The sequence below is a fragment of the Mchenga conophoros genome, linkage group LG4, assembly GCF_057382185.1.
Source record: "Mchenga conophoros isolate Kocher_MC1m ecotype Shallow Benthic linkage group LG4, M_conophoros_male_GT1.1, whole genome shotgun sequence".
Classification (NCBI taxonomy): Eukaryota; Metazoa; Chordata; class Actinopteri; order Cichliformes; family Cichlidae; genus Mchenga; species Mchenga conophoros.
In genome coordinates this window covers 9415099-9544719 of record NC_140529.1, presented here as the reverse complement: position 1 = coordinate 9544719, position 129621 = coordinate 9415099, and the positions used below count along the sequence as shown (strand labels likewise).

Here is a 129621-nt window from a genome sequence, read left to right as displayed (position 1 = left end):
ATAAAGCTCTAGAGTGCCTAGAATACTTAGGTTTGGGAGTACTAATATGAATTTCATTTCTCTTTGTGTAATTTGGTATCAGTGTAGCAATGAATTATTTTAAAAAAAAAAGTAAATTATATATTTGAAAATTGATATCCAGCTGTTGGGAAGTGTGTTTACAGGTGGGTTTGGGCAAGACTTTATAAATATTACTATTTGTGGCTCAGTCTCGTGAAATCATGCTGAATATTGTGGTCCTATTTCCCCAGCAGAGATCTGGCCTACCGTCAAACCCTACCATTTTTCTTTTCAAAAAAAAAAAAGAAAAAAAAGAAGAAAAAACAAAGAAACAATAGGTCGGATGTTGAATCCTGGCAAGGGCCTGCATCCAGTAAAGGGTCACCAGGCTATCCCCCCATGCCTACCTTGGAACATGAAAGCAATACATAACTAGAAACATACCCAGATGTCACCAGGCTTAATATCATCTGTGTCACATATTATCAGGAAATACCAATGTGAAGTAGGCTACTGGAAAAAAAAAACATACATGTTGCTATACTTGCCATCCCAATGAGCAAGGCCGGCGGATCTATGGATGAGTAGAAAGCTATCATTCTCCCTGACCAAGAAAATTAAATTCTATTATTTTCTATGTGTGTTTGCGTAATTGTGTGTACTTGTATGTTTTGTCTTTCTTCTCGTTCTTTTCCCACACAAGGCTCCAACATTGTTACATATTAAGCACTTACATCAGCGTGTCGTCCCTTTCCCACATTTTGATTTTACCCTCTGTCGTCTGGATATGTGTAACTCTGTGGTGGAACACAACAAATAAATAACTTTGCTTGTGTGTCTCCCTAATAATAAAGAAAATACTCTCTGCTCAGAAAACCCTCAGTATTTTCAGGAGCGAGACGATCTGGAAGATGATAAAGGGTAAGAGTTTTCAAAACACAAGTTATTTGGTCTTTTTTGTATAAGGCACTAGATAGGAAAGTAAGAGACTCAGGGGGAGTGGAGCATAGGAAGCAAAGGTCCTTGCAGTGTGGTATAATCTGATTGTTAGGGTTTTCTCTCTCTTTTATTTTCTGTGTTATTGTAGGGTCTTTACCTTACAGTACAAAGCAACTTGTGGAAACTGTTATTGTGATTTGGCACTATATAATTAAAACGGAATTTAATTGCTCTAATTAATTCAATTGAATTGTACAGCAGCACTGTCAAATCATAGTCTGACAGTGACTTTGAAGAAGAGGGTGAGACTGTATATCAGCTAGCTCCAAAACAAGCCTGTTAGCAGCTAGTAATACAAAAAAGTATTTTATGTTTTCGATCCAGCAGTACCAATAAAAAGAGCAGCAATGTACAATGGAAAAAAGCATTTTTGCTCAATTTGCAAGTTTGCTCACAAACAAAAGAATGGAACAGTTTCTAATTGTTAAGGTATTTTAACGGAGGGAGGCGGAATATTTAAAAACACGCACACATGACATAAACAATATAAATTGAATTGCATGTGACAGAGTGAACAATGTGTAGAGAGAGAGTGTATTTGAGTGCCAAGCAAAACAATACTTCAGGTTAGCACATATCTCAGGAATGATTTTGACCCACCCATGCCACGTCTTTGAACAACGTGCTTTACAAGTTAGTTAACAAACACGAGCTCCCTCCTCAGTTTTTCTATAGGATTGTGGTGTGGAGTGGCTAGGTCACTGCTTCTTTAGCCACACATTTGTTGCTGAAGTTTTTGGGTCATTGTCATGTTGGAACACCCATTAATGATCTAACTTCAGTGTTCTCTAAGAAGTTCTATGAATTTGACCCTCAATGTGCTGAAGTCTTCCTGTACGCTTAACAGAAAATTGTTTTCACCTTCATGCCTGATTGTAGAGATGCTGTACTTTGGGTCATATTCAGTATTTCTCTTCCTGCAAACTTAACATGTTGAGTTGATGCCAAAAGCTTGATTTTGGTTTTGTCTGTACTTTCTCCCAGGCCTGTACATCTTCACAGTTCCTCCAACATTTCAGTCTACGATATTAGAGGTGCTGCAAAATGTCAATCCATACTGACACAATGTATTGCCAATACCGTGCTTAGTGACTGTGGTCCCAACTGCCTTAGATCATTAACAAGCTCATCCTGTTTAGTTTTGTGCTGATCCATCACCTTTGGGGCTCCAGATCCAGGGCGACTAAGCATTCTTATATTTCTTCTATTTCTGAATAATTGCACCAATGTGTGGCAAGGTCAGATGTTAAACAAATACAAGGCACCTTGAAAAAGTGTACTAAGTCGCATTGGTCTTGTACAGGAAATGGCTACTGAGAACAAATAGGGATTAGATTTAATTTAATGTAATAACTTAATGTATAAGTTATTGAGTCATATAATATTAAAAGCATCTCGAAACTCACTGACAAATTTAAATATAGGACAAATTATCTAGAAACCCAACTGCCTAACCTGTAACCTTAGTAGGACAATTAATAAGCTCAGCACAGCTTCTGGAGATATGTAATGTTAACACTTTAGCTAAAGCATTCATAAGATATTAAATTGCTTAAAACACCACTGAACACAATATGTTACCTGTAATTAAATAAAAGGCAGTTCTGGGAACAGCTTATAGTTATCAAAAGAAACATAACACAGCATAATAAATATATTAACAATCTTCTGTCTGCTGATTTCTTATATATTGATTGTATTCATTAGATTTGAGTTTTTGTTAATTAACATATTTTCCATTTAATTTTGAGTACACCGATTAAATTATTACATACATTTTTAGTTAATAAAATGAAGAATGGTAATAATGGTTGATATTTTTGTGATGGTTCTAATATGAAAGGCTTCTAGGAGGAGCAGTGGAAACAGCTTGTTGGAAAGGATTAGAACTGTGATGGTGACTGCAGTTTGAGCACAGCCTTTCTGCTTCCTCTTGGCCCAACCAATGAAGCCTGGGGATTTAAGCAGATTTAGACTCTGGCCCCAACAAAGACAACCCATAAAACATCTGTGAACTCGACAGCAGATGATTGTGATACTTCTCTGAGGTCTGGCAGGGTCTGAGCTTCATTAAATCCAGAAGCGCCTGGTCTCCTGCATCAGGCCTCCTTCCAGCCTTAGCCTGCTGTCCCAGGGAGGGCAGCTGCAGACTGTTTCAACCTAGTGTGTATGTGTGCACACTGAGGGGAGAACTGTGACACATGGCACAGTAAATCTAGGAGAATACTCCAAGCAGGAGTCCCCCATAACAACATGCACAAAGATCGAGTTAGGTTCGGAATAGTAGTGCAGAAACACAAGGGTGATATTATGGTTATATCTAATGAAGGAAGCAGTACAGTTATTGCGGATAAGAGAGACTTAGTAGCAAAACTGGACTTTTTAAGGAATAAACTGCAGGTAGTTTACCAAGCAAAACATTTGCAGTAGCACAAATTTTTTTCTGAGATTTATTAAAATTTGCACTGTCTATGTAGATTTGTGCACCAGAAGAAATTCCTTTTCTTATTGATCTGTTTTTAATAAAATTCCAACTCTTTGGTCTGGAGTCAATCTTGGTCATAGTGTTGAATTTCAATCCAAAAGCCATCAACTCCAGCATACAATTCCACTGCTAACTCTACTATTTTGTCTGTAATGTATCCCAGCTGTTAGATAATGTAGAGATTCAGATCTGCTCATTGTGCAGTGATTTAGCTGTGTGGCGAAAGTAGGCACAGGTCTCATCATTTCAGTGATATTTTCAGGAACTAAATGGGCTGAACAAGACAAAGCACGTGGTACTATTGCTGGCAAGAAATCATATTTCAGCCCACGTGGATGTGGCCAATCCAGTACATCTTCACTTTATCCTCTCATATTAAGTCCACAGATAATAACTGCCTCTGCTGACACATTCTGGGTGGATCTGAACGCGTAGCAGACCTGCCTCCCCCCCTGCTTTGAGATTCTTCTATAATTCATCAAGCTGTAGAGGAAATCATTCATATTCATAAATTTACTTAAAAAGAGTTATGGTCCTGCTGATATAAATGACTATATGGATCACATCATATCAGCCATTCTGGACTCATTAGCAGTTGGACAGCAAGCCAAGTGCTGTTGGCTGCATCGCACATGTTACAGCTGTCTCTGACTATGCTGAACAACAATAATAATAATAGCATCAAACACAGAAATAATAACAGTATGTGCACATGTGACAACTGCCTATTAAAGCATAGAGAAAAAGAATATAGGACAGAGGAATTAATAACTGCTCAGAAAGCTGAGCATGCTGCTTGTTTCTTACTGAACAAAACTATTAAAGAACTAATAGGACTGGGGCAAAAATTAATTAACAAGAACAATGAAAATAACAAAACTACTGATACAACTACTACTGTTTCGACAAAAAATAACAATAAGAATACAAAGAGCAATATGTTTACAACTCTTACATCATAAATAAGGAAAGATTTGAAAAAGGAAGTTTGAGAAAAATAAGTAATTCATATCAAACTTCCCAGGACAAATTTCATGTGCAGATTTCATCATTTAATATATTTTCAATAATATTTATTATCTGAATTTTTAACCTCGATACGGGGTTAAAAAAATACAGTGCTTAACAAAGTTATTAGACCAACACCCACTGTATAATAATAATAATAATAATAATAATAATAATAATAATAATAATAATAATTATTATTATTATTATTATTATTATTATTATTAGTTGCAGTAGTAGTAGTAATTAGTAGTAGCAGTAATAATACTAAAAAAATAGTTTTTGAATGATGAGCAATCTGTCTGATATAGACAAATAGATATCCGATCGTAAGGTATTCTCTCATTTAAGGCCAATATGTCCGAGCAGCGTTTTTCTATTGCGGCTCTTTTTCTTGTTTGTCACATAACTTATTTTACACACTTCCTATCTTCAAACACGGAAACAAGCAGCAAAAGAGGAGCAGGATGTGCTACGTGTGTGCCTTGGGGGGGAGGGGGGGGGGGGTGAATGGGAACGGATGCGTTAGAAGAAGCCGCCACCGACTGTCGTAAAAATAGCGAAGAAGAAGATGGAAAAGAGGAGAATAGGCGGGAGAGACTGAGAAAAGATTCAAGGCGGTGCGGCGCAATAAAAGAATATGACGGCAATAAAAGTTTATAGCTTATAAATTTCTGAAAGTTAAGAACTAAACGGCTGTAAAGCAAACACACCTAGAGAAGAAGAACAGCGAAGCAAGGAAAGCCACAAAGACGGAGGAAATATGAAAGCAAAGTTTCAAATCTCCCTGCTTGATAATTTATTTGAAGCCTTTTGTGAACTTAAGCTGGAGTCATGAGATGAAGGCAAATGTTAGTCCAAACGTTGAAAAATTGTAGCTATATCTAAGACTTCCTGGCTTATAGATAAAAAACAGAGAAAAAAAACTTAGAAAAAAGACAAAACAATAAAAATAAAAACATCCTCCTTCTCCTTTTTAGTTTTCAGCTTCAGGACTTTTATGGCTCTGTAGCCGTTTGGTTCTATGGGCCTATTCTGGCAGCCTTGTGTGTGTGTGTTGTCTTCAATCCCATCTCCCTTTGTTTCTCTCAGATGCATACTTACAGCGGAAGCCATAAAAGCCACCACCACAAACAAAAAGAAAAAAACGCAGACTGCAGACTCAGTCAGACAGATTGAGAGCTGACCAAGTATCGGGCTTGAGCTCGGGCTGTACAGGGTGGGAGGGCAGAGCAATCTCCGCATGTTGCTGAACCGATGGATTGAGCTGCAAGAGGATTTTTGTTTGTTTGTTTGTTTCTCTTTCGTTGTTTGTTTTCCCCTCAAGGGGATTATAAACATGTGATACATGTGCTAAGCTATATTCAGAGACAGAGTCTTATGCTTTTATTACTTATGCTAAGTAATAATGTTATCCTATTCATTTCTCTGTGGTTTTACCATTCGGCAACTTATAGTGTTCACATTCCCACAGAGGTGAAATTGAGGATCTGGGCGGCAGTCTCTTCAGATAATGGTAACAACTGCTTTTTACAGTCTGTTTACAACCTGCAATTTAGCCACCGCGCACACACGCGCACACACAATCACGCCACAGGTCCCGCCAAACATTAAAGAAGCAATCATGCGCTGTAATAAAACCGGTTTGTCTGCACTGAACTGGATACAGAGTGGGAAACACACTGTTCACTTTACATCACTGCGGCTTTGCTCATTTGAAAATAGAAAATCAGGGTAACCAAAACACAATTTCAAAATACCATTAAAAATGAAAATAGCTTTCTATTTTCTTTGACGCATCATTAACCTACTTACTTCCTCTCTTAACTAACTGTAAATAGTGGACTGAAGTGTCACACAAATATAGTATTAGGAGCCATATAGTATCAGTCATTCATTTATAATCTGAGAGAATCTATAACTGACGAGAAGGTCTGAAACCTTATATGTACAACATTAGTTACTTATAACATTATCTTATGCACATTTTTGGCAAGTTACATGCCTTTGTATTTGTATATATCGCGGTTATGATAAAAAAAACCCGCTAACTATATTAGAAAAAAATAAAAACATAAATTGTATATTTATGTGTACATTAGTAAATCTATTATATGCAAACCGTTACATAAAGTCTAGAAGCTAATCGTCCTGGGATTAAACGTAATCTATTTTAGGTGGGCTATAAAACCTTACATAAAGAAAAGTGTAGTGTGGCGTAAAGAACACAGATAAAAAGCTGCAATCTTAAAAATTATAGTTTTTACTGGTGTTACATTTAATGTGGAGGTTCCTGGTTTGAATTTATTCGTTTGTTGTTGGTTAAAGAGGTGTCCTTGAGACAGAAAAATAAATCTATTATCTTTAGTTCACTTTTGCTTTTGGGGCAGTGTTTTGTGGTATGAAAGTAAGGCAAGTACAGTAAATTTCATAATGCCAGAAAAAAAAAGAAGTATATCAGCTACTGGCTGCTTTAAGCGGATTATTTCCCCTTTAATTTCCAGAAACACATTAACGTGCCACGGATCTGTTTTCATTTCACTTCATTTTTTTCGCCACAAATCCCAAATCGACCCTCGCATCAGACTCACAATTACGACGCAGGGTTTTATTTTAAAGCATCTTATTTAGCTTTATGTGCCGACATAATAGAACCATAAAGCCACATTAGAGGCTGTCTTCCTCCCCTGCGGCCTTACTGTAGCTGACCGCTTGATGGCACTCTTGCTTCACGGATATTTCAATTCTCGATGAGGCTTTCCCTGCCTTGACGGGAAAAGGATTCATTTGAAGGGGGCGAAACTGGGCCTATTCCATTTTGATGTTTTGTAAAGATTTATTTTAAAGAAGAAGATGATACTTTTTGATTTTGGTTTAGGAAATTCGGATACCTGATGACATTTTTTTTTCACTTTGCTTTAGAACAAATAGTGAAATCTGAAGTAGTTGTAGGGCGTTTTACAGCGCAGTGGGCGAAGAGGAAGAGGCTGAGGCCTTGAAAAAACTAATAACCCATTGGTATGCGGGATATGTATTTTCAGAATTCTCATTGAAGACCTTGCTGCGTGGTTGTAAAGGTTTGCTCTAAAAGGTGAATATACTATATATGTTTGTCTTAATGGAAACGTTTTATTTTAAATATCATCAAGGCCTTACCTCGTGCGATCATATTCTTCTACCCATTCTCTGATATTTTGATCAGAGTAGATTTAATACGTAGGAATTGTTAGCATTGTTATTTTTCATTTAGTTAATCCCGCTCTAAATGCGCTGCTGTGAGTGTGAACGCATATGTCTAGATGTTTACGGCAGAACTGAACTCTATTTTTCTTTGAGCCCTCGTGCTGTTTTGCCCAGTGTGTGAACATTTAGCTGTTTTTTTTTGGTTTTGGTTTTTTTGAGAACCACATTCTCATCTCACCATGTAGATATCAAATCTCATAATCATACTCTTTATTGGAAGTGTAAAACACGGAGTGAAGAAGTTTCAATAAGATCATATTCGGGAAATAAAATATGGCAGCAATTACTCCTCGTAAAGTCAGGCAGACAATCAGCTGATTTAAAGGAGCTCAGTCTGTAATTCTGGCTGTTGCCGGAATTTTGGCCTCTTGTGTCATGGCCGTGAAACGTAAATAAAATCAATTCTGGTAATTTTAATTCATTTAATGTTTATTTTGGCTGCTTTTAGCAGCGATAGCTCGAAAATAAAATAATATTAACCGAGTCTGAAAACGACTTTAGAGCAGCTGCTGTACTGGAACTCCCATCACAAAGTGGATGAGTCTTGGTAATTAGATCAAATATTTATTTATTTATTGTTGCTGTTGTTATTATTGTGACGGAATTGAAGGAAGACGAGACGAAAATTACGATACGTAGCAAGGATAGAGCTTTTATGGCCTCCAGTTTTGCAAAGGGCGCGTCGTAAAGCCCCCTTTTTGTTTCTCAGCTGAAAGGACATAAACAAGCAAACCAAGCCCCTCTGCTTTATAATTTGTCTCAGCGTTAGCAGCCACGTTCTCCTCGCCTGTTACATTTGCTGGTCATCCTTGCATATTTATACAAGCACATGATTATAAGAAGACGTGTTTATTTTCTGGCCACACGCAAACATCAGCAGTCGAAACGGAAAGAATAATGCTAAAACCTCAGTTAAATTTATAGGGAAACTCTGGTCTACTCACCCCCCATCTACCCTCCCCATCTCTCGTTTCATTGTGAGTTAAACACTCTCTGTCGGGTTCCCTGATATTTTCACGCCTTCGCTTCCACTGCAACTCCACTTGAAGGAATCAGGGTGAGAAATAAGAACGATTCATTAATGACACACATAAACATAGCAGCACCGGTGCAGCCAACACTAACCTGTGCAAAACTTAAGGCATCGCTTTTTATTTTGGTTGGATAGAGGAGCGGTGTGTGCGCGCGCCCGTGTGTGTGTGTCCTCTTTTCTTGCTTTATATTCTTCACCTTCTTCATCCTGTTCTTCTCCTTCCCCCGTTTCTTCTCCCATCTTTTTTCCTTCTCTCATTACATTTTTATAATCACAGGCGCACAGAGGCTCCGTCAGACGGAAACTATCATCTATCAGTTTATAAGCGCGTGCGTGCGCAAAAAGAACGGGGGAAATTGAAAAAAAAAAGACTCCGCATGTGTTTGTGTGTGGTTTGCGCGCGGGCTGGTGCACACTTGTCGGTATGCCTCGAAACCCAATGGGATGAAGAGCTGATAACAGATGCAAATTATCCTTGAAACACACACACATACACACACCCTGGCCCAGGAGGCGAGAGAAAGAGAGGGCGCGTGAGACACAGCCGGAGAGAGAGAGAGAGAGAGGGGGGGGGGGGGGGTGTGAGCGAGAGAGAGCGAGCAAGGGAGAGAGAGAGAGGGAGAAGGAGAAAAATATGAAACAACTCATTTGCAGGGGAGTAAATCACGGAAAAGCCGTTTGAGAGCGCGACAGGGCTTACAGCGCAAACACCGGAATTGTGATGCGCACGAGCCCTTCCTTATCCTCTTCTTCTCCTTCCTCTTATTTTTCTTCCTCTGGGCTGGAAATTCTATGGAGTCACTGTGATTATTGTTATATTATTGTTGTTGTGGTGCTGGTTGTGGTTCTCACATTTCCGGCTGCCGTCACCGTTACTCACACCGCAACCGACTCGTCTGTTGCCGCCGTGAGGTGGAAAATACTACAACAACGGTCACTTACACCGGCGGCGGACTTGCCTCACTCTCCCTGCTCACTATCTGTGTGTGTGTGTGTGTCTGCCTCAAACCGTACCACAGAAGCAGCAGGAAAAAAAAGAAAACAGTTGAAAGCCACTGGTCTCTTCCTTCACCCTCACTCTGACTCTGCCGAGCCGAACACAAATTAAAACAGAAAACAACACAAAAGATGAGTTCATATTTCGTCAACTCGCTCTTCTCCAAATATAAAAGCGGGGACTCGTTACGTCCGAACTACTACGAGTGCGGGTTCGCGCAGGACCTGGCTGGCAGCCGGCCCACCGTGGTGTACGGCCCGAGCTCCGGCGCCACCTTCCAGCACGCTCCGCAAATCCAGGACTTCTACCACCACAGCGCCTCGACGCTGCCCAGCAACCCATACCAGCAGAGCCCGTGCGCGGTCACATGCCACGGTGAACCAGGGAACTTCTACGGATACGACGCCTTGCAGCGGCAGACACTTTTCGGCACCCAGGACGCGGATCTGGTTCAGTACAGCGACTGTAAGCTGGGAGGCGCGCCCGGACTCGGGAGCGAGGACGCGGAGGGCACCGAGCAGAGTCCCTCGCCGACGCAACTCTTCCCTTGGATGAGGCCGCAAGGTGAGGAAATGGCGAGTCTAGTAAATTTTTTCTCTTCTTTTTTCCCTCCAAACCATAGAACTTCACTCCTACAAAGCAGTCTGCAGTAAGAGCAAAGCTGCTTGTCCTCCAGGAACCGAAGGCAGAAAATATAATCATACAGGGAGCAGGAAATAGTGGGAGAAAGTTGGAGAAGTTGTTTTGAAAGCAGCAATTTAGGGAGAACAATTAGAGGTTCCTGCGTTCAAAGTGGGGAAACAATAGCACGTTTATGGTTTTATTGGTAGCAGCAAAACATGTGTGAATGACTTTAGGGTTTAATTGCACCGTCCCAAACAGAGAGAGGAAAAGCCCCGGGATAAGAAGGGGGGGTGATGGAAAATAGACAAGAAACGGGGAGAAATGGTGGTTGACGAGGGGGAACTGAACCTCAGTGCCTCCAGTTAGAACTAAACGCAGAAAATCTTAGTTTCAACAGACAGGAAGAAGATACCGAGATGTTGAAGGTAGTTGTTTCCAGCCTCACCGACACATTTTGGACATGCAGCTCTGACCCCGGTTAAACTTTTACTGGGCTTTGTTTTTTTCGGTTTACGACTTGCCTGTGGTGGGATTATTTGGCTACACGGTGGTCAGTTGTCTACAGAGCTCAGAGAATGCATGTGAGAACAGAGAGAGCATTTTTTTGCCATTGCACAGCGTCTGTGGTTTCTAAATTCACAGACCTCGCGTAACAAAATTATCCCCCAGCAGAAGTCCCTCGGATTCATATTTAATTCGCTTTTGTGTTTTGTGGTGCAAAAAGCCATTGATATATAGATGAGGCCGGATCGGTTCAACTCCTTCACATTATAAATCACGTAAGATGCATAAATGTGACTTTCTTTGAAAGAACTGTTTTAAAGCAGAGCCGGGTTCTAATTTATAACGTAAAGCAGCACCACAGTCATACCTAAAGACTTGTGCAAGTTGGCATTTTTGTTTTTTGTGCTTTGAAGGGAGAGAGTGAATGGACTGGCATGTATAGTAGCCTGTTTTGTCTGAGTCCATATCTCTCTCTCCTGCTCTGTGTGTGAGTATGTGTGTGTGCGCGCGCGCTTATTTTATGGCTTATGTTCTCGGCTGTATTTTCAAAGTAGGGCTGCAGACGCTGTTATGACCTGTGCTGAACTTTTGTGACTTCAAGCTAATGATCATAAAATTAAAAATAAATAAATAAAACAACAACTCAGATGTGTATTAATCTGAAGCTACCTTCTCTCCATCCTTACAGGATGCAGCTTTTTACCCAGCTGCTAAAGAACCTAGCAATAATAATAGCGGGCAATTCACATTTACGCACGATTTAGCAAAGCGTTTCCTACAACATTTCCGCCTCAGCGTTAGTGTAAATTCTGGTATTTTACATCTTAAAACGATGTACTTGCTCGACTCCCTGCTTATCATAACTGTGTGTGTAAAGTCTCTTTACAAAAACAGAAACAAAATAAAATAATGATAAAATGGAGACGCACCAGAGACCGAGCGGACTAAGGTTTTAGTCTTTTTACTCTTCTTCCCCTTCCATTTCATTTTATATATATATTACACCCCTCCTTTGGAATATATATATATATATATATATATATATATATATATATATATATATATATATATATATATATATATATATATATATATATATATATATATATATATATATATATATATATATATATATATATATATTCCAAAGGTGGGGTGTAATATCAGAGTTTGACTGTAAACTTGCGAACATGAGCCAGTTTTACGACTTCACCCCTGTGGTTGGAAGTCTTGATAAATGATTTCTCTGTACGACCTTAAACATGACACAAAGAGAACAGAAATGTGATTAGGCCAGCTAATAAATGTCTATGTGTAATGGTATTAGCTCCCGTTGGCCCAGCTTTCACTGGCATCTGCTGTCTCCTTCCTCAAATGTCATCTCCCGTACATTTATTTAGTATTTGTTCCAGTGGCTTTGTAAAGGAAAACAACTAAATTTGTTTCATTACTGTAAGCTTATAACAACATTTTCAACAATACAGCATACCACAAAGGTAGCATATATTCTTAATGGAAAAAACACAAGCTAACATTTATATGAGAAAGATAAGTAGAACTATTATTCTACTTATCTTTCTCATATAGACACATATATTCTTCGAACACAGGCTGTACGTAAACGGCGAGGATTGAAGGTTCAGTTCCTCGTGGTGTTGCGTCATAAGAAACTGTATAGCACGGCTACTGTCACACTCCTCTGACAACACACACAGAGGACCTCTACACCGCTTACAACTTTTTGCATTTCCATGTCTAATCTTTTCCCGCGGCTTGTTCCCATATTGTGGACATGTAAACTTTGTGCTCTTTTTAAAAATTAGACCGCAACCTGTACAACTGTTTCGGTAAGATGTGTTCTTGATACAGTGTAGTGCAGGAAATTTCAACATTTACCTAGTCACCCCTAGTGTCACCCCTAGTGTCACCCTATATCAGAGTGGTCGACTATATGAGACTATGCCCTCAAACTTTACTTAAACCCTTACATTTTAGCGTTGCGGAGAGATAGTTGTCTGCATGTGAAATGGGGGCTGTAGACCCAGAGTCCACTAGAAGTCCATTAGAGGCTTGACGACCCCCCGTCCCCAAAAAACAAAAACATCAAATATGAATTTTCTCATAAAACATTCTTATTAGTCCAATACGGTTCAACGTGTTCCCAGATCGATGGTCTTCGAGCACGATTAGCGACAATCAATACAAAACTTGTAAAAGCTGAGTTTCCCTTCAGAGCAATACTTTGGACGCAGCCTTTTTTACTTCAAAGCTTTTATGGCCACTGGCATATTTTGTCCATGGCACGGCGCTCCCTTTTTATGACATAATAATAAAGGCGAAAGACAAACATGTTTATGGAAATATAATCACTTACACAAATGTCCTCTTTGTATAAACCGTGGAGATACTGCTGCCAGGCTGTCATGGTTAAATGTGTCGTTTTAATCGTCCACTTTACGCTGAAACAACTTGGAGTTTATTAACAGCCCCAAGATGTCATGTTGGATGCATTTTAGCTTAACCTTTAGACATTATTTCAATTTAAAACATCGCCCAGTTTGTTGAAAAATGTACCTTCCAAGGGTTTATATAAAATGATACGAATGCCAGAAAACAACCAAACCATATCAATAGACTACAGCACAATGCGGACCTGCATTTAGCAAATGTTTTGAGAAATAGTTCCTTCTTATTCCAAAATTTCATTGTGGGCATCTTTTAAAGTCCTTAGAAAAGACCTTTAGGCTCCTCTCAAATACGCTGAGTATTTTTCACGTTTGAAAAGCATTTACGATGCATTTATAGTACTAAATATTTATATGCACAAGGGGAAGTCTTCAGTTGATTTGTCTACATAAGAGACGTCTTAATTACTGCAGTAAAACCGGCTGAGCGGTATAGAGTTTCAGTTTTTAGACTCGTGTTCAAAGAGCGCGTGCGTCCATTTTTACTGTGCTCTTGTAACTTCACGTACGGCTGTCACATAATTTCACAGCGCCTGCATTAAACTGTTTTTTTTTTTCCTTTGGCACATGCGTATTTGATCCAGACTGCAAATTGTATAACACTGGACGATGTCTCGCTTTGTGAGTCGTGTTCATTTCTGTCTGTAAACGAGCCTACTGTAATTGGCACGAAAGCTAATTCCCCATCATTAGCAGAACAAAGAACTTGTTGGAGGAAAAGCGATGACCTGGGAGTGTACATGCCAGTAGACGCCTCCAACAAGGTGAGGTTTAGACGTACAAGGTGGCAATTTGTGTATAGTGTTGAAATTGTTATAAGAGCAATATGAAATATAGACATGTAAACATTATAAGTTAAAGGTCAACACAAAAGGAGCCATAGCAAGTAGACAAAAAGCACTGATTTAGATGGGAGAATTTAGCAACACTTTGGAAACTTATTTTCAGGCAAAGTCATCAAACGTTTTTTGTTTGCTTAAGTTAAATTTCATCCACATCCACCACTCTTTTGTGTATTAAAATCAGAGGGGTTTCAAAATGACCGAGGAGACTTTGCTAACACCACGGTGCACTCACTACAATATTCGCAGTCAGTTGATATTGGTAAAGGTACAGTAATACGTCAGAAATAATGAGAGCATTACCAAATCCATAAGAAAAAGAAACACTCAAAATATCACGAAGGCGAAGGTAAATTTTCACGAAAACCTGAAAGTGCTGAAGGTTTCCCACGCAAGTGCATTTGAGTGCGTGTGTGCGTGGTGTCAAGTTGATTATTAGACATGGAAGAATGAAGTTTTGTGTCTAACAATTTTCTCTCTTCACTCTCCCACCTTCCCCCAGTAGCTGCTGGCAGGAGGCGGGGCCGCCAAACCTACAGTCGCTACCAGACCCTGGAGCTGGAGAAGGAGTTCCTGTTCAACCCCTACCTGACCCGGAAACGCCGTATCGAGGTGTCGCACGCGCTGGCGCTGACGGAGAGGCAGGTGAAGATCTGGTTCCAGAATCGGAGGATGAAGTGGAAGAAGGAGAACAACAAGGACAAGTTCCCCAGTAGCAAGAGCGAACAGGAGGCAGTGGAGAGGGAGAGGAGGGAGAAGGAGCTGCGGGATGGCGTCAGCGGCGGAGGTGGCGGTGGTGCAGGAGGAGGAAGTGGAGAAGGAGGTGGTGGAGGAGGCTCGGTGGCAGGCACAGCGGGGTCACAGGCTTCTGTGAACGACGATTGCTGCGAGAAAAGCCACAAGCAAATGTAGGGGAGAAAGAAAATGGGGTAGATGGGGACAGGGTGGGTGTAAATGTTAGGCAGGATGGGGTGAGGGGTGGGCTGTTTTTTCTTAACTGAGGCCACTGGACTCCCCTGCTGTCTCCACGATTCAATCGTTGGAAGGGAACGTGAGTTTCTAAAAATGGTGACTGGCTAACTAGATGGACTTGAGAGGAAAAAAACGTGACAATGAAGCAAGAAAACATAGTCTACACTAGTGTTTAAAATAAACTTAAAAAGAAGAAAAAAAAGATAGCTTTCTTTCTTTGTGGAACAATTATCGTGGAAACATTTCTATATTGTTAGAAGTTAATCATTAACAATTTTATCTTTGGCAGCTGTATAGTTTTTAAGTTAAAATGATGATGATGATGATGATGATGATGATGATGATGACGACGATGATAATGGTGCACTTTTTACTGTACTTTTCACTTCTATGTTGTTGTTATGGCAATGATTGATGATGATGGTGATGACGTAGCAATTAATGAAATTTCCAACAACATGAAACTGCCTATTTATGCCGTTTTAGTAGGTCGGGTCTCTTTTTTACACCCTCTAACTGTCGTTTTTTCCCTTTGTTTATTTGTTTGTTTTCTTGTTTTATTTTGTTTTTTGATTGGTGGTGTTTGTCTTATGTTGTTTTCTCTTTGGGGAGGGGGGTTAAACGCATGCGCGCAGTGCAGATTCAAAAGCAAGAACATTTATAAGAATAAAAATGGGAAAATGTGATAAAAAGTCGAAGCTGAGGGTTCCTTTTATGTCTTCGTATAATCGTATAATCCCCGCCTTTCATCTTTTGTGTGGCACTCTCCATCCTTTCCCGCATCCTTCCATCCTTTTCCTTTTTATCCCTCTTCACTCTATCACCACGCAGACTTGCCAGACCGCTCAGTTCACGAGGCCAAACATTTAGCCTTGACTCGGAAATCTCTTCTTAAAACAACAGACATCCACCCTCTTATACCCTCACGGTGACACACTCGCGCACAATCCTCATCCTTCCAAACATTACTTTATTTATGGCGTGCCACTCCACCTGCATTTACATTATTAGAGACCTCTAAAGTTATCATTACACCGTCTTCCATCATCATCACGGTGATACTTCAGATCCGATTGTTTCCATATGGGAAGCTCAAATTCAGGGAGCATGCGCTTGTCCGCATTCACCTAAACTGTAGCGTATCCGTGAAGTCTGGGTTTGAATGCTATCAAATCACTGAATATTTGGCTGGTCGGGTTTTCAGGCGTTGGCTGGAAGACAGATTCAGAGTAAAGCTTTAATAGGACGACAAATAGGCTTCGAATAATTGCACAAATCTAACAGGCTTTGACATATTGAGGCAAAGTGGACCACATGTGCAGTTTCCACAATAAAAGCACATGCACTAATGTATACCTAAATGTTCGAAATATTTCATTCTGTTTGTCATTTTTAGTTTTAAAGTAATGAACCACAGTTAAGAAGCCTGTACTTGAAAATATAATTTCAGAGTACATATTTACAGACTGCACTTGTTTATTTCACTAGCTGGGCTTATGTCCTCAGTTTAGGTTTGACAGCGTTTAAGTAGATAAAGGCGAATGGCTCAAACATGAATTAAGCTGCGGTTTGGAGAAGGCCTTGGAGGGGACCCGTGGCGGCTCCCGGGCCTGGCAGATACTCATACTAATGAGAAGTGAAGACGTGAAAGAATTGAAAAAAAAAAAAGGGGGGGGGGGGGAGAGTGGGGCACCAAAACGAGAACGAACGGCTTGTAGAACTGGGATAATGATGTGGTCCCGCTTCTGAAATTCAGATATTTTATGTCCAATAATATTTTACCAGCAGGAGATAGAGACACACTGTAAATGAGGGATATGGCAGTTGTAGTTGTCAAAATATAAATGTTTTGGGGCACACTGGACAACATTTCCAAGGAGTTTTTTTTTATCATATCTGATTGGTGAGCTAAGTAATCATGACTGATATATTTCTGATTTAATAAGCACTTTAAGTATGATCAAAGCATACTATTAAAATATCTAATCTCGGCGGGGGGTTCCTGATGTTAAACAACTGCATGCAAACGTCATAGCCATGCTTTGCGATCTTGTCCTGCTACATGAACAGTTAAAACCGAGACAGATGCCACCTTTTTTCAGAGGTTGAAGCGTACTACATCCGATTATGTCTGACTAGTCACCAAAAACAAATCTTTTTTTCTCAATCCTCAAACTCTCCCTCGTTCTTCCAGTTCATAACTCTTATTTAGACTCAACGCGCAGATTTAATCCTGATTGAATTGAATGCTGCGTGGAAATTGAACATCTAAGGACGTAGCAGAGCACCTGCACGCTAGGTGAGTTTCTCTGAATCTACGAGGGCGCAGGATTCATTAAAGCTGAATTCAAGAGTAAAGGTGATTTATGAAACGGCATAGAGAGGTGCGCTTTGTGTTCTTCGGTGAATTTGATCAAGACTCGGTATGCTTGTTCTTGAAACCATATCCATTACTCGTTAACTTTTGTTTGCCTGCTTTATAGTTGGAGCGTGATATGGTATGAGCAATATTAAAACGTATTTTTTTTTTTTATATTAGTGGAGAGATTTCATCTTTCACCGTTGGCTCACAGAATTATTTTCAAAGTGACACCTTTGGACTGCTTCCATTAAACGTTATCTGTTGTTTGCATTACATCCTCGTCTATCACTCTGCCTGTACTGACCAGACAGCAGCGGCCCACTGCAGGCACACAACAGCTCGTCTGTTCTGCTCTCTGCATGTGTGGTCCCCTCAAACCATGAGCCGGGACAAGACACTGAGAACAAGAGAATTCCGTTTTCTGTTGAAGTCTGCTCGGCTGCTTCGCATACGTTCCAATTGTTCTTCTTCTAATAGTGTCCTCTGCTGTTTGTTTGAAGCCCATTTCAAGTATGGCAGTTAATGATTTAACTTTGAGTTGAATATTTGTCAGATTTCAGTCTTCTTGGTTTCTAGGTGATTGGCGAAGATTCTGAGTTGCCCCGACTTTTTTGTATAATGTTCTACATGTTGTAGGAGTCACTCCCTGTGATCCCTTTATGATTTTGCATCCGGAGGGAAACCCCGTCCGCCATTGGACATCTTGACATCACATGGACGCTCCGTCACGTGTTCTTGGAGGCAATGGGAGGTGGGGGATGAGAAATACAGGGTGGGGTGTGTGTGTGTGTGTGTGTGTGTGTGTGTGTGTGTGTGTGTGTGTGTGTGTGTGTGTGTGTGTGTGTGTGTAAAACTATAGACAGTAATACCCCACCAATAATTCACTGTCGCTCCTAAAAAGATCGACATTCAACCACCCAGGCCCACAAATCACCGGAGCCAAATTATGAGTTCGTTGGACTACGCCAACGCGCTGTTTACCAAATACCAACAATCCACAATGAGCTGTGGACTGCTTTCAGCGGACACTTCAACTTCTCACTGTCCGTCTTCTTCTCCTTTTCCCGCCGTGTCTTCTTCGTGCGCCTTCGTGTCCAGAGGATATCGCCACCATTATGCATCCAGTGAGAGAGGCAGCAGCAGAGTCCAGTTTCCTCCCTCTTCTTCTTCTCCTCCCTCTTCCTCTTCTCCTTTATCATTTGGGTCTTCTCTTTCGGGACTAAACGGGGGCATTAGGGGTGTTGAGGCTACAGAAATATGCTCAGCAGGAGGTTATAACTCACTGGGAGTTCGGCCGTTGAGATGCCCCGCAGAGCTGTTCCCACTCAATCGGACTCAGTTATGCTCGCTGGCTCCGAAGCTTCCTGAGCCGACCTCCAGGAGGCAGAGCAGCCCCGATCAAAGAAGGCTAAACCACGAGAGACTGCGTATTTACCCCTGGATGAAAAGCTCAGGTGAGGAGAGATGGGGATAGAAAGTTATGAGAGGTGATGAGGCGCCCTCCCCTCTTGTCAGCTGGGAACACAGGGAGGTGAACTAAGAAAGAGAACTGAGTGTGTGTGTGTGTCCTTGTTCGTTAAACGGTCTTTAAACTGTTGGCCCGGTTGCGCAGCGGCCACTGTGGGTTGATGAACTATGCCTGTCAGGGTCTTTTTGCAACTATTTTACAGCACCCCTACCCACTCTGCAGTTCTTTTATGGCTCTGCCATAATGCCATAAAACCAGAATTTAAGACTTTATGAATATTCATGAGGTGATATTGTGTTTAAAAGGGGGGCAGGGTGGAGCTTTATTCTGACTGTTTGAAAATGAAGAAAAATAGTTTTCACCTGGCCGTCAGGAGTGGAATCATCACAGTCAGTGTTTGGCTCAGCTCACCTCATCCTTATGTTTCACTGTCTGCACAAACCAGTCCGCTGAAAGCCCATTGTGCTATTGTACTGTCACACAATAAGCTAACCACTATAAACACTATAAACTAGCAGATTTTTGAAGGCTTGCTCTTTCCCACGAACTGATCTGGCATGCCGACATCGAGCTGTATGCAAAATGGATACTGAGTCTCGAACTACAACAAAGATACCATGTTTTGTTTTTATAACTGGTAAAATTGAACATGTGATACAATATGGGATGTAGGTTAGGAATACTGTTGCGTAAAACCTCCGTAAAAGCGCTGAAGATATCTTTGCCCCACACAGTAAACAGTCACGTGGAATCATATAGGAGAGAAGTGAAAAATGTTAAAGCTTGCCTTGCCTCGCAGGTGAGAACCTGAAGGTTCTTCCTGCGCTTTTAAGTGGCACTATTATAAAGATGTATGGTCAAAGCTGTCATAAAAGGAAATCTTATAACCAAGTATTTGTTAAATAATTAATGTACACTTACTCTGTGCTTTACTTTATGTTTTTACGATAAGAAAAAAGCAAAGACAAGTTTCGTGTGTAGGGGACCCAGGTTTCACTATTATTTATTGTCACCATACAGTCCTCCTGTCCCACAGCCCCCGTGTGGGTGCTTATCTCACTGACAGCATAACAAAAAATTTGAAGTGTCTTTTATTTCAAGAGCTCCATAATGTATAAACATTAAACTGTAAAGAATGAAGAAATTATTTTGGAGTTTCACGTTTTCAGGCAGAAAAGTGAAAACAACGTGTGTCATATAGAATTATAAAAACTTAGTAATGGACAAATAAAATACTAGCCCACATATTGTGGCCTACAAATATAATTAGAATATTTTACCAAGACTAATTAAAAATCTTTTAAAAAAAGAAATGGTGGGAAATCACAGGCAGGCACTGCAGAGGCACTGCAAAATCTGTATTGTTGTTATTCCTAGTCTTCTCTATTTTTATTCAATGTGTATTGAGAGACCGAGTGTTCTGAGGTCGAATCAGCCAATCAATTTATAGATGTTGATTTAGATCCAGGCATCCGAAGATGACTGGACAGAGAAGACCCGGATGTTCCCGTTGATAGTGTTGATTAAGGAGACTGCTGGCCTCTCTCTTCGAATGTGTATGTGCGCACAAGCACACCAACAGACTTCTTTTCAATTACTTCGTTTTGGTTTCCCGTGTGTGTGTTTGCACCAGAGAGAGAGTAAGCAACAGCAAATCCCCTTGTTGTCACTGACTGCCAGAGAATTCCAAATCTGGCTCAAGAAAATCACTGCTGAGCAGAAAATATTACCAGCGAAAATGAATTTCACTCTCACTCTCTCACACACACACACACACACACACACACACACACACACACACACACACACACACACACACACACACACACACACACACACACACACACAAACTAGCAAAACATGTCTAGGTGCTGACAGTTACACATACTGATCTGTGGCACAAACCCAGAGGAGACTGCACACACTGAGATACTCGACAATATTCTTGGTGAGCCTTTAAGTGCAGGTTATCGACTTTCTCTTTAAGGACAATGAGAGCAATGTGTATGTAGGCATATATGTAAACAAATATGAGTTTATGTTTGTAATTAATCTCCTTCAATCATTATTAATTATTGTTATGGACTGTGAGTTAAGGGGAAAAAATACCATATAACGTGTATACGTGAAACAGGAGAAAACAGTGAGATATCCACTGACATGAATAAGAATAAACAGATAAACGCATGAACCAGCCAGTTATTACAATGTCCTCAAACACAAATAGCAGCTGCAAGGATGGAAGTAACTGGAAGTATTTTTTTAATTAAATGTATTGATTACATTCATAAATACATTCCCTGAAATGTGTATTTAATAATTACATCTAAAAAGGTGGAAAAACAAATAACCGTGGACAGGAAATAAACATCAGAACATCATATTCTCTTTTAGCATTTGAATGTGACAAGGTTGGTGTCTGTGTGTGTGAGAGAGAGAGAAGAGAAAGAAAGAAAGAACAACAAACCAAAAAAAAAGAAAGAAAAGAAATTGAGGGCTTTTGGCTGAGTGAGTTGACATTCACAGTGGTGCAGTGTTGTCTCACAACAAGATGTCCCTGCGCTTGAATCTCCTCTAGGGACATTCGCCGTGATGCGTGCTCTCTGTGTCTTTCTCTTCAGATACTCTGTCATACTAAAACAGTGCATGGCATTATGCCATTTTAAATCGACCACAGGTGTGTGTGATCATGAATTGTTATATGTTATTTGTCTGTGTTACCTTGTCACAGATTAGCAGTATTTCCAAGCTATATCTGTCTTCTTGCCCTGTGAGACCTGGAAATCGAATAAGCGGAAGGAAATGGATGGAGTCAAGATTCTTTTACAAGCTCATAGACTGATTTTTACCCAAAAGATTTTATTTCCTAATTATATATAATTAGGAAATGAAATCACACACACACACACACACACACACACACACACACACACACACACACACACACACACACACACACACACACACACACACACCTACCTTTCGTAAGTATGTATTTAATTTTTGCTTTTTGGTGAAATTTATACACACAGAAAGGAATGATGGCAAATCACAGACAGGCACTGCAAATCCTTTATTGTAATTTCTTAAATTTTGGTTTTGATATAGATTTTATGATTGCACATCTGTGATATATGATTCTTGTATAGTGACAAGTACAACAGACAAAGATTCATGAGCTGTGCTTCCATGTCATACAGTCAATGTCATTTAGGCAGAATAAGAACACATTCATCAGAAGACCAGACATTCTGATTAAAAAAAAACTAACCTTTAATAGATTTTATCTATATATATTCACTAAAAGTATTTCATTGTCTTGAATGGTATTCAAGCTACAGCTGCAACTTTATTGGGTTCACCTACAATTCACATAGTAGAAGAAAACGTTTAGTCAATACAACTTTTATTTATTTTTTGTATGATCATTTTGGAAGAGATAGTTTTACTGTCAATATAAAGCGCCTTGAGGCGACTGTTGTGATTTGGCGCTATATAAATAAAATTGAATTGAATTGAATAGTTTGTTTTGAAGCTGTACAGAACACATTACAATAAGGGGACTAGATTTGTCTAAAGGTTTTTCACAAAAATTATATTTTCAGTACATAAAAATACTCAGTCATCATTCCTAATGATAAATATATATTTGCCCCATTAATGATGTCTTTATAGACAATGATGTTGATACAGATTGTGATCCGTCCATCATGTGTAAATATTTTACAGGAACCATGTAAAATACCTTCTCGGTTGCTATACCTAGATTTTCACTGGGTTACACCTAAAAATGTCGTGCACTGTGATCCCAATTGAAAATCGTCCAGTACACAATAGATTTCCACTGATCTCTAAATGTCATGGGTGCAGTACAAGAAGCTTTCTTTTACTGCGATGTGCAGAGGAAATGCGCTTGGACGTTTTTGTGGCCGGCAAATGACCTTTGAGATTTAAAAATGTGACCTATTTTTTTTTAACCTTCAGGCGATGTGTGACCTCATAAACACAGGAGGTCAATGCAGTTTCACGGATTCATGCATTTTTCACAAGAAGAGGCTTTTTTCTTTAGTTTTAAATCGAATTAACAGTTCTCTACCAACATTGCCATGTGCACGTGTCCGTTTACACTGACTGTATTAATTAGTTAAAAATTACACATCAGTAATCACAGTCAGACTGATTATGCCCGTTTCTCTAAATTCTTTCATTATTTTTGTAGGTGAAAAGGATAGAAGTATATCTCAGACAGGCAGAAGCTGAAACTACGCGTTTCCCCATCATTTAAAAGTTTTTCGGGTTTGCCAGAAAGTGGAGTCGAAAACTAACCGACGAGTCAACAAGCGTTTTTTAACCTACATCATATTTCCTAATCTTTCGAGGAAGATTTTGTTTTGAAAGAGAATGTGTTTTCTTCTGTCCAGTCTCTGACAGACGAAGAGGCCAACAGACGTACACGCGGCATCAAACCCTCGAGCTGGAGAAGGAGTTCCACTTCAACCGGTACCTAACGCGTAAACGGCGGATAGAGGTCGCGCACGCTCTCGGCCTCACAGAGAGACAGATCAAGATCTGGTTCCAAAATCGGAGGATGAAGTGGAAAAAGGAGAACATTGTGACGAAGAGCGGCGCCCCCACAGCAGTGAGTCGAGAAGAAGAGGAGGCGGTCGATGAGGAGGACTGATGTGTGACCATAGATTTTAAGAGATAAGAAAAATGTATCAGAATTTACAGGATAGGACCATTTTCAACAAAGAACTCTTCTGTTACAATTCAAGAATCCTAGACTCCTTCGTGTTATTACCTCAAGTGATTTGCGGCAGAAAGGCACGAGATGGTTGTTGATGCAATGAACAGCAGCACTTGTGACTTCTGTGGATTCGTGTTATATCTATTCCATGTGCAGTTATGTATGTATATATTTTTATGTTTGAAAAAGTCTGAGCCCATAAATCACAATCCAAGAGCTATACTAGCTTTTTGTTTCTGTTATTATTGTTCTTATTATCACTTCAGAGCGAAAGTAGGCAATCCTCTCCGCAATATTTTGATTTGTCCCCTCAATATTTAGCGGAAGAGGTTAATTTATATCCCCCCCCTCCCCCCATATTTTAATGCTACTAATAGATTAAAACAGTAAGATTTATTTTTTTAATGACTCAGCAGGTATTCTGCTTAATGGGAAAACTGTAGGAAGAATTGTCCGCGAGCAGTACTGCATTATACTCCTGTTTGTTTTTGTGTTATTTAGTGTCTGAAAGTTCTGTTTTACCTTATAAGACGTTGTTACCATAAATGTATAAAGATAGACCGAGACATTTCATATGAAACATTCATGTGGTAAGGTGCTCCAACAAATTTCGTTGCAGCAGAAGGCTGATTTTTATTTTAAATGATCGCGCTTTTAAAATCAAATTAAAATTAATCGACTGTTTGCACCAGTGCTTCCTTACTTAGTTGCTGTTAGTGCATATATATATATATATATATATATATATATATATATATATATATATATATATATATATATATATATACTGAGTAATTTTATATACTGAAAACATAATTCTAGTGACAAATATTTAGACAAATGAAGACTGAATATAATATTTTCCCCTAAACTTAATTTTTAACAGTCGCTTATTTTGAAAGATGTGCTTAGATATAATTGATGCTAGCACAGTATTCTTCGAGCCCTGTAAAACTAAAGGATGGAATTATAATGTAATAAAATACAAGATTTGGTATCTAGTGGGATCAAATATTTGTACAAAACGCAGTTGTTTTGTTTGTTTGCTTGATTTTAAAACAAACAACCAAACATTATTGACTATACATCGATCTATAACATTAATAAAGGCTAACGCTTTTTATTCATCACCATTTCAATATTTAAAAATCTTTTTTATGTTACTAAAGAAAAGGGTGTTATTTACAAAAACGTGCTTCAATAATCCAAGTCCTTTAGCATCAGCAGAAAATCTTTGTTACTTAAGATAAGAAAAAAATGGACTTTCTTGTGTTGTTGTTGTTCTTCGGCCAAAAATATCAAGTTTGCGCCTTTAGTATCATCAGACATTTCAAGGAGTGTTTGCCTTAAAAAGCCACCCAGTATCATAACATGAGTGTGTGTGTGTGTGTGTGTGTGGGGGGGGTTGCATCCATGAAGAGGCCAAAAACTCCAATAAAGGCATCAGACGAATAAAGCAGATGGGAGGATGGACTAGTTCTTCGTCCTGCTCTATCTGCTCTATGCAGTTGTTTTGTTTTCAGTTAAAATTTAACTCGAGCTATTCAGATAGAGGAAGCATCGGATCCCCTTCTCCTGCTAACCAGACAGTGTGCTGGTTTGGAAAGGTCACACATGGGTCAGTGAGGGTTTAAAAGAAAATCTGAAATCTGCCAAACGTCGAGCCTGTAAATAGGACGCATCATACAGAGGATGACAGAGATAAATGCAGACCAACTTGACTAACAACACAGAAAATACTAATTCTGCTAATATTGGCGCTTTTGATCATATGGGATGTGGTTCCAGTCTGCTGTCAAAGCAAATTCGCTTATAAACTGGGTTTTAATATCAACGAAACCTAATTTAAACGTTTGAAAGGTCTTATATTCTTTGAAGAGATCTTCTTGTAGTAGATGCGGGGAATGGTTCGTCATACTGCAGCAATTTAGACTGCAACCTCTTTAAGATTCAGGAAGCGTTGGATTTGGACTTCTTTGTGGGAGAACAAGACCTGCATTACCAAATAAAATGATGCGTTCAAAGACTTTACGTCAGGTGTACTCCAGACACTCGTCGTTGAAATGAAGCTCTGATGTGCTTGAACATTTCCGATTTCTAACTGTATATCTGTAAAAACATTAATATACTTTCTCTGCAGTTTCTGGCTATCCTCGGCTTCGGGCCTGCAGGTTTTAAATGGTGACGCCTTGCCGCATTGCGAAACCACTTTTACTCACAACATTTCAAGCCGGGACAGGTACTACACTCCACTGCTGTTTTTTGTTGTTGTTGTTGTTGTTGTTTGTCTAGGGATCTCTCATTTAACTCATTTTCACTTATACATTTCCACAGTAGGCTACGATACACTGCGTTCAATCCCTTGTGTCATAACACTTTAAACGCAAAGAATGACGTTTAAACTAATTCATTAATAATTAAAAAATGTCGCATAGGCGGCTTCAAAAGATGAGAGATTTCTGTTGATTCAGCTGATTCATATTTCAGCACCAGGGACGCAGACTTTACGTTCGTGCCACTTTCACAAAAGAAAACTTGTCTGTGTTTTGACACCAGGTCTTCTTACAACAGCAGAACACGGAATATTGGTGTTGTACTAAAAAAAATCTCAAATGCAGTATGGAAACAGAAACTTGTTTGCTCCACATTATTCCTCCTACCTTGTCTTTATATAGCTACATCTGGTTTCTGAAACATTTTGGGTCTAAATATTGTCACGTGTCGTTAATGAAAATATAATGCAAATATGACAGTGAAGATAATAAGGAAGCTCTGTCTAATTATCTAAAACGAACAAAAATCAAATAAATATAAAGCATGACATGAAAAATCCACAATAATGCGTGGCAAAATTCTTCACGCTCTCCAGTGCTTTGAAAGCTTTTAGCTTGCTTTTTAAGAAGCGGTCGATGAAGAAAATGGCGGCCTGGAGAATGAAATAAGAGAAGGAGCAGCTCGGTTCTAACAACACTCCATGAAGAAATGCAATAAATTCTTTGTTGTTTTATGAAAATTTACAACTTTGTGATACAAGTTTATGAGTGACCGCGCGCGGGGATTGGCCGACGGGCGGGTCATGTGGACGCGCTTAACGTGAACATGAACTTTTTATGATTTCCCAAGTGGCTATATTGCTGCAGCACTCCGCTCCGGCCCGAGCTGCCGCCTGTCCTTCCCTGCTCCTGCAAGGCTCCACTCGGAGTCCGACCACCGCCAGGAAATGAACACCCGGCTGTAATTAAACGAGCGAGTTAATGAGAATATTTGTTGTGACTGTGGAAACCGGCACGGCGAGACGCCGACAACAAGCCGCCCCTCCCCCTCCTGCTTCTTCTCTTCCTGCTTCGCTATGGCTTCTTGCTCCGTCTGGTCTCGTGCTGCTGCTGTCTATTCCAAATTGGCGGATCTGGATGAGGACAGTTCCGCTGTGATGAGACAAAGAAGGGCCGAGCAGTGGGACCCAACCCGGAGAAAGCATCCCGGAGATGCCCTCATGATTTACATTTTTAATTTCAATTTGACATTTGATTTGTCACTTGTCACTGCAAGGATGATGAAGACTACGGTGGTGGTTTGACGCCTGGGTGACAGCAGTCCCCCATCCCCAGTTCCTGCACTTCCTCAACATTACATCCACCTAATTACCACCCAGTGCAGGGCTGTCTCGTGCCATTCCAGACTGCCTGACTTGTTCGAACGCAAGGAAGTGACCGGCAGGTGTGTGGGCTCGTGACGGATTATCAACAAACGGTAAGAGCCGTCCACGCACGTTTAACGCAACCCTGCATGATGCGCATTGTTAAAGGAGCAGAGAAAATGAGTCAGCGCAGCTTTTCTCAATTCTGCAGCATCTAGTTGATTCATTTGTTTTTTGTTTTGTTTTGTTTGTTTTTTCTAAACGAAGCGTTGCTCCGCCATTTCAGAATAAACGGTTTCCTAGCTGGATCTATACAGATATATTGCTTAGTTTAAATAGTGGTATTAGCTGTCGAGGAGCCATCTATTGCTCGAAACTCGGCTGTTTGAGAACTGAAAGATTAGCTTCCAGCTTTTCCTCCAAAAGCTGCGCATTGTGTTTGCAGGAAGGAGGCAAATGTGCAAATGAAAAAGACTGGCTTTGATCTGATGGCTTTGGCAGAATTTGAAGTCCCTCATTTACTATGACTTTTAAAGATAAAAGCAACAGTTTTCTATTTTGGGGGTTTGCATCTGGCTGCAGGTGAATTGAAGATGAGCTTCTGGGGTTTTTGTCAGTGTTTTACTTCCAGCGTGTAGGTTTTTCTGTTTCGATTTTTTTTCATTAGATTGACAGCGTGCGTGTGTGTGTGTGTGTGTGTGTGTGTGTGAGAGAGAGAGAGAGAGAGAGAGAGAGAGAGAGAGAGAGAGATAGTTTACAAGCAAGGCATGTTTGTCTGTCTCACTTTTATGACTTTGGTTCCCTTCTCATTTCCTCCCTGGAGCAGACGTTTTTTTTCTTTCCCTGCAATCACAACCCCACAGTCACAAACACACCTGTAGGTGTCATCTCCTTGGTCTCCAATTTGTTGCCGTCTCTAATATCAAATAGCCAGACTTTTCATCTCAGAGCGCGCGCGCGCACACACACACACACACACACACACACACACACACACACACACACACACACACACACACACACTTGATCACAAGGACAAAAAAAGAAGATTTTATCTTTATTTTTACCCTTGTCTGACAAATCATCATCACCCAATGTTTAAAGCTTATGTGGTTTTTCTTATTGTAACATGTTATTTACTAACGCTCATATGTGCTCCTTGATATTCCTCCTCATACAAAACAGGGTCTGACTGATTATCTAAGAACATTGCAGGTCTGCAAACGGCTGTGGAAATTTTCGCTTGACAAATATACACTTTAACAACTTGTATTTTACCTTATAGTCATTTATTTGGTTGTTGTCAAATTATTCACAAACCACTCATAGAAATGTATGCACATGTATTTTTACAGTTAAACCACATTTCGAGTCGTTTCCAATTCCGCTTTGTAGATGAACAGCTAACACAATCATTCTTATGCAGGATGGTTTAAAACACACAGTAGACACAAGGATATGCCTAATAGTAAGCTGTAGCATGATGAACATATATCCTAGAATCAACAGTCTTGCTTTGTGAGAAATTCAGTATTGTCAATAAACACCAGTTCTTTAAGATAAAGTCACTGCCTCGTTTTAGGGATATATTGTGAGCCACATGCAATACGCCGTGCCGGACTTTCTAAAGCCACGATCACACTAAGTCGTGGCTACAGATCTGCGGCACTTTTCCAATTCTTTATTCCGTCTGTAGTGGTAAACGGAACATAAATCAATCGTGCATTCGTTAAGATACGGGGTATGCTGAACGTGATAAGTAAAACAAACGCAAACATAGAACAGAGAAATAAAATGTATAATAAATTATGTATATTTTTTTTAAATCTGTTTGCGATTAGAAGGCATTTCTATTGTAGGGCCTATCTTACAATATAAAGCGCCTTTATGAGACTGTTGTGAGTTGGCGTTGTATAGATAAAATTTAATTAAATTTGAAATTGAATTTCTTTTTGGTCCCAGGTACCGTGAAACATTTGCTTTAAAAACATGACTTTACTGAAATGCATTGAGCATACTTATGGGTTTTAACAAACACGTATGCTAAAATATTTATATTTTTGTCGCAGATATCAATATAGTATTGAGGTTATTGAACAGAGAAAGACCACGCAGAATCTCAAATCAGCTATTGACACTCATTATTGTCAGCAGTGTAGTATTATTTTTATTATTATAATCATTGACTAGGTTTAGAACAGCAGTATGCGTGTGTGTTTATGTATGTGTGTGCATTAATAATCACGGACTCGAGAGATGTTTACGGTCTTATTTACCATATTTAGAAGTGTCATCTTTAGTTATACATTTTTCACATACTACAGATGTAGTTATATTTAACCGTCAAACAATTTGGATCATATACAGATGTTAATGTATGTCTTGAAATTCTGGAACTAAAATGGATAATTTAACACAAATATAATTGTTATATAATACTAAATGAAGACAGTAACATTTAGAGAGTGGTATATAAGGTACGAGCAATGTGTGTCTTTCTGTCTTGTGTTCTCTGTTTTGGTAGATAAGTTGAAGCCAATAGTCTGTTTTCCTGTAAAGCTGTGATCACACAGCTCTGGGAGCAACGGTTATAGACAGACACAATCCGGAGGCTGTTTGTGTTCGACGGCAGTCCTTACAATGAAGCTTCAGAGCAGCCCAGAGTCCGCACTTAACAAGACACTCTGGTGCCATCTAGTGTTCCGTTAACAACAATACCAAAGAGCACATAGACACATACACAGGTTCTTCTTTCTCAAGACTCGGAAACACAAGTTATACATCCCTGGGTCAGTGTCAATGCGATTTACAAAAACCATGCCCGCAATTTTACTTATGTATTACCTCTGGAAAAATAATACCAGGTCAACCCCAGCGAGTGGCACAAAAAGCTTTTGTGTGCTTTCACAAGAGTGTATGCTGAAGATTTTTTTTGTCTTTGATGTAGGGTTGGAAAGGTCGACTTGTAGCACTGAGGTAGAGAAACGGGTGTTTCTCTCCGTCCTGCTTTGTTGCTAAGGTTAGGCTGGGTGCTGTTACACTGCTGAATGAAACGTGGAGAAAACCGTGTGTGTACAAAATCCCAGAAGAATGCTGTGCTTGTGTGTGTGCGTGTTTGCGCGTGCACGAGCACTGGATGTGCTCAAGGAAAAGTAATTCTGGATGCAAAATTTATGCTGATTGGTCAGGAGGGCTGTTTCGGAATAGAGCGGCAAGCAGGGAATGTGAGTGCATGGGCTTCACCGTGTTCGTGTGTGTGTAAGCATATTAATTCGTCCTTGCTTTGTGGTTTTATCACTTGCGCTTATCTGTAAATCTGTTGTGCAGCCCCACTCAGGTATATGTTTCCAGTTGTGAACGTGTGTGTAATCATCTGAAAGACCCTCATGGAGGGAAAACTATGGCATTCTGTTTAATTTATGACTTTAGCATAGTCTCACTTTAAATTGAGTATTCAATTTCAGAGTATTGAGATCAGATACAACATTTGTTTTCGCTTCACCTATTTGTGGTCTGCGCAGCGGATAAATACCTCGACAGGATTTTCTGTGCAGTTAGAATAACGATTGCCAGGATGATAGTACCAGATAATAATAATTATTATTATTATTATTATTATTATTATTATTATTATTATTATTATTATTATTATTATTATTATTATTATTCGTCTGACCAAATAATGTCGAACAACACAGTTTGAATAATCAAGCTCGAGTCTTCTTATTTAGCCGAAAAATATGCGGCTCTTTCTGATGCTGCATTCACCCACCCGTTAAACTTTAACTGGTCCCGAGGCCTTTTGTGGCTGAGGGCTCGCGTCCACCGGTAATAGTCCAGTGAACTGACCTGGAGCGCGTGCTCACAGTACCCTGAAGGACGCGGCGAGTCGACTGGCGCTGCCTGGAAACGATTAATATATTAAACAAGAGAAAGTACTAGTCAGGCAGTTTTTTGGAGTTTGTCATTAACTGGTGCAGCAGAAGAGGTCTCTTTCTCTCTCGCGCGCGCGCGCGCACGCACACACACACACACACACCGAGCAAGAGAATTAGCAATAGAAGCTCTATGTATCTAAACTCTGAACACATGAACTTTTTATCTCCAAGCATCACAACTTCTGCAATCTTCTATACGATCCTAAGAGCGAAAGTATTCTACTTATATCAAAAAATGTCCCCGTTTTTCCTGACATGAGTAAAACCCATAAAATATCTAAATTAATGACATTATAACAGACCACCTACTTAAAATGTCTGCTCTGCCAGACAAGGACCAGTCTGATGCGCGCAGAGTTTTGAACTCCTTTTTGTAAATAACTCGTACTAAAATGACACATAAGAGTAATTTAGTAGGATAAGCAGTGAATTTTTAATTTCATAGACGGTTAATTATTTAACCCGTGAAATGCTATCGATCCTTTCACTGCCACGGCTGAAATAAACCACAGGTGAGCTGCACAGTGCTCGTTACTTGTGCGGAGAACAGCACATTTGTTCATCTGCTGTTTTGCTGCGGGCCTGTTTTTCAGTTCGTAGCCATTCCTCGGACTTTACAAGGAGTCATAAAAAGTCATAAAACCATAAAAGTCCTGAGTTCTCTCTTTCTCCTTCGCACATACCCCCCTTCCACACACACACACACACACACACACACACACACACACACACACACACACACACACACACACACACACACACGCAAAAGGTGAAAGGGACCCATAAAGCCATAAAGCAGCCGCCTGACTCTTTCAGCTTTAATTGTCGATAATCTCTGAAGTTTCCCGGATTCCTGGAGTTCCTTCAGCGCCTCTCGGCTGTTTACTCTGAAGCTGCACCATTAAATTTACTGTGCAGGAATACAGCAGGCTTAAAACGCATATCCGTTTAGAAAAAAGATGGGATTTGTAATTGTCATCCAACCAATTTTTAACGTGGGAGAATGTCCCAGAATATTAACTTTTTTCTTTCTTTGTTTTCTGATATAATCTAGACCATTCCATCTCTCTACAGTTTCTATTTATTTGTGTCATTATGATTCATATACTTAAAACAGATTTCGCTTCTTGTCATTACCCTGTTATTAGTGTTGGACCAGTGGTAAAAACTTAATAACTATATAGCTAATGACTGGAAGGCTGTTAGCCTACTGATTTTGGGGTGGTTAAAGCAGCTAACAGGCCATCCGAGGTAGCTTATGTTATTTGTGGTCTTTTAAGTCTCCCATTTTGTATTGTAGTTACTCAAATAAATAATTCGTTGAATTTCGGCACAAAGGTCTAGCACACCCAATGTCATGGTAATGCTCTCAGCAGCGTCGGTACACAGCCCCGTTCCCTTTTTTTCAATACTGGTGGACGGCAAGTTAAAGTTTGGTAGACTTCAATATCCCCGTCAACACAAGGAAATATCAGGCAGTAAAACGCAACAAAGCATAAGGTCACGTGACATAAAATGTGACTTCTTTACTAGCTTTAAAGCAGACTATGTCCTTCTGCTATTCCTTTATGTCCACCCCACTCCTCTCCCTGACACACACTCGCACAGGGACCAACCATCCGGTTCTCAAATAGCAAAATGTTTCCAAAGTTTAGGTCGTTTTTTTCTTTGCTCTGCTCTTTCGTGTCGTCTGCCACTCGCTTCTCCCAACTGCAATTGCATCTGCAATGACACATAAATATATGTCCACTTGCAACATGGAGGACAATGTCATCATGCAGTGTTGCCTATGAATATTTCCATGCAGTCACATGATATAAGATGATAAGATGATGATATTTCATGTTGCTTTTCCAGCATTAGAACCAAACTACAAGTTCGTGAGATCTCCTCTGAAGTTATTCTTAAATGTCACATTAATCTATACTTTAAATAAACTGCTAATCTCTGCAAAAATTGTCATATAAAATACATAGATGCTTCGTAACAAAACTTTCGGTATGTTACTATACCAACACTTCAATTGGCTTGACAATATTCTTAGCTTAAGCAGAGCTGTACCTCGAATCAGGAAAAGCTATGATTCTGCCTTTATATTATTATTAGTATTATCATTATTATTATTTGTATTTTTCAAAGTTCTTTCTTCATATTTACTCTGTGGGCTGGTGCTGGTATAGGCCTACCACAGATATAATACCAAAGCCACAATCACGTTAATACCGTGCTAATGCAAATAGGCTGTATATATAATAATAGTATTACCGTCTTGTGTGTGTCCCAGGCTGTAGGCCATGCCTGTCCTGTCCCGACTGTTAGTGCTCATTAATGATTACACCACAGTCAGCTCCAACACAATGCTGTTGCTTCCCGTTCCCACAAAGTGGAGAGGAAACGGAGCGTCCTGCCAACAAGAGAGAGCGAGAGAGAGAGAGAGCGAGAGGTCAAAATAAAAGTTCAGAAGACAGATTCTCCATCAGTTTGTGTAATCCTGCATAGAACGCGCGGCTCGGGGATTAAATTTCATATTTGTCCTCCTACGACGAACAGTATTACTTTAAAACGAAGAGATGGGGGAACTGATGAAGTGGGGAGGTGAAGTAAAAGTAAAAATAGGCTTTGTCTCTATCGGTAGTCAAACTGTCTACAGTTTGGCCATTCAGACAAGTCAGAGCCTGTAGAGGAAGCACAGAAAGACACCGAGAGGGGGGGCGACTTATTTATGACTGCGGTTATTTTACGACCTCAGCGACACATATTCCGTTTGTGACCGCGAATGAAAAGCACGCCGAAATACCCCCACCCTCCACCCAGCTCGACCCTATTTATTCTCCTCTCTAATTTTGAAGAAGGAAAGGGAGGTTCTAATGTTTCTTTGCGAAAAGAGTGCAAAATGTGTCTGTGTAAATTTAGTTTTTATTATTCTAAGGGATGATAATAATAATTTGTGACACTAGTGTACCCATTAGCTATGTTTTTTTCTTTTACATTTATAATTATCGTTCTACATTTATAATTATCGTTCCATATAGTGTAAAACTGAGAAAAAAATATAATATAATTTTACAGTAGTAATGCAGTATGTTTTTTTTGTTAGTGGTAAAACTAACAAATCTATAATAACGGCGTTTTTTTATTCGAAGACTTCATTCTAATTGTTTTTTTTAAACAATGCAATATATTTCGGTTCAATATAAACATGGACGTGGCCATATATATATTGAAAGAGCTTCAGGCGCGTGGGTCTAATGAGTGTCAAGATGACGCTAAGAAAAAAAGCAGAAAGAAAAAATACTTCTTTTCTTTTTTTGTTTTACATTTCAGGCTAATCAGTGTCACCGGAGAAGAAAAAAGGAAAATAATAAATCACTGCACACATTGATCAGACCCAGCACCCTCTGGCACAGTATAGGAGTTACATTTTTCTGACTGAATAGTCTTATGGTACTCTTATAGCAGCATATGTATGTGTGGATATATATATATGGATATATATATGGATATATATATATATATATATATATATATATATATATATATATTTTTTTTTTTTTTTTTTTTTTTTTTTTCTACATTTCTAACTATCAGATTATGTGCCGAAAATCCCTTCCAAATTACTAAATTAGTCTTCTGCTTTAGAAAATAGCAGCCTGCGATAGGAGTAGGACACACACACTGGCCGAAGAGGGGACATAAACTACCCAATCACCAGATATACCAATTGCAAATATACAACACTCCAATTACATGGCCCATATTATATAGTAGGCTGAATCTAATACTAGCATCACACAAACTGCACCACACACAAGACGCGCGCACGTTCCCGGCTGTGATTTACGCTCCACAAATTCATTTTAATGCGGTCGGTATTATCTCCAAAGCGCCGGGAAACATATTTTATTATTCGGTTGCCTTCTCTCCCAACCCCAAGGGGACAACGCGCATACGTGTGAGAACTGCTGGTTTTTATGGGTCCAACAACAGACGGAGGAAGACACACGGGGAGAGAAAAGAATCAATTTAACGCGTCGAGGATTCCGGTGTGATTGCGCAATGTCACCGGGAACAGAAGGAAGATTAGAAAGAGAGATTAGATACGAATTAAAAAGGAAAGAAAGGAAGAGAGCGTGTTTGTGTGTGGTGGTGGGGGTGTATTCGGTAGTTCCCAGACCTCCTCCTCTTCCTCTTCTTCTTCCTCTCCTACGAAAGGAAAACAGCGAACGAATGCCAGGCACAGACGCATCCCATTGGTCAGTTCGAGGTCAGCTGGTGTCTGCCCTCCAACCCCCCACCCGATACCCCTTCTCGCCCCGTCCCGTGTTCTCCGATCGCATACACACACGGAGAGGTTCTCTCTGTTGCCCCCCACCCTCCACACGCCCCTCCGTCCCACACTGGCACTCAGCCCACCTAATACAACCCCCCCCCCCCCTCCTCCCAATCTGCGATACACTAAGTGATAGCGGCAGCCCGTCGGACTGTCGGCTATAAAACACAACAAATCATAAAGTGCAGGCAGGGGAAGGCAGAGGAAGCAGGACGGGAGGGAGAACCGTTAGCTGCTAGCCGTTAGCCTCTGCCTACTCCTCCTCCTTCTCCTTCTTCATCGAGTGAACGTTGTTATTGTGTTTGTTTCGTCCCCTCCTGTCCTCCCCTCTCCTCTTCTCTTTTCCGGCTTCTCCTCTTTTTCTTCTTTCTCCTGATGAATTCCTATTTTGTCAACTCCTCTTTCCCGGTGACGCTACCGGGAACGGGTGGAAGCGGGCAGGCGGCGGCAGCAGAGTCGTTTTTGGGTCAGATACCTCTCTACTCATCGGGATACGCCGCCGACCACCCGCTTAGGCACTACCCGGGGGCAGCAGCCGTTACCGCAGCTGTGGCATACAGCACCGGCGGACCCGGCGCACACCAGGACAAACCGTACCCGGCATCCACCTACTACCAGCAGGCGGCCAATGGAGCATATACCGGACACCGGGCGACAGCAGCAGCGGCGGGGGTCGGTGTTGGGGGCGCGACCGGAACCGGTGCCTGCGACTACGCCACGGCAGCGGCGGCAGCGGCGGCCGCAGCTGCAGCCACGAGTTTCTACAGGGATAAGGAACACCCGTGCGCTCTGGAGGAGCATCAGCTCGCGCTCAGTCAGGACGGCGTGCAGCGTAAAACAGAGTGCGTAGGGCTCAGTGCAAAGGGGCTTTTCGGAGAAACGATGGAAGACAAACAGTCGGCGTCAGTGCCCATTTATCCATGGATGCAGCGGATGAACGCCTGCAACGGTGAGTGTCTTCTTCTTCCTCTTCCTCTCTTTCTTGCATATTTTATGATCCCAGTCATAGAAATGACGTTTGTTTCCTCTGTCAGCCTCTGTTAGATTTCCTTTCCTTTTCCCCTCCTCCTGCCACAGAAGCTGCTTTATGATCCCCGTTTGTTGACCTGTCAGTCCGTCATGTGCGCTGTATTTTATTGTCCGTCATAAAACGGGTTTGTTTGCATTGCGGGTCCTTTTACTGTAGCCTGTGTGACCCGTGACGATGCTACCAAGTAAAGCAAAGTGTGGGGGAAAACAAGGAGCAGATAAAAAAAATTAATGATGTAGATATAGAGGAAATACAGAGATAAGTCTAAATATCCACACTCTATTAGTCATTCGTTTATTCAAATGTGTCTGAATAGTTCATCTCTTTTATTTTTGAAAACGCTTTTCCTCTCAGACATACTCTGCTTTGAGACATGACCAATAGGATGCGATAAATACTGTTTTGTTTTTGCTAACGTTTCTTTTCTGTGCTGATAAAGATATATCACATTTCCTGTTGCTATTATTGGTTTTGACCTTTTCTATCTTATCGTTTATTGAGCCTCCGCAGCGCAGACAGTGTTATTCACTGTTGATTCAAATCGTATATAGATATAGCCTAAAGTTTAAAGTGAAAGTGAGGCAAACCGTGGCGGAAATAATGTGAAATAGTTTCATTTAGTCGGCTCTCCTAAAAGTTTGTGCTTTTGCACTCTTGCATGATTTAACCTAAAGTGTTAAACACTGTCCTGTGCTGCAAACCATCCTTAAGAGAGAAAAACGGCCTGTTGAGGGTAGAATGAGTAATAGCAGATGATGCAGAGCTAGTGTTTTGTAAAGCCCTGCAGGACACTCCGAGTTATGACAGATGAGGTGGTAACATACTTCGCCGCAAATAAATATATATGGAGGAAAACAAAGAGCGCGTTAAAAATGACAGTTAAAGGTGCAAATAGTAGCCAGAGAGAGGGGAGAGTTATTTATGGTCATTTGGATTTAGATATGAATAGCTTGTGGCATGCAATCCATGCTCTTACTTTCAAATCAATACATAAACTGAAGTTGCCTTAATTGCCTTATTAGTGAAGATCGGTGTATACACACCACAATGGGAATTTATTTTCTGAATTTACTGCTACTTACCATCAGCAACATTATATAACATAGTTATTCTCCGTGTTTCATAAACCATGAAGTTCAACTTTCCTGTAGAATGATTGTTATTGTTTTTATTAAACAAAATAAGAAATCCAAGTTTTCACTTTTCACAAAGCCAAAAATAATCCGCGGCTTCGCAGTCAGAGTAAGTAAACATTTTAGTAAAACAATGTTAAATTCACATTAAAACAGTGTCCTTAAGGGATGGCGCACATTGTTAGATGGCAGCCATCGTCTGCATTGTTCTTTAATGTGAACATTACTAATTCTTAATTTAAGCGGGGGCAAATAGCCTTGATAATACTAAACAGGCACTGTTGTGGAAACTTGTAGAATAGAATAGAATAGAATAGAATAGAATATGCATGTGATGAACTTTTCTGGTAACGTTTTCTTAACAGAATAGTTAACGCCTCAGTGTTGTTATCTTGGTTCAAATGTATCTGTCTCTTGCTTCTCAGGGACCTTCAGTAGCCCCGGGAGACGCGGTCGGCAGACGTACACCCGCTACCAGACGCTCGAGCTGGAGAAGGAGTTTCACTTCAACCGGTACCTCACGCGGCGACGTCGGATCGAGATTGCGCACGCGCTGTGCCTCACGGAGCGACAGATTAAAATATGGTTCCAGAACCGGAGGATGAAGTGGAAGAAGGAGAACAAGCTGATCAACTCCTCTTCTACATCCTCTTCTTCTTCCTCTACGGCGAACGGTGCAGATGAAGAGGAGAAACGGACTGAGTAAAACAGGACCAAAAATAAACTAATGTAAGACACGTAAAAGGAAGGGCAGAATAAAAGAGAAGACATGCTGATTAATCTCATGCCTCCAAGTTTTTCAAGAGCACCCCCCGCATTTTTTTCTCTCTCTCTCTGTTGTTTTTCTTTCTTTCTTTCTTTTCCTCACCTGAGCAGTGGTGAAACAACGGAATGGGGGGATTTATTTTTATCCCTCTTACATCAACTCTTTCTGTAGGCTGTACTTGAGTGGTCTTATATTTGGTAATAATTTGTAAAACACTCTATAGCAAGGGTTATGTAACTGTGGAAAGGGACAGATACGATAAAACCTGGGAGGGGAAAGGAACATGGCGTTAAATTAAAGAATACAATAGATGAATGAACACTTTTTTTAAAGGCCACCAACACAAGGCCACAAGTAGTTTTGAAACACAATTTATTGCTGCATTCCGCCTACCGATTTTTTTACTGTACTTTTTTATGGCTATGCATATTTAATTTATTTCATTTTATTTTTTATTCTTTCAAAGACATCATGTAAGGCACTTGTTTTAGGGTTTACAACTTGTTTTGGGGGCTTTAGAACTTGACTTCCGGCTGTTTCCTTCCCCATTTTGTTTCTTATTATTTGTAAATGTGTGTAGCCTTTAATACCTTTAAGTACACGTGCAAGTATGCTCTGCATATACACGAAGGGAGGAAAAACTATTGGAGGTATGTATGTCTTATGGTGTTCATATTTAAACTGTACAGAAATAAGCAAGGGAAAAACACCTTGTATGGTGAAAATAATGTAACTACGGTTGAGGGGAATTTTTCAATATCGGGAAACCTGTTGAAGCTTTGGGTGGGGTTGCGGTTGTTAACCTACTGATGATATTCGCCAAACTACCTAAAACATTCAGGAAAGTGTATATTTTATCGATTTTTACATGTTTTGGTTATGTGTTATTGTCAAGTAATCACATATACTACCTATGACAAATGTTTAATAAAATGTAAAGGAATTTATGGAGAAAGGTTATTTTTATAACGGGGATAGGGTATGTTTGTGTGTGTCTTGGGGCATGAAATGAATTTTCATTTATTCTAACATTAATTAACGCGCAGTAAAGGTTAGTCAAACTCAACATTACTGGATTTGAGATTGGTTTATTTTATGATTTAGAGGACAACTTTAACACGCTTGAGCCTTTTAGCCTCTTACTGGTGTTAAACGCAATGCGGCCAAACAGGCGCACGCGACGATCTGGAAGGAAAGCGACGAGGAGAGTGAGCTGCTGATGGCGGGCTCAAACTAAATGATGACCAGAGCGAGGCAGAGAAAGTTGACCTCTCCTCGAGCCCTGCAGCCAGACACGTTACACATAGACACACACTTCACGCAGACAAAGTGGACAATGTCCTCGTGACCTTTTAACTCTACTTGTCCCCTGAGTGACCGGCGCGTTGTATCCATCTTGGAAGTTTCACTGATGCGGGTGCAAACACACACACACACACACACACACACACACACACACACACACACACACACACACACACCACTGCACATTAGCTTATCTCATGAAACATGAAAACCATAAAGACAAATATGGTCTAAATCAGAGTTACTTTAGAATGATTTCATTTGCCGGCTTTTCATTCGGAACATTCAAGATATATTTCTGAATTTTCCAGTTATGGGTATAATAACACACATAATAAGCATAACAGAGAACAGATATTTATTTATTTATTATTTGACGGTCTTAAGTCATACCAAGCAAGTGCTGTTATTATAGCATGTATCTAACGAATACACATTTTAAGTTTAGAAAAAAAAATCCTGTTGGAATACTACCAAGACAAAGATGGCATAAGCTGGTAGTAAATAATTAATAAGCACACCTAGAAAAACCAGCCTCGCCACTGTGCGAGGCGAAGAACTAAAGCTTTCACGTGATTTAATTAATGATACTTTTAGTTATGTTGTGTTTGAATTTAATACTTTGAGAGACAAATTGAGAATATAGTGAGACTCGCAATGAAATGACCTCAAGAGAAAATCTATTAAAGCGTATTCTGCAGCACAGACATATTCAGTGTACGTTGGTTTCTTTTTGTGTTGTGGATATGACTCGATTGGCGATTTCGTTCCCATTTTGAATCAGTTGTATGACTACGTGCTGGCAGATGTTCTATGTTAAACACAGTGGAAATGGTTTTACTGTGAATCAGGGGGGCTCGTCTTTACATATTGCACATACGTGCTTGGTGTTTAACATATTTTAAGGAGAGAAAAACGAAGAGGAAATGTTTCATGTTGTTTTGTTCTTTCTATCTCTACTGAAAGCTGTTCTCTACTGAAAGTCTCAATTTTGAAGAAGAAAATTTGTTTGTTTGTTTTTTGTTTATTTGTCTGTTTAAGACAACTGAACATTAGTTAGAAAGAGTTTGTCTTAGACCACAATCTATAATTGGTTAAAATATCAAAATCTCCAAAAATGAAGCATATTGAAATCTGCGTGGCTCTTTGAATGAGATTATTAGAATAAAGGAACTGCATCTGTGCGCAGGCACTGGTTGCAAAATGTGCTCTAATCTGGGCTCATACCTTAAATTCTGACCCTCCTTTATTCTTACTCAGAATGCGACAAATTCAATATAACATAAAGTAAACGCAAAACATGTGCAGCTGAAGAGATAGGTAGGTTGAGCGAAAGAAAAGAGATGGATGGATGGACGGACGGACAGATAGTTTTATTCTATGCTAAAACTGAATTATGATTGTCTTCAAACTGGCCTTATTGAAATATTTAAATGTTTTTCGTTCAGTGAGCTCTTTCATGGAACAAATTCAGCGCGATTGTGCTGATCTATAAATACCAAAGGCAGTGTGCTGAGAGGAGTGTGACAGCTGGGTCTTTTGTGGCTTTAAACCCCATGTTGCTGTTATGTGTGCTTGCCCGTGTGTTTTAAATGTGCCTGCTACTTTGTAATATTCAAGATGAATCCCATTCCAACTGCTGGTTTCTTTAGCCGAGACTCTGAAATGTGGCCTGCAAACTGCACACATTTCCCCACTGAGCACATCCATTTGTATCATTTCACACATACACACAAAGCTCTGGAATTCTTCATCTGTCGCCTGTTCTAGCTGCTGTGCCGGAGTTACAACAAAGCGTGTACACCCGAGTGCACACTGAGGCCTACTTCAAACACGCAAACGCTTAGACACACACAAGCACTCCCGCGGCTGAAATGCACCCAAACCCGGGAATCAACAAATCATAAATCAGCAGATTTCCATCCAGTGTGGACGTCACAGATCAGGTTTAACATTCCTCGTCTGCAGCTGCAAAGAAGGCTTGCAGTAAGAAAGAAAGAATGTACAGTCGCAGGCCAGTCGAATTGTCATAACTCAAACATTTTTTGTAGTGTTGACTGTTTAGTTTGGTCTGTGATGTATTTATTTATTTATTTGTTTGTTTATTTTTGCCTAATTTTTGTGATATTTTGCACTATATTTCCTACTGGTGTTTTGTACCTGTGCCGGAAGTTGAGGTACAAACAATTAGTGCAGCAAGTCGAAACACTGCATAACACAAAAAAACACGTGTATTTTATCGGTGAGACCGCTTTTTGGTAGAACTCCGGGATAAATATCAACAGCTATCAGATGTATGTGGAGAAAGGCTAGTTACTATTTTTTTTACCATGGTGTTCATTATTAACGTTTGATTTTACGGTTCTTACGGCTCTTAATTGTGAGACTAAGCAAAAGGTCAATTAACAGAGCTGAGTGATGAACAAACACACACACAATGTTTTTTTTTTTTTATAGCATGGATATGTCATGGACTCTTGTGTGTCCTTTCTCCCTTAACACTTCTTTCTGTACAATAAATTATATCTGCAGTAGGTGGCGCTCTGAGCTCACCCCCGACACCTCTAGCAATAAAGAGAGAGAGAGACGGAGAGAGAGAGAGGGAAAGCTTCCCCCGCCCAATCTTTATCATTTGAAACCTCAGAGCATAAATTACCTCTCTAAAGTCATCGGCGAGAATTTACGACTGGTCAACAAAAGCACGTGACCGTCCCCCTCCTCCTTCCTCACTACGTGTGTGTCTCTCTCTCCTCCCTCGCCTCACCCCTCACCTCCCCCATCACACACACACACCCCTCCATCCAACACACACACACCACCCCACCCCCATATTTGGACGGCGCATACATAGCTAAAAACGAAGTACAGTGCAACGCCATAATTCACTAATACATCATAAATCGTTGAAAGTACCAGCGTTATAACGACCCAGAGAAATCTAACAAATCAAGCGCCCCTTAGTACTCAACTATAAACCTGCAAGTCTCTAAAACAACCTAAATGAGCTCTTATTTTGTAAACTCGTTCTCGGGGCGCTACCCAAATGGCCCCGAATATCAACTGCTAAATTATGGAGGCAGCAGCGGCGCAATGAACGGCGGGACGTACAGGGATTCTTCCTCCGCCACCATGCACCCTGCGACGGGCTCTTACGGCTACAGCTACAATGGCATGGACCTGACCGTCACTAACCGGGGAGGGGGAACCAACAGTACCGCCAACGCTGGAGGACACTTCGGGGGCGGCTCAGTTGGTGGGGACTCGCGGGGTTTCGGCTCCCCGGCCCCGGACAGGGGGTTCAGACAACCATCTAGCTGCTCCCTCGCCTCTGCGACGGACTCCCTGCTGTCACCCGGCAACGAAAGCACAAAACTGGGCGCCCGGAGTTCGTCTCCTCGCTCGGATCAAGCAGGAAGCGGTAATCTCAGCTCACCAAACCTGTCCTCCGCCTCCTCCACCGGCGGTGGCGGCACAGTGCAGCGTTTCACCGAGCTGGATGACGCGTCACCAGAGATCGAGGACTTGCAGCATAACCGGGACACCAGTCACGCCAGCAATCCGCCACCCAGGACCGGGCATAAGCAGGAGGGCGGACCGACGGGATCAGCCGCTGGCAACACTGGCAGTGAGGCGCAGACACCACAGATATTCCCCTGGATGAGAAAGCTACACATTAGTCATGGTACACATTGCTCTTGTGTTTACAACTTATTTTCCATGTATCCTAGAAGTTTCGGGCGATAACATTCATATGACTGGTTCAGCAGAATAGCCTCCGTGTTGACACATGGGACTGGTAACAGTTCAGTGCTTGTTGTACCTATATCGGGGCTTCTTAAAATGCACATTAATGATTGTGCAGAATTATTGCTGCTTTGATCTGTGTAAAGTGGATGCTCGAGAACAGCAGGAAGATACCCAATTAGCCACGGTTCTTCGTTTTTCTCTGCACCTTACCAGACTTTTTTCTACTGCGTCAATTTCACATTTTCGTGTGGCAGTCAGAAATCAGTTGTCAAGATTATGAATCTCAAATGAATGGCATTTAATCGTGCGCATTGTGTTAATATTGATGCTTTCATTTTAAATTATGTATTCGTGTTTTAAATACTGATATGAAGATCTAAAAAAATCGAAGCAGTACACCCCAGAAAACGTCTTAGTAGAAAATTCCCATTACATTTTCGTGTTTTAGAAATCAGGAACGCCGGACAATTGCCCCTTCTGTCTCCTCTTTTTTATTTTAGCAAATTCCACAAAAGCGTCATAAATCTGTCAGGGGAGAGACGAAGGGAAGAAAAACTCAACAGGGCTGGGAAGCTGCAGACAGAGCCGGGCAAAGAAAGAAAAAAAGAAGCAGAAAGTGAGGCCAGGAAGGCTTTGGAAGCGGCTTGCTCCTTTGAAAAGTGAAGCTTTATTACGGATGGGAACTTTATTAAAAAGGTGAGGTAGAGGACGGGGCAATAAAACCCTGAAGGGTGTAAAAAAATGGGGCATATAGAGAGGTGATGGTGAAGACGGGTGGTTAAAAAGGGAAAAAAAAAGTAATGTGACAGATAAAAGCAAATGTTTTAACCCAGGCTGTGGAATGGAAATAGCAGAAATAAAATGTGTCAAGAAAGGTTGTGGTTAGGATGATGGACAGTTTTACTGTCTCCCTTTACGCTCGGTGATTTTGATAAAACAGTAAGTTTAATTCCTTGTGTATGCGTGGGGGCGTTAGAGGTTGATACAATAAAACAAACACCTGTGGCTCCAGTCTATGAGAATCCTTTGACTCATAGAAAACATCACCCTAACAGAGGCGTTCCTGACTTTAGATTGATATTTTCAAGTAGTTCTCTTATACTGGAGTGTACTTTAGAGCGCTGTAAAATACTGACTATATATTGCGCACTCTATTTTTGGACTCAATAACAGCCCGTTTCTGTCGCGTGTTGGCGCATCTTTAAAAGCCCTTTGTCCTCTCATCACCCTCAGATATGACGGGCCCCGACGGGAAACGGGCACGGACGGCATACACCCGCTATCAGACTCTCGAGCTGGAGAAGGAGTTCCACTTCAACCGGTACCTCACGCGGCGGAGGCGGATAGAGATCGCGCACGCACTCTGCCTCACGGAGCGGCAGATTAAAATCTGGTTTCAGAACCGGAGGATGAAGTGGAAGAAGGACAACAAATTGAAAAGCATGAGCCTCGCCACTGCTGGCAGCGCCTTCCAACCCTAGAAATATCTTTGTTTTAAACCAGAATCTGTCTTCGTTCATCTCTTTAGAGATGATACTACCATGTACACGCTTCCCTGGAGGAGGGAAGAAACAAACCAGAAATAAAAAAAATAAAAAACTTGAAGAAAACAGCAAAAGAGAGGCCAGCAAAAGAAGAAGACGAAGACGAAGAAAAAATATTCCAAAATGTAATCAGAAACACTTAAGAGTACTGTACAGCAGCGCAGCACTTTTCATTTGTTCGGTATGTCGGTCTTTGGTGTTTTAGGGCAACGTAAAAAAGAATCATGACTGTGGTACTTGCTCTTGTAACAAAAAAAGTGTTTCTTTATGATGTCCTCTTTTAAAAAAGGAGGGGAGTCACGGATAAATATGCTACCTACTTACAACATTGCTACCTACCTATTGTTTAATGTCTACGTATCGTTTTATGTGTCAAGTGTGAATTTTTGTAACTGACCAAGTGCTTTCTAGAAAAGTTAGCATGTGAGCGTTTATTGTAAGTTATTTACATCCAGTAAGGCACGTATATACCCTCGCCTACCCCAAACCCACTATACTCGCTGTCTTACCATTAAATTCTGCGCTATTTGAAGCAGAAAGGGTGTGTGTGTGTGTGTGTGTGTGTGTGTGCGTGTCCGAGTTTGAAACTTAAAATAAATCACTTTGCCTGTATCTGTTTATCCATCCAAAAAGTTGTGTACAGCTCTACTATTCAAAAAAAGCTGAACTGTATTATATTGTTATTATAATTGTAATTATCGGTTCTATGCTTCTCAAATGATGTATATAGATATATATATATTGACATTTTTAAATGTGACCAGTTGGCTATTTGTAGGTGCAGTATGCGAGTTCGTGTTTATATGAGTGTGTGTGTGTATGGCTAATGGCTACCGTCCATTAAGGCCTGTAACCTGTCTGCCAGTGAGCTTTTTGTATTTGTTTGTAGCTTCAAGTAAAAAAGCAAAAACAAAAAAAGCAAACAAGAAACCCAATAAAGTTCATTGTACTCATTAAACAGAAAGACTGAAGCAACTGCTCATAATAGAAACAGTTCCACAAACAGCTTAAGGGAAATCTAGATTGATACCGGCTTTGTGTGTGTGTGTGTGTGTGTGTGTGTGTGTGTCTGTGAGTGTGTGAGTGTGTGTGTGTGTGTTTGTATAACATACTGAAGAAGTGATTAGAACACATATCGTTTTTGTATATTACCTCATCTATACCATATTTATATCATATATCTTTATGCAAATCTGGGGCTTTGGTTGGCATCAGTTGCCAAACACCGGTGGCTGTGGCTTCTCCAAACTGCACGCGGAAGTCTTCTTTGGCAAGATACCGAACACCAAATTGCTCTCTTTGCATATCCATAGGTGCTGTACCAATGTGCCTCAATAGTTAGGAGTGGCGTGTGTGGTTATTTACTAAAGCAGTATTATGTATTGTGCCAACAATATCAAACCATTTACTATTTTTACCTGACTTCCAATATAGGCTGAAATCAAGTGGTTTGATTTTACATTATGTAGATCTGGCTTAACTCTTCAATCCAAGTTTAAGTGTCTATTTTCGCCTCTTTTTGTAGTTTTTTAACGCACTTTCTGACATATAATGCACAATAGGTACACCATGCATAAAGACGCAACACATCAAGCATGATTGTGAGCATCAAGCGCGCAATCACTAAGGGGGCCACACACACACACACACACACACACACACACACACACACACACACACACACACACACGCACAAACAGAATCACTGGGTTTACTGACAGTTTCTTTTTCTTTCTTTTATATGTGATGAACATCAAAAGTGGTCAACACACACATAGAACAGAGAGAATTACAAATACAAGTATACACAGAACACACACTCACAAATCAGTTCTCGACTCTGCTGACCAACTCTGACAAGACAACAAACTACCCGCGGTGGACAAATTGGTCACTTTTTCTCCTTTCCGCCCGAACGAAGGCTACTCCCGGGCAAATTAAGTTTCCTCTCCTGTAAACAAGCGACTGAACTTTTAAACTCACCGGCTCATGGTGCTGCCGTTTCCCTACTCCTACAAGGCTTTCCTTCTGAGTTGCTGGGGTGGGGGCTGGACACAGCCTCTATCTCCTGCTTCTCCTCTGTGTGTGTTGAGATATATTTTTAAAGCTAACCTCCTTCTACGTTGGGCTAAACTGTAGAAAAAAGAAGGCGGCTTTGACATTTACATGTCAAACAAATAAGGGTTTTTATCTCCAAGTTGGATCGTAAAGGTCAAGCCTGGACTCAGACTGATACCTCTCACTGGTTCGCTTGCAGTCACGTGGGGTCCCATAAGCTTAGTTTTATGGTTTTGGGGAGTTGACAATGTACTATATATTTCGCATTCTCCAAAGCAAGTGACGGTTTAACTGCTTCACGGGGATCCTAAAGAGGTCAGTAAAGTAGACAGAGAAAGGGAGAGAGGGAGTATGTGTGTGTGAGAGAGAGCAGGCCACTACTACTGGCCGCTACTCCAGCTCCGGTTCACAATACACTCAGAGACCGTTGATCTCCGCTCTGCTTTGCTCTGTGGACGCCGGAGAGAAAGAGCTTGGACTCACAGCACAGTAAGTAGTGACGGCTGTCTGCAAGTGGGGGCTAAGTGGGGAGAGGAGTCGGTAAAGTGTGTGTGTGTGTGTGTGTTAGAGAGAGAGAGAGAGAAACAGAGAAAGAGCGGGGGAGGGTGTGGAGGTGGGGGGTATAATTACCTTGTCACTCACTATGTAGTTCTAGGGTATTAATGCGCTGGCGGAGTGCCGCCAAGCTCCGGTGTATTTGCCAGCGACAATTAGGACTCGGAGAGACTCGGAGAGTCCTTGTCGTCGCCGGTTCGGGACGTCCGATAGTTATTACCTCACAGATGACGCAAGATTAGAATTGTCTTTGTATGTGCCAGTATCCCCGCATATACGCGTTTCATTTTGTGCATAATGATGACGCGCAAAGTAAGAATGGTAATTACTACTTGGTTTACTGTGGGGAGAGGTGGTTGGTAATAAACACAAAGAGACTAAATTCATACAGTGATTTTAAATCTGTGTGTATGTGGGTTATATGCTGAACTTTAGGAAAATAAGACGGAAAACCTGTGCGCGCTATTTTACCACTTCTATTTTGCATTTTCAAATTTACTTGAACTATTTTGATAATACGTTAGCTGAAAGGCTAATGAAATCACACCGAACAGCAAATGTTGCAGATTTCGGTTTATGTGATCTTTGAAAGCATAAAACTCTTCTGACTCATATGTTCACTCCGTTCATTCTGTGATCAAATAACATTTTTACCCACGGCCAAAGTGTGCGTAAAATGGATTTTGTAAAGGATTATGAGTTGGAAAAATCAGCCACTACACTGATGGAGAAGAACACGCAGGCGTGTATACACAGGCTGTGCTGATAGGCGTTCTTGGGGACAAGACCTTGCCCCCATGTTTTTCTATTTTTAATGCGGGATGCATGTGTGTGAAACAGCTTTGTAGATGAAAACAAGGCTCGCCAACTAAGTCCTTAGAGGTATTGGTTTTACGCCGGGGCTTGGGCCACACGCCACACACACACACACACACACACACACACACACACACACACACACACACACACACACACACACACACACGGAAATGCTGGTAAATTAACCCAAACCTGCCAGACCCCAAACTAGTTATTTTACTCTGACCAAAGTGTTACCAACTTTCACAGGTGCAGGCGCTGGAGCGAATATTGGTGAAATTGTTGACACAAATACAGACGCTTAAAAATGCAACATCAGACATGTATTCTAATACGAGCTAAGCGTTCATCACATGACACTAAAGCACCCTTGATGAAAATATAACTTTAGATTTAACCAAACCAAAACATGATAGCTTTACTTAAGCTAGCAAGCCTCTATCAGTCTTTAAGTTAAACGGATACCCAAATAAATACTCGTAAAGAAATGAGTTCTGGTACGGGTCCTTGACAGAACAGAATTATTGCATATTTTAAGGAAATGTTAACGAAGGTAGATGACACAAACATGATTTATTCAATCAGAACATAAGATTCACACAAAATACAACGCGAACTAATCGATTTAGCACGCTATAGCATATAGCCATAGTTTATCCTCTAAAATGAACAGGATTGTACATTTGTTTTATTTGTGACACGGAAAATCGTAGTTTAAACCTTTAGTTGGTGAACACCAGTACAATTTTATCAAGAAATATACAAGCTGGTCGTGTTGTGAGTAAACTAGGAGAAGAGTGGTAACTGTATAGCTCTTTTTCCGACCCTCCAAATCAAGCTCTTCTTCTGTCTAGAGTGGGACTGAAGCTGTCACACGAGCCATCCTCTGCCCCGTGCACGCACTCACCCTGTTGCTTTGAGCCATCGTGTAAATTGTTTAACTGAAGCTCAAATTTCGATACATATCAAGTCCAAGCTTGTTTCTATCAGTTCTTTTTTTTTTTTTTTGAGAGGTCAGTGTCCACTGGTCTAGATCGCCATGGCGTCAGCGACGCCATAATAACTCCATAAAATGAACAGATTTCTTCATTGAAGACGGTGACAACATGAGGAAGATGATTCCCAGGCACAAGAGAAAATGCTGTCTGCTAAAAAAATTCATATCTGTTTAGAGTTATTATTACGCTTAATAGAAACATGTCACATTAAGAAACCATAATTTGGAATAAAGCAGAACAAGGCCAAGATACGCTGTTTATGTTCTGACAAAATGTAATCTGTTCACAGAAGGATTTTTTATGCTGTAGTTTGATTTTTTTTTATTTTTAAGCAGTTATTTTGTCTGCTTTTTCAATCTAATAAAACCTCTCAAAGGAAGTATTCTCCACTCTGTTTTACAAAGTGTTTTGCAGTGGAAGTAAACCTGAACTAAACCTGTTCTTACAATATTTATACATACAAGGCTCCTTCAAGTACGAGCCTATTTCTCCTACCTACCACCACCACAGAGTTAATCCTGTGGCCTCTGTGCTGCTCTAATAAGAGAGGAGAATTCCACTTTTCGGAAGTCCCTCTCTCCGCTCAAACTCTCATTTATTATGATCACTTTACATGCGAAGTAAGTCCGGCTGGCTGGTTGGCCCGATGTATTTTCAGTCTGGGGATTCCTGGCGCTGCCCTTCGCCATCGCAATGATTTTTCACGAGCGTCACAAGAATGTTATTTAAAGTCATGTTTGGGATGCCATAAATTATTGAAGCACCGGTTGAGGGAGGAAGACTGGGATAGGGGAGTGAAGCAAGAAGGCTCTTTCCCTCACTGTAAACGTTTATCTGATAAAACAAATGAATTCCTTTTTTAATTAAAAAAATGTAGTTGATTAATTACCTTAAAATAATAGAATGTTTCCCAAAATCGCAATGGTTTTTATTTCAAGCCATTTTTAGTTTGTGGCGCAGTTAAGCACAGTCGAACGTAATTCCAAAAACAGAGAAATAAGGAAGATTTTTTATTTTTAAAAGAATTTTATTTAAATGTAATGTAATGTAATTTAATGTAGGTCCGTTTTATTTTGTTTTATTTATTATTATTATTATTATTATTATTATTATTATTATTATTATTATTATTATTATTATTATTATTATTATTATTATTATTATTATGTTCCTCCTTTTTCCGTTGGTTTATAAATACATACACACGAGCGTTTAGGGAGCGGCCTAGGTCCTTGAGGAAGTTTCAGTTCGGTAAACAGGAAGGCAAAAAAACCCTCCCTATTTCATTTTTCATCAATTTCCTCCTTTTAGTGATGATGCAGGAACACCTCCCTTTAGCACCAAGAGCCTACACTCTCCCTATAGCTCCATAACCTGTACACACGCAGGGACAGGACATGACACGCGTGACACAAAGTAGTTCCTTTTCTTGTCCGGGTAAGCGAGAGAGGCTATGACATGGGAAGGCGCAGCAATGGCTTTGTATGGGCTCCTTTGTTTTTGGTGTGTGTGTGTGTGTGTTTCCCGTTTATGTACACAGGGCAGCTCCAGTGTACAGACGCGCTTCTTTTCAGTATTATGTGTAATATGTGTATTATGTGTAGAGACTTGCTGCTCCTTTGAACCTGTCCAAACTGTCAAAAGGCGCTGAGTTTGGCTTTACAGCCTGTGTGTTGGTGATGATGAGTGAGGTGAGTAACTAATGCGATCGGCCCTTTTTCTCCTTCCCATTGCGCTGCAAAGGTGTGTGTGTGTCTGTGTGAGAGCGGCTGCTTTGTGTAGGAGTAAGTGGGGTGTGTTTTGCTGTGTTTGGTAGATTTATTGGAAGGGCATGAGAGAGCTATGTATATGTGTGTGTGTGTGTGTGTGGGGGGGGGGGGGGCTGAGCATGGGAAAATATTCAAATTGTGAAGAAATCACTGACTTGTGAGACAAAGTTATAAAATAAATAACTGAAAGAAAAACAAAAACAACAAAATCCAACTGCCAACCTTTGCCCATTTTCCGCAAATCCCTGTGTCTTTTCTTCCCTCGTGTCACTTGGTGTGATTGCGCTGCATTTAAATAGGCATTTGCGGCCTTAATATCTTCAGCATAGTCTTGGGGTGAACCACGCGGCCAAGCCTCATGAATAATGCATACCAAGAAGTCACCGCCAGGTCAGCAGAGCCTGTCTGCTGACCTGGCTCTACTCTGGAGGAAGAAAGACTTGCAGGTCAGCGTTAACAACCCCCCCCCCCCCCCCCCCCTCTTTACAGAATTCAAGTGTATGTATATTTACCTCACCAACATAGTGGGCGGGTGGAATGAACAGGTGGTTGCTTTAAAGTGTTCTCCATTTTGATGGTAAAAAAGGGAAATTTGCCTAAGCCAAACGTCAAACTTCGACAATTTCAGGCAGAGCACTGGGCAAATAGACCGTTCAATTAACCCACCACCAAAAGGTTGACTATTAAACACACTACCAATAATACAATAGCCATAAAACCAGCGCTCATTTTGGATTTAAAGTTGCTAATTGAAAATAGCCTGTCTAAGTCACTGAAAGGCACCTACAATCAGCGCTGGATGCTGGGAATAAACAGAAAGATGCTCTCACTGACTTCCTAAGTGTTTGCACTAAAAAGGCCTTTATTAGTGGCCCTTTGTGCAATTTGAATAAAGCCCGGGTAACACCAGAACGGACTTGTTTGGCAATGGGTTATGAGAAAGTTCAGGTTATGTCAATATTTGTTCTTTTCAAATATATAATTTAATTTTGTTAAAGTTTTATGTATAGAAGTTGCGATCATTTTAGATAGTTCAGTCACATAATAGTTATCATAATGGAGAAGTATGCATTTAAATAACAGCAGATAGGAAGTAGCTTATAATAACATGCAACATATGTATAATGAAGGAAATATACACATTAACTTGTTGCAACAATCAGTGTGTCACCATCAAGCGTTTTGCCATCACAATGGCGTTTTGCCATTCCAATAATTACTGTGCCTTCTGTGCTAATTCATATTTTTAGAGCGCTTTGGGTGGTGGTGAGGTTGTACTCTTCTTTCTATTTACCTCCATTCTGTGGTTTCAACATGCCTGGGGAGGTCATATTTTTTCCTGAGAATGCAGCTCTCTTGCGCCGCCACCAGAGCCCGCTTTAGACCACTAGGAGGACGAGAATGAGCTCAAAAGACCCCCACGTGCCCTGCCCTGCTCTGCCTGTACCTCTCTCCCTCCCAGCACGTGCATCCCTTTGAATCCTAACTGACGATAACCTGCAACAACCTCCCGTCTATCTCTCTCTCAGTTAAAATACACAACTGTCAGAGCGGTCGCGCTTCTCTGAAGCTGATTGATGGTGATTGTATAAAAACACACAAGTAGCCTGTGCCATTAAGTGTAAGGTTCAAAAAGTAAGATAAAAAAAATGTCATTTAAGCACTTAATTATCATTTCCTTTAAACTGCATTGCTAAGTAGCAGCAGACTCAGGTAAAAACACAAAACCAGGCAACATTCAGTCCAGCAAGCAAGTTATTATAGCCTTTAGCTACTATAGGTTTCCTCCGTCTTATTCCGGCCCAGGGCAAAGACGAGGAGTCTTATTATCAAGAGAAAAACATAACTGGATGTCCGAGCTACTACCCAGCCTGCAGAGACAGGGTCACTGAGTTGAAGGGTCAAAAGTTCACCGTCTTGCGTGAGTTCCGCCCTCGTCTCTACTCACTCACTCCATCCTGGACCAATTGCTGTATGTCAAAGGCAAAAACGGAGGAGGGAGGGAGTCAGAGTAGCCGAGGTTGGGAAGGGGGTACGGATGAGAGAAATGATAGCAGGAGGCAAAGGAGAGGCGAAGGCCTGACCTTGCCTTCTCTTCCCCAGTAATAACAGCAAAGCTCCTCCTGCAACAATAATGTGCGGGCGGGTAGAGAAAATGGAGGAGTCAAGGTGGTGGGAGGGGAGGAGGTAAATGGATGTCTGGGGGGATTACAGGTGTTTGGTACACATTTTGTTCACACCAGCTAGAGTTTGTTTCAAGTATTCACGTTATTTTTTTCTTCTTTTTTTACACCCTTATACTGAGATGAATTACCCTTAATACCGTTTGCAATAAATTTAGAGATTTCTGAATATTTGGCACACGCGTGCATGCGCGCGCTCACTTGCATAACTAAATATATGTGGTCTTCAAGCAGGGGTTTTATATTTGATACTAAGACATGTTGATGTGTGTTTGAGGATGCAAGTTTAGTAAAGCAGAGCTCTTCCTCTCCGGAGTCTTATAGGCACAGCCCCGTAAAAAACCCAAAAAAACAATCAAACTCTTATCTCGCTCTACATCCAAAAAATATTACTCCCCTTATCTGATTTTTCCTTTGCGAGATTAACGTCCTGTACCGTTTGCTTGGATTTCCCCCACACGTCTTTTTCATTTTCTCATTCTTTCTTTCCGGTGCTGCTAATAATAACAGCAATAATAATAATATAAAATGAACTAAAGTTGTTATAGAAAATCTAGGGAAATTTAATAATTGTTGCAGTGTTACATTCGGATATTCGTCCAACTCGGGAGATGCTGCTCAATCATTTCTCATAATCTAATAAATTTAACCTTAAAGATGATGATTAGAAGTAATCTTAAACTGAACCTTTTCTCTTAGAACAGGGCAGTGTAGAGAGGGAAAGGATTTGGACTCTTGGAACAGCTGATTTTCTCAATAAATTAAAGAATAAACAATGAATCAACTTTGGCATAAAACAGGCTGACTTTTCGTCTTTTCCACCAGTACACATACGCACATCCTCCGAAGGTAATGGGGGAATAACTCAGTTCAAAAATGTTGCGTTTCTCTGGGTTCATCCAGAGTTCACCTCATTAATTCAGTGTATGTCGCAGCCCACGCGCCTGTCTGCCTATAGCAGAACGGTTTTAATAATCTAGCTTCCCCATTTGCCCGTCTATAAGTACCAGTTTCTTTGCCTTGGTCCTTATCTATCCAGATACATACGAAAATATAACCCAAACTGAACAGGTACCGAACAGAAACCTACATTCTACCGATAAAAATTTTCAAATTTAAGCGCTCTGTGGACATGTGGCTGCAGTGAACTCGATAAGAATCTATTGGCGGTTTGCAGAGCGTAATAATATCAACATAAATCCACCTGATACCCATGTCCGCAGGTTCCAAGACCGTTGAGCACAATACAAGCATCTGTTTATACGAACCCCGCTACAGTGCACTGCATTTGTTTGGACAAAATATTCTTTTACAACTCTCTGAAGAGGCGGTGTCGTTATACGATCTGGGTCCACATGACACCGTGCACTATTTATATCTATGCAACAAAAGGAAAAGGAGAAATGATCCTGGAAGAAAAGACTGTGTGTGTGTGTGTGTGTGTGTGTGTGTGTGTGTGTGTGTGTGTGTGTGTGTGTGTGTGTGTGTGTGTGTGAGAGAGAGAGAGAGAGAGAGAGAGAGAGCCCCTTCTTCCTCCACATGTACTGGCCATTTTTCTTCGAATTAATGACTCCAACTCAATTTAGTATGACAGAGAGAGAGGAGGAGAAGAAAGACAGAAAGAGGGGATGAGGCACAGAAAGGAGTGGAAGAGAGGTGGAAATGGCAGAAGAAAGGGTGGGGAAAGGGGAGGGAGTGGGAGAGTGAGAAAGAGAGGGAGAGGCTTGGCTTTGCTCGGGGTGAAAGGGAGGTCAGCGCGTCTCACCAATATTAAAATGCGTACCGGGGACGCGGGGTGACACGCCTCGCCCGTTAAACAAAGAGTGTGCCAAACTGGCAGATTAATTTGAAAACTTGAGTTCATGCACACGCACACAACACTTAATGCCTTAAAGAGCCCACAGTCTTCACAGAAGCCCTGCTCTCGCGCTCTCTCAGCCCCAAACAGCTCCCCGTAGGACCGGAAAACACGGGGAACGGCCACCGGTGATGGGGGAAAGAAGAGTGCTTTATCACTGAACATTTTTAGCGCTTGGCTGTGATGTCGCAGGGTGAAGCTTTGCCGTTGTTTGCGCTGGATTGTCGCCATTACACTGGCCCTTGCTCTAACACTATCACCGCATTTAGGCACGGATTGTGAACCGTGCTGGTCTGACAGATCCTTGTTTACTCTCACCACAGGGTCTATCTCTGCCCGTGTGCCGGCACGCTCGTGAGCGACAAGGACTTTTTTTCTTTTTCGAAGAGGTCAAAAACATCTGTGGCGTCGAAAGAGAGGAAAGAGCGAGAGAGAGAAAAGGGAGACTGAGGTGTGAAAGCTGAATTAGGAGGGAGGCTTCGCAGTACGGAGGGAAAAAACGTGGAACGCAGCTGCCGAATTATTGCAGATGTAAAGAAGAAGAAGATAATGATAACATAAAAAATGGTTGAGCTTAACGTGACGACGCTAGAACGGAAAGGAGGATCCGCGAGCTTCAGAAGAGTGAGTACAAATCGCGCTGTAGAAGAACAAGCTGCCTCATCTGCATATGTGTATGCCCGCATTTTACTCGCACCGTGTATTTGTGTGGCAGGTGCTTTGCCCACAGGGAAGAGGGGAAGACCACGTGTAAGAGTTGGTGCAAAACCCCCTCCTTACCTTCAATCACTGCCACCCTTCTCCCCCCCCCCCTCCCCTCCCCCCACCCTACTCACCCTTCGCAAGAATTTTTTTTACGATATAGTGACCTTATCAATTCATATTTTCGGACTGTTGGAGGCTGTGCACGTCACACTGCGGGGACATGAACTGTGTGTTTCATCTGTGAGAGCTACATTTCCTTTCAATACCCAGGCTATTAATTTGCTAGCCTAATTAAGCTTGGATCTATCCTACTTGAGAGTGCATTTTATTATACAATTTAGGGTGACTGAGGTTTTACATATCCAAGAAGCACAGTTTTTACTCTTCTCAACCAGATAGATAGATAGATAGATAGATAGATAGATAGATAGATAGATAGATAGATAGATAGATAGATAGATAGATAGATAGATAGATAGATAGATAGATAGATAGATAGATAGATAGATAGATAGATAGATAGATAGATAGGGTGAAGGCCTTGCACCCTACTACAGATGCATGTGAGTTATTTTGATTCACCATTAGCATCGCTGCAGTTTTTTTCATATGTTTCCTACGACCACGTGGTATATGAAGCTTGGGCCGATAAATGCCACAGTTTTTCAGGTGTATGTTACTGACCGCCTGTTTCTCTCTTCCTCTGGGTGTTGGGTTGTGAGCTTGTATTCGGATAAAACGAATAATTTGTTTCTTTTGTTTCTTTTCTGCTTCTCTGTCTGTACAGAGAAGCTATTCCTGGTCCTATATCATATGCTACTAATAGGACAAAAAAGTAGCCTAAGTTACTGCAAGCTTTATGTGTTAGTCTAAATTATTATTATTATTATTATTATTATTATTATTATTATTATTATTATTATTATTATTATTATTATTATTTGTCTTTTTAGTATGTTGAGTATTGAGAAGGCTTATGATTTCGCTGTATCAGGGGAAGAAGAAGCGATGTTTTGGAAATGTGAGGGAAATAATTATATTTGCTCTGGCTCAACCCACTTCGCTTATCTTGTTCTTTTAGCACTATTCAGTTGTACCTACCGTCAGTTTGTGAAATTATCTTTTACTCTCACAGACGAGCGTCCAGTCTCCACATAATATATATATATATATATATATATATATATATATATATATATATATATATATATATATATATAGACTGCTGCCCCCGCGACCCGGTCCCGGACAAAGCGAATGAAAATGGATGGATGGATATATATATATATATATATATATATATATATATATATATATATATATATATATATATATATATTTTTTTTTTTTTAATTTATTTATTTATTTTTCTCTCCAGACGAATACTTGCCACAGGGAGGGACGTGCTGCAACGCTTCATTTTTCCCTCTCTGTCCGTTAATTTGCATGACAATAACCAGGGGAATGGAGCTCAATTTATTTTTCAAACTGCACAAAGAAGTAAAGCACATTTCTCTTCTTCGTCGTTGTCCCTGTAGCTTTTTCGCCTCGGTAATATTTCAGAACACTGACAAGTCCGGTCGCTGCACATAATAGGGCCGTTTAACCCTTCAGTATGTTCCCTCTAGTTTTCTCTTACCAGACTTAAACCATATAAGACCTTGTGTTGTGGGAAAGTTCTTAGTAGTTTAAAAATGTAAAAAAAAACAAACCATAAATAAATTAAAGTAAATTAAAAAAAACCCTTTCAAAATAGCAGTTTTCTGCTAGGATAGTATTGTATACGAAGCGCACGATTTTGTACTTCTAACACAAGTATAGCCTACAAGACTTTTTCATCTGTCTCTACTGTGAAATCTCACTATTGCTATCCCTTCAATGTGAACTCATACTTTAGTGTCCGTTTACATAACTCTGTTTCAAATAAGAATTTAATCCCAGTTTACTGTTAACTACAAGCATTGTGCGACAGGTGCTTTTAACAGCTTTCAGCGGTAGCTGAGATTGTGGGCTTCTGAGACGAAGACATTTGAAAGTCGTAAATTGTAATGGGGGCGGCTTTTAAACGTATTTATTCTCCTGCTCCCTGAATATTTTATTGCTTTTCATTTCACCCCTAACTTCTTGAGCTACCACTTGAGCCTATGTGGTGTTTCAGCTGTAAAAGGAATTGACCCGCAATAAAACTCACATGCTGAAATGCAAATCGCTGACCTTTTCCATTCTCTTTATTTCGCACTACTGCGTGCTGTCCTCCTTTAGCTCCACTCTCCCGCTTGAAATATGCGCTGATATTACGTTTACATGCTATAGCTTAGAGAGACACCATGACTTTTTAATTGTTTGACTGTGTAGCACTAAATTAAGTATTTTCGCTTGTGGACTGAAAACAGGACGGTCTGGTTGTTTCAGATGGGAGTGCCGCAGCTAGTGAAGTGGCCCTTAGCCTCCGACAGGTGAGGATTTATAATGTTTATCTAAACTGTAAGATCAAATCAGTGTATTTTACAACTAGTAAAATAGGCGAGACGGATCCTTATCATGTTTTGCTACTATTGCATAGCATGATGTCTAGATCATAAGACTCTTTTCTGGCAACAAGATCGCTTTGCTTTTGTCTCCTTGTATCTTAATACCTGTGAGTGTGTCTGGATCTGTGCTTCGCACACTGACCTTTACCTGTAGCCCCAAACAATGGGCCGCCCGTCTACTGAATGGCTACTGCTGACAGACTTGACAGAGGGAAGGGAAGTGCCCCAGTCAGACTTAACACACCTTGATCGATACCTGAGATGACCTGCAAAGCATAGAGACAGGTCAAGGTTACAAAGAAACACACACACATAGATAGATAGATAGATAGATAGATAGATAGATAGATAGATAGATAGATAGATAGATAGATAGATAGATAGATAGATAGATAGATAGATAGATAGATAGATAGATAGATAGATAGATATTCTGTATTTCATTTCTATGTAGTAATACATATACTTTATGTTATATATTTATTGTATTTATTGTAAATGGTAAACCGTAGTAACTGTGATAATTACAAAATAACATTATTTAAACTGTAGGTATTTACCCATAAACCATAACTAATCTTTCTATCATATCACAGCGATCAGTTCCTTTAAATAAATCATAAATAGATCATAAATAAATAAGTTACTTATTTCAGTTGTTTTAATTAGCTGCACAACGAGCGTTAGAGTCACAAAACCTACGTGGGAGCAGCGTGACAGAAAATATCACTATATCAGGACAAACATGTGACCGAGAACAGCATGCCACTCCTTTATAAATTGCATTTAAATTGTTTATTTATGATCTATTTATGATTTATTTATAGGAACTGATTGCTGGGATATCATAGGAAGATTAGTTGTGGTTCATGGGTAAATACCTACAATTTAAATAATGTTATTTTGTAATTGTCACAGTTGCAACGGTTTACCATTTACAATAAATACAATACAACACACACACACACACACACACACACACACACACACACACACACACACACACACACACACACACACACAAATATATATATATATATATATAGCTCCCAGGCCTCTGGTAGAGGACCCGAGCTTGAAGGATAAACCGCCCGCAGGGGCGTGATGGGTGTTTTTTTTTTTTATATATATATACATATATGAAGACATAAAAATAGGTCCTCCCTATACAATCCTCTCTATGGTGGCTGATTAGATCATTTTTTGATTCATTTAAATCAGACTTTTGAAGACTGACTGCAATTCATTTAGTACAGTGAACGGACAATCATCCATTTATTCACCACTCCATTCATTCTTCAGTCAAATGCTCAGAACTATTTCTGATAGGACCGTGTTTCCCTATGCCAAGTGATTTGTCTTTTCTTCATTAATTTGTTTTCATTCTGTTAGTTGCTGCACAGTTGGAGATGCCAGGATCTTTTTTCTTCTTCTTTTTTTCTTTCTTTTCCTCTTTTCCCCCTTTTGTGACTAATTAGAACTTTAATTCTAATTAAATTTTATTTGAGTTACTTTTGTAGAGTTCATGAATATCTTGAGATTCAATCAAACTTTTTTTAATTTCAAAGTCAAAAGAAAAAGAAAAAGAATTAGCATTTATTTACCAAAAAATGTAGTTGATGAATATATATGTGTGTGTGTGCAGTCATTTAACGCACATTCCATTAAAACCAAGTAAGGCCTCCTTTGTTTTTGTAGGCCATATTTATGCTTGCAGCTCCACAGTGAAATTTCAGTACTGGAGCCCACCTATATTGCTTGCTCCGACCACTTATACCTTATCTCACGACTTCATTCATATATATATATATGTATATATATATATATATATATATATATATATATATATATATATATATATATATATATATATATATATATATATATATATATAAAATATTTCTTGTTTGGTTTTGGGTTTCCTTCTTCTTCTTTTTTTGTTTCTTTGCTTTTTTGGACACCGTCGAGTTACAGGAAGCGTGAAAGTATTATAACTTCATAACTTCATCTGCCAACTCCCCACCCGCGGTGAGAGGGTCACGGGTCAGAGATAGTACTGACGAATGGAATTTTCTTATAGTGGCAACACACGGGAATTTCTCTAAGCAATAAAATCCTGTGGACGGCGTAGATATGCGCCCCCACACCGTCACTGTCAGTCAATGTCTTCTATATCTACCCTGTAGATCCGGATTTGTGTAAAAATCATTAATAAAATCACAAATTCGCTTCTAGGGGAGTATATAGTGGATTTATACACAACGGCGTCGAAGGATCCAATACAATGAGGAGAGGCCTTCAGCTACGGTTCCTGGCTGGTACAGCTTTTGTTCAGTTAGATTTTTATAAAATTCGTTCGTTTAAAAAAGAGGGGGAAAAAAGAAAGAAAGGAAAGGGGAGTTTTGTAATTTTCAAAATGCATTTGGACACATAAATACAGATGTGCATTTTAAACCACTTGTGTCTGTTCGGTGATAAAACTCAACTGTTATTTATTCTGGTCATCAGAACGCTTTGCTGTCTTCAATCCCAACTCCGGGCTGAATTGGACTTTTTATTTCTTGTTGAAAAATGATGCTGCCTGCTTCACTGTTCATTCGAGAAGGCGTAAGGGGGTGGGGGGTGGGGGGGGGGGGGGGGTCGAGACGGTCAATTTTCTCGAAACAAAGGACTTTGACATCTACATCATCATTCCCGTGTTTGTGTGCGGGTCTGAGCATGAACCTTTTATCGTATAACACCAGCGAAAGCGGACTGCAACTTCTCCAATCTACCGAACGCATAATTTGTGTTTTCTTTTGCTTTAAATGTGTTTTGCCACGTTTTGATGCTGATGATTATAGAAAAAGCAATTCTGTGCAAAAGGTAGTTATAGAGAATAATCAGATTTATCAGTGGTGCATGCTGGAACGTGCTTCCCTTGTCTGCAAGTAAAAACCTTTGTTTTTCGCTGTTTTGTTAAAGTAAAAAGAAGCGACACCAAGCAGAGATTGAGACTGTGCTACATGACACTGGGTCAGTATCTGACACGAGGAAACACAACTCTCAAAGTCTGTGGCAGCTTGTGTGAGATGGTCAAAGTTGGCAAGATGGGTTCCAAAACAAAGAGCGTCGTACCTCTGTTCAGTAACAGCTCAAGGGCAAACGCATGGAGTGCGTGGACTCAATATGCCACGGAAGTTGATATTAGGAAGTGCGTGGAAACAAGTCCTGTTTATTCATGCGATCCCGGTCCAGGCAGAATTATTATGCGAGGCCAGTTAAAAATGTGAAATGTTGAATGGAAGCCTGTAGGAGCAAGTTTTTTCTCTATTCTTTTTTTAGGGGGTGGTGGGTCCCGTCTCTAATGCAAAGGTCTGCCGGTGATTTAGGAGGTATGTAACCTGAATTAGTTGATGAATTTTCTATCGATCCCAAACAAGCCAAATTTATCTCTGACACAGTGCTGCTGCTGGGTGGCGGCGCAATAGAAGAGCCGGGCCACTCTCCAATTCTCGTTATTAGCGATTAGCGAAGAGCAGGGAAAAAAAAGCACATCCAAACACACACATCAACTTTAAATCTACCCAGCACTTTCTTTCTGTTGCTTTTCCCTCTGTATTTGTCTATTTAAAGTTCCAATCGGACGCGTCAGAAGCAGAGAGGGTTCAGTTGCAATGCGGCGTGGGGCGTGTGTGTGCGTGACTTCGTGTGTGTGTGTGTGTGTGTGTGTCGTGGGGGGGGGGGGGGGGGGGTTACTCTTCATCTGCGCCGTACTCTTTTGCTCGACTTTGTCAAAGCAGAGTGGATTTTTTATCGTCAGTGACGCACTTTGTTAATTTTATAATTCTCCGTCTGCTGAGGTGGAGAGATATAAAGAGGAGACATATGGAGAGAGACGGGAAAAGTATTGAGCGCCCACGAACTGAGGGCATATAATAGTGCGCGTGCTGGGGCCGTGTTTATCCTTAATCCTATTTCCTTATCCGGGGTTCCTTCTGGATGTGCGCCATTGGCCGACTGTAGTCACGTGGTGTCTTAACTTTGTTCACTTGACAGAAAAGTAGGAGGGTTCAACGGAACAGGAATAACCGAAGAGTAAAGGGATGAGATATAAATTTTAGTTATATATTTTCCAAGTAGGTGCAGTTCCACAAAAAGACAGAAATTAATGGCCATGAGCTCCTATTTGATCAACTCCAACTATGTGGACCCCAAGTTTCCACCTTGCGAGGAATACTCACAGAGTGACTATTTGCCCAGTCACTCTCCGGATTATTACAGCTCCCAGAGAGAGGAGCCTGCTCCCTTCCAGCCGGACTCTCTTTACCACCACCATCAGCACCACCCGCACCAGAACCACAGCCAGCAGCAGCGAGCCGAGCCTCCATACACACAGTGCCAGCGTGGATCGCAGACAGCTTCGGTGGTGATGTCCCCACGAGGTCATGTCGTCGCCCCGACCGGACTGCAGACCACTCCACTCCCGGAGCAGAGCCACCGCTGTGATTCCGTGACACCGAGCCCGCCTCCACCTCCGTCTTGCGGTCAAACACCCCACAGCCAAAGCAGTTCTTCCCCAACAAGCACTCGTAAGGACCCCGTAGTGTACCCGTGGATGAAGAAAGTTCATGTAAACATCGGTAAGAGAAGCATACAAACTTGTTTCTCCCCCCCCCCCCCCCCCTCTCTTTTTCTTTGTGCCCGTGTATAGTCAGCTAGGTTTCCACCGTGAAAAGCTCCCCCGTTTTTTCCTTAGGAGTAGTAGGAGAGTAGCCTTTGGGTCGAGATTTACGATCGTCTGTTTGCGGAGCCAATATAATTACACCCTCCATAAATTTTTATTACACCTCTTCGCTGAGGTGCCTTTTGAAGTCCGATCTCTCGCTCGTCGGCTCTAATTCGTCGCCTTATGACAACTCAGACCGAGCCCATAAGTTAGCTTTTATGCTGTGATAATTTGATTTTAAGTGGCCGGGTTGTATAAACGGTGTACTTTACTCTGTCTAGCCTTCCTTCCCCAGTCGTTGTTCCATGGGAGGGAAAGTTTTATAGCAGCTGAAATATTCATGTTTATGGATCCGGTCGTAAAACACTAATGCAAGACCGAATAGCTGCAGTCTATTATAGTTTATCTGTGATGCTTTAACATACTTGCTGCATACTGGGATAAGCGGAGTCACTTTTGCACCGTAATGCACTCACTCCGCTTCGCTGTATACTTGACAAGAAAGAAGAAGAAGAAAGCTTTGTTTCTTTCATTTTCATTCTCTCTCTCTGCTTTCTCTGTTTGCTGGCTGCGTAAAAACCGTATGTTGCAGTTTTTGAAATTTGTTGAATCATTACCTAATCTGTCAGTGACTGTCGTACATATTACCCACCCCTTCACCCCTACCGCAAACGTTGCTGTACCACCACCTTTTATTCCTAAACACCAAGTAATAGACGATGCTACAATCTCTCGCATAACATGCTGAAAGGGACGCTGCAATTGGCCCTGCTGCTTGCCATGATCCTGTATTGCAATGCCGGTCGTACGTTGCGCAGAGGTGTCAGTACAGCGCCGCTTTTCAAGCTTACATCACAACATTTGGACATCAATTGCAAGCTGGCAGTATTGCCAGGATTCCCACCACCGCAGGGCCCAGAATGACACCTGACAACACGTTTCAAAATATAATCTCCTCCTCAAAGGAGACACTGTAAAATAAACCAGCCAGGCTGTAAGCTCGGCGTTTGACAGGAAAGGATGAAAGGGGCTGCAGTCATGTCCCATTTTGTAGATCCAAACGCATTATTATTATTATTATTATTATTATTATTATTATTATTATTATTATTATTATTATTATTATTATTATTATTACATGTTAATGCTATAACGTTCATTGTTATTATTTCTCTACAGTAAGTTCAAACTACACTGGGGGTGAGCCGAAGCGCTCGCGAACGGCCTACACGCGCCAGCAGGTTCTAGAGCTCGAGAAGGAGTTCCACTACAACCGGTACTTGACGCGCAGGCGCAGGGTGGAGATTGCGCATACGCTGTGTCTGTCGGAACGGCAGATCAAAATCTGGTTCCAGAACCGGAGGATGAAATGGAAAAAGGACCACAAGATGCCCAACACCAAGGTCCGCTCTGGAACAGGCAGCAACAATACAAACTCCCAGGCTCTAGCCGGATCCCAGAGCCGTTCTTCCGGACCACTATAGCCCATTCTTTGGCTGTTTGTCTGATGCAGGCAATTTGTCCTTCCCCCTTTGCTCCCTGAATCCCACACTGAAAAGACGGACCTGACACGCTTGCAACCACCGGAACCTGCACTTTGGGCCGGAATGTTTTTGGTATGGGGGGAGAGAGAGATGTCATAGCCGCCGTTCTGGCCCTGATCTGCGCTGATGTTTCTCACAATAATATGACCTTATGATGTAAAAAGGGATGGCAAGGGAGATTTCCTTTATATATGAAAATGATCAAAACTACCCGAAGAAGATGAAAGAACTAAGAGAACGTTGCTTTCGCCCGCTTTCCTTCTTTGCCTTCCTCTCTGTACTCGTCCTTTTATAATCCTCTCTCTCCTCCTCTCTCTCTATTATCCATCTCTCTCTCTCTATTTCAAACTCTTTCTCTTACCTTCCCTCTGACAGAGCAAAGGGTGGTAGGCTGAAGATACTGTTCCCAGCGCGTGTGTGGTTCTTTTCCTGTTCCTTTACTATTCAAGACTTCTTTTAATTTAAAGATGTATCCTCGTTTTCATCTTTATTCATACCACATTCTGCCCCCGTTTGTAATGTTTATTTTGTGGGTATATAGCAAAAGGGTGAACTGCTCTTCCCAATACACCACTCCCTACGACATCCGTACTACTACTACTACACACACACACACCATCACCACCACCCTCTCCCCCATTGTCACACTTAAGGCGCACGTGTAATATATTGAACTCTCCTTTGGTCAAGTGAAGCATTCTTGCACTCCATACACACTCATAGAAAAGCCACACATGCTCGCTTACCTCTATGTGTCCTTATAGTACTTTAACATACAAACCACGATATGATCCAAAGTAACACCAGGCAGTTTGCCGTCTTGCTGTTTAAACTGGTGCTTTTGTTTTGTTAAACGGCGAACTATAGTTCTTCATTTTTAGTTCTAGTTCTTTTTGAATTTAGTGTTGAAATATAAAATGTTGTTGATGCTGAGAGTGACGATGAGCGTTTTGTGATCAGTTGATTTTTCGTAATATGATGTTGTATACAAGCAAACAGTGTAACAGGGTTATTAAAGTGAAATTAAGTAATTTCCATCAACTTACAAAAGACACTAATGATCACACCAAAATCCCGGTACAGATACTTTAATGATGACAGAAACACAGCACTATACGATGTACTACCTATTACCTCAGTTCTGTGTGTGTGTGTGTGAGAGTGTGCTCGCGCGTGCGTTTGTGTCTCTATCTATACGCGCTGGATCGGACGATATCGATAAGTTTATTTTTTTATGTAATTTTTTTCGCTCGTTTAATGAAGTGAAAGCTTTCTGAGCTCCTATATTTTTAAAATTGTGTGAAAATATATTATTATTATTATTATTATTATTATTATTATTATTATTATTATTATTATTATTATTATTATTATTATTATTACCTGCCATACAAAAAATCTTGTGGACATTTAAAAAGACAATTCCACAACTGTGCAGCAAAGAGACATTCATACAAACAAGTATCCTCTGCATGAAAAGTGATTTATTTCTTTTTAGATGCCTCTTTGTTCTTTCTCCGCGCATTAAATGCGCGCGCACTTCATTTTCTCTTTGCCCCTTCCTCGTTTATTCTTTCACTTTGTGTCTCTTTTTAGATATTTTATTCTAAAAGTGTTATTTCTTTCCACTGATGCCATTTTCTTAACATTCCAAAGATCCCTTTCGATCGTTATTGATGAAATGGTGCTGGTGAACATGTGTTACATCCCCCGATGTGTATGTTGCTCCGTCCTCTTATTTGTAAATAGTCCATAGACATTTAAATAAATGACTGAAAACGTACCCTTTCTATCTTATTATTATTACTTGTTATTTTTCCATTTTCTATATGTAAAATGGGTTTTCTAGGAATAACAGTTGGAGTCCTGTTGAATTTTACTGTTTCTGCTTACCTCCCCAGATTTGAGTAGTAGAAGAAATGCTTCCATACACAACAGTTTCATACAATTTCAAATTTGGTTTTTCCTGCAAAGGCAAAGCAACCTGTCTTTCGAAATCAAGAGCCTGCGATGATTAATCTGTCCCGGCCGTGAGTGATCTTGGTACATTACATCCTGTAATCTCGTTTTAAATCACAAACCGTCCCTCCGTTTCGCGGCCGTCCTCCGGTTAATTTAACGGCTGCTCAGATGCGCTTGCACCGGACCGACACACCATAGGTGACAGCTCCCCTCCCTTCTTCCTTTCTGTGTGTAGTTCTGAAGAACAAAATTAGTTTCTCGGTTCGTGGTCTCTTAATGTGCTAATGAGTGTAATTTTTGCACCACACTGTTTTTTTTTTCTCTCTGCTCCTTTCGTTGTTTTCTGGACTGCTGAGCGCGCCCGCGCACACACACACACACACACACACACACACACACACACACACACACACACACACACACACACACACACATATATATATATATATATATATTACAAAAAAATAAATAAATAAATAAATATATATATATATATATATATATATATATATATATATATATATATATATATATATATATATATATATATATATATATATTACAAAAAGGGAACGGGCCCGCACCATAGCTCAAACCCTGACAACCAAATAGATAATCAACAAGACGAATGGCTTCTTTTGTAAGGCGCGGCTCCCGTATTAATTTTCATTTTCTTTTGTTAGAACAGGTATCGAAAAATATAGAGAAAAGGGAGGGGGGCACGAGAAAATAGCATTCTTCTCGATGAACTTTAAACAAAAAAAGTGTGCCCCCCAAATTGGTTCTCTCGTATTCCTCGGCCCAGAGAAGATTCCCTATTACTTGTTGGTTGATTTCTCCCTGGGCTTCTTGCCACACAGACTCACGTTGCCCATTTATCTGTTTTCTTCCCATTTATGAGAGGTTTCTCCAGCGCAAAAAGCCACCTCCAATTAAACTGTACCCCTAGATGTGCTCGGGCACCCACTCGAGTCAAAACAGTAAAATCGTACATTTCACTGTGTCATTAGTGAAACATTTAATCTCGTCTTTTGTTTTTCTATATTAAACAACGTGATTTAATCCAAAGATATTAGGCCTGCATCTCCAGTTGTTAAAAGTAAGCATACATTTTCTTCCTATATTGTGAGAACAATAGTGGTTTAATATCGCCTCCTTCACCCTGAGGCTGTATACCCCTCCTTATAATATGATATTTGTGTCCAAATGTGGTAATATCTGCTACACATCAGTTGTCCCATATTGGGAATCTGAACACAAACACACACACACACACACACACACACACACACACACACACACACACACACACACACACACACACACACACACACACACACACAATGACGACCTAAATGACGACCTTATTATTTATTTATTTATTTATTTATTTATTTATTTATTTATTTATTTATTTATTTATCAGCCGGGACGTTCTGCTGCTTCTGTGAAAGCAAGCAGATTTTTGTGAGGATGCCCAACCCCCACCGCACACATATCAAATCTCTGTGGAAAAAAAAAATGTTCACCGCCATTATTTTCTGGACAGGACAGAGGGGACGGCCCCTTAAGAAAAATGCGAAAATTATACAAGAAACAATCATTAATCACTTGTTCTTCTTTAAACAGTTCTTTTACTTTTCTTCTTCTCTATTGTCATCCGGCAGCCACACACAAGACCCCTTCTGGAGGTGGTGGTGGTTGGGGGGGGGTTGCCAGAGGGACAGAAGAGAAAAAAGGAGACGTCTTGGAAGACACTACGAAGACACCCCCCCCCCCCCCCCCACACACACACACACACACACACACACACACCTCCTTTACACACACGCCTCCCCTTTCCACCCAAGCTATTTTTTACTCTACATAAACATGCTGCCATAAGAAGAAGAAAAACTTTTTTTTTCTTCCTCGTTGGAAAGAAGAAAATCTCTCCAAGGAACTCCAACAAACCATTCAGAAATCCCTCACGACGAAGCAGAAGATGGCTCACGGGTCGATAAAAGTAAGAAAGGTAAGGGCCTGAGACTAAATTTTGTCTTTTCTTTCTCTGCTTTGGCTTCTGTTGCCTTGTGTTGTGGTGTTTTATGTTTTTATTGCCCCCCCGCATTTGGCGAGGTCACGCTGTAAGAGCATTTACGGCCGTGGGGTTTTTGACTGCAAGCGCTTTGGGAGTGTTTGTGTTGGAATGAGCCTGTGTGTTGTGCTCTTTTTTTCCTTCAGTTTATGCAACCATTGGTGTCAACTCTGCGTCTGTTTGTCAACCACGAGATCCGACGCTTCCTAAACAGCTGCTGTTGTGCGTCGAACGTGCTGCGGTGCGTCTTTTACGCATAGTATTTGTAAAGAGCCCGTTTTTGTGTGCTTTTTCGAAAGGCAGATCTTTAATTTTTGATAGGTTATATAATATTATCGAGTTGCTAACTTAACAAGGATGCCTATGGAGTCCCGTATTACTCAAGGAAAATTATAAATGTTGTTGCTAATATGTGACAGAAAGGCCCACGAGAATAATTTCTGGTTCCTGGAACTTATTATGCATTGTTTCTTAGCTACGTTTCTGCGGTTATAAAGTGTTTCTGTGGTTTAGGACCTATACCTTTTAATGAGATATTGTTAGTGTATGTGTATGTGTACTTTGTTTGCCAGGTGCAGGCTACAGACACTGCAGTGGGAATATGAATAATACGGCCTTCAGTTAGACAGGGGGGGGGAATTAAGCGAACTGAGGGGGCGCGCTGGTTAATGGATACTGTCTCGGTTGCGCTTCAAAACAATTTAGCTCGAAAACAAACGGTTCGCGAGGCTTTTCAAATGAACTGCCAATGATCGCCGGTCGCGATGCGAGCTCAGGGCCTCTGCTATCTGCTGAGCCTAACAGCGACGGCCTCAAGAAGCGCGTTCACTTCAGTTTGACCCCTTCAGAAATCAATCTGCCAGCGATTCAAATTAAGGGGTAGCGTTCTGCTAGATGGGCCTTCAACCTCTCAAGGGGACGCGTGGTGCGGCGTGATTCGATGTGTGGAAAGGAAGGACAAAACGGAATAGAAAGAAAAAAGAGAAGGAGAGATGGAGGAGGGAAAAATCAATGGTCATACACGGAATGGCCAAGCTAAGGCCACAGAGGGTTCAGCCAGGGGACACGTTTTTTTCTGACCGATGAGGTCCAGTGGCTCTGAAACCAGAGGCTGACCTGTGGCTCCCCTCTTCATCCTCCACACCACACCTACCCCCTCTAGTCCCTGTCCCCCTTGACCTCACTAGGTTGCGCTCCCTCGGACATTCCCAGACCTCCAGAGCCACCAGGCCATTTAGTCATAACAGACTGAGTTCAGGGCACTGTAACCCAGGGGTAACAGTGATATCTCCACTCCCACACCCAAACAGACAGACAGCAGACAACTCATCCACCTCTACAGGGGTCAGTAAGAAGCCACTTCTGACTGGGACTTCAACTGAAGTGTGGTGTAGCGGTTTGAGTCATCTGAAACTACTGGAAATGTCTTTCCTTCGTTGAACCCTCTGTCGTTTAGAGAATATAAGACCGGGGCTCTCTGCGTCTGGTCCTGAGAGCTAAAGTGCGAAACTGTGTCGTAGATGTGTTAGGTCTGATGCTGCGCAGACCTCGATGATAATGTAAACACAGCATGCCCCTTCTGTCTGCATGGCTGCAAAAGCTGCTAGTAGCCTTTTAACTAGTGGACGTTCACGCCTGTGTGTGTGTGTGCGTGTGTCTTCAATAGTACTGATTCAGCAAAGCAACAAGTATATGAACAAGAAGTTGTGTATCAGTCATAACAGTGTCTGTGTATATTTATTAAAATTATAAGACATTTCAATTACATTAAACTTCAAAAGACATTTTAAATGAACCACTAAGAAGTAGTCAGACATTTATACATGAGCTGCTGTGAATTCACTGGTGGCGGAATCCTTAAAACTGTGCTATGCACTTTGCCTTGCATCGGGAAAACCTTTGACTCAGGTCAGCCATGTACTATAGCGTAACGATAAGATGATCGTTAATTGACAGTTTTTCCACTTACAGCAAATGTGAAGCTGGAGTGGTTCAATGCCACAGTTTACAAATAGTTTAGGACAGGACAGGTTGAAGTTTATAGAACTCTGATTTTCTGAGTATTATTGGGAATCTTTGGAAACTTCTATCATTTCTTTTTCCACAATCTGTTTTTCCCTGTGACCCAGCTGATAGTTAGCAAAATATATCTTTTTAAATGATCTGGTGTTTTCTAGTTATTACATAAGGTTTATAGGGTTGGCAAGGGTTTGTACAATCACAGTTAACTATAAAAGTATTCAGAGTAACCATGTCAATTTTTACGGTTTGAAATGTTCAAACATGTTATGCTTATTTTGGTAGTAGTGCAACATTCGATGAGTCGGACACAGTACATACAGACACAGATGTGGGAAAACGTACAAAAGCTGTAGACCAGCTGTTTTGTTAGGATTTTTTGTTTTTGTTTTAACTTACATTTCTGTCAAGTCCCGTAAGAACTAACGGATGCAGTTTTAAAAATAGGCAAGCCATTCCAGCATGTGACAGAAAAGTGTTTTTGTGCATTTTGGTAACAAATACCGCAGTCAGGTGAATAAATCTATAATACAATATTACAATTATGTGGGGAAATTCAAACTTGACCCATCCCTCGATGTTAATGTTGAGTGTTAATGGATATTGAAATACTATAATATGATTCATAAAGGACCAATTCTTCAAGTGACTTAATGTAATTTCTACTTTGAGCTCTTGCAGTTTCACTGAAAAACAAACAAACAAACAAACAAACAAACAAACAAACAAACAAACAAACAAACAAACAAACAAACAAACAAACAAACAAACAAACAAACAAACAAACAAACAAACAAACAGTATCTCTCTTATATCGCAAAGGTCTGCTGAGCTTTCCTTTACTGAAAGATACTTTATACCTGTATGCTTGTGTGAAGTGTTTTCTCTGTAGCTTGACTACTTGCTCCTGATGCTTCACTTAATCCAAAAGAAGACTTATTTTGTAGTGTCAGGGGGATTAGCATGTAAATAACTATAAAGTAAAAGCATGAAACAGCCGGGGATCATACAGACAGATGTGACCTGCAGTTTACAGACAAGCAGCTCTTTGCTTTGCACGCTGTTTGGAGGCTCTGAGCCAACCGATGGAACTGATGTTTCAACAGCAGCTTTGCACAGGAAACAGAACACTCACACATGCAGTGGAACATCAGGTGCCAGGCACCGAATATGAGCGCATGTGTTCAGCGATCGTCATAGACTGGAACACACACAGATACACAAAAGTTACACAAACTTCTGTATTTTCCTCCCTCCCTTCCTCCCTCCCTCTATGGCCCGCGTTTGCTAATTGCTAGACAAATCGCCCGCTCCTTTTCCCCGTCATCTCTCTCTCTCTCTCTCTCTCTCTCTCTCTCTCTCTCTCTCTCTCTCTCTCTCTCTCTCTCTCTCTCCCAGCATCCACGTTGCCCGAGAAATTTATTATTCTGGAGAGCTCGAGGAGCCGAAGAGGTCACAGTGTAGGCGCGCGGGCTGCAGGAGGAGGTCGTCACGAGAGATATATGGTTGCCAGGCTTTTAGTGCTGCACGGGCTGAGCGCGTGCATGAGCGCGTGCGGGGGAGCCATTTAAAAGTAGACACGTATTAAGTATTAAAAAGAGAGAGCCAAATAGCGGCTGCCAAGTAGCAGCACGCGCATACACGCTCTTTGTGGATTCCAATCCGTGCCTGGTTAGTCAAAGGGTTTTCTAAATAATTAAATACTTTTTTTTCAATAATGTGCCAATTAATCACGAGCTCAAATATTATTATATCGTTAAGCCAGGCAATGAAGAATTACAGAAATTGCTAGTGTCTTGCCTTTATCAGCACTAATAACTTTATTAGTAGCAAGGACGGCAGAAGAGCTTTCGAGTGGACTTCGCTGCAGAACAAAAGGAATGATGGAATGATGATTCTAATGGGGTTTAAACAACTTTTGATAATCATTTGTTTGCTTGGTTTTTGTTTCAGCTCTGCAGCTGGCTCGTATTGAACTCCAATGTTCCCGTCCCTGATAATAAATGTATAATGAAGAAATCACGTGTCAATTTGTGACCAAGTGTTGTCAGACTTCCAGTGAAATTTGAAGACAAGCAGGCCTGCAATCTGATGAAGTTACTATTGTACGTTACAGCATGCAGCTCTCATATCCGTTACATGTGAGTGATAAATAGGTTTCTGTTGCCTGTATGACTAATGGCGGAGAATTAGGCCCATACAAGCCTATTTATACTGTTGGATTAACCAACTTCTCTTTACTTTTTACTGCAGCATCCTAATGACAAAGACTCACTGCCTTTTCATATAAAGTATAGTTGGAATAGCGCACTGAGAGCAGCAAATCGGAGACACGTAAGAATGAGGATTTGGTCAAATCTGCCGTTTGTTTACGTTTATTATAAGTCACTTCTAATCGTTTTCAAGCATTTTAGAAAAAAAAGATATCTGAGTGGCATGTTCTAAAGATCTCAATCATTTACACGCTGGCTTACCCTCAATTCCACAGTGAGGATTTCAATGAATAATGTGTCTTTAAATATAGCTAGAACTTCACAGAGGCAACAAAGACAGTTGTAAATAAGGTACATTTTGTAGTATTATCAGTTTTTTTCAGGCTATAATATTTATCATTGTTTCTAAAATAAGTCTGAGCATTATAATATTGTTGCAAATGGCGCGTTCGTGGCAAAATGTTTTGTGTGCGTCTGTCGCTGCTTGTGCAGGTTAATGCTGCATTAAATACCCCGTAACAGGGCAGGGGGGGGGGGGGGTCACTATAACTGTCTATCGTCAGTAAGGATGATAGTAAAAATCTAATGTGTATGATAAAAGATATGATAAATAATTGTCTAATTATGCTTTTTGCATGTTTTTACCTTTTGGATGCTTTCTTTACGGACTCTCTGACCACCATCATGTGCTTGTACTTTGAGTTTAATTAATTTTTCCTAAAAAACAAACACACATTAAGCAAAGTTGGCCATGAATTTGACGGATAAAAATATTGCTCTTAATTTTTTTTGTCCAGTTTTCCATTCCATTCCATTTTGATGTTTTTACAGATTTGTTCCTCACAGTCTTGTAAAGTGAAAATCTGACAGACATCAATCAACCCTGCAGTTTATATCACGCTCTATTATTGATATTACAACACAATAAATAAACTGTACGTGGATATATTAACTGCTCGCTAATATCTTATATGATATAAATTACTGTGAAGCCATAACAGACTACAATATGAAACTAATCCATACTTTTTCCATTTTCCCTTTAAAATGAACTAAAGTGAACCACTAACCCACCAGTCTGATCATAAACGGCCACACAGTTGTGGTTGTGTTTTCTAATTATTCCATGCAGGCGAGTTTCGAACAGGATTCTGAATAATAATAATAATAATAATAATAATAATAATAATAATAATAATAATAATAATAATAATAATAATAATAATGTTGCCATAAATAATAATGTGACTTAGTTCATTATATAGAGCAGAGAAGAAGACAAAGAAGGAGGAGTAAAAGAAGATAGTACTTCTGTTTTAGGATGTTTAAAACTATACTCGTGAAACTGACCCGGGGACGTCACCGCTTTAATCCCAGAGCGGAGGGAAGACCTCACGTCTCGCACGTGGAGAAGAATATTAGGGGGGGAAATGGTTGTATGCGTACTGCTATCTCGAGACAGATTTACGAGGCGCAGTAAAAGGCAACGTGTCGGGGCAGGCTAAATCAATCTCTCTCTCTCCCTCTCATTGTCTCCCCTGTTTCTCTCACACACATCTCCCACTACTATTACTACTACTACTACTGCGACTACTGATATTATTATTATTATTATTATTATTATTATTATTATTATTATTATTATTATTATTATTATTATTATTATTATTATTATTATTATTATTATACATTTTCTCACCTAGAATATGTGAGCGATAAATCACATCTCGGCACTTTCATTTTCAGGCCATTATCCATCTTAACAAAAGATTTCTCTCTTTTTATTCAAAACTTAGTTAATCATTAACGACGAGGAAGAATCTACCTGTCTATCTACCATCACTGACCTAGAAAGCCCCAGGATCTCAAAGAACTCTTTTACAGTCTTTTCAAGTGCCGACTCTCAGTTCTACTGATAAATCATAAACTAGCTATTTGAAGCTGGCGTGGATCGCGCGGTGTTGTGTTGTAATGCTGAGTATAAGTGAATTATTCGAGGAGTATAAATGTAAAATAATGCATGGGTCATTTTGTTCTCATGATATGAATGGATAAAGATGCAGATGAGTGAAAAATCCTCCGCCCGTCGCTTTTGGGACGTTTTGAAACGGTTTGGTGTTTTGCGGTAATGGCTTTGCATGCGGTTGTGCCAAGTTTACAGGACTGATTCTATGGCTGTTGTCAGGCCGGCCCAGGTCTTCGCTGCTGCTTATCTTAGCTGTTGTTTCAAACTGTGATTGCTATAATTTATGGCCGTCATTAAAGACGCCATCATCACCACGGCAAATGTTTGATTTCAATCTTGTTGTGGGTAAAAATCTCCGCGGTGCTGGCAGCGTATATTTAAAGGAGTATCTGCATGTTTTTAGTGCATCAGAAAGAAGAAATAAATACACGTCCAAGCAGGTCTGTCACTGTTAATAGTTTACAGCCACATTTGTTTCCTTTTGCCAATTATTTGGAGACGTGTCATGGGTAGATTGCATTTTTAAAAGCAAAATGGCCAGTTGCATTTCTGTACTGCACTTTTGAGAAAGCTACTCTTTGTTTGCCAATATTGCTCTTTTGTGTCACTTGAATAGAAATCGAAATATTTTTACCTTTCCCTGACGGTTTTGGTAAGTCCCTAAAAGAGGATCCTTTATGTTTTAATGGATGATTTTCTAAAAGCTCTTTAAAAGTCTCTCCATCGCCATGAGCGGAAAAATCAGCGCTTTCTTGAGGATCCCGAGGCCCATGCTTTGACCTTGAAGTGTTTCTTATTTGCTACTCAGCAGCTAGGTTAGCCTTCAGAGCCTCAACATTTTTTTTCTACTCCAAGTCTCTATTGTTCTGCTGGAGTCGGCTCGAGCTTTGGTAGCCCGCAATAGAAGGATTCCAACGTTCTATTGTTGCAGCTCAGTCGGCCTCATGGCGGGGGTTTTGTCAGTTCGCTGTTTCTTCATCTACTCTTTTCTTTCTTCCTCTGCGGTCTCTTTCTTTTTTTGTTTTGTTTTTGTGAGAGCTCTCTTCTCTTCTTTGCTACTTTACCGAACTCGAAATAAGTAATACAAATCTCATTCTAATCGAATTACACTTCGCCACCGCACCAAAATCTTCTTAATGGGATTTAAAAAAGTAAGGTGAAGTTGGTTAATTGAGTCCAAGCAAAATATTTAATTCTGAATTTTATTATCCTATAGAGTTCGGAGAAAAGCCTGCCTTATATTTAGTTTTGGGTTTCCAGACGCCTAACAGGATGTCTGTCCTAATTATCAAACAAACAGATTTGAGGAAATTTGTTCTCACTGTCTTTGCTACCGTTAAATATTTAGTTTAGCTTCAAGACTGGAGTGAATATGACACCGAAACAAGAAAAATACCCCCCCCCCCCCCCCCCCCCCCCAGCGCTGTGTATCTGATAAATTATTGCCGCCATCATCGGGTATTTCCTTTTTCTAGAAACACTGAAATATAGCACAGGCTCAAATGTAAGACGGAGCAACGGAAGGAATCCCGCTTCTTTGGTCGGCTGACGGCGAGCTGAGAAAGAGATGACAGTGAGCAATAACGAAGAACGAGTGTGAGGCGTGCAGTCATTTTTAAAAGACGAATTCATCTTTTATCGGCCCCTCTGTGTGTCTGTCCCAGGCCTCCACTGCTTTACCCTACACACGAACATCCTCCGACTGAAAAGTCAACACAAGTGTTTCCTTTTCTTCTTCTTCTTCTTTTTTTGACTTCATTTGGACTCCTGCATGCATGCATGCATCCACGGGCCCGTGTGGGTCCCACAAACGGAGAGAGCCCCCACCACCACTACCGCCAAACACCTCCCGCCCCGAACAACACATCACGTGATTCATTAAATAATTAATGCAGAGGTTGTAGAATAGATATGTTTTCGTCAGGAATATAACGGCGAGACGTGCCGCTGCTCTTGACGTAGAACTGTCCTTTCACCCCCCCCCCCCCCCCTCCAAAAAAAAAAAAAAAACAGCGGTGAAAGAGAGCGAGAAGAAAAAATAGAAAGAGAGGGGGAGAGAGGGGGAAAAGAGGAGACACCAAGAAACACCAACAGAGAGAGGGGGAGTGAGTGAGAGAGAGAGAGAGAGAGAGAGAGAGAGAGAGAGAGAGAGAGAGAGAGAGAGAGGGAGAGAGAGAGAGAGAGGGAAAGAGAAAAGATAGAGGGAGGCTGCAATAAAACAAATTTGGACGGGCGTGTATCTTGCGGGTCGTTGTGGACACCGTGAGTATTGCGGAAGGAAAGGAACTGCATGGGGGGAAACCACACTCCTTCCTCATCTTCTCCGCCGCTGCGCCGCCTTCTCCCGCATCCCTCTCTGTGAATCATAGGCTACTTTAACATCGTGGTAAATATTGCCCCCCAAATACTCGTCTTTCGCCGTGTGTTTTTTATGTCGTGCATGTTTCTGTCGTGTTGTTTACACATCACCCCCCACCTATCATCATCACCATCAGCCATTGTTTATGGGTTGTAGCGTGCAGCCGAGCAGCCTGAAAACCAGAGAGAGAGAGAGTGAGGGAGAGAGAGAGAGCGGTGCAATGCTAGCCGACGGCTGTTTATATTTTAAGAAACACTTGGATATTCTTCTCCATCTTTCGTCCATCACTTCATGTCTGCTTTTACATCTCTCTCTATCTGTCTGACTCTCTGTCCATTCCTCTCTCTCTCCCTCTCTCTTTCTCTCACCCTCTCCCTCCCTCTCTCTCTCGTTTCCCCCTCTCTCTCCCAGCTAGCTACTTCTCTTGATTTATTGTAAGGCTCGGTGTCAGCGTGCGGCCGGGGCTGCTGTTGTGTGTTTGTGAGGGAGCGCTGTTGTTTATGGCGCTGCCCACGATAAATCACGGTTTCCTGCGCTGTGTGTAAGACGGCTGGGGAAAATGACGGTCGATGGACCGACGGTACAGGGGAAAGAGGAAGGAGAGCAGGAAGAGTTCACGCCACGGCTGCGCCACTGGCTCCTCTTTCCCCTTCCTCCTCTTCCGGCTTAATTTCCACTTAATCTCTCTCGTCCTTCTCGGCCCCCATGCACGCCCCTGTGTTTTCTTTCTTTTTTATTCTTTTTTGTCCTTTAGCTTTGTTTTTTTACACTTTAATTATTACTCCGGGCGTTTCGGGTTTTCCCGCTTCAGTATGACAGTATTTGGCTGTAGCTTTCAGGTCTTGAATTACTGAGACGACCAATTAACGAGAGATTTGTTTAAATTTGGCACACCGGGGCACGGCTCGGCCGGCATGAAATCTCATAAAAAAGACCAATGGGCCAGGAAAAGCTCATCTATCTAGCCGGGAGGCAGAAATGAATCCAAGTAACTCAGCCAAGGAATTCGGACTAAAGATGGAAATGACAAGGAAACCTTGTTGATCTTCATTAAGTCCCTGGTTTGTAAATGAAATGCAATCATTAGGCTGCTTTCTGCACTGAAACAGGCTTTGCAGTGAAGATGGACTTTTTACGTACCAACAAACCTAACTGCATCTTATTGTACATTTTAAATTATCTACTGTTAGGCGCTATGTGGCATCAACTTTAACTTAATGCAACAAATAAAGTTTTGTTTCTCCGTATTGCCCATTTTCTGTGGATGCCCGTCGGAATGGAGCTGTTCGCCATTACACATGTCAGAGCTCAGTGTCTCTGCTTTGGCTCAAATCCTCCACCGTGAGTCAGAGCTTCTAATGTGGTGAGCAAAATAAGATGCAGACATGGGAGGACCTTCCTCTCTATTTCCCCATCCATGTTTATATTCACACGTGTCTGCTATTAAGCTGGGTGCATTTCGTGTGCCCTCTTGTAATGGAAAGTCAGACACTATGAGATGTTCCATTTTTTTGTCGTTGCCATTGCCAGTAGGTGTGTGTGTGTGTGTGTGTGTGTGTGTGTGTGTGTGTGTGTGTGTGTGTGTGAGAGAGAGAGAGAGAGAGAGAGAGAGAGAGAGAGAGAGAGAGACAGTGTACTAGGCTTGCTGCGTTGTTTTGGTGTGATACATTTGCAGCATTGCAAACAATGAACTGCAAGACTGTTTTACAGATTTTAGTGTTATTAATATTATTAATATTTTTATTACAAATTACAAAACAATAGGGTTGGTATTGGAACTGATGGATGTGCCCCTCGAATCGTTTTACAATTAAGGCCGGGCCCCTTTGCAGCATGGTCCTCTCTCTCCTTCAGTAGTCTCGTTCCCCGCTTGGCCATCAGCAGCAGTGTAAACCTTAGCTTAACCAAATTAGAGCTTCTCCGCCGGCCTCCCATCACATAATAACGACAGCAGCAACAAAAGGCGGCGCTTTTCAAGATGTGTATTCCTGCTCTCCGCAGCCCTGTCAAAAACAATATCTCGCCTCATTTCTGTAGACAGAAAAGGGGGTGGATTGTGGCACCAACCCCCAATACCCCCCCCCCCCCCCCCCACACACACACACACACACACACATGTATTTAGATGACGATGCAGCATTGAAATAGTGCTTGAAATATTTTATCTTATTTTATCTCAGCCATGTGTCCACAGCTAAGTATGTTTGGTATGACAAGATAGTTCCAGCTCAGACTCATCTGAAATAATTGAAATGTTTGAAACGGTCCTGAGAAATGATATTGCGCCCTGTCTGACATCCATTCAAGCTGCTGCTGTTATCCACGTTTAACTTCTCTGAGACCGAACTGTGTTCACTCGGTCCGGTATTTATGTAGCCTTATGTTCTGTAATACAAATGTGGAAAGAAATTAATATTAGGCATTAATGTGTTACTGAGGCGTGCCTTCTATTGAAAGACCACAAATAACTGACGCTGAAATTAATGTTTACACCGAAGCCCGCTGCAGGGCAATTGTAATACTGGCAGCTCGTTTTAGCAGAGAATAAAAGAGGCAGCTAAAATGCTATTGGAATAAAAAATAAGCATTTGTTCACGGTTTGCTTTCCACTCTATAATTACAATGGTCAGAAAAGTAAAGACAATATTTGATCATATTATGTTAACTATTAACTGTCTTTTTTGTCCAATTAACCAAATGTGAAATACCTATGCACGGAGAGTCCGCAACTGTACAAAAGATGTTCAACAGATGTTCAAAGCTAACGTTATCATATTACAGTACATGTTTCAATATCACTGGTGTTGTCGATCGCGGTTTTTGTGATACGCGTATTATTTCTCATTAAGAGCAGTTTGTCGAAGTACCTTCCTTTTCATCCTTTATCGGTGCATTGCTTGTTTTCTTGTGTTGCTCTTACGTCCTACGTTTCTGTTAACATTCACTGTGATTGAAGCATCCTTTTATTGCACATGTTCATAGACAAGGTACAATCCTACGCATCTTAAAGAGAAGCAAAAGCAAGTAGGCACAAGACACAAGACCTCACACAAGGCATCTGCCCACTCATTGCTGAGACTGGCAGCCATATTGACTGCTTCACTGTTCTTTTTCCCTAGCAGGAAATATTTTCAGTCCTGGGAGCGACCAATCTGAAAAGAGTGAATCATTCTTTTAAAAATTGTATTTAAAATATTTAGTTCAGTTTTAACGCCCTCTCTATTTACACACAAGCTAGAGATATAGTAGCCACATATTAACGCAATAAAATGACATGTAACCTTTGTGCGGCACATACATCCGTATAGAGACAGTGCGATTTTGTGAAATTATACATATGTATGTTACATAGCAAAATGTTTTTGTTGTGACCACATTTAAAAAAATAATCATAAAGTGTATTTAAAATACTCTGTTCATGCAAATGAAATCCAAATGAAGAAGCAGCACTGACGAACTGAACAGTCCTCAAAATGTGTCCTACTTCTAGCAGAAGACTGGTGCCTAAAGTTAAACTGATTTCTTTTTTAAATTTTTAATTGTATTTTCCAATACATCGTGCTCAATAGTCGCTTGCAGAAAATCTCAGTTTAATTGCCTGCTAGTGGGTAAAGCGAAAAACAAGGGAATAAAACGAAACGAAAATGGAAATGGAAAGACAGAGAAGAGTAGGGTTTCCTCGAAAACAGTCAAGACGATTACCCGTTTGAAAATAAATCAGTAAGAATCCTTCTGCTAATTTATAAACGTCTGCGTGAAGGTAGTGATTCGAAGCTTGTGAAAAATGAGACGCTGAAACCGTATCCAAAACCCGAGAGCTCCATTTTTTTCTCTCCCTTCATCACCCATTTGAACCGGGCCGGAGAGCCAGCACAAGCGCGATAAGACAGCCCGAGCTGCTGAGGCGGAAATGTTTCCACCAGGAGTGGAGGGAGAGAGCAGGCGCGAACTGATTTCCTTTCTCCGTTCTCTTTCTTCTATCATAACAGAAAACTAAAAATACCGGCTTTACTTTTGTGTAATTGAACTTGTCTCTCATGTACTCATTCGCGCGCTCTCTCTCTTTATCTCTCATTGTGTGTGTAGAGGGCATGTTTACAAGCGTGGGCAGATGACACACGTACCTTTTACAAGCGTGAATTTGTGTCTGTGGTGGTGGTGGTGGTGGTGGGGGGGGGGGGGGGGGGGGCAAGTGCATCTGTTTGTATCGGCGCAAGTAAAGATAAACAGGACTTAAAATCCACACGTGCAAAGTAGATTAGAATACTGTTGCTATAACGCTTCATATCTAGTCACCGTTTGTATATCACATCAACATCATAGATTTGAACACATATATATCTCTTGGTTGCGTGGTTGTATGCAACTTTTGAACCTTAACATTAATAATGAATACATCGGAGATCTTAAAGTAATTGCGCATAGGCTAAAATCGCCCACTAATTGTGTAAAACCAAGCGAGGTGGAAATGGCTCCCCTCTGTGAACGCGCAGGTCAAATCACAGCGGAATTTCTGCTCTCTCGGCCTCCTTCTCCCTCTTCTTCTCCTCTGATCGCGCTCAGTTTGACGCCATGTAATAACCAACATCTGGCCTTTGCGCAGGCAGTATGAACAGGCAGGTTACGGTGAACCTCGCTAACCCTTCTGGTGCACCTTAACCACACTCCCTTATTGGACAGGAACAAAACCAGAACTCCCTTTTCTCCCTCCCAGAATCCCCAGGTTGTCTAGGTTGTCAGACTGCAAACTGCTTCAGGAACAGTTCACAGTGTCAAGCCGTCTGTCCAGAAAAGCAGGGACCGCCGAGAGAAGAGACTATATTCCAGCGGTAACCAAAGAAGCAGTTACGACGCGCCTGAAGATACGTGTTTTAGGCTTAAACGTAGATTGCTTTGGTCTGCAGAGGTTTTAGCTCACCAAGGTTACTCATTGCTAGTAGTAGCAATAATAATAATAATAATAATAATAATAATAATAATAATAATAATAATAATAATAATAATAATAATGGTGAATTTGGTTAGCTTGCACCAAAGAGAGCGAGGGAAGATGAAGACGAAGATAGAGAATGGAAAAGGAGGACTGCGTGACCCTCTTTTTAGTTAAACGAAAGAGAAGGGAAGAAAGGGGAAGGAGCAGCGAAAAGCAGCCCAGGGAATACAGCGTCACCCTCAATCCAGGAAAGCTCTATCCGTTTTTATTCTGAAGTCCAGCTCAGAAAGAGGCCCACCGGAGCTCAGCAGTCTCCCAAACATTAGTGGGGTGGACAGTGTCAACTCGGACGACAAAACAGACAAACGTAAGCCCTGGATGTGGCTCTGACCAGGAACGTACCAGCCCGCTACAAGGGGAGTTTTACAGCAAAAGGCGGAGGGGGTGAGCGCGTGCATGCGGTGTGTCGTTTAGGATAAAGTCGCACCGCGAGCCCCAGACCAAGCGGGTTCCGTCAGCGTGCTTGCTGTAGGTAGGCTTGACTGCTGGAGATTTATAGCAGAGCCGCTCCAGATTTATGTCTTTTCCCAAACCGGTCATGCAAACGATTGGCGTCTCCTTTACGCCGTGTCACAGAAGCGCCATAATGAGCTCACCAGTGCTATAATAACAGGTAACGGTGCAGTTTAAACGTCGGCTTTAATTGGCATAAATAACGTTTTAGTGCCATTTTGGACTCCAACCTCTAGGAGCGACTGCTTGTATTTAAGTACAATTAATTAAAAGAAAATACGCCCAAGCCTTTCGGAGAGGATTCAGTGGTCATCCTAACTGTAGCTAGTGTGTCCGTCCGTGTCCAAAACAGACTGAAACCAGGAAAAAACCGAACACCAGGAGGATATCCATCTGGAAAGACACGCCAAGAGCGCAGGTAAGGTCTGTCGGGCTGCTTCTTGCTCAGTGTCCCCGTGCTTATTCCCGAGGCGTCCCCATTCCACACACTCCACCGCTCGACATGTCATTAATTATCTGTTGTGTGACCGCGGTCTCTCTCAAACTCGCACAGGCATCCATAGGGTGAAACCGCGTGCAAGCTCTATTGCTAGCCAACACTTTTTCTGTGCGCGCGTGCGTGTAGGCAGCTGAAGACAGATGCATCCGAATTGGTAACAGAAAATAGGACGAACTCTGTCTCTTACTTTCTCAACCTCCCTGCTCACTCGCCCCACATTTGGAAAGCAGTATGCCTGCTAGACTAAGTGAGGTGTTAGTATGTGCATGTTAGCGTGCGTGCGTGGGACAGAGAGAATGAGTCTCGGCGATTAGGGGCATGGCTGCTATGTATAAAGAAGGAAGATGCATGCTAGCCACGACGAAATTTGGGATAGTGTGACGATTGCTTACTCAAAAAATCAACCCCCATCTCACCCTTTGGCCCCACAAAAATATTAGCTCCAACCAATTTTAAACGAAATGGTTATCAATAGACGTCGAATTACAAATGCAACTATTGTAAAATAACTACAAACAGAAATCATTTGGTCTAATGCGTTGCCTTTCTCCTCCTTACACCAAGACGTGGGTCCATTTATTGAGTGATCACAAGGATATGAAAACACCATAAGCAAAACTGGATCACAATCAAATTATACAATGGCTGAGGTGAGAAATTAAGGTCCATAAAAAAGTGCATTAAATATAGATTTACCATACAACCATCAGTTCTTGAGCCCCTTAACACATTTATTGCGAAAGAACAAGATTTCAGAGTCAAAACTGTGACTTTATTCATTTATGTAGTCTCCATATTGTTTATGAACTGCAGATATAATAACTGCACTCATCCAAGGAAAACAGCCCACTAGTATACTATGCTATCATTATTATTATTATTATTATTATTATTATTATTATTATTATTATTATTATTATTATTAAAGAGAAACACTTAAAGGTTTGGTAACTATAAGAAGAGCTATTCCTGAGAGCTCACATCCACCAGTCTGGAAAGGCAAAAGCAAAAGTGCTGTCTTCTGTTGTTTCTAAGAAAGCAGTTATTTCAAAAATCCTAGCTTGTTTGTTCTTGTGTATTTTTACATCTAATGTCAACTGATATATATGATTTTAATCAAGTTTAAAAAACGGCCATATTCTAAAATGCTGAACATATCAAATACTCCCACCCTGTATCATCCAGGCTAAATCTGAGTTGCTTATGCCATCTCGTGTAACAGTGGTTAGATCCTCTGGACTTACCTTGAAGTATTTTGCTAAGTATAGAGGTATATAGATTTAAAAGTTATGAAAACCCACAGCAAGTCTAGCACAGCTGTGATTTAATCGATTTCCTCGTGTATCACTGACAAAGTATGGGCAGAATACCAATCATAGTAAAATAGTAGGGGCAAGAACAACTAACACTGTTGCTGTGTATAAAGCCTGACAGGTCTGGCTGAGATCCATAAAGCTGCTTTCTCCCGCTGTAACACACTACTGTCTGCTGCTAGGCCAAGTGGCCCGATTATATTACAGTCACTGGCTTCTTTTTCTGAAACTTGCATCATAAGAGGACCATGTTGTCAGGAAATGGATGCAGGCCTTTTATAGTGGTGCAGGTTGTTCAACATTCAGTGTAATGAGGCCTCAGAGCTATATAATAACAACTTAGGAAAATCCATTTTGAAAGCCCTGCCAAACCACAAATTACTATAGACACATATCACTGAATGCTTCTGTCCCTAGATGGACTAACTCTCAAATGCAGAAAATGATTGTTTTTGACCAACAGGCAGCCACAATGGCTGCATGTCCAGAAAGCCTACATACCAACAATGACAAATTCTACAAAAAACATGGTCAAACGAGACCTTACGTTTATTCTCCTCTGATCCATAATAATACACCAAATCTAATGGAACTCTACAAGTGGCAGCATTCTATTCTGCATTAATAAATAATCTATGTCAAAGTGAGTTAAATATTGATGCGGTACAAAACTCTGTGATGTCATTATTTTTGGTCTTCAGCATATGATCCAGAAAGAACCGACTGTGTAATCCCACTACCACCATTATCCCCACCCACCACCCACCCATCACTATTTATGGTGGGTCTTGTATGTCTTGTATACATACATACCTGCATGTCACTACCTGTAACAGGTTTCCGCAGTGCACAATACTGACCAATATAATCACCATCTATGCGTCTGTCTTAGATGTGAATAAAGAAATATTAAAAATAAAATATAACCAGGTTCCACCTATTAGACATATGAATCAAAATGAAAGCGTTACAAATTACAGACTGACTCAAATTTTAGGTCACTTTTGAAATCTATTACATTTGAATGTAATATTTACAGATAAACAATTTCATTTTAATATGCAGTATTTATATTATATGGTGTTTGATTATGAATTTAGATAAAAGTCAGGAAGTCTACACATCTAAAAGTAATGCTTAATTACAATGTAAGAAGTGGAGTTTAATATGCTCAGTAGCCCGCACCACTATTAGTAATGTATGTCCTTTCCTTCCCCATGAGTAACATTTACAGTGTAATTGCTTTATAACTGCCAGGTTTTATTCCCTCGTACCTACAGTCTACATACTGTTAAGAGCAATTTGATATTTATAGGTATACGTGAAATCTTACATTTAAAAAAAAATATTTGGAAAATCTTGGAAATTTTTGAGACATTGCTGACTGTATCATTAACTGCCAGCTTTTTCCTATCGCGATGAGCTTTTGTTCAATATTACACATTTAGGTAAAAAGGTAATTAGCTAACCATTGACTTTGTGAATACTACCTGCCACTCCCCCACCCCCAACAGACACACACACACTTGCATGGGAGGTCACATCCATCCCTGTTCAACCTATGCCTGACAGGCTTGGTGAGCTTGGCACTTTTCATGGCCCAGGAGCAGAAAGAACAATTCGACCCCCACATCATACCTTCTGGTAAACCCCAAGAACCCCCCTTCCCCTTCTTTCCTTCTCCTAGTGTCAGGGCTTTCTTTTAGTTTGAGGTCAAAGATTAGCATCTCTGATAAAGATTAACTCCGTGTCAAAGGAAGGCGTTGATGGTATGAGTTTCTGATTTAGGACTCTTAGTGAAATGGGGTTAGTTCTTTGGGAAGTTGTGCGACCCTGCCTGGAGCAGTAAAGGAGAGTAACACTGGGCTAAAATGATATACAAGTAGCTAAGTGTAGAAAAGAAAAAAATCATACAATGAAAGGGTATAAGGGATGTAAGAACTTGTTAAGCTCAGCTCTTGTTGTTGGATATGTTTGTGCATAATCCCTGTTTGAATTTGAGGGGCCATGAAGCAGAAAGCAGCTTCAGCAGAAGCACGTGGTTTACATAGAGTTCAAACAGGTCTTTTGTACACAGGACGAGTTAATGCCTCAGTTATGTGTCTACAGCAACAGACATTAAGTAGGTTTATTCAGATTTCACAATCCTGAATGACAAGAAAGTATTCACTAGGTGAATAGCATACCAGCAAAGATGTGAACTAATATTTTTTAGTTCACATAAAAAACACTTTTTACAAATTTGGCTGTACACACCTATGGAGGTTTAGCGTTTTCTCACAGAGTGGCTTGTGGTTGTAAACCTTACTAATAAAACAACAACACCAAAGATATGAATTAGTAATTTTCCACATGGCACAGTTACACAAACATGCTCCTTGGCTGAGATGTTTAAAAAAAATGCTTGTTCATGCACTTGAATTGTTTGAATTTGATTAATTTAACTTTCCAGGCATTTTGTTTTTGCATTAAACTTAGAATGGAATATGGGAAACAAACCAAAAGTCCTTTCACCCCCTCTGAGACCCACTCCTTAGTTAAACAAACTGGAAGCAGATGAACATGTAAGACTTCTCTCTCTCTCTCTCTCTCTGTTTCTTTCCCTGGTGCATATCTGCCCTCTGAAAAATGGTGTTGAAAGTGGTATGTCATCTGCAAGAGGGGAGGAGATGAAATGTGTTGCAGTGCTAGGTTTGTTGTTGTGTCTGTGATGTCGGTATCAATGCTGCATGGCTGTTCGAGCTCATTACACTTGAAGAAACTCTGCAAATAGACTTGATGAAAAAGTATTTTTTGGACACAAAGAGTATGGACATTGACTGATCTCTGAGGAAGGTGGTGGTGATGGCAGTGGGTGTCCTTATGGACATGGAAGTATCCCAGAGTGTAACAGGTATTCCATCTGTTCTAGAGAAAGGTGCGTGTCATTGTGATAAAACGTATTTTTATTCAACAAAGCATGTGTGAAATTTAAAAACTGACTAATTTTGGGTTTATTGTGGAAATAATGTTTTGAACTTTGAATCTTTTAGAGTAAAATGAGCAAACATGGAAGAAAATCAGATATAAATTAATTCCGACAAACAGTAAATCATTATGTGACATCAGAATGCCAAAATTCTGATGTTAATATTTTCATCTTAGAAAGCATGAACTAGCAGCTTCTCTTCTGTGACTCCATTTGCTATCTAAATAAAATGCTAACCACTGTGATCATTTGAAAAGAATGCAAGTGGCCGGAAGCCCGCTGAAGTTGCACATGATGTCAAATCCAGAAAGTGGATGCACACGGGGGATGTGCTCAGCAGATCTGCTTAAACAAGCCTTAAACAAGCTATCTATAGCTTGTTTAAGGTAAGGTCAGATTGTTTTAAAGTTCTTAGGTACCTCGTCATGGAAAGCTCCACAAAAGAGTTACCGGCAGAGTTATCTGACATCATAGACAGAGATTATTTAAAACCTCACAGCTGACACCAAACACTGACAAAGAAAAAAAAAATCATTGCGATGTGGTTAAATAGATAAATATCAAGCTAGTTTGAATAATTATAGAAACAGGTGGGTTGCAGGCATATTATCAATGACATTCTAACTAAAATAAATTTGCCAGTGCCAGTATGGAAATGCTGTTTAAATAACTGCTGCTGACTGAAGACCTATACTTTAAAAGTCTACTGACTTATTGAGTCTGCCTCGACTGCTCATGCTTGCAACTTAAAATAAAGCTGAGTGCTAAAGGTTATCAGAGTCTGAGTCAGTGTTCAAAGCAGAAACTGGAATTCTAGTTGTGACCAGTTGGTTGATCATTGCAGAGCTTATCCATTGCTGCTCCAGGGTCAAAGGTCACTTTTAGAAAGCTGTTATCCAATATGTCACTGTATGAGTGCTTCAGCGAGAGCTTTCAGCTTTTCCTGTTAGGCACAGGATTGAAAAAATATAGCAAGGTGTGATGTGTTTCAGTTGTGTTTGAATCATGTCCGAGGTCAGAGGAAAACAAGCACTAAGGAAATTGCAGCAGAAAAAGAAAAAGATTTTTTATGTCCAACTAATCTCACTAAACGTGTATCTCTAAAGACTCAGTGTGTGCATATGTTTTCTGAAAAAAAAAACTCTGTGTGTGTGTGTGTGTGTGTGTGTGTGTGTGTGTGTGTGTGTGTGTGTGTGTAAGTTTGGGGGAGTGGGGTGGGGGGGGGGGGGGGGGCAAGACTGGTCTGGTGATTTCACCGCCAGACCCGGCAGAGATAAGAAGAGAAAGCCGAAAAGCACGAAACTTTTTGCACACCGCGAAACTTTGAAGCCTAGCAGTGAGCAGCATCAGGTCCCATAAACCCTCTCAGCCTTAAAAAAAAAAAAACATCTTCGTAAAAAGTAGTAGACCTGTTAGCTGTAGGATGCAATGGAGTCTCAGAAAAACAAATGCCTTCGTTATCCTAATCCTTGAATGTTTACAGCCAACTATATGCTGCAGTATTGCTGTATTTATTAAAAAGAGAAAGAGAAAATCACACACTTGTTTCATTTCGCGCTCCTCCTTTCCTTTCCCTCTCTATGTCTCCATCTCCCTAGAGTCTAAAACCTGCTGTTCACATCCACTTCACATTCTGATAAATTATGGGCCAACAGCCTTTGTTGCACACCTTTTTCTGCTGCTTCTTTGTCGCTCCTTTTAAACTTTTACAGAGAAAAGCTTCCATCCATATTGTGGTATTTTGAGTCCTGGTTGCAGCCAGAACTCCCCTTCTCTCCCCCAGCCTCCTCTTCCTCTAAGAAAAAAAAAAACGCTCATCAGCTGTTCTGGGGGCTCTAGGGGCTCTGGAGGCGGCCTCCTGTCTTTGTCTCGGCGTACAGGCTAGCTGGCTAAGCTAGTCGGCCCTTGCATCACTTTCTGGGCAACTTTAGACTAGTCCACTCCTGCCTGCTCTGCGGCTGCAAAAATCAGACCGTAACCGGCGGGGCTGAGGGGGAAGGGGGGCACACTGAGGAGACCCAGACTGAAGGAGCTGCAATGGGTATGCACAGTAGCCAGAGCGGTGCGTGAGTTCTTGGATGGAAACGATAAATAACTTTATAGCAGCAGGAGCGGTAGTAGCCTGGTGGTAGTAGTAGTAGTGATGTAGACTTGTGCGGGGAGGTCGGGGGATCCTTTGCGTTTGATTTATGTGTTTGGGTGAAGTTGTCAGGAGCAGAAGCAGAAGGAGAACGGCTCTGAGATTTTATTGCAGCACTTTAATAATAATAGCCAACAACATGGAATACACTTTTCATCCTGTGATCCACTTATATAATTATACGGTTCCGCTTTACGCAGTGTTTACGGCCCCGCGCAGCAGCAGATGGATATGTGTTTATCTGTGGACAGAGCTAGATGTGATCTCTTGCTGTGGGTCCTCAGCCCGGCAGTAAGACTGTCCACAGGACTGTCCAGGATGAGTGTTTTCTCACTCAGTGATGCTTGAGTTATTTATGGGCCGCGTGGATCAAACAGCTGTTTGCCTTATGGGGCCTGTTCTCATTTTGGTTCGCTCCTCTTTCTCTCTGTCTCTTTCTGTTTTTTTTCTCCCCCCTATTTTTTGCTTCTCTTAAGTCCCCGTTTGGTGCTTAACAGAATTTATGACTTTGGAAAGTTGTTTTTTTGTGTGGGTTTTTTTCGGATGTGTTCATTATTTATGAAGTTTATTTAACTTTTGAAGTTTTTAAACGAGACCCTGCATTAAATTCTAATGATCATTTTTAATAGCAAGAATCAGAATTTTGATGCAATCGGGGCATGCCTTTCGATTTCGATTGCAGTTTTTAGATTTCATATATATATATATATATATATATATATATATATATATATATATATATATATATATATATATATATATATATAATTGTGTTAATCCGCGTGTGTGCTAACTGGAGCATTATTTCTGATGGGTAATTATGATTTACGCATACAGTTTAGCTATTTATGTATTTATTTATTGCACAAATCCTTCTAACCTAAACAAAGTCTATGTTTATATATTCTAGGCCATTGCTACAAATGAACAATTTCTAATGCATTCTATATATTCCATAACTCTATTCCCTACATAACTCATTTTGGTACGCTGACGGGATAAGCAAGATTATTATTGAATATGAAATCATGCGTGTTTTTGTTTGTTTGTTGTATTTATTTATTTTATTATTTTGAGGGAAAGAAGACAAATGTGTAATTGTGGTAACCAGACTCAATAACATCTCACACCCTCTAGCACAAAGGTCACTTTTAGAAAGGTGTTAGGCACAGCATTGCCTCGTTCTTTGTTGTTGTTGGTTTTTTGTTTTGTTTTTTGTTTTTGTTTTTGTTTGTTTGTTTCTTTTTTTTTTTTTCTTTTTTTGTGTGTGAATTATTTAGGGTTTGAAGTCAAGCGGTTGCTGCTGACCCAACCATTCGATTCGAGTACAAGAGGTGACCCGCCTCTGTATCTGATTTTACCGAGATGTGTTTGATTGCATATGTCTTCTTTCTCTTTCCTACCCTTTTCCCATCCCCTCCGCATGCCCCTTTTCCCGCAATATACGTCAGTTCTTAGGAGATTTCTGGAAGCCGTTTTCCTCCATTAAAACTTCAGGGGAAAATAGGAAATATTCCGGTAAGTTCGGACTTTTTTTGACATTATTTGTCATGATGCAGCCTGCATTAGAACGAAGTCTGAAGTTTGTGCATGGGTGCTGTGTACACGCTAATAGAATTATAAGATGAGAAGACAGTGACGATTTTGCAACGTGGAAGGTGCATGACGGGTAGTTTTTCCTTTATTTTTAGACAATTAGGACGCTGCATATGTTGAAAAAAACAATATCCTGTGCATATTATATTGATGTGTAGAATGTATACTATTTCTACAGGAACTGATTTGTCTATTCGTAGTAGAAGTATTCTCTCTATAATTTAATTTATATCGTTTAAGCATAAATGCAGTTACATATATATGGAAAATATTTATGAAGTTGAAAGTGATTGTAATGTTGAAATTCTACGGGTGTGCGCGCGTGTACGTGTGTGAGTGATGTAATATCGTGTAATGACACGTGCTTATGTAATATAATCCTGAGGTGTGAAAGGAAGTGTATGATGGCCGCGGGTTATAGGCAGAAGCATGGAGGGTCAGTTCATCATTTGATAGACAGTTATTAAAACTGCATGTTGTAACTGCGGTAATGGCATTAATGCTACCACTGTTCATAGCCTATTAATACAGCTATATTTACATAACACAGCAATTAAAGTGACAGCGGCTGAATTAAATAGTTCACAGTTGGAGTCCTGTAAAAATCATTCTGCACTTGTGCACGATATTTTAACATTGGCATTTCTCAAATCGTTTGAAAAACAGAATCAAAGGGAATTCCTGTGTCATCCTCAGTGGCCTACATATCTATAGTCCCAAAGGAGAAAGAAAGTGGAAAAAGGAAAGAAGATTTCCATGGCGCAGGAAGGCACCGCGTTTTAGTTGTGAAACCCAATATCCGTGACTCAATCCGAAACATGCAGAGTCGATGCGCGTCTTCCATCCGAGAAAAACAGCCGTCCTCCACAAGCACTGGCGTGCTTTTGCAAGTCAGTGCATAGGTGTAATCCGTTCTGCTTATTTCTCCACATGCACGTCTCTCCCACACATGGAAAAAAAAAAGAAAGACAAAAAAGTAGCTGATTAGCTTTTTGGTTAATGTGTAATGAGGTTGGTTAGCAGATCCTTCAGTCCACACAAAGGCTGGTTTAAAGGAAAAGTTGCAGATGGACACATTTCAGGCTCCCACCTTCCACCTACACCGAGCTCATCCTCTCATTTCTGCTGCCCACAGCGAATGCTATCTGTTTTAAAGTCGGGCTGTTTACACACACACACACACACTGCTGGGTGCTAGAGAACTCATAAATCTTACGTAGCCATAAACGACAGGAGTAGCGTCCTGAATAATAAAAATAGAGGGAGCGGGGGAGAGTTAGAGAAGAGAATGTGTGTGTGTGTGTGTGTGTGTGTGTGTGTGTGTGTGTGTGTGTGTGTGTGTGTGTGTGTGTGTGTGTTGGGGGTGGGGGGTGAGGGGGCGTAATGACAACATCATAGGACACCCCTCATATTTTCATTTCCATTTAGGTCTCTCTCTTTCACCCCTCTCTTGGTTATTATTTTTAAGCCCACTTCAGTTTTCTTTCCTTAAGTGTTGTTGCACTGCTGCTTCATCTTCCACCTCGGTGCTTTCAAGTCAAAACGCAAGACTCTTTAAATGCTTTCTTTAAAACCCTGTTAGTGAAGCTTTAAAACCAAATTGATCACATACAATCTTTTTTTGCTATAATGTTAGCGTAATGTGCACCTTCTATGTTAGTCTTGTCCCTCTCACTCTGTCCTCCGTTACATACGTCTTAAGTGACGTTTATGCGGCGAGGCAGCAGCAGAAATATTGAAAAGAAATTCTGAAAAAATCTTGAAAACTATTTATGATGAAGGAAATTTACATTTAAATGAATGCTAATATTTTATCCATACTTTAAAAGAGTCGGATTGATGTAAACAAAAACACATAGCAAAGTCATCCTGCCGAAAGAGAAAACTACAGGAGCTTAGCCCAGGAGCTTAAGCATTTTCCCCACAAACTTTGCATTTGTCGATGATATGTCCCAATCAGTATTTTCAGATGAGGTCAGCAATTTTAATAAACCTTTTACTGTGAGCGACTGTCTTGTTTTATATGTTGACCTCACCACGTGATTTTTTTTTTTTTTTGCTTGTTGCCTCCTATAGACTTTAAAGTACACAGATGCTCTCTACAATTTCAAAAATAAATAATTAAAGCTAAATGTAATACCAGGTTAACTTTATAGACCATAAAATATAATTTATGATTAATAATGATACACATCGTTAGTGACACTGTTTGGACATTTACTAGTTAACCTGGGCCTGGTTAGAGAATGCCCACGTGGCCTATAGTAGCATATAGACAGCCTTTAAGTGGGATTTTTAAAACATCTAAAAAATACTTCTATACAAACCTCTAAAATATAGGTTTATTGAGAGTATTGCCTCAATACCCTCAAAAAAGTTCAATTTGTTAAAATATAAACTTTTAGGTTATATATAACCAATATAACAGGAAGTGAAAAGCACAAAAAAGTCAAAGACTTTATTAGAGTTAAAGTTATGGTGACACGTGGAAAAAACAATCTACATGTGTCTAGCCTGCTTGCATGGCTAGATCCAGCTCAATTAGCATAATTCTTGAGTGACGTTGACTTTTTGATGAGGGAATCATCTCGTCCAGCCGTCAATCTGGTTACTCCGTTCGTTACAGGGCCTGTGAGAGTCTCTGATACTGGGGCATATTTTCACCATCATAACGAGAATATCCAGGCTACTACCACAACCACAAAGAAGACTGTAGGCTGTAAACTGGTGCTGCTGCTAGCCGTGTGCAAGGCACACACCTATAGCCTACCTAAGACCGAAGCAAGGAGCACAGATCCGGAGCAGACGGGAATAATACCAGGGGAAAATGAGCCTCGGGGACACTTAGAGAAGAAGAGCCGTAAGGAAATAAAAAAACAAGAATAGAAAACTACCTAAAATAAGATGAAGTGACATTTTGTGGCGGACATACTCCTCTGTGGCTGTGTGAATGACTGGCCGGCCGTGTGAAGGACAGTGGCTAAAAGAGAAAGAAATTTGAGGCCATTGTTATCAGCCAGAAGCGGTGCAGGCAGCGCTGGCGCTGGGGTGGAGGGTGGGTGGGGTGGGGGGATGGGGGGAGGCGGGGGGTAGCAGGCATGCTCCCCGGTAAGCTCGTTCAGCTCATGCCCTAACTAGCCTGCCTGTAGCCTGCACCGAGCCCGTCTGTTAATTCTTCCCGCACACTGAGCCCCCGCCGATAGTCTTGGATCCCTCCGACTCTCTCATCCGCCAGTCGTTCATGCCACAAGGTGTCCTGTTCGCGCAGCCCGGTCTGCCGCTGCTGGGGCTTCAGGAGGTGTTGTTGAGGTGGTGGTCGCGAGCAGCCGTGCTAGTCTCGAGACAGCACCGGAGGAGTAGCGGGGTTTGCGGAGAGGAGAGAGGAGAGGAGGAGGAGGAGGAGGAGGAAGAAGAAGAGGAGAGCAAAACGGACGACCAAACGAGCGGATTTGTTATTTAATTATCTGTTATTGTTGATTACCAACTGAACGCGTGCGAGGACTAATCTATGATGCGGTGCTGTTGGGTCCGTGCCGGACTGGACTGGGATCACCGGTGCTAAGGCAGGTAAGGAACATCATCGGCGGGCAAGCAGGCCAGCCGGTCATGCGCGAGCTCAAACAACAAGCCAGAAATACATAGTGTGTTTGCTCGCTGTGCAGTTTGTGGACGCGGAGTGGCTGGCTCAGTGATTTATGGCCTGTATGACTTCAATCCCGGTTCAAGAAGAGTTCACAATGCTTTAAACTGCCGTAGCTACCCGCCACAAGCAACCCCCCTTTTTCTTTCGACCGTCCATCTCTGTCCTTTTCTGTTCAGCTTTTTCCGTCCTCATCTCTTCCACTACGCTTTCCACGCCTCTTCCTCACTTAAATTATATTTAGGAGCGATGGCCGGCTGTTTTTCTGTAATGGGTGATGCACTTTTCTCGTTCAATTTTTGTCCCTCCACAGGCTCCTGTTTTATTATCATTTGGGTATATGGGATGCATTGTAATTATTCCTAAAATATTTTGATGGTGTAATTTTAATCACACATGAATATTTAGCGCCTTTAGCGATTTCAGTCTAAAATGAGACCGTGAACATAGCAACAATAGCTCAGATATGGCCAATTCTTTATTGTTTGTCGTTTAGAGTCTGTATAATTGGCCTCTCTCTCTCTCTCTCTCTCTCTCTCTCTCTCTCTCTCTCTCTCTCTCTCTCTCTCTGTTAATGGGATAAAGAATACGTGGATTGTCCAAGTTAATGCATTCTCTCTGTCTCACTGTCTACATAGCTCTTCATGGCAGACGCCATTTGTAATTTTATATCCCAGGATAAAACACAGACACTGGACACCAAGGCCGACCCGCCTCCTCTCTACCCCCCCACACCACTTCTCTTCCCTCTCCCCCTCTCTATCTCCCTCTCTGTGTTGTTTTTGTTTGGGTGGCTGTTTCTCTGTCAGTGTAAGTGGATTATTCAGGCAGGCGTCTAGCAAAGTTGGTGATTGTATTAAGCTGTAGCACTACAAGCCAGGGGCAGAGACATTACGTGTCCCGTTTAATGGCGAAACAGCGATATGATTTAATAACATATTCCTCCTACACTCACTGCCATGCCCCCCCACTCCCCCCCACCCGCCTCCATCTTTCTCCCTCTGTCGTTGGGACTATTCCTTAGAGTAAATAATTAGGATTCCAGGTTGTCTACTAGAAAGATAAATGGGTGACATGTGTGACGTGCTGAGAGCCGGAGAAAGGCTGGACTATTTGATTTTGAGAAAAAAAATGGGAACACATTTTAAAATAGTTGAAAAGTGAATTATATTATTTTAGCACAATTTTACCAATCTATAAAGTTATTGGTGACTGAACTGCGACAGATATCACTAAAACAAATTTGATGGTTTTTGTTGTTATCACGCTGATAGCATTACTATCTCCAATTCCTTCTTCTAGTATCTTAAGTTATGTTGGCGATATATCATTCAGGCCTGTTCTTTATATATACCGTGTGCAGAACCATCAGTAGGCTATATGAAGTAGACTTCGATACACACAATCCTATTTTCGGTGCAGCTTTCATGAAGCTCGGGCCTGGTATCTGTCATTCTAATGTATCGTCTTACCTTCGCACGTGCTTTAGCAAATTCTTTTCTTTTTGTTTTGTTTTTTTTAACCTTATTTTTTTCTATACATTTCTCCTAAACGAGATCCACTATAGCAGGACTAATACAAAAATATCTTCGACATTAGAGCGAAATAAAAGAGATGGCTAATAATAGTGAGCCGTTGTTGCAATATGGAGCCGGGAGCCAGGCTAAAATACTGGTAGGGTTAACTTGGAAAGCCCCAGTAGGCCTAGTTTTAGATGTAGCTAGTGCTAGCGCTGCTCAGCTTGTGTGTAATGGAAGAGCTGCTTCATCTCCTCTTTTCTGCGTCAGACAGTTTATCTCCACAGAAGCAACGAATGCCAGGTGTTCTCTCGTGTCTGTCAAGCCGGCCTTTTACGGCCACAGGCCACCAGCGGTGAGCGCAAGATACAGTGTGTGGAGGCTAACCCTGCTGTTTTTCCTTTCCTTTTTTCTCTCTTTCTCTCTTTTTAACTAAAGGCGCCGTGATTGAGCATTCTGACAGCTTAACCCTCATGGGTTGTTGACTAGTGAAATTTCTGCCGGGAGCCTCCTTTCTTTCTTGTCTTGTCTTGTCTTTTTTTTTTTTTTTTTTGCAAAAAACAATATAAATCGTATATTGTTGAGCGCAATTACATTTTATAATATGTTTCCATTTACTGTTTACCTCACGATAAATCAATCAATAAATCAGTAAATACATAAAACATTACTTGTATACTGAGATCCGAGTTCTAACCTATACTTCACCTTTTAAATACTTTTCGTCATCAGTAATATTTGTTACTTTTTTCTCCGTTTAAGATAGATAGATAGATAGATAGATTGATTCTTTTTTATGGGGGAAAAAACCCTGGTGAAACAAAAATCCTTTCCGCTTGGATTCCTGTGAGTGAAGACAAGTGAGGTAACAGCAGAGAGAACACAGTAAATCACAGGCGGAAAGTAGAGGTTGACAGAAATAGACTACCTACATCAGTCACAAAGGAAAATAGATATGGGCCGTGTCCACTGCCGCCATTACACATAAAATGTCGTTTTCAGCCCGAATAACAGCACACTTTTGATGGTAATTCTTTATTAGGAAAACTTCAAAAATAACGAATATCTCTGGAATGTATGGAAGAAGAACCAACATATCTTAAAATTTTATGATGATGGATTTTAATTTATTCTGTTTAAAAACAAATCTAAGTAAATTGCGTAATTTTCGTTGCATAAAAACAGAAAATAATTGGTTAAAATCATAAAAAAAAATAAAAGCCATTAATCTACAACTACAGATTAATGGCTGTTATTGATAATAACAAACTATAGCAGTAATAAAAACTGCAGTTAATTACAATTTAAACAGAAATTTGCAACATTAAATAACTGACCCACCCAGCAGTGTGTGTGTGTGTGTGTGTGTGTGTGTGTGTGTGTGTGTGTGTGTGTGTGTGTGTGTGTGTGTGTGTGTGCATTTGTACAAGAAAGGCTGTGCAATGAGATCAGAAGAGCGTCTGCAGGCTGTGCACTGGCCTCCAAAGGGAGGGGGATGGGGGCTGTGGAAAGAAAAGCAGTGGTTTCTATTCACGTCATGGTGCCTTTCATTCAAGGAAGATGGATTTATCTTTCTCATTTCTTTCTTTCTGTCTCTTCCTAACCTTTTAGGTCAGGTTGCAGGGGACCGTTGGAGAGACACCGTCACGTGACCCCCGGTACCAAATGGTCTTCCGGCAGTGGCTCTCAATAAGGACCGGAGCACAAGAAGACGCCGCCACTTCTCACAGAGATGCAGAAAACAACATACTACGACAACTCCTCAACACTTTTTGGTGGCTACTCATCCTACCCAGTGCAGGGGGCAGCAGTGGGAGCAGGAGCAGCCGCCAATGGCTTCGGGGGCTATGATGCCCCGGTCCCAGCGTCTCACCACCAGCCGATCTTCCAGTCGGCTACCCATCTGGATGTGGATTCATACCAGCGCTCTGCCTGCTCTTTACAGTCACTGGGCAGTAATGGTGGCCACCAGCAGCAGCAGCTAGCCAAGACCAAGGAGTTGAATGGCAGCTGCATGCGGCCCAGTCTGCCACCTGAGCACCACCCTGGCTCCCAAGTGTCCCCTCCACTTCCCCCCAACCCCAGCAACGGTAATACTGGGGCTCAGCAGCCAGGTGGCAGTACTGGGTCCTCCTCACTCTCTAAATCAGGCACCAATAAGTCATCTACTTCTTCCTCCTCTACATCATCTTCCACATCGTCTTCATCCTCTTCACTGCCGCCCAACCCAACCCTGGCCAAGCAGATTTTTCCCTGGATGAAAGAGTGTCGTCAGACGACTAAGCAGAAAAACTGTTCACCCAGCAACAACTCTGGCAATGGTGTGTTCCAATACACCTGTCTCTGTCGGTCTTTCTGTCTTTGCTTTGATTTCCCCCACAGTTACAGCACAGCCTACCTCTTTGTATCTCTCATTATTGCTTTCCCTGGCTCCCCCAGTCCTTCCTTTCCTCTTTCATTTTCCTTCCTCATTAGCATCTTTGTTCCTATTATCCCACATCCCTCTTTCCTCACCTCTCTTATCAACATCCTCTTTCCAGCATCAGATCCCCAGAGAATTTACAAGGTTTCTTAGGCTTTTATGTCAAGCCAGGTTCCCACAGGCACTAGCTGAGACAGGGACTAGTAGCCGCCTGTTCTGTTCTCTCTCTGTATCTGGTGACTGAGTTTATTGTAGTTCTAATTAATTTTGGTAGTTAATAGTGTAGCTGGTAAGTGGAGTTTACTAAAGCCATTGATCTCTGAGTATTTTCAGTGACCAGTTCACTAACAGAATGGTTACGTAAGCTCCAGCTTTAGTTTGTTTCCATTAGTAAAAGACGCTAAAGGTCTAATGTAAAACTGTCTGGCCAATATTGAAAACTAAAAGAAGTGTTCAGTAAAATACATGAAAAGGGAGGAAAACCCATTTACTTCTATTAGCAGCAGAAAATCCATGTTCTGTGATGTGTCAAAAATGAAATGTTTGCATGCTATAGGGTTACGGTCAACACCAGTGATGAATTAGACTTAGCCCGTAGTTAAAATAAAGACTTGAAGCAGGAAGAAACAGCTGGCGTGGTTCTGTTAAGAGCAACTATACCTTTAAAAGTCAGGAAAGAAAAAGGTTGTATTTTGCTTTGTTTTGAATAGCAGACAGGTAAAAACAACATTGTGCAGTTTTACAGTCATATCCTGGAACTACTTCTTGATGAACAACAGTTGGAATTTGCATTGATCTTCTGGAACCTGTCAGGGATCGAGTTGTTAGGCTAGTCAAATTTCAATGACAAAATGTGAAGCAGTCATGAAAAAGCAATCTGTTTGTTCAGGTACATCGGCATAAATTGTAAACATTATGTTTTGAGACTTTGAAACTATATGTAATTATATGAAATATATTTAATTCCTGCAATACATCTTTACACTCTTTCAACAGAGAGAATGTATCACCTTGGCAGCCAAGACATTTTTTAGACCAAATGAATTATTTTTATTATCTAACTCTACAAAATTTGTACATAAATACAGAGAAAGTATTTTCTAATAACTAGATTAAATATTTGACAGTTTCGAAATTGATAGATAGAATTACAAGAATAACAAAAGGTATATTTATTCATATTTGACTGAACTGGAAAATTTTGCAGACATTCAGAGATGACAAATACCTGGTTTTACTGGGAATTAGTGTCAAATCTTAGGAAAAGAATAATAGTTAAGCGAGTTACATAAACCTTGTTGGCAGGCTATCTTGAGATGACTTTCTTATCAAGTAAGACTAAAAACTTCTCTAAAGACATCACTAAGGTAAAAATATAGTCTATCAACATGCTGCCACAAACCTGCAACCAGTAGCTTATACCTCTCTTCATTCTTCCACCTCCTCCTCCCTATCCTGCACTTCTTTCTCCCTTCATCACTCCATGAAAATGATTTGCTTTCCGATTGCTCGCCTTTCTTCCTTCTCCTCATTTTTGTTGCTCATTGAAAAGCCACTTTAAGTAGAAAGATATTAACAGGAAGAATTTAAATGTCATGTATGATAACAGATAAATAGATTTTCAAGGAGAGGGTGAGAGAATGATGAACAGACATTTGAAATGGAAGATATTAGCATCTGGATGATAAATTTGAATACCATCAGCATGTCTGATAACGGGAAAATAACACAGTCATTGAGGCAGACAGATATGTTATTTCATTTGGTGGTTATCATTCAGAAAAAATGAATATGAGTGTGATAATCATATTCAAAAACATTTCAGCTGACCAGACAAAAAACTGAAAAGAGATTAGACTGTTTATCAATGAAAATTTCAAACAATCATTTAGAGAGTGTCACTGCTCCAGACTAGTTACTGCTCTCATCTTTCCATCTCTGTTTATAGAAATACGATAACAAAGAAAACATAATGAATGACTGGATCTAGGTTTCCTTAAACTGTACTGTATCAGCTGTTACTAATGAGAATGCACCGCTAGCACGCACATACAAACATTTATATCAGAGGCTGCTGTGCCACACGTGCACACAAGGATGAGAGAGGTTATGTTGTTTTGAGCAACTGTATAACATAATCAAAAACTCAAGATAGGAAAAAAAAGAGGTTGAAGCTATCGGATTATCCCGTGTTACTGTTTTAGTTTAACTATCAGGTACTACAGTTTTAAAAGCACAGGAGTTCATTGCCATATGGAAAATTCTGAGCTAAAGAAAATAACTTTAGACTCAAGCTATTTCACTTTCATCACTAGTTGTCTCAGAACTTCACTGGATCCACAAATGTACTTCCTGGGAGAGAAAATGATAGGAAACAGGTCTTTATCAAATATGCATGTGTTCAATCCCTTTTCTCTAAACAACTTTCTGTTTCTATTAGAATTCACTGTTATAATGACATAAATGAGATGAGAAGTTTGACTTTTCCTGGCAAGCAAATTGAAGTGAGTGCAGGTCAACCTCAGTTCCTGCTCATGAGTCCTTGTGCTGCAGCTGGTGTTGCTGTGGGGGGTTTGTCTTTCCAGCCAAGATGCAATTTAGCTTCTCTCGGCCAGCACTGGGGCCTCCACAGCTTAATAACTGCCACTGTTATGAAGTGTTGACAACTAATATCAAGGGATTCAGTCGGCCTGCTAGACCCCCCCTCTGCTTTATTAAGAACCTGAATGCTTTTAATTTCCTTCAGCATGCAGCCTGATTATGTTATATTCTCTCTACCTTTCTCGATCTCTCAGCTTTTACCTTCTTAAGATGCCAACATTCTTTTTTAAATATCCTTGGTTTCTTGCCTTTCTTCCACTGTCAACCAGGTATTTTTCTGTGGGTGGCTATGCCCTCATGTTTTCTCACATTCACTTTTTGTTCTCTTGTCAGCATCAGGAGGAGCTGAGAGTGGCAGCAGCGGGGAGAAGAGTCCAACTGGTGGCTCGTCAGCATCATCTAAGAGGGCTCGAACAGCATATACCAGTGCCCAGCTTGTTGAGCTGGAGAAGGAGTTCCATTTCAACCGGTACCTGTGCCGGCCACGACGCGTGGAAATGGCCAACCTGCTCAACCTGTCAGAACGCCAGATCAAGATTTGGTTCCAGAACCGACGCATGAAGTACAAGAAGGACCAGAAGAACAAGGGCCTGAGTTCCAGCTCTGGAGGGCCCTCACCAACAGGCTCTCCTCCTCTGCCCTTGCAGTCTTCTGCCAGCTTTCTCAATTCAATGCACCCAATGGGAGGGGGAGGTGGAGGAGGCGGCACAGGCTATGACGCGCCATCTCCACCATCCTTTGGCAAGCCCCACCAGGGAGTGTCTTACTCCATGTCCACTGCCTATTCAAATGTCCCCATGAAGGGCTGCCCCCCCCAGCAGAAGTATGGCACCCCAGAACAAGACTATGGTGATCCCCATCCCCACCACAGCCTAGTGCAGGCTAATAGTGCTGGCTATGGGACACCCACCAATATACAGGCCAGTCCAGTCTATGTGGGGGGTGCTAATTATGTGGAACCCATGCCTGGCTCAGGGCCTTCCATGTATGGGCTTAACCACCTCGGCCCCACCCCACCCCACCACCAAACCATGGACTACAATGGCGCAGGGCCCATGTCAGCTGCCAACCAGCACCATGTGGGTGGAGGGGGTCCCCCGGGTCCCTGTGACCCACCTACACACCCGACATACACCGAACTGTCGGCACACCACACCTCGACTCAGGGCAGAATCCAGGAAGCACCCAAGCTCACTCACCTGTAGCAGGTTTGGAACAAAATGACAACATACAAAAAAGTGAAGACCACATCGAACAAATCATGGCTCACAAACAGACTTACACATAGGGAGACTAGTGCTGCAGCAGGATAGCATGAGAGGCAAAAGAAGACTCACAGGGGCCGTCCAGTGGTTTGTCCTGAGCTCTGAAGTCACAAAGGGGAACAGCCAGTGTTGGGTAGTGTTCTGCCACCGCCCTGTTTTCACTGCCTTCATAAAGAGCTCCACTAAATCTGATTAAGACGAGACCTTTCAGTGCTACCTTGAAACGGCAGGTAATTTAATTTTAAAAAGACAGCAGTATCGAGTATCACAGATGAACCCAAACCTTTCATATTGTCAAATAACTTGATGAAAGGCATATCTGCATATCCAATGCTGGAAACAACAGCAGTGTATTATAATGCAAACTCTTTTTTAAAATAGATTTTTCAAACTTATTAAACTAACTAGTATAATGTCTATTGCTCTAACTTTATGTAACACAAACTTTAAGTAACACAAATTTTAAACCATATTGAATCATATTTGAATTTGGATTAAACATTTAACTTTTACTTTAGTGGTATAGTCATTTTAAAAACGAACCCATCTACACAGTATTCCACAGCCCCAGGGAAATGAGGTGTATTGTAGGGAGAGGTCAGGTGTACATTCAGTCCCCATGCTGCTCTTTGCTGCTGCAGACAATGCATATCAAGGAGCTTGTCTTATGGCAGAGATACATTGGCAGCTGTTTAGTATGACAGGATCCACGTTGAGCACCGTTGTATAGTCATTTGTCAGATTGAGACTGAAATGAAAACCACCATGTTCGCACAGAAAAAATCAGGAAGATTTGTTCAAAACAGCATAAAAAACCCCTAAAAATTTTGAATTTAAGACACTTAGCAATAAGTACAACATTATTAAAACTAATTTATTTTATAATTTAATATAATGCTTTCCCAGACTATACAGGTCTCCTGATACTGTAAAAAACTGAGAACTTAGTTATGTTTCTATTTTTAGCCTTTCAAGTAGAAAGTGGGGTGAGGAGTCATTGTGTGTGTATGTTGGGCACGTGAGCACAGCAAATTCTGGAGTAGTTTAGCTACTGTGTATTAAAAGGACTCTTTTGGAGGTAGCATTTAGTCTAAAATTGTACTTTGATACTTAATAGGACACATATATGAACGCAGCTCTCCCCCTTCTAAATGAAATGGTTGAAATTTTAATGCCCAGTTAACAAGGTGGTTAGATTTATGGTGCTGAGTTCTCTTCCCCTCCAGACAACACATGTTGTTGTCAGCCAGGTTGAGCTATGTGGAGGACTCTGTCTCTATACCAGCTTGCGAGAGAGAGAAAAGAAGGAGACAGAGTGAAATGGAGAGCAGAAATATATAGCTGGAGCTGGCAGAACACATCTTCTCCTGCAAAAACCACTCGACGGTCACTGTCCCTTTCTGGCTCCTGCTGTATAACCATCTCAGACCCAGTCTTTACTAACCCACTGTCTCTTGTCTATGGCAGCAGCACATGGGTTCAGAAGGAGGCAAAACCTCCCACAGTTCCCCAGACTACCCCCCCCCACCACCACCACCACCACCACCACCTCCACCCCCTTTCCCAACCACATACACACACATCCATCACACGGACAGCCTACCTATCGCTCGAACAGGGTTTAAGAAGCTATGAGCTCAATTGCTAAAGTACTCATCGACACACATCTGTGCTAAGCTACTTTAGCTAATCACACCTTCATGCACACACAGCAGTGCTAAGCTAGCAATGTTTCATCAACACACCTCCATAGCCAGGGTACGCCAGCTGTTGACACCTTCAAACAAACACAAGAGAGGACATGGAAGAAACATTTAAAATTCCTTATTTTAGCACATTATTGACACAGGGTAAATGCGAAAGAGCAGAGAATATTATTTATTTATGTTGAGGTATATCATTGCTGTCTCTCTCTTTCTCGCTCTCTCTTTCTCTCTCTTTATCACTTTGGAAGAGTTAACTTACAATAGAGGACACCGATGCATAAAAGTCCACACTTTCTCCTGTGTTGTTTTGTTCTCACATATCTTGACTTTTAACATGGATACAGGGTATATATTTGAACAAGAAATGCATGTCCCAGAAGTCAGAGCTGCTGTGTAAAACACATTTTTAAAACTACTGGGTTTATTTGCTTGAACCATCAGTGAGTGCATACAGTGCACACAGAGCCTATGCAGTGTGGAACAAACACAAGCAGTGTGCGCTCGACTCTCTCTAAACTTGCTGATGTTTAGGAAGTGAATCCCTGGTTTTGTTTTTAAAAGTGCATGATTTACACAAAAGCTTGCCACATCTGGGCATCATTGTTGCACTTAGAGTTTACATTTTGATGGTTAAAGGTAAAAAAAAAATAATAAATAATAATAATAATGAAATCTTATTTTGAAGACGAAAGGCCCTCCAATCAAAGCGTCTTTTGCCAATGTGTGTTCAAGTGAACATTCATATAAAATATTTATTTGTTATAGCCAGTTTAAAAAAAGACTTTCTGTTTTGTATGACTATTATTTATCCTTCATGTATTTATATCGAGAAAAAATACTGTACTTTTTTAGTATTTACCTGTTATGAAAGAAAAAAAACATTGTTTCTTCTTGTCCATTGTACTAAAGTTACATTTTTTAGTTCTTGTATTTTAGAAGAAAATTAGTAGTTTTTATGTTCCTATACTGACCCTTGTACATAAATGTCCTGGCTTGTACAGGGGAAAAGGCAAGTGTGGGGATTGTTGAACCACCCATGCATAGTGGGAAAATATAGACTAACTATTAGATGGAAAAAAGAACAAGTCTTTTTGGAGAAAAAACAAGTTCTTCTTTTGTCCTTTGTAGATCCTTTTTCTTTCACTGTTGAGAGAGTTGAATGTTGAACAATTCTTTAATAAAATGTTATGTTATTCAGAGCTAGCCTCAGTGTTTTAAGAATCACAGGAGTGTAAAGCTTGATTCATGCTGTTTTGGTAAAAAAAAAAAAAAAAGACTGAAAAGTCAGCATCAGATAATGTTAAAACAAGCAGAATACTACTATCACAGTGAAGGTATCAGCAGAGAATCCTGCTCCTCTTATTTAGATTATTATGGTCAAACGAATGCTGGATTTCCTTGGGTTAATATGAAATATCAAATTTACAAATAGGAGATTTGTTGCTAAGATAAAGTTACAATTGCTATGATTATATAAATATGTAGAATGTTGATTATCACAACATATTCAGTATGATTGAAAATTCTTCAACCTACTAAAACCTTTAAAGCCACCACACAAATAAGCAGTTAAAACACAAATCTTATAGATATTGACATGTGTGAAAGACATGCTTGTTATTTTACTTAGATAACGCAAACACAGTGCCTCAAAAATGTCAACACAAAAGAGGAATGGATTTTACTGGCTTTTTTCTAGATGTGCAGTATTTAGGAAAGGTGTCAAATAAAAGTAAAATTCCAAGTAAATTTGCTTTCTAATTCACTTCATACAATCGTTGTTTTAGGTGCTTTTATAAAAGATGAACTCAGAAATATATTTATGATTAGCCTAGACTTTTTAGTTGGTTAAAGGCACTTTGTGTTGTATGTGTTAAGAGACAGTGATATGAGTGTTTGTATCATTCCATACAACAAACAGTTTTTACTAAGATTGGAGCAACAGTCCTGACCTTTTAATAGCTAAATCTTCACACAGTCTAAACAGCACTTTTGTTGCATTAGTTATAATCTCAATCAGTAAGAATTAGAAGTTAAACATTCACCATCCCATCAGTCTTTCACTGCATTCTGTAAGATTCCGTACTAAAAAGTACCAATTTTTTAAGTGAAATAAATATGCATAAAAATACTTTTAAAGATGAAAGTAAAAACTTGAACTCAGAAACTCATAATAGGACTTGGTACTTGTTTCAAAAGCCTCTAGAGTGCATAATAGTGTCAAAAGGTTAAATCAGATTGAAAATTTGACTGTCAAATTTGTTAGATAGTTAGTATAGTATAGAATATATATAATGTAGATATAATATAGAAACAAATGCTGCTCATAAACCACAGATTAGGTGTGGCCGTGACTTAGTTCAAACAGCTTGTCTCTGATTCAGAGATGACCTGACTCTGGTGCCAGTAGTGAATACTGGGTCGGTGTCTGAGGATAAAGCATCACAGTCAGAAAACTTACAGAATTGTCCAAAAAAGAAAAGACCTTTAGCTTTCAGAAAACCTTCTCGCTGCTTCGCTTTGCTGTACAAACTAGAGAGAAGAAGGGCTTTATTATCTGATACCACTGTAAGAATAGGAAATGTATAAATCACCACCTATTACTCTGCTATTTAGTTGCTGTCTGGTATTAATTGCTGGGATAGCAGCAGCAGCCATCCTTTTTGCTAATATCAGGTGGTCTTAAGGTTGGGATTAATATTAAAGTACAAAACCTTTTCCTACAAAACCTGAAAAATAAGCACCAGATACTGTACTAATGTGTTTTGAGTTTTTGTTTTCTTCTGGCAGCTGTTTTTTTCTGCGGGCTCAAAAAGTTGAATAAAAGAATGAGCACCAGTCCCTTCAGTCAGATGCATTTTGGTGTCATGATCAGTTAGCTGTCTTCTGGCAGTTTGGCTTTTGACACGTGTTCAGCAGTGATTATTGTCACTAGTGGTGAAGAAAACATTCAGTTTTGGTGTGCTGAATCCAGTCATTACTGCAATGATGAAGATCACTTTATAGCAGGAAGGCATTCAGTAGCCAGGCCAAACAATTTGATTTATTTTGCTTCACTGCAGCTCTCCTTAGGTATCAGTGTTTATCCAAATTAAGTAACAATTTGGCTTGACGCAGTACCAATACTAAGAATTTTCCATTCCTTTTATGTATGTATGCATATTCTTATTTATTTAGTGTTGTTCTTACCACTTTTCCAAGGTGACGAAGAAATCTTCTGATGCTAATTTAATGCCCCCAGCTTTAAATCAAAAGACAGATAAGCGCTCTGACACCTCAGGATGTTAATCAGTCAACAGAAAATACTGGCTAGTGTGCAAAAATACTGAAATCCAGTGAGTGAAAACTCCAAACAACAGCTATAGGAACAATGAAGCTGACTAGGAGGTTGCTGGAGTTGTGCAAGCTATGTATACCCATAGAGCAATTTCAATATTTTCAACAAATCCTCTCTTAGGCATTTGTGGCTAATGCTTTCCTCTTTGAAGATTTCTCATCTTGCATGCAGCTCAGCTATGTGTCAGCTGTGTGTTTATGACTAAAAAAGCCCCGAGGACTGCGCCTCGGCTCTATCACGTGATCGACCCCCACCCCTCTTCTCTCTCTCTCTCTCTCTCTCTCTCTCTCTCTCTCTCTCTCTCTCTTTCCCTCTCGCACCCGCGTGCTTGGAGGGCTGAGAGCCTCATAAAACTTGAGACATAAATCAGACTCCCATAAATAATGGCCGCACTTCCCTTTACATCTCCGTTGGACTAACAGACAATAAAAACACCTATAAGCAGAGATTGGATCTAATTTATTGCCTCATAAAAACAGACGGAGAGCTCGGATCCGCTTTAGCAGCGCAGGCACTACTGAAAATCGTCCAGCTATTAGTGTAGCACACTCACAGCTACGTAAACACGCACATTTCTCCACTTAGAATCTTTTGATTTTAATGTGTTTTGTTAGACAGAAGATGTGACAAAGCCGTCATCGTGTTATCATCCAGTATTGAACTATTTGACTACAGAAATGCTATTCTGCACATAGTATTTGTACGGTCATGATTGAATTAGAAGTGTGTTTACTGTAGTATTGGTAGTATTAAAAGAAGGAAAAGTACAACAACCTGGTCATTAGTGAACTATGAAAAATTTGAAGTTACCGAGTCTTTTCTCACGTTACATGTTTAACCAGAAATTGGGCTTTAGGCCAATCAAAATCTCAAATAATATTAATGAAAAACTGTATTTGAGATAAACAAATAAAATGTTAATATTGTCAGTGGATTAACTAAAAATGTATTTTCGTAATAATCAATTGATAATAATAATCAAATAACCGATTGCCAAAAGCGTTATTAAAATAAAATAAAATAAAATAAAATAAAATAAAATAAAATAAAATAAAATAAAATAAAATAAAATAAAATAAAATAAAATAAAATAGAAATTACACGTTCCCATCTTCAGTCGACCAATCCACGCTCTTCAGGTCTTTACTGGCATGTGGAAAAACGTTTTCTGCTCGCCACAAAATCTTCATATAAAATCCCAATTCTTTATCAAAATTTTAAAAATATGCATTCATATATATTATTAAAAAATAATTAAATTAAAAAAGAGAGAGAATGAACGCTGCTCGCTCAGCAACTTGTGTCTGCCTTGTGGGCTTGTGTTTTCCGTGCCCATACAGCCTCGGCCTACTCACTGCCTGCGCTCAATGGCGTTTCCTCCCACACACATTTCTGCCTTTTTGCTGCCTTTTTCTCTTTCTTAGAGCCTGGGGGTGAGGCAAAGCGACTTGGAAAGAAACGGGGCGGGGGGGGGGGAGCTAAGAACTTTTCAGTCTTTTATTTCAGTCATATCCATAATACGTCGAATCGAGGAAGAGAAAGAGTGAGGGTGGATTTTTCCTTGTTATTTAGGGAGAGAGAGAGAGGCTGCTGTCAGACTCTTTGCAGCGAGAGAAAGATTGATCACCGCACTTCGTTTTCTTCCACTCGGGGCTATTCGGGCCCTCCCCAAAATATTCCCAGCTAAACAAATGACCGCTTCTTGATCTCTCGCAAAATCTACATGTGCGTCCTGTTGAGTCTAAAGGCCACTCTCACTTACAGTTACCATTTATACTGCTGCTGTATTCTTTTTATCATAAGAAGTAGAGTAGCGTTCTCTCCTTTTTCCCCAGCTGGGTGAAGCGACCTCGCTGTGAACTCTCCCTCTCCCTCTGCGTAAACACGGCGAACATTTTAACACCGTGGAGAGAGGGTGGGAGAGGAACCGTGGTATCTTGCAAGAAGAATTTTGGAGCCTCTCTGAAAAGGTTATTTTAGGGTAAGATTATATTTAGACCTTGTTTAAAGTTTCCTCCCCTCTCATACACACCACTACGTAAATGTGATATCTATTAGATATAAAAATCGCACACTTACACATCAGTAGGCTCCCCTCACTGTCTGTCCTCAAATCTAAGCTATGCTCTTGTAAACTGTTCCCTCTGCACTACCGCTGAGCACAAATCTTCATCGTCCACTCTTCGTGCGCTTCTGCGCCATCTAAAAAACTCTCAGAATGTTCTAAGCGTGACATTTCCACCCTCTGTCACACCTTCTAAGATTAATGAGCAGCGCGTTGTAAACAGGAGACATATTGTAGACGGTGCTGGCCGGCTCCATACACCTAACCGTCACCACATCACCCAGAAGACGGGGACAACATGCTCAAGAAGAGGATGCTCTATTGTTTGTGCAGCATCACCGGGCCTGGATGCGCCGGCCAGTCGCCCACACTGCGCACATGGCGAATGGCCACCGTATCGGGGCTTTTTTTCACGCCCTGTTAAAATACAACAATGGCAGCTACCCTGCGAAGTAGTATCCTGACACGACATTTGATGGAAAAAAAATAATAATGCTGCTTCCCACAGCCATCACAGCCGCCTGGCCTGGGTCCAGGATTGGCTGATTCGGATCACGTGGCCAGGAACTGGCTGCAATTTCGCCCCATAGTTCTTCAGTTTAGACTACCCAGGTCCCCACACGCTAGTAATATCACCAATATACACAATTATTATATAGCCACGGTGTTTACGCCATTGCGGTCGGGAACCTACATGTTCGTGCGTTTTTTTTCAGTTGATTTTTTTGTGAAGCCATAGTGTGTTGCGTGCGTGTGCAAGGGTGCGTGCGTGTATGTGTTTTTGTTGTTGTTTCTTCTGTTTTTATTTTTGGGGAAGGGGCTGTTCGGAGGGTATCGCCGTTTCGGGGTAAAAGCCCGTTTGAGAGAGCTATGAATTTTGAATTTGAGAGGGAGATCGGTTTCATAAACAGCCAGCCGTCCCTAGCAGAGTGCCTGACGTCCTTCCCCGCCGTCCTGGAGTCATTTCAAACTTCATCAATCAAGGAGTCGACAGTAATTCCGCCTCCCTTTGAGCACACCATCCCCAGCTTCAGCCCCTGCACAGCCAGCCAGCCGAGACCAGCTGCGAGAAGCCAGCAGAACCGGAGAGCCTCCGCCACTAATGGCCTCCAGACGCATCACGGAGCCGCCCAGCAGCCATACACGACCGGCCAGGCCCCCGCCCCGGCCACGGTCACCCCGACCGGCCCGATTGCCCACGAGTTCCCCTGGATGAAGGAGAAGAAATCATACAAGAAGTGCCCCAAGCCAGGGAGCAACTCCAGCGGTACCGGATCCATCATCCCCCCCGCCTCATCCTCCCCGTCGTCAACTGCCTCTGGGTACGCTTCGGCGGGCATCGAGTCACCCACAGGTCGGTATGGTGGGATGCCGGGTAACAGCGTGTATAGCTGCATGCATGTGTGTGGTAGTGAGTAAGAGAGTGTGCAGCATGTTCTGTTCTTTTTTTACTCGCATCACATTTCCAACAGTTATTACACCCTGCGTGGATATACTTGAATGACATTGTCTTTTCCCCCCTCCGTGTGTGTTTGTGTGTGTTTTGTGCAGCGCTGTGTCAACAGGGAAGCCATATCTAGACCACTGCATTATGCTGCAGTGCTTTGCACACTCTTTCATCATGCATTAAACAACCCATTAACGTCTTACAGATAATCCTTGTCAGTGCGGATCAATACGTGCACGCCAGCCATACTGAGGGCAGATCTTTTACATAGGCACTAAATAATTTCAGAACTTTCGAGAATCGAAAATGTATTAATTCCATGTATAATTATTTGTCTTGCGTAAAAACACACACGGGAGTTTTTTTATTTCTCTTCTTTTTTTTAATTTCATGTTCATCGCTTACATATTTGCTATAGCATATATCGCTTTCAACCTTCTTGGACGATGTGCAGTAGCAGCATGGTCATGTTATTATAGATTCATAACACAAATGAGAAGGTCGCCATGTTGGATGGAGGTGGGAAAAAATAATGGCGAGATAAGGACAAAATACGTTTGGGTGTGGAGGTGGTGGTGGGGGGTGTAGGTTTCGTCCCCACAGGAAACGCACTGCACACTATCTGATTTTGTGGGATTCAGGTTATTTCTATCTCTCACACTGAACTCTCTAACAGTCAATGCATTTTTCAAAATAAATAAATAATTTTGCAAATAAATAAGTAAGCAAACAAACAAATCGATGAAATAATGAAAGAAAGAAATTCCAGTTTTCCATTCTTATCCCCACACATTTAGAAATCTACCTCGTATCAATTTTAATGGGAATTTCTCGGCAAATTTTCTGCCTTCTTTTCTGAAGTACGAAAAAATCAAATCGAGCTTTCAGTTGTGTTTCTGACAAATACCGCCACATTCGTCTAAAAAAAATTCCCACATTTCCACACGCATTTCCTTCTAGCTCCGTGATTTATTCGTGTTCCTCTCTGATCACAGAATGCAGAATCTCATAGCCCTCGCTGATTTACAAGACACAGAAGCACACTTTCATTGATGACATAGTTATCTTTCACTCTTCTGAGTGACGGTTGCTACTATAAGTGGAAGGTATATTTTTTAAAATATTAGTATTAGTTCTTTTTTTATTACAGGCGAGGAGCCAAGGTGAGCTCGGCGACGAAGTAGCGTATTTCTTGCAGGAAAAATAAATAAATATATATATGGGGTTTCATTTATTGTCTTTGTTCCTGTCCAGACCCGAGTCAGGCGGGCCTAGACGCTGGAGGAGCAGGCTCCCGCCGGCTGCGCACCGCCTACACCAACACGCAGCTGCTGGAGCTGGAGAAAGAGTTCCACTTCAACAAGTACCTATGCCGGCCCAGGAGAGTAGAGATTGCCGCCCTGTTGGATCTAACCGAACGGCAGGTGAAAGTTTGGTTCCAAAACCGGCGGATGAAACATAAGCGGCAAAACACGCACGGGAGCGGAGGAAGCCATGAATCCAGCGACACGGGAGGCTTTGAGCCGCTCGAAGGCGCTGACGCCTCCTCCCCGTATTCAAGCCAGCCTCTGGAAGCATCTGGCACAGGGGAGACTGCCTCGGAGGGAGAGCCGGGAGGCGGCAATCCATCTTCGGCCGCCTACGCTAATGACAGCGGGGACAATGCACAGCCCACACCAGAGGAGGGAGACCGTTTGAGTATCCCCGAGCAGCCACCGCTGTTTACGGCATCGGGGTGCTCTGACTCTGCGACGGCTCGTCACTCTCCGCCGGCGTTGGCGGTCACCAACTCTGCTGACAACCCGGGCCTGATGCAGCTGAGCGAATCTGTGCCTGGATTAACAGCAGTTCCCGAGCAGCAGGACTCCTCAATTACACCCACAGCTTCATCTGCTCCTTCTGCCGTATCTTCATCGTCCACCCTACCCGACCTCACCTTCTTCGCCGGGGACCCCTGCCTGTCACCCAGCCTGCAGAGCACCCTGGACAGCCCTGTGGATTTCTCAGAAGAGGACTTCGATCTGTTCACAAGCACACTGTGCACCATAGACCTGCAGCACCTCAACTTCTGAGACCTCGACACAAATTGAAAGTAGGGTCAAATAAAAGCGAGTGGGGCAGTGGGCAGAGGGGCCTGCGTTAATGAGAAATCCAGCAGAGGACACAACACTTATTTATTTAACAGAAATAAAAGAATATTAAAGCTTTTCGGCAACATTCCTGAAACCTTTCTCCATTAAAATATGTTTTTTTTTTTTTTACATATTCTTCTTGCTTTTTTGGAGGGCATCATAGTTTCAAAGAAATCCAATTAATTTTTCACTTTAAAACATCGAAAGGATTTTTTTTTCCCCTCCTTTGAAAATATGACAATATGTGGATGTATTTTTTGTACTTCACTTTCTCGGTTTGGAATTTTATTATTTTTTTTATTATTTATTTATTTCTTCTTTTTTTGGGGGGGGGGGGGATGTAAATCAATCCTTATGAGTTTGTGGATTTGTTTCCTCTAGTTCATCCTGGTGCAGCTTCATGGATTCTTAAAAGCTTCTCAGGAACTGTTCACGGAGTCTGTAGGCGCAGATATCTGGACCGTTTTGACAAAATCCAAATGGGACAATGAATGAATGAATTCTCTCTTTGAACGGCACGACGCAGAGAGAGGGAAGCCCTGCTGATGACCGGAGGTTTAAACACTAGTTTATTTATTGAGATTCTTTAATAGTGAAAATCCAAATTATTTATTGTACATATATTTTCATAGTGGAATAACAATAATAATAAAAACACAAACATTTATACTGTGCCCCATGTTTTTTTTTATAGTCTCTGAATTTATAAATTAGCACATTTACGTGTGTAACCCTAACACATAGTATGGATTAATTTATTTGACAACACTAAATAGGTTAGAACGTTTTTAGACCAACAACCTACAAAATTAATTTTTTACAACACAATTTTTTACTTGTTTATTTATTACAACTATTTTTAATTATTTGTATTTTTATATATAAAGCCTATATACATGCTGTGTTTTTTGCACGGATACTTTATACATTATAACCACCTCCAAAGCAATTGAATCCAATACACTTTTCAAATTTCTCATTTCAATTCCAGTTTCAATTTATTTATTTTTTATTAGATAAGGATTAAATAATTGACCTGTTAAAATTCCTAAAATGCTTGTTTAGTTTTTCCAACTTAAAGACTATAGCCTAGGAAACTATGTATAGCTAGTGTGTTTACATGGAGATAACCTTGATAAATGGGAGCAAAATAACACATTTTCCGGAGCTGCTTGCCTTCATCAGGTGTTAGCTCAGCACGGCTAGCTCTCTGAGTACAAGCTAAGGGTTAGCACAGCGTGGCCCTCCTCCACCATCACCACCACCACCAGCAGCAGCTATTATTACAAAGTAGCAACAACAGCAGTGCTAAAAAACAATGTAGCCTTTTTTACTGACAGTGAGTGGAAGAATAGCAAGGCTCACCTGCTGCTGTAGTATGTAAACATGGAAGTTAATCCCTGATTGGCGTCCTTTTATTAAAATGTGAATGTGAAGTTAACCATGAGTGTGTCTGCCATTAGTGTGTGCGTGATTGCAAAGCTGCTCCTCCTCCCGCGGAGTCAAAATGGCGCTGAAGACAAAGCAGGATGTGAACAATAAGCAGTAGCAGCCATTACAGGATGATCAGCTCAGTGTGACAGGCAGGATGTTTGTGTGAGGACAGCGAGCAGAAAGGACAGAAGAAACATTTTATATTTATTTTAACAAAGGATTATGGTTGACTGTTCCCATCTTATAAGGAAAAAAAGTAGAGTATAAGATGATAATGGCAACAAAATAAAAAAAAAGCTTTATAATTATTTGAATGTAAAAAACAAAGCATATCATACATACATACATATATATACATATATAAAAATTGTAAAAAAAAAAAAAAAAGAAAAAAAGAAAAAAAGAGCTGCATTCTATTACACAATAATAATAATGTATAAAAGTTATAATCTGATAATAAAATGTATTAGTTGCTAACATAATTAAAAAGTCCAAAATATAAATATGTTGTACCAAATTTAAACCATTTTTGGCTTATTTATTTGAAACAATAAACTGCACAGATCAAAACTGTCCTGTTCATGCTTGCCTGTGGGTATGAGCTGTATTTCTTTGTCATTAGAAGAATATAAAAATTTTCAGAATCAAATTTTTTAAAAATCCGGTGTCAGATTTTACTTTTCATACAGGGCATGTGCCCAAGTTAACGGGCATTGATGTCCATTATTAACCTGCCACAGTCAGTAAAGAACATTTCACATTAACATCTTACCATCAGCACATTTGTTACACTTGGCCTTGACTCTAGGTTTAAATAAAGTAGATCTTTTGGTGAGTTTTAACCCTTGACTTAACTCCTATTGGTGAGCTGTATTGTTTTTCTGTTTTTTCTTTCTTCTTTGGTTATATTTACTTTGATAGCATATACTCTCTACCCCATGCACGATTCATATATATATATATATATATATATATATTCCTAAAATTCACCATAAAAAATAACAGGAAATGGTATAGCGTGTAACCATCAGCAAAAAGACAACACTGTTTTCACAGTGTCTTAGTAATGACAAAATAAACAGAGACAGAAGCAAGTGAAGTCTATGCATGTAAGTACAAGTTGTAAAATGGATAGATGTATAAGAGTGATTCCCATGGGAACCAGCAGGTACAACAAACACCATTTTTCTAACAATAGTGTTGGGTGAAGACACTGACACTGGTATCAAAATGTTCTGCATCAGCTATCCAAATTGTTCTTAAAACTCTGCTGAATGACATACTGATCTGAGTAGCAATTGTGTTTTCACTTTCTGTAACCGCAAACTGCAATGTCACATGCTGAAATTATTTTGCAAATATGATAAGATGACAAAATATGATGAGGGGGAAGATGTAGGGGTTATTACAATGTCGTTACACAGTCAATATCCACCTCAACATCACCACATCCAAACACCATATCCTTTATTTTTAAATTAAAGCAAAAGTCTCAGTTAAGGAATCTGACACTTATATAGCACTTTTATATTCTAACTGAGCACTCAAATTGTTCTTTTAAAAAATAAATTAATATTTAATATTTAATATTTATTGGCTAACGTCATTCCATTCCAACAGGACTCCATTAGAGCCTTACCTAGATAAATATAAACACCTTTACAAAAGTCTCCCTTCTTCTTTCATTCAGTTCCAGTATGCTGTTAAATTGTAAAGAGTTTGTCTATATAATATCCGACCAGATGCATTGGTTTAGATTATAGAGAGGAAGAATCAGACACTGCAGCCATGCTTCAAATTACAAATTATAACAAATTATCCCAAAATACAGATGTTTAGAATGTGCATAACGTTTTGGACATGGGAACATATCCTGTGTGTCTGTGTGTGAACAGATGACACATGCACATTTTAGCAGGTTACCTGAAAAATAGACAGAAGCAGCTTAATAGATGGACTGACCCTTACAGTCCATAGTTCTTATTTGATCATACTGAACTCTCAAGCCCTTTTGAACGTCCATAGATATCCACAGGAATGCAAGATAATTTAGTTTCTAATGCTCAGAAATTGCCCAGAGCAGAACGTCTACATGTGTCACCACTAATACCCAAACACAGTTCCATGCCTGTGCCCTGCAGCAGCACATAGGAAGAAACACTTGTTGCGCTAGAATAGAGCCATGAGGAATATGACTGACTGAAGGCACTGTGAATTTAATTTTACTGCTTTGCTGTTTTAAACAAACCCTTTTAATACCAATGCTAAAAATTCTGCTATACTTCTTAAGACACTCAGCTAGAATTCATATTGTTTAATTTAAAGCTGTGGTAAAAGCTTTTCGATTGAGCAATTGCTTAACCCTCTGAGGTCTAGAAGCACTGTCATCTATAATGACTCCAACCCCAACTCTAAACATATCCCTAGGAAATCAGAAAAAAATTAAATGTCATTTTAATAAATTGTTCTCCCTTGTCTTGGAAATCAACAAGCAAAGAAAATAATCACTCTGACACAAATCTCAAATTATCCACACTGTTGGATCTGTTTTCTGTGATAAAGAGTTTGCGCAGGGTTAGGGTTAACATCTGTGATGACTTAGACCTTAGATGGGTAAAAGAACATTTCCAAGAAAATCCTTTGGTCTCTTTGTTTTGTTAGTGTTTAAGGAAAAACTAACATTAAAACAGTCCCGACTTGAAAAATGGCAAAAAAAAAAAAATCATATTTTGCATGGTTGAATCTTAACAAGGTTCCAAGTAGCGCTTTAAGCACACAACAATAAGAAACCGGAGTGAGATAAAACATTTTTTTGAACATGCAATTTATTGAAAACAATAATAATTTTACAGCTGGTCAAACGTTTAGGAACACACCTCCAAAAAACCCATGCCTTCCCCCCACCCACCCAGAAATCAAAGCTCCAAACATGAACTCATTAATGACTAGCTCCACCATTATTGTTAATCACTTCAAAAATTAATTGCAGCATCAGTGATGCAAGCGTTTCCATGAGCTGAGTGGGAACATTTCTCCAAGTGGTGAAGACGGCAGCACGAAAGGTATCCACTGTTTGGAACTTTTTGTCCAATTTTGTAAACCTCCCTTGCCATCCATCCCCAAAGGTTCATGAATCCACATTTTCACACAGATTTGGCCGTTTAAAGGGATGTGGTCCTAAACTTCTGATCAGCTTTAAAACAGCTTTTTTCAGTTTAAGCATTGTTTTCAGTAAATTGTGTGCTCCAAAAATGTCTTGTCTCATTCTCATTTCTTATTGTTCCATGTTGAAGCTCTACTTGGAACCTTGTTAAGATCCAAACATGCAAAATATGATTTTTTGCCATTTTTCCAATGGTCTTAAACTTTTCATCGAGGCTGTATAAAGACCAGGCACAGGCCTTATGACAAGCTAAATTACACTGTACCATAAAGACAAGAAATTAAGAGATGTGCACACTAAGCAGTTTTGTGCTTTAAAGGTTTTTGTTTGTTTGTTTTTGGTAAGAGCAGTTTGAAAAAGTTCTTGGTAGGTGTGGTTGTTATGATGTGTTTGTCTCACCCTTCCTATATTGTGAATAGTGTATATGTCAAAATATTCAATCTTATCTTTATGTCTTAAATAGAAAATGGACTGGTTCTTTTATAGTGCTTTTCCACTCTACCTGAGCACTCAAAGTGCTCTCATACAACATGCCTCGTTCACCCATTCACAGCCACTGTTTTTGTGTTTAAGTATTTACTATTTTATACTCACTCTCTAATAGATGCATTGGAGAGTAGCTTGGAGTTGATTACTTGTCCAATGATATTTGGCACCCACAGTAAAAAAAAAAGAAAAGAAAAAAAAGTTAAAGTTAAAAAAAAGTTTTATTTTTTTTTTAAGTTAAAAAGAGTATACTGGTGCTGTAACTGATTTTATATAATTCTTCACCTTTCATAACTACACTGTGGTTGAATGACAACAATTAAACAATCTTAAACAATGAGAGCACACTTCCTGTGCCTCAATATTTAATTCTGCTAGGTTACTACTGTGAAACAGTGCACAAGTAGTCTAGCTCTACCAGGATGGCATGTCCATAGGTACATTTACAAGAAGCAGGACAAGACAGGATCCTCAGTTGATGTCTGATGTATACAGTTGATGTCTCTGTATACAGAGACATCAACTGAGCCTCAGGATCAATGTTTTTGTGCAAGGAGGAACAGAGCAAACTCTGCCAGTTTTTTAGTGGGACATCTCTCACAGTCCAGCACCACGCAAATTGTCTGACATTCCCCAAAAAATACTGGAGCTGGCTGGTCTGCCAGTGGTATCTTGTTCTTTTCACAAATAAGAAAAGGTCCACACAATTTCAGACAAGATGACATTCTGCTACTTGCTCAAAGTGTTTTTCTTCCTTTTATCATCTTTTGCTAAGATTTATTTGTTGAATTAAATAAAAAAAAAAAAAAAATAGTAGTCAGTCACTAAACAATGTACTTTACATATATATATATATATATATATATATATATATATATATATATATATATATATATATATATATATATATGTCACCAATAAAAGCAGCAAAATAGTGGCAAATGCCGGATGGATGAATCTGTGTAAATCCAAAAAAGCATTTTTACTGAATACTAACTATTGTGTATAAGTAGCTGAAAAGCTAAAACTACTAACATCACCTGAGTCATTAGCTTTGCTAGCAAGCTCACTCCTCTCTTGATATAATAAGAGGGAAGAGTTGCTTCAATAGTTTAATAATAGTTAGCAGACAGCTCTGTTAACTATATGCAGTGTGTCAAGGTATATTGCTGGAGTAAAGACTGTATATTACATTAGAAAGCTATTGCCACTGAACTTAAATTTGGTATACTTGCTTTGCAGATGCAGCATGTTTTGTTGTGCCTGCTGGGGATTGTAAATGGTCCTTTTGCCTCCCTCAGAATTAGTTACTGATGTTTTTACAACAATTTTAAATTCCTTTTTCTGAAAGTAAACACTGGTTGGTTTTGTAAGGTCCATGTGCGGTCCATTTCCTATAATCTGCAATACTGCAAAAAGTCTGCAAAAGGTTTTCCCATGTCCATTATTATTATATTATTATGTTCATAAAGCACAAGGTCCAGTTAGCTTTGCAAAAAATTGCTGGTACAAATGAGCTACTTTTTACTTTCTTACTTACATTTCATAACGTGTACTTTTTCACTTTTATTTAAGCAAAGAATTTGAATCAGTACTTCAGTTTTTACCAAAGTATTTCTAATATGGGTGTCTGTAAGTACAGAGTGTCTGTACTTTTGCCACCTCTGGTACCGATGCCATAAAAAGGTTATAAACAGCAGGAGATTTGTGTGGAACTCCTGTTTTCATCTCCTGTTCGGATATTCACTCATGTGTCATTCTACATTGCATACTTATTATAAAGTGCTTCATTAGGAAGGAATGGTTTCTCAGTTTACTCTTCTGCTGTACATTAGTAGGTGAGCACTGCATGAACTAGAAGGATAATTCAAACTATCCTAAAAAATATTTAACCGAAAAGCTATTCTAATCACCATATAATAAGTGTATTAACTATGAGACTAGGCTGTGCGACATGCAGTTAAACACAGTTGCAGTTACAATCTCTCTTTCTTCTGTAACCATTCATCTAAGTGTGTCTTGTAGACAAAGAGATTACAGCAATAATATGTCTCCCAGCATCTCTATGCTGGGAGACATATCTTACCTTCTGAGTGGCTGCATGTGTGTATTGGGGACAGAGTGTGTGTGTGTTCCAATAATCTCTCTCTCCTGGCTGTCACCGCCTGTCGGCCTGCTGCCATGCTGTAATATGCGGGCTGCTCCTTTATCTCTTGCATCACCATTGCCATCATTATGATTTCTGCCTGTGTGTATGTGTGTAAGGGTACGTGTGTGATACTGCATAACTCAGGTGTGATAGATCACCCACTTAGCAGCAGTGGTGAAATATGTGAGTAGTGGATTTTTATCATCCTGGTTGTCAAGAGGAAACTTTCCTCTCAAAAGACTGTCATGCTATTGCTGCTCCTGCAGCTTCTTCGCTAGCTTTGCTGCTGACCTACAAGTCAAAGGGATGGGCTTAAATAGAAAATGAAACACTATTTTTAATGGCAGAAGTTTTATACTTAACCTTCTTTCATGTAGAAAAAGAAACAGTTACTTGTTAATACAACAACATCACACCTGAATGCATAAAGACTACGGCAAAATTAGTTTCATAACCTGGCAATCAAAAAAGTTTACAAAGAAGTGAATATTTTATCTGTATCACATTACTGTGCAAACTGTTTTTTTTTTTCTAACACTGGAAACATAGCTTATCATTTGATATATTTATACATAATCTTTTCTGCTTATCCAATTCAGGGTCACAGGGGGCTGGTAGCTATCCCAGCTACCATAGAACTAGAGGTGGGGCACCCTGAACTAGTTACCAGCCTGTCTCAGATAAGGAAATCCATACATGAGACCAGTGGGATTGCTACATAAAATTGTTCGAAATTACCCCTAAGTTACATATTGAATTGAATAAAACTGTATTTTGTGATAAACCCTTTAATTTAGATCCAGTAATGGGCTAAAATGAGATAATCTTTGCATTCTGGAAAATTTCTAACACCCCTATTTTCTATTTATTTATTTGTTGTTGTGATTAAGCATATCAACTAGCTAACAGCATGAACAGGGCAAACAATACTGTAGCAGGGGGATCTAATAATAAATAATAACAAGTCCTCCATTCTAACCACCTTATTGGTTGTATGTCTCTGCCATAGGAGAAGGTAATAATTGCAGGGAACAGAAAAAATCTGTAAAATAAATGATCCTATGGTAAAGACTTTAAATATTTATTTAAATACTAATATTATGTCAATAGTACATTTGGGGAATTATGCAACTGTCCTTCTTCTCTGCTTTTAAAAATATGTACTTATGTAAGTATTTTGAGTCTAATTAAATTACCAAAAAGCCAAGGCCCAATAAACAAACTTAGAGGTGCATTTCACTGATAGTATCATTAACAAAAGAAAAAAATTCTTGTTCAAATCCACTCTTGTTTGATGGACCCTCCTATCCACCCTGACCTACTGTTTATGCTGATTTGGGGGATCTAAAGACAAAGTCACCTGACTTCATCTTTTGTTCCCATGAAAATTGCTCTGGCCACTAGAGGGTCCTGTCACTTGAGCCAAACCAGACATCATTTCAAGGCATTCCTGAAATGACTGATGGTCACATAATTGTTTTCTTTAAAACCCCTTCAACATTTGCTGTGACGCTGTAAGGGTTTAAAACAAAAAAAAAACCAAACCTACCTATTTATTATAATAGGATGTTAAGGTTATTTGAAGCAGGTTGGAAGAATAACCTGCTCTGTATACAGCTCCGGTAAACAAAACTACACTTCTGCTTGTGGTGTCAATGAGTGCAGCTTTTGAATTTCATTTGGACCTGAACATTTGGTTTTAAGAGCAGCTTTTCTATGAGTAACTGTATGATGAGTTTCACTGCTGCGACCCTAGGACATACATGATTTACATATTATTTATAGATGCTGTTCAGGTTACCAGGCACCCAAAAATGAAGAAAGCTAAAAATAAAGAAAGTTTTATTAGAAATAGAAAACACAGAGCCTGTGATGAAGTTATGTGTTTTATTGGCCTCAATATCCACCCTGACCTCCTCCTTATTCCAGTTTTGTGGCTCTGTGACTGTTAATGGATTTCCTCTTTTGTCCTATCATTACTAGGGCCACTGGACCATTCTGTCACTTGAGCCTAACCAGATGCGGTTCTGAAGCATTCCACTGCTGGAATGGCTTATTATATCTTTCATAACTGGAACAGCTTACAAAAAATAAACAAAAAAAACGAAAAGATAATTTCGAGAGTTTTTGAAAACTGTTTGAAACTCTATTTTAGCACAGTTTCAAAACACAAGAAGCTCTCTGCACAACTGTCTGATAAACAGACAGCTATCAGACAGCCTTGTGTTAGATTGGCTAACTCAAAGTTGTCCGTTTTGTTAGACTGCACGGATCGGTTCCTAGATTTGTCTCAAGTTCTGAAACTCGTGTACACATCAAGTTTGTTTGGTATTGCCATACTTTTAGGATTATTTTCAAACCTAATTTTATCATCTGATATGATCAGATGCACTTGTTATTATCTGCTTAAATATACAGCAACATATTTGAAATCATATATCACAGCACATATCCTATAATGCCAGAGAGGGCAACATTTCTAGTATTAGATGAAAGGCATTCAATAATGCCGGTATAGAAAATGACTTGTTACTGTACTTTTTTCCAAAATTGGAAGATTGAAGCTGTTTGTTTTTAATCTTACAATAAGGGACAACATAAGGGATTCACTGAAAGTCTCTCCAACCTGGCAACAGGTAAACTAATGTGCATTCTTGACACAATTACAACACATTTAAACAGTTTTGGGACCTGAACAAAAGGTCTGTCCAGTTTGTTTGAAAGCAATAAATAAAATAAAAATAAGAGGTGATATAAGGAGCAGAGTCATAACTAAAGAAAACAAATGTGTAACTGGGGTTTAGAGTGTGTGCATGCTCTGTCCTTGAGTCACATACATGTGTACAGTGACAGAATCATTTCCACTGTATGTTAATGGTAGGTAAACTACCTTCCATTCAGTCTTGTATGTGAGCCAAAGAGAGGTGAGCAATACCTATGAGGGTGCCATCAATATACTGTTTGTTGTGGATGTGAGAGCAAAGATTGGACAGCTATCCCCCCCCACCCTACACAGACACACACACAATTCTGTATATTGAGTTGTCAAGTGGTAGCCTTGGAGGACACACACCAAACACAAATCACTCTCCGTATGTGCACAAAACTCTCTCATGGACTCGCTTACTAATAGGTCAATAAAGAGCCATTCCATGGGATTACTGGTATTTGCCAAGGGACCAACACAGACAATTGTCAGTCAATTCAACTGCACTAATTAACTGCCACTAAATAGACTGCTGAGTGGTCGACTCATACCACTAACCGGCAGCCAAGAACTGAGAAAAATCAAATAATGATGATGCATCTAAAAATGCATGGTGGAAATACTACGATGTGTTTTATAACATCACACTTAAAAAGGGTGCTCCAGCTTTTTATAAGACATTATAAACTTATCTAGTGGCCAGAGTTGAAGGTAATTAACCTTTTTTGAAATACTATATTAAATAAATTTTTTGTTACCCAAAACACTTTTTTTTTTGCAAAATTCTGAGTTTTCATAAAAAGTCTGTTTAAGATGTCTCTCTGTCACAAGGGGAAATTCCAGATTATGTGATTTGCTTGCTGCAACTTTTAACTGTCCTATGATTAATTTTACCTGTACCTTTGATAGCTGTGTCCATCCCCCTCCAGCTCTGACTTTTCTCTTCTGTTCTCCACTGTTCTCTCACATCACCATTCTGTGTGCAGAGGAACACTACATAATTACTCTGACCTCCAACATTTGACTTCAGTTTGAAGAGTATGAAATGCATAGCTACTACATCTATTGTGAACTTGTATTATTTGCGGGCACTAATAGGCTTCTTATTTTGTTGAAGCTAGGTTAAGATGTGGCTTCATGCTGACAAAGAACACTACAGATGGGATATTTGCTTTGAGAGTGTTGTTGGAGATGTAGAGAGCAGTTCAGGAGAAAACTTAAAGAAGTCCATTTGTCTTCTTTTTCAGGCTCTTTAGACCACCATGACTTGGATGACAGTGGTGAGGTGTGCGGTAGGAGTGACAGATGGGTTCAAGGTGGGGGTGGGATTACATCAGGGACTGGCTCTGAGCCTCTTCTTGTTCTCAGTAGTGATGGACAGGTTGACAGATGAGGTCAGGCAGGAGTCTCAATGAAGTATGATGTTTGCAAAGGGCATTGTAATTTGTAGTGAGAAGTAGGAAGCAGGTGGAAGGGAGCTTGAAGAGGTGGAGGTATGCACTGAAGAGAAGAGGAATGAAAGTAGAGGCAAGACAGAATACATGTGTGTGAATAGGAGGGAGATAGTTGCCTCAAGGCGTTCAAGGCCCAACACCCTAAAATAATACAGAAAAAACACCAACAATCAAATGACCCGCTTTGAGCAAGTACTTGGGAAGGAAGAAACTGTTGGGAAGGGAAGGGTGGCCATCTGCTGCAAGGGAAGGAAGAGAGGACAAAAGAAAGTTCTGGAAGAGAGCCAGAAATTAATGATTAAATGCAAAGTGCTGTATAATCTCTCAGGCTCTCTCTATGACTTATGACTTTTGTGTTGTGTTGTGATCAAAAAACATCAAGATCCTTTTCTTCTGCATGTCAAGGAAGTTTTTATTAGTGGTTCCCTTACACTTGAGCTCCTTCACTGTTACAAATGGTGACCCTTCAACTTGGTTCTCATTTTGTGAAGAGGAAGAAACTGTGGAAAACTGTTTGATCATAGGTAAATGAACTTTCATCACAGGTAACGTGATGAAAGTCAGGTCAGCTGAAATTGCAGAGGCATAAGAGCTCATTAAGAGACTCAAAGCAGTCCTTTGATACACAAGAAGATCACCTTCATCTCGTTTTCACCTTTTCACTGTTGGTTCTGTTTTTTTTCACCATTTGATATACAAACGATAACAAAATTTTTAAAAAAGCATTAATGACATCACTGTTATGAAAGTATCCACATTCATTGATTTGACTATAACCAAACCACAATTATTTTGGTCCAGTCAATGTCAGGAGATTAAAACCGAAAAAACAGAGTATATTTCAAAACAACAAACGTTGACCAAAGTACTGCAAAATGTTACAGAAGCCAAAAAAAGAGAAATAAAGATCTTGATCCTCAATGATTGTGAACAATAATCATACCCTTTAATGTTAGATTTTTGTCTTTGAAAAATGTTCTTAACATTATTGGCAATCAGGGGATATATATATATATATATATATATATATATATATATATATATATATATATATATATATATATATATATATATATATATATATTTTTTTTTTTTTTTTTTTTTTTTTTTTTTAAGTGCTTCTCTTTTTCTTTAAAATACATGGTAGTGATTGCAAATATTAATAACCTAGATCCCACATGGTTGATAATAAAGTCTCAACTCAAACTGGATCAAAAAAGTGTGAAGAACTGTTTTAAATTTGAATTTAGGCACCATCAGAGCAATCTCATTAGATGATCTAAGATATGTGAGAAACTACTGTCCATTTAGGTCACATGTATGGCATGTTTCAAAAAACAGGAAGAACTGTCTAATAACATACTAACTACATCGCAGATCATGTCTCACTTTTCTGCCTTGGTGCTGTTTGGCCCCAGGTTTGTTGATTGATTTACAACAGCCTGTAGTAGCAATACTTAGAGGTTCTAACATCAGCCAAGTATTCTTTTGGATGTTTCTTCCCTTTTCCAAACATGGAATGTTGAAAAAAAAATGAAAAGAAAAAAAAACAGTCATGTTGCATTACATTAAAAAAAAAAACTGTGTTAGACGGAATCAGCATGCTGGATCTGTGAATTTGACTTATAGTGACAGGAGTCGTTTGTTTTTTGTTTTTTTAATTAGTTTTTTTCATCATTAATTTCTGTTTTCTGTACACATTTCCTGCAGGATCTGCAATGCATTGCATTTTGGTTGTCAAACATCAGTAAATTGTGAAATGATGATGTCCTGAAAAGGTACAAAAATTATGAAGTAGAAGATCTACTTCTTATTTAACATCATCACTTCACAAATGCAGAAAATGTCAATATCACTTTAATTTCATTAGCAGGTTTATTTAATGTCATCTGATGGTGCTCAAACTTGGAAAAGAAATTAAAAACGAGAATGTCAGCGATGCAGACAATTTCTCTCTCTTTCTCATCAGCTGAAATATGTGTAAATGTTATTAATAAATTCTGTTTAATATCTGCATCAGTGTTTCAGGTTACAGAGTTAATGCAACTATGTAAGCAGTCTCCTCCGTTTCCTTCACTCAGTCAGTGCTTTGCTTTCACCATGTCTCCTATATCATCTTTCATGATTTTCTGAAAGCCCCTCAGATCACACACACACACACACACACACACACACACACACACACACACACACACACACACACACACACACACACAAAATTGCATCCACGTGCATGTACAGACAAACAGACACACACATATCTCCACTCTTTTCCAGGAATACTGGAGCACAACTTCCTGATTCCGGAGCCATTCGGTTGACAGGAATATTAAAATGAGAGACAGACAAATAAAGAAAACTGAAGAAGAAGCATCTAAAATCAGACTGATACATTTCTTTGAAGAAGGGATTAAAGTTACAGTCAATCACAGTTAATCAGCTTTCTGTTTTGTCTCTGCATCTTAATGCTACCTTTTAACCTATTTTAATTTAGTCCTAGATAGACACCACAAAAAATGCAAACACTCAGAAACATAAACAGACAGTCAGAGGTAGTTTGGTGCTGAGCTTATAACTAAGACTCTCTGCCTTACCTGAGACAAGCCTCACAGCTCACCTGCCCTCCCAGCTAGAGACTCTGGTAAGTGGAAAAAGATAATCAGAAAAGCGACCCTAACCCTTTAACTTCATATTTCATATTTCAACAGGTTTGTACATTTATTTCATTTTTTTTCCAGGACAGCAAAAATGACCAATAATACAGGTCAGTGGGCAGCAGTAACATTCTATAAATTCCAACCTAACCTACACACCTGCTGCTCATATACTTATCAAGCTGCCAGTATTTAAGAAGCAGCTCTAGCCACTACTCTTTGCCAGATTGGTACCAATGGTGGTGGAAGTTGGGCTCCTAAATGTTCCCTGTGTGTTCTTGAAATTTTAATGTTCCTGTTTCTCTGTTCTGCAGAAACCTCTCTGGGTTTCCTCAAGTGTTGTCATTTCCTGTGGGAAAACGTAACTTTTGCCTCGGTACTGGTCTGATGCTCTCTGGAAGAATTTGCTCAGAACTCAGCTGGTACCTGGTACAGGCAGATAACTCATCTGCCTGTCTGTACCACTGTTGTCACCCACATGAGGAAGCTTGACCAGGGTATCCATCACCCTGTATCTCTCAACTAAGCACTAGGACCAATTCATATTCAAGTCCTCACCTTTCATCAAATGAACTGCAAGGCAGAAATTCACGCAAGAGACTTGGTTTGAACATTTTTACATTTTTGAAATTCAATTCAATTTTATTTATATAAAGCCAAATCACAACAACGATCACCTTAAGGCACTTCATACCTGTAAGTTAACATCCTCGTTAACCTACAATAATGCAGAGAAAACAGAGAACCCCAACAATCATATGGCCCCCCTATTAGCAAGCACTTTGGTGACAGTAGTAAGAATGAACTTGCTTTTAACAGGAAGAACCTCCAGCAGAACCAAAAACTAGTTTGTTTCGCGTCACTCTGAGACAGGATGCTTCTAATTCTAGAGACATTGTTCAAATGGAAGAAAGCATCCCTACATACATGTTTAATATGTGCATTGAAGGACATATCCTGGTGCTTTCAGGCTAAAACTCTTTAACACACATTAAACAACTTACATTTATATAGTACTTTTACACTTTTACTAGCCAAAGCCACGATTTAAAGATTTACATTCATAGATTGCTTGTAAATACTACTGCTGCACAATGCTTTTCCTACCACAAATTCACTTCTTTCACTATGTCAGCTGTCTTCCTTTCAGCCTGTATAGTGTTTAACAACACACTATATTTTTTTTCAAACAGAAGAATAGGAAGGAATAATATAAATATAAATATTTTCAAATTGGTCAAAGAAGTCCAGACGCCTTTCTTTCCAAGCTCATTAGACAATTTTCATGTTACCACTTATCAGGATTACCATGTTAGGGTAAGTGACACAAGATAACAGATGGATATCTTTGTAAAGTTGAACCCTATAGTGCAGGCTCCAGGGGGAGCCTGCACTATTTCTGTGAAGGCAAACAAGTATACCTATTGACCCAAAATAGTCTCATAGTCACAAACTACTGGTTTATTTACAAGGACACAAGTTTGATATTGTTACATATAGTCCCAGAAATTCATAGTAGTGGTTCCAAAGAGCAACTAAGCCCGCTTGAGACTGAGTAGGGGGCACATAGATTTTTTACCAAACAGGCTGAAAAACTTACATTTCGTTTTCATATATTTTTTTCATTGGGCCTAAAAAGCTACTTAATGGGCTTTTATGGAAGACTATGGTCTGGTGTCTTGAACCAGTGGCTCTTTTGGCCATCTGAAGAAACACTTTATACTTTTGGCAAAAAAAATAAAATAAAATAAAAAGAAATTGAATAAAGAAGCGAACACTTATTTTAACATTCAGTTTTATTTTTGATTGCTGTAAGTGATTCATCACATTTTTTAGTAATAAAACTATATATCCCTAATAGCAAATTTAAAATAGATTTATCCTAAAATAGGATTTAAGTTAGTTAAATTAAAAAAAGTGTCTGTTTTTAGAGAAATGTTTTATAGAAAACATTGTCTTAAGAAAATATTGTATTAA

The 129621-nt window shown here is 40.3% G+C and overlaps 7 protein-coding genes and 1 long non-coding RNA gene across 18 annotated transcripts; 7 read left to right on the top strand and 1 right to left on the bottom strand.

Annotated features, from left to right (window-relative positions):
- The first annotated feature begins 9426 nt into the window (after positions 1 to 9426).
- Positions 9427 to 15112, top strand: hoxb8a (homeobox B8a). The gene is made up of 2 exons (XM_085270268.1): positions 9427 to 10329; positions 14703 to 15112. The coding sequence occupies exons 1-2, from the start codon at positions 9897 to 9899 to the stop codon at positions 15110 to 15112; spliced, it is 843 nt and encodes a 280-aa protein (XP_085126394.1). The 5' UTR covers positions 9427 to 9896.
- A 3330-nt stretch (positions 15113 to 18442) lies between these two features.
- On the top strand, positions 18443 to 24418 carry LOC146575534 (homeobox protein Hox-B7a-like). The gene is made up of 2 exons (XM_085270270.1): positions 18443 to 18988; positions 23424 to 24418. Exons 1-2 carry the CDS (start codon positions 18481 to 18483, stop codon positions 23681 to 23683), a joined length of 768 nt encoding a protein of 255 aa, XP_085126396.1. The 5' UTR covers positions 18443 to 18480; the 3' UTR covers positions 23684 to 24418.
- A 2477-nt stretch (positions 24419 to 26895) lies between these two features.
- On the top strand, positions 26896 to 109396 carry hoxb3a (homeobox B3a). Of its 11 annotated transcripts, XM_085270256.1 has the most exons (6): positions 47515 to 47726; positions 55743 to 56043; positions 68537 to 68883; positions 91321 to 91387; positions 98234 to 98943; positions 101979 to 109396. In XM_085270256.1, exons 5-6 carry the CDS (start codon positions 98355 to 98357, stop codon positions 102848 to 102850), a joined length of 1461 nt encoding a protein of 486 aa, XP_085126382.1. In that variant the 5' UTR covers positions 47515 to 47726; positions 55743 to 56043; positions 68537 to 68883; positions 91321 to 91387; positions 98234 to 98354; the 3' UTR covers positions 102851 to 109396. The 11 variants fall into 11 exon arrangements, with proteins under 11 accessions (XP_085126385.1, XP_085126392.1, XP_085126382.1 ...); XM_085270259.1 differs by lacking the exons at positions 47515 to 47726; positions 55743 to 56043 and adding an exon at positions 26896 to 27499 and having other exon boundaries at positions 68795 to 68883; XM_085270257.1 differs by lacking the exon at positions 55743 to 56043.
- On the bottom strand, positions 28689 to 35600 carry LOC146575533 (uncharacterized). The gene is made up of 3 exons (XR_014892144.1): positions 35499 to 35600; positions 33590 to 33728; positions 28689 to 33046 (listed from the first exon to the last, which is right to left on the bottom strand). It is a non-coding gene; the product is annotated as an uncharacterized LOC146575533 (long non-coding RNA).
- On the top strand, positions 35821 to 39651 carry LOC146575532 (homeobox protein Hox-B6a-like). The gene is made up of 2 exons (XM_085270254.1): positions 35821 to 36603; positions 38243 to 39651. Exons 1-2 carry the CDS (start codon positions 36030 to 36032, stop codon positions 38521 to 38523), a joined length of 855 nt encoding a protein of 284 aa, XP_085126380.1. The 5' UTR covers positions 35821 to 36029; the 3' UTR covers positions 38524 to 39651.
- Positions 42725 to 45253, top strand: hoxb5a (homeobox B5a). The gene is made up of 2 exons (XM_085270267.1): positions 42725 to 43570; positions 44869 to 45253. Exons 1-2 carry the CDS (start codon positions 42889 to 42891, stop codon positions 45114 to 45116), a joined length of 930 nt encoding a protein of 309 aa, XP_085126393.1. The 5' UTR covers positions 42725 to 42888; the 3' UTR covers positions 45117 to 45253.
- hoxb4a (homeobox B4a) lies at positions 62410 to 66686 on the top strand. The gene is made up of 2 exons (XM_085270269.1): positions 62410 to 63277; positions 64543 to 66686. Exons 1-2 carry the CDS (start codon positions 62806 to 62808, stop codon positions 64845 to 64847), a joined length of 777 nt encoding a protein of 258 aa, XP_085126395.1. The 5' UTR covers positions 62410 to 62805; the 3' UTR covers positions 64848 to 66686.
- Positions 109397 to 109445: 49 nt separating the features above from the next.
- hoxb2a (homeobox B2a) lies at positions 109446 to 113941 on the top strand. Its single transcript, XM_085270252.1, has 2 exons — positions 109446 to 111372; positions 112720 to 113941. Exons 1-2 carry the CDS (start codon positions 110889 to 110891, stop codon positions 113535 to 113537), a joined length of 1302 nt encoding a protein of 433 aa, XP_085126378.1. The 5' UTR covers positions 109446 to 110888; the 3' UTR covers positions 113538 to 113941.
- The last annotated feature ends 15680 nt before the right edge of the window (positions 113942 to 129621 follow it).

Bases quoted from the DNA above. Each gene is read 5' to 3' on its own strand.
- hoxb8a (XM_085270268.1), top strand. From the start codon at position 9,897: ATGAGTTCATATTTCGTCAACTCGCTCTTCTCCAAATATAAAAGCGGG. The intron at 10,330-14,702 runs GTGAGGAAATGG...ACCTTCCCCCAG, and splicing joins CCCTTGGATGAGGCCGCAAG to TAGCTGCTGGCAGGAGGCGG.
- LOC146575534 (XM_085270270.1), top strand. From the start codon at position 18,481: ATGAGTTCGTTGGACTACGCCAACGCGCTGTTTACCAAATACCAACAA. The intron at 18,989-23,423 runs GTGAGGAGAGAT...TCTTCTGTCCAG, and splicing joins CCCCTGGATGAAAAGCTCAG to TCTCTGACAGACGAAGAGGC.
- LOC146575532 (XM_085270254.1), top strand. From the start codon at position 36,030: ATGAATTCCTATTTTGTCAACTCCTCTTTCCCGGTGACGCTACCGGGA. The intron at 36,604-38,242 runs GTGAGTGTCTTC...CTTGCTTCTCAG, and splicing joins GCGGATGAACGCCTGCAACG to GGACCTTCAGTAGCCCCGGG.
- hoxb5a (XM_085270267.1), top strand. From the start codon at position 42,889: ATGAGCTCTTATTTTGTAAACTCGTTCTCGGGGCGCTACCCAAATGGC. The intron at 43,571-44,868 runs GTACACATTGCT...CATCACCCTCAG, and splicing joins AAAGCTACACATTAGTCATG to ATATGACGGGCCCCGACGGG.
- hoxb4a (XM_085270269.1), top strand. From the start codon at position 62,806: ATGGCCATGAGCTCCTATTTGATCAACTCCAACTATGTGGACCCCAAG. The intron at 63,278-64,542 runs GTAAGAGAAGCA...ATTTCTCTACAG, and splicing joins GAAAGTTCATGTAAACATCG to TAAGTTCAAACTACACTGGG.
- hoxb3a (XM_085270266.1), top strand. From the start codon at position 98,355: ATGCAGAAAACAACATACTACGACAACTCCTCAACACTTTTTGGTGGC. The intron at 98,944-101,978 runs GTGTGTTCCAAT...TTCTCTTGTCAG, and splicing joins CAGCAACAACTCTGGCAATG to CATCAGGAGGAGCTGAGAGT.
- hoxb2a (XM_085270252.1), top strand. From the start codon at position 110,889: ATGAATTTTGAATTTGAGAGGGAGATCGGTTTCATAAACAGCCAGCCG. The intron at 111,373-112,719 runs GTCGGTATGGTG...GTTCCTGTCCAG, and splicing joins GGGCATCGAGTCACCCACAG to ACCCGAGTCAGGCGGGCCTA.